The sequence below is a fragment of the Onychostoma macrolepis genome, chromosome 11 (assembly GCF_012432095.1).
Source record: "Onychostoma macrolepis isolate SWU-2019 chromosome 11, ASM1243209v1, whole genome shotgun sequence".
Lineage (NCBI taxonomy): Eukaryota > Metazoa > Chordata > Actinopteri > Cypriniformes > Cyprinidae > Onychostoma > Onychostoma macrolepis.
This window is the reverse complement of record NC_081165.1, coordinates 16245709-16366995: the sequence shown is the minus strand read 5'-3', so window position 1 is coordinate 16366995 and position 121287 is coordinate 16245709. Positions and strand designations below refer to the sequence as shown.

At 36.8% G+C, this 121287-nt stretch overlaps 4 protein-coding genes across 8 annotated transcripts in view; 1 reads left to right on the top strand and 3 right to left on the bottom strand.

Moving 5' to 3' along the window:
• Window positions 1–4028: 4028 nt before the first annotated feature.
• On the bottom strand, window positions 4029–9970 carry cstf1 (cleavage stimulation factor, 3' pre-RNA, subunit 1). Of its 5 annotated transcripts, none has more exons than XM_058792544.1 (6): window positions 9858–9970; window positions 8393–8580; window positions 7367–7644; window positions 6994–7191; window positions 6494–6884; window positions 4029–5314 (listed from the first exon to the last, which is right to left on the bottom strand). In XM_058792544.1, exons 2-6 carry the CDS (start codon window positions 8559–8561, stop codon window positions 5055–5057), a joined length of 1296 nt encoding a protein of 431 aa, XP_058648527.1. In that variant the 5' UTR covers window positions 8562–8580; window positions 9858–9970; the 3' UTR covers window positions 4029–5054. The 5 variants fall into 5 exon arrangements, with proteins under 5 accessions (XP_058648527.1, XP_058648525.1, XP_058648526.1 ...); XM_058792542.1 differs by lacking the exon at window positions 9858–9970 and adding an exon at window positions 8897–9049; XM_058792543.1 differs by lacking the exon at window positions 9858–9970 and adding an exon at window positions 8847–8895.
• A 530-nt stretch (window positions 9971–10500) lies between these two features.
• eif4g3a (eukaryotic translation initiation factor 4 gamma, 3a) lies at window positions 10501–71913 on the bottom strand. Its single transcript, XM_058792096.1, has 34 exons — window positions 71248–71913; window positions 62369–62441; window positions 56778–56945; window positions 54104–54196; window positions 49195–49227; window positions 43051–43227; window positions 36859–36970; window positions 36519–36625; window positions 34954–35137; window positions 32447–32554; window positions 31107–31820; window positions 30929–31014; window positions 29984–30218; window positions 28015–28139; window positions 26269–26394; window positions 25487–25633; window positions 25002–25199; window positions 24705–24851; window positions 23568–23804; window positions 20580–20684; window positions 19423–19561; window positions 17063–17166; window positions 16703–16793; window positions 16482–16596; window positions 16159–16376; window positions 15921–16039; window positions 14835–15007; window positions 14612–14737; window positions 13564–13645; window positions 13288–13386; window positions 11964–12110; window positions 11779–11860; window positions 11542–11688; window positions 10501–11460 (listed from the first exon to the last, which is right to left on the bottom strand). The coding sequence occupies exons 1-34, from the start codon at window positions 71409–71411 to the stop codon at window positions 11279–11281; spliced, it is 5163 nt and encodes a 1720-aa protein (XP_058648079.1). The 5' UTR covers window positions 71412–71913; the 3' UTR covers window positions 10501–11278.
• Window positions 71914–72936: 1023 nt separating this feature from the next.
• On the bottom strand, window positions 72937–90984 carry ece1 (endothelin converting enzyme 1). Its single transcript, XM_058792095.1, has 18 exons — window positions 90419–90984; window positions 86830–86968; window positions 83914–84126; window positions 83346–83470; window positions 83058–83204; window positions 82775–82840; window positions 82505–82693; window positions 81529–81671; window positions 81314–81428; window positions 78780–78890; window positions 78597–78695; window positions 78243–78320; window positions 78029–78132; window positions 77414–77524; window positions 77262–77329; window positions 76556–76746; window positions 75952–76047; window positions 72937–74818 (listed from the first exon to the last, which is right to left on the bottom strand). Exons 1-18 carry the CDS (start codon window positions 90545–90547, stop codon window positions 74642–74644), a joined length of 2301 nt encoding a protein of 766 aa, XP_058648078.1. The 5' UTR covers window positions 90548–90984; the 3' UTR covers window positions 72937–74641.
• A 12300-nt stretch (window positions 90985–103284) lies between these two features.
• alpl (alkaline phosphatase, biomineralization associated) overlaps window positions 103285–121287 on the top strand; it is a 19612-nt gene continuing 1609 nt past the window's right edge. The window contains exons 1-12 of the mRNA XM_058792188.1: window positions 103285–103400; window positions 107110–107242; window positions 107999–108118; window positions 109941–110056; window positions 111257–111431; window positions 112227–112402; window positions 113787–113927; window positions 114351–114420; window positions 114507–114641; window positions 118696–118887; window positions 118960–119079; window positions 120695–121287. The exon at window positions 120695–121287 is cut by the window's right edge and continues 1609 nt beyond it. Coding sequence (XP_058648171.1) covers window positions 107173–107242; window positions 107999–108118; window positions 109941–110056; window positions 111257–111431; window positions 112227–112402; window positions 113787–113927; window positions 114351–114420; window positions 114507–114641; window positions 118696–118887; window positions 118960–119079; window positions 120695–120960 — 1581 coding nt within the window. The 5' untranslated portion in view covers window positions 103285–103400; window positions 107110–107172 and the 3' untranslated portion in view covers window positions 120961–121287. The remainder of the gene's footprint in view (window positions 103401–107109; window positions 107243–107998; window positions 108119–109940; window positions 110057–111256; window positions 111432–112226; window positions 112403–113786; window positions 113928–114350; window positions 114421–114506; window positions 114642–118695; window positions 118888–118959; window positions 119080–120694) is intronic.

The following is a 121287-nucleotide window of genomic DNA, read 5'->3' as shown; positions in this document are numbered from 1 at the left end:
AGGAAGCCAAGGCTGGACAATTTCATGCTCCTAGTCACCCTGGTGGGATAAAAAAAATGCAAATATGAATGGGAATATATTTCAGAGGTATTTTAATCATAAGAATTTCTAGGGGTACCAATAATTGTGGCCATTGTGTACTAGAGAAAAATATTTATTTCCTAATGTGATTTCCCCCCACTTTCACTTATTATATTTTTTTACTACAATTAAAGGTTAGACTTTTTTTTTTTTCTTCAAATTTTTGAATGAATCTATATAACAATATTCATCTTTATGCCATGGTCTGTCTGAATACTCGATTTTGATTGGCTGGCAGGTGTTGATTAAATTCGTTTAATTAATCACGTTATATATTAATGCGCTTCCTATAAACATTGGTAACCATAGTAACATACAGTTACAGTTGAATAGTAATGCAGACGAAAATAACCGTCATTTTTATCGTTCCGGTCAAATTTTGCAGCGCAAATATTATTAACATCTTTAATATGTGAATGCTGGGAAATGACCATGGCATAAACAGGATAATAACGGCTAGCTGTGCATTAAACGATTTGAATACACTTCGCGGAGGCAACCACCCTCCACTGCGCGTCGGGCGGTTCTTCGCCTCCACGTCGTGCATTCAAATCGTTTAATGCACAGCTAGCCGTTGATTATCCCTTACATATCTATCTCTCTATCTATCTCTATCTCTCTATCTATCTCTCTCTCTCTCTCTATATATATATATATATATAAAAACAAAAAATATGCATCAAAATGTATGAAATATTTATTATGTGCAAAATCTAAAATGAAAACATCTATTAATTAATTTATATATTATATATTAACTTATTAAAATATTTTATTTTTGCAAGCAAAAGTCCATCACACCAGGCTTATACTGATAAAACTGGACTTAAATATTAATATTAAATGTATAAAAAAATGTATATACGTGTATATAAAGTCATGGCCAAAAATATCAGCACCCTTGGTAAATATGATCAAAGAAGGATGTGAAAATTAATCTACATTGTTAATCCTTTTGATTTTTTATTTAAGAAATTCAGAAAAATCTAACCTTTCATTGGATAATAAGAACTTAAAATGGGGGGAAATATCATTATGAAATAAATGTTTTTTCTCTCTAATACACGTTGGACACAATTATTGGCACCCCTAGAAATTCTTATGGGTAAAATATCTCTGAAGTATATTCCCATTCATATTCACAATTTTGAGCACTCTAGGGTGATTATGAACATGAAATTATCCAGCCATGGCTTCCTGTTTCACAGAAATATAAATAGGAGGGAAAACAAAGCCCAAATTCCCTTAATCATCCATCACAATGAGAAAAACCAAAGAATATATTTCTGATGTGCAGCAAAAGATAATTGAGCTTCACAAATTAGTGAAGTGGCTTTAAGAAAAGAGCTAGAGCAGTGAAAATCCCCATTTCCACCATCAGGGCAATAATTAAGAATTTCCAATCAACATAAAATGTTATGAAACTGCCTGGAAGAGGACGTGTGTCTATATCGTCCTAATGCACAGTGAGAAGGAGAGTTTAAGTGGCTAAAGACTCTCCAAGGACCATGGCTGGAGAATTGCAGAAAATAGTTGCGTCTTGGGGTCAGAAAACCTTAAAAAGAAAATTGTCAAACAGCACCTACATCACCATATGTTGCTCATCCAAAAACAAACTCCAGCATATTCAGTTATCAGACACGACTGGAAATTCAAATGGGACTGGCTTCTATGGTCAGATGAAACTAAAACAAATGAGCTTTTTAGCAGCAAACACTCGAGATGGGTTTGGTGAACACAGGGATAAAAGTACCCCATGTGTACAATGAAATATACTGCTGTATTTTTGATGTTGTGGGCCTATATTTCTGCTGGAGGCCCTGGACATCTTGTTTAGACACATGGCATCATGGATTCTATCAAATACCAACAGATAAAAAATCAATAAGTGACTGACTCTGTTAAAAATCTTATAATGGGCCATGTTTGGATCTACCAACCGTACAATAATCCAAACATAAACCTCAAAACCAACACAAAAACGGGTCACTGAGCACAAAACCAAGCTTCTGCTGGCCATTCCAGTCCTCTAGCCTGAACCCTATAGAAAATGAGTGGTGAACTGAAGAGAAGAAGCACCAACATGGAGCTGGGAATCTAAAGGGTCTGCAGTGATTCTGGATGAAGGAATGGTCTCTGATCTCTTGTCAGGTGTTCTCTAACCTCATCAGGCATTATAGGAGAAAATTTAGAGCTGTTAAACTGGCAAATGGAGGTTTTAAAAAGTATTGAATAAAAGGGTGCCGTTAATTGTGGCCAACATGTATTAGAGAAAAACATTTCATAATGATATCCCCCCCCCCCCATTTAAAATTCTTATCCAATGAAAGGTTAGATTTTTGTGAATTTTTTTAAATAAAATATCAAAAGGATTAACAATGCAGATTAATTTTCAGAGCTTTCTTTGATCATATTTAGCAAGGGTACCAACAATTCTGACCACTACTCTGTACGTGTGTGTATATGTATGTAATATATATATATATATATATATGTATATATATATATATATATATATATATATATATATATATATATATATGTATATATATACATCTATCTCTCTATCTATCTATCTATCTATCTATCTATCCATCTCTCTATATCTCTTTTTAACTCTATAATTTCCAGTTGTAGTCTGGTTACTCTGGACAAACATTACGACTCTATAATTACTTGTTACACCCATTACGTGTGTAAACTTTTCTTTTGTGAAGCCACTGAGCTCATTTGACCTTCCCTAAAACCAAATGAATAAATACGTATCTGTCGAACAGTAAACACGCTAGCCACACGCGCTGTGAATGTAGCTTTGTACTAGCACTATTAAGAGCCTGACCAGTGCAAGAAAAGAAGGATCTCGAAACCGTATGAGGAATTACCCTTCTGCGTCAAATATTTAGACAAACATTAGGCAATTTACACTCAAAAAAGATTGCTGCTAAAAGCAATTCTTGCTCAAAGGGAAAATCCCTATTCTTAGATGTTACAAACTCATCATTACCTTAACATTTGACATTACAGAAGAAACTCCAAAAATACCAGTACAGATTTTAAATGTACGCAAGTTACATTCTACAGTACTGTGACTACTAATGCAGTGTTCAACTGTTTGCATTGCAGTTTGTAGCAATTGCAGACCAGGTTTTAAGCAACTGTCCACCACACACATTAACATATGAGGATGTTGCTGGGTCACATGTCTAAATCTCCAGGGGATTCTACAGAACAACTTTGCAAGCGGTGGTTGGTTGCAGTGTCTGTAAATGACTAATGTGTCATTTTGCCTATATGTGGCAGTGCTGCTGGCCACTGTTTCCTTTCAGTACATCTCTTTCTGTGAGAGCTTTGCTTCAACCATTAGCCACAAATAAAAAAATTAAAAAAAATACCATAAGAACAAAACCCACACTGAATTCACACATGAAGTTGTTGAGAAGCATCTATCTTGCAATCTGAAAAACTGATCGCAGTATAGATGCTTCTCAACAAACCAAATGAAGACTGCAAATGCATGTTTGAAAAAGATTTGAGGAAGGAAATACTGCCGATTATTTTGATAAATGTCATACCGCCACGATGCAAAGGCATTGTGGGTAGTCAAACAGCCCACTCTCAAATATCTATAGCTAGGTCCTAAACATGGCTCTGGCTCCTCTTTCAATTGTATAATAATCGCTCAAAAGTTTGGGGTCAGTTTGATTTTTTTTTTTTACAGAAATTTATAAGAAATACTTTATTTCGGAAAGGCATTAAATTGAACAAAAAGACAATAAAGACAATCATAACACTAAATATTTTAAATAAATGCTGTTCTTCTGAACTTTCTGTTCTGCATAACTTTTCAACAGATCACAGGAATTGTTTCTTGAGGATCGATTTCTGAAGGATCATGTGACACTGAAGACTGGAGTAATGATGCCGAAAAATTCAAAAGTATATTATAATTGAAAATATTTATTTTTATTAAAAGTCAACAATATTTCACAATAAGTTTTTACTGTATTTTTAACCAAACAGTTGCAGCCTTGGTGAGCATAAGAGACTTCAAAAGAAAAAAAGTTTTCCCTTTTAAATGGCAGTATACGTCTACTGGGTTTTTTACTCAGAATTTTCTCTTGGTTGAATGGTTTCAAAACGAGTTACACAAAGTTGAATGCTTGGGGTCAGGAGTTTATTCAAATCCTTAACCCAAAGTTTGAGCAACAGCAAGCTGCACTAACAACACCGGTTCAATGATTCAATGCCATTCAAAAATACTTCAGACGTGCAACTACACTCTCAGAAATAAAAGGTACAAAAGCTGTCACTGGGGTGGTACGGTTTCAAAAGGCACATGTTTGTACCTAAAGGGTCCATTTTGGTAGCTTAAAGGTACATATTAGGTTCAAATATGTACACTTTAAGTACTAATAGGTACAAAAGTGTACCTTTTGAAAAGGTACCGCCCCAGTGACAGCTTTTGTACCTTTATTTCTGAGAGTGTATGAAAAAATTGAATGGCACAAGAAACAATTCTCCCAGAGTCTTTTAATATAAAACAAAGAGCACAGTACACAAATCGAAATGGAAAAGAACACATTCTAGGCACTTGCCATGACAGAATAGTACTCATCTACTTGTTGTCAGATACGCAAATAACACAAAAAACGTTTCTAGCTGTGAATGTAATATCAATGCGACTTTACAGCTGACAATTTTGATGTTACTGAATGGTAACATCAGTCAAGTTCTAAAAATCTGAAAACAAATGGATCTCAGACAATTCGTAAAACAGCACCACCCAAATGTAATACAAAGGTACTGCAGTCATAAGCACTCTGAGGTTTTTAAAAATGGTTTTGTGTGTTAAATGACACACAGCCTTGGCAATCAAGCCTGCGAAGTCATAAACAGTGTGGACATTTCTGTGTTTGGGGCCTGCTGATACAAGAAATTCAGACCCTTTCAGTCTCAAAGCACACAAATGTCTCCTAGTCAGTGGTGGTGCGGCGATACCAGAATCGTGCTCTGAAGTCGTCGCTGCAGGTCATGAAGCCGGGGTTGGTGGGTGAATGGACGATACAGCGCACAATGTTATTGTGGCCTAATGAGAGCAGGTTTTTCCTCTCAGCTGTGCGTGAATCCCAGCAGCACAAGCTGATGGTTCGCTCGTCCGGCAGCAGCACATAGTCCTCCGTGTGGTTGAACACACACTGAGTGCGGTGCGTTTGTCGCCCACTGAGACCCGCACCTGCGTGACAGGAAACACAATGAGGGTGAGCTGGCAGCAGAGTATGTTAGCCGCAATGAAAAACACTGGACAGGTGGCGTGATGACAGACATGGTATTTCCAACATATATGTGTCACGGTTTTGATTTATTCTCCCCAAACTGACCAATGGAAGTTCCAAGATAATTTTAACTATTAGCACTTTTTAACTGATGCAAAAGACCATCATAATACATATTATAAAATGAATTTAACCAGTCCTAGATGCTGATAACATACACAGGTTTTAGCTGGTTTATTTTTGTTTCAGATTCACAGGCTCTGAATTTGGTTTGATTCTGATTCATTTCAGTCTATTCTGCTTACAAATAACATAAATTCTCTCCCAGCTAATAATGTAAATTACATGAGGCAATGTTTTAGACTGATTTAAACTGGTAACCGGTCTTTATGAACTAGTTATCAAAAAAACAGACTTATGGGAGTCATGCGTTTCCGAAATTGGACTGCATTAGTTAACTGAAATAAATCAGTTCATAAAAGTAATTTGTCCAGGACTTTTTAGTCACAAGCAAATCACTCATGAGTCAGTTCAGTTTGTTTTTGATTAACTACAAAGAACTGGTTCATAAAAGTTATTTGTATGGGAATCAGACCTCACTGTTTATGCTGTGTTTTTGATTCACTATACAGAACTGACAAATTCACTAAAAAGAATCAGTTCATAAAAGTCATTTGTCCAGGATCAGAATATACTGGTTGTGCTGTGTTTTTGATTCAATATAAAGAACTGAAGAAGATATTTTCTTTTGAATCAGACTGCACTGGTCAAGCTTTACATTCGAGTAAAAAAAAAATAAAACATTTGTAAGAGTCATCTGCCCAGAAATCAGACAAATGAATAGAACTACGTTTCTTGTTATGTTGCAGTACACTGACTTTAAAAAAATAAATGAATAAATAAAAATAAATAAAATTCACATTTAATACTGACAGCAAACATTAACATCTGAGGTAAAAATGATTTATTTCACAAATGAAGATTCAGCAGCGACAGAGCAGAAAAGATTTTAGGAATCGATATTGAGACTGCTTAAAAATAAAAAAAAATAAAATAATAAATTAACACCTTTTAGTCACAATTCTTCATCTAACCTGCATAATCTATAACCTAAACCTACCCATAATTCTCCATCTTACCTGTGTACTTGACCAAAGTCCGGCCTGTGGAGATTTCCCAGAGTTTAGCAACAGAATCCTTCCCGCTGGACAGAATATACTTGGAATTCTTGGAGAAAACAGCCGAGCAGACCTCAGCACCATCGTGGGCTTTCTCAAACGTGGTCACGCACCGGTTCGACACTCCGTCCCACAACTTGATGCTGCCGTCTTTGCTACAGGTGACGTAGCTGTTAGCGCTGGGATTGTAACAGACTCCGCAGATGGTGTCAGTGTGCTGATCCAGAGGGTTGCAGGACACAAAACACTGGAAAGTGTTAACGTCATAAAGACGCAAGGTTGGGTGCTGCGTGCCGACTAGTAAGAAATCCCCAGATGGATGGAAGGAAATGGAACGCAACATTTCAGCTTCCTGTAGAAAATGAAAGGGAGAAACATTCCATGCAAACATCTCCAATAAACGAGGGACCACAAATGACCTTTTAAAAAAATTAGAGGCATGATTTAGCTTGATTTTATACCTGTATGTGCTTGAAGGCTCTTTTTGCAGACGGCTTTGAATAATCAAAGAGCTTGAGGGTGTAATCACGAGAGCCAGAGGCTAAGATCTGCTCGGTCGGGTGAAAAGCAAGGCATGTGACCTCATCCACATGATCATACAAGGTTCTGATTACAGGGTGGTTCTCCATGTTCTGCTGGGCCGTTTCGTTCATCATCACCTAAATCGTAAAGCAGAATCAGTGTCAGGTTGTCCCACTTGACTAAACTACATAATATTAAAGTCACCATAACACAGACAGATTCTTTTCTTATGAATTGTGAAGTACACCCAAGTGAAACATCAAAAAAAAAAAAAATTAAACTACCTTGACTTCAGGCAAGGGTGGCACTCACCTCAAGAGGCATGGCGCTTTTGGCCAGCATGCGCTCGGTATCCAGGATCTTAATGGAGGCGTCAGCAGAGCCCGTGGCTATGAGCTGCCCATCGCGGCTGTAGGTGGCCACACGGCACGGACCCTTATGAGATGTCACATAGCAGGTCTCATACTCTGATGCTTCTGGGGACATGGTTTGCACGTCTGCATCAAATTCCAGGTCGATGCCCACACCGGGCGCCACGTTGTCCGAGCGGCCAATGGCGTACTGTACCGCACTGTCATCGTTCTCCATTCCTATGAAATCAGATTCAAGTACTTTTCTGAATTCATCCCCAAGTTGTGCAAAACAGCAAAATGTTGTGTTTTTTGCTAATTGTTTGCAAATAGACCCTTTTCACATTAAGTTTATAATTATTTTATTACTATTCCTTGCAAAAATTCTTTAAGGGGCAAAAACACTTTTTTCATGCACCTGTCAAGTTTGATATTTTGGGCTTTTTGGTTTTTCATAAAGTGTTTTTTCAGACTAGTGGTAAGAAAACATCCAAAAGACACTGTTAAGTGTTTCTTTTATTGCACTTTATTTTTGTCAATAGATTTCAATTACAACATTTTTTTAAAGGCCGTTTTCTGAAAAGGAGTTTTCTCTCCTACACTGAGCCATAAGTCTCCACTTCAGAAGCACTTACACACAGCAAACTTTACATTTTTATTCCTATCTATATCCTGAAGGTTTTTACTGAGGGATTTGTACACATATATATATATATATATATATATATATATATATATATATATATATATATATACACATATATATGTGTGTGTGCTTGATTATATACACAACATTTAAAGAACTCTAATTCAGTTGCTTGCTAAAAGATGTAATACTTTAACTTCAAGATTTTAAGAGTAAAGAGTAAATGTTGTATTCTTTATTGCAAAGAAAAGTAGATGAAAGCACTTAATAGGCACTGGTTTAGTTTACTGTTAACTAGCAATTATACAGTACAAGTAAAAATATTAAACACTGAAAGTGTACCTGTCTTGGCCAGCTGCATGAGCTGCTCTGATGGAGACACCACAGTCTGGGGCTTCACCTCACTGATCAGGCTGTTGGCGATGGTGGTGTAGCCGTCATACAGCAGCTGGCTGATGATCAGCTTGTAAAGGTGCTGTCTGTCCCTCAGTGTGGGCTTGGGCCGGAACATCTTTGCTGCTGCTTGATGCCTGCAAGTGAAAGAAGCAAGACATAAACGCTCAGACTGCAAGCAGTTTTGTGTTTGGAAACCAAAGTGAGCTGCCTATCGAGACAACACGTTGTATGATAACTCAAAATGTTGTCCAGGTAGGCAACTTAGATTCAAAACAGACCCTTTGTTGTTAATTCTAGTACATTGTTATCGCAAATCTGTGCGTGGTATAGGTTTCGACGTATCATTTTAAATGTGGTTTGTGTCTGTTTTAAAATAAAGGTCAAAGTAAGCAACAATTACTATTTAAATGGCGCTTCATCCATTAAAGGTTGCAGTAATTAACGACTTACCAATTCAAGACTTCAGAGGGTGCGCGGACACGCTTTGTACGTCTGACGCCACGACGTACGCATAAATGGTGGAATTATGGGAATAAACCAGACAAATTAAAAGTCTCCGGCTGATTTAAAGTAAAAGTCCCTAACTGACTGTTTTTGTTGAATTTGGACACAGATTCTATTTTTTTCTTAATGTATGATATTAGGAAAAAAATATTAATAAATATTTGTCACGCTCTATAATTAATAAAGTTATCACTTGATATTTATAAAATACCTTACATTACACAATGCTGAGCAATTTTATTAGTCGGTTAGGACGCTAATGCCCTATTGCCAAAATTTTGATAGTAAGTGGTACAAAAATGCAAACAAAGTCGACAGTCAGTCATTTTTTCTCATCTCGTATATAAAAATGTCAATAACTCAAAAACAATATGAGATATTTTCACCAAATTTGACACACATATGTATGGGCACACTCTAAGGATACATGGCAAATTTGGTGGGATTGTGCCTCTTGGTGGGGCTGTAATTGAACAAAACGTGAAATTTCCATTGACTACAATACAATACTATGATGTAAAATGCTATATTTTACCAATGCATTGGTGTACCACATAGACTGTAAAAAAAGACCATGATCTGAAGGTACTCAAAAAGGTTTGAGACAGTGCCACTTTGTGGTCAAAAGCTATAATGAAATGTCAAATAAATGCTAATAGCTTTCTGTGCATTTTATGAGACTGGTATTAATAGATTCCCTGGGTCATGCTGAGAACAGTGATAGCAATGGTGCCATAGTCAGCCAAACGTCCTGTCTACAATTTTGATTCATGTTGAAAACCTATTTTTTCAAACTCCTCCTCAACCGTTGTTCCGATTTTCACCAAAATCGAATCATATCATCTTCAGACCATGCTGACAAAAAGTGATGGATTTTGTGTTGATAGATAAAACAGTTTTTACATACCACAACAACGAATTTGAGTTATGATGCCAAAATGACACTTGAGGCTGTATCTCTGCAATGCTTTGGCATTTTGACACCAAACTTTGTGTGTGCCATAGTCACCTCACACAGAACACACCACATCGATTTGATAACGGTGCCACCTGTTGGTCAAAAGTGAAAAGTCATTCAGTCGGATTACTAGTAGTTTTAAATGATTTTTCAGGCATTTGGACTACAATAATCTTAAAATGCCTTCAATTAATCATTGCTGAAGTTGGTCTGATGCTACATGCTATGCTTAGCTCCTCATTTTGCCGCTGATGTGCTTGGCCCTGTCATTGCTGCTTGCAGCTATATTTTATAAGTAGTTCTGTTGCCTTAAACACAGCTCAAGATCTAAATGAACTAATATGTTCCTTGACATACTTTTCATATTATATTTATTATTATATATTCTTATTAATAAGAATTATTCAATGTTTGCCCAAATATTAACAGAGTAAAAAGGGACAAATCTTTTTTTTTTTTTTTTTTATAATTTGGTGTCAAAAATTAGGTCAAAACAATTCAATTAAAAAACAACGGCAAATAATCTGTTCAAGATGGAGCTGGTGTATTAGCAAAATGCTGTAAACTTCTCTCCAAAGACAAACAGCACACCACCAGGGTCATTTTTAAACCTTATTTTTCTCTTTAATGTATTTACAAGCTTTACATTTCCTCTGTAGTTCTTCATTACAAGTACACGGCGCAATCCTGGCCATTTTCTGACTTGCATTAGTGTTTGCACTACACCTTCAATGCATACAGGTATTTGATGATGATGTCTGAAATTTTATTCCATTCAGGATGCATATTCATTTTTACTCCTTTTCCCATGTTATTTGGAAAGTCCGTTGAGCAAAAGCCGAAGCAGAAGAACCAGTGGCGTGTGTTTCTCCAAACAGCCAGAAACTTCAGCAACATCAGCCAATCCTGGACCAGCCCGGCTCCACTTTGAGCCAAAAATGTTATGCATTTTTTATTATTTTTTTCTGAGGAAATATTTTATTTGTTTTGAAGTGAATCACATGAATCCAGGGAGGCTGCTGACACATTTAATCAAAATTAATATTACTGTTATGATACATGTTTATTCTGTTATTTCTATCAATGTTCTTTTCGCCTGCAAATGTTAAATAGAACTCCATACTTGCAGTCTCTTAAAAAAATAATAAATTAAAGAGTTCAGAACCTATCTTAAGTCTCTTCTTTTAAAAGTAACAAAAAAAAAAAAAAAAGTCAAACTTTAAAACAAAAATATTTTCTATATATATGATACAAGTATTTAGTGTTCCCTCTGTTTCGTAGAGAGTTCCAGCTCAAGTTGGCCAGCGTTTCAAAGCATTTTTGTGTTTTGTGTCAGTAGGGGGCCTCTGGGCGTCGGCCACCTGCTTATGTCAATTATCCTCAGACTCCTCCTCTGCCTCACGTAACCAGGTGAAGAAAGCGGTGACCGACTTCAGCGCTACGCCTTTTCCCTGCTGTTCTGCTGGGTCTTTACTCGTTTCCCATTGATAGAAAGCGTCCTCCGAAATAACGTCCTCATCGTAAAGACAGTCGAAAAACATTCGGAGTAGATCTGCGAATAGAAGTAGATAAAAATTACAATCCTTGAAATCATTAGTTTAGTTTGCCATCTTTATTTGCATCTGCTACATACTGGGTGGTTGATCCAGGGCGACAATCAAAGACTGAAGAGCATAAAGTGCTTGCAGCTGCCGCTCGGTGTCCGAGTTAAGGTACTTATGTAATATAGGCAGGCGTCTCTGGATGATAGCAGTGTCCACTCTACAGGATGTGCTTTCATCTGGAGAAGAAAAAGATGAAAGTAATTGGTAAAGGGAAGATGGAGATGAAGCTGTTTAATAAAAGGCCCAAGTGTAAGTAGTTTGCTCACCTTTAACTGCTGCTTTACAAACAGCTGTCATTAAAGCTCTCAAAAATGGAGAGGAACTCATTTGAGATTCGTCCAAATTAGCCTGAAAAAAAAAGCAGATTTCTTGAAAACATTTCATACACTTGAATTTTAGCTTTGCGGAACTGCTTGATCAATATAAGAGAGATCCATGGAATCAATCTCACCTCGACCCAGTCGAAGATCTGTTCATCACTAGCCATGTCTTCCAGCAGGAGGTGCTCCAACTGTTTAAAGAGCTCCTCGGGACTGAGGCTGGGTTTAGCTGTGGATGGGGACACCGGGGAGACGTCTGACACGGTAAACTCTAACTTCTGGAGAAAGAGGAAAAGGACACGACTGGTTGATTTTGTGTTCTAGAGCACCTTTTTTTCGAACCGTTTTAGAAGTCGTTTTAAAGTAGATATGTTGCTACATCATTTACTCTCTCTTAATGTATTTTTTCACGTTTTTGTTAAAAGTCTCTTATGTTCAACAAGGCTGCATTTATGTGATCAATGAATACAGCAAAACTCAAATCATGCTAAATATTATTACCATTTAAAATATATACATTTTTTTATTTTAATACATTTTAAGATGTCATTTATTCCTGTGATGGCAAAGCTGCATTTTGAGCAGATTACTCCAGTCTTCAGTGTCACATGATCCTTCAGAAATGATTCTAATAAGCTGATTTGCTTCTCAAGGAACATGATGTCTTATTATTAATGTTGAAAACAGGTGGGTTTCTTACAGTAATTTCCCCTCCAGGATTCTGTGATGAATAGGAAGTTTAAAAGATCAGCATTTATTTGAAATATAAATCTTGGTATCACTTTACTTAAAGCCTTTATGCATAATGCATTATACAAGTAGTTTTAATGCATTAATTATGCCTTGTAATGCACCTTATAATGCACTGAATAATTGTAACCACTAATACATTATAACACTCACGTATTTTAAATTCAGTTATATTATTTACGACAAGATATAATGCATTACAATGCACATTATGAATGATTACAATGCATTATACCCTTTAATAACCATTTATAATGCATTATACATGAAGGCTTTAAGTAGAGTGTTACCAAAACCTTTTGTAACATTATAAAGGTCTTGCGTCCTTGCTGAATCACATCACATTGCTTAAAAAGAAATCTTACTGCGGCCAAACTTTTGAACAGTAGTGTATATTTAACAGTTTTTATCTAACACAAAAGCAATGAGAACAGCACCAACAACAATGATAAACAGCAGAATTGTATTGTTTTATTATTGTGCGCATTAGTATGATTTATTTAAAATGACCATTTAAACAAAGTAATTCACTAAAATAAGTCAACATTTCTAATGCTTAATATAAAAAAATAGAGCTGACACTGGTTTTTGAAACATTTGAAAACAGTTGAACTACTGTGATAAAAAAAAATGTACTTATAAATGTTGCTATGTCTAGTTAGTTGAAATTTGTATCTGGGTCAGGTGTTCAGGCTACATTCTCACCTGTTGTGAGATGAAGGTAGGAAGTTGTTCTCCCTCAGGCAGGAAGTCAGCCCAGTTCAGCCCAGACTCTCTCCACAAATCTCCAACTTTCCTATGGCTCTGTAGCACAACCAGACGCATGTAAACACCCAAAACAATACACAAAGCTCCTTTACGGCATATTGTTCCTGTCATAGAGGTGTCTATGCATGAAAAGCATCATGCAAGAGCACTAAACCTCAGATGACAACTTGATAAAGATGATCTAAACCCCATGTCAACAAAAGTTAAGCTTACCATTTGTTTGCATAGTAGGTGCAGTATTTCAGAAAATAAGATGGCAGCTCTTCCCACAGGGAGTAGCGGTTTACTTAACTCACTGCAGAAACAAAACAAATCTCCATTAGATGCTAAACTGAATCACTATGACAGCTGGAGCCTGCAAGGACCTGGAATGACTGCAACTACTGTGCACTGCCAAACTGTTAAAGCCCCAGAAGTCACAGACCCAATACAATGAGATGTTTCCAAAAAGAGTAGCATAAAAGAGATTTTATTTATTTTTTATTTAGTACTGAATTCTGTAGTCCTGCTTAATCACAATCCAATATCCTTATCGACTTTATAAAAAAAAATGGATAAAACTGCAACATTTCTGACTGCACAACCTGCTTTGGATGCAGCCCACCTTTCGATAGTGACAAGGTAGCGGAGGATGCTTTTTGATTAGATGTTAAAAAGTATTATTTAAAAGCAGTGTTATTTTAGAATCACTGAGATACTATACTATGAGATACTGTTTTTATTAATATTTTGAATATTTTAATGCACACCTGGGATTTTCCAGCTCATACCATAGTCATCTGCCAGCATTTACAAATTAAAGTTGCCCTTAATGTTTGCAGCGCAATGTTTATCCAGAAGGGAAAAAAATTATGGTTATTTTCATCATTTAAGGCTCGTTAGAACTACCATTCTGCCTGCTTTAAAGATTTCATTTATTTTAATGAATAAGTAAATAGCGAGTGAGAGAGAGATAGAGAAATATAATGTAGAGATTCAGTAGCGAAGCTATTTTATTAAAATAAGTTGTAGGGCAGCGTTGTTTTATAATACGAATAATATCTTGACCTTGTGCTGGAGCGTTAACAGTACATGCATTTCTTAAATCATCCTTTGAAAGGAGATTCCACCTCAAAAGAACATCCATCTATTAATCAAGGACAACATGAAATAGGTTTTTAGGGGTGGAATGTCCTTTTAATCACAAATTACACAAAATCACCAAACAGAACTCATAAGACCTTTCTTTTTCAGTGTTTGTCATGACCAATGGAATCCTGACCTGAACAGCTCTCTCATACTGATTCCTCCCTCTCTCAGCAAAGGACTGAGCAGCTCAGCCAGGTAAAGCCAAATGAAGGGAACATCTATGGCCATATCATCTGCCTGCTCCAGCATCTCTGAAAACCTACAGAGTCAAGAGACAGGGACAAACCACAGCACTTTACTACCTTAGTATTAAAAGTACTAATAGATGCATTTGATCTTAATGTGTGTGTGCTCACCCTTTGTAGAGCTGGGAATGGGGTATGATGCCCTTCTGAATAAGCTGATAGTAGAGCAGTCCCATGTGCTCTCTGGCTTTCTGGCTGCGCTCCAGTGTGCACTCCAGACCCATGCGCACAAACACAAACAGCAGAGAGGTCTGATCCATCTCCATTACACACTGCACTGCCTCCTGCACACATAAACAGACACAACACACGTTCAAATGGTTTACAGTACTGACAAACAATCACACAGCACATATTCAAAGTTATTTTACACATAATCAAATGCAATAATGAAAAGCTGATGGTAGGCACACACATACATAGACAAAAGTTGTATGTGTTGTTTTAAACTGAATTTTTACATAAATGATTGAAAAATATGGCATAATAGTGACAAGGAAGCTGGTGAATATGCATATTATACTTCTTTATTAAATGTTAAAAACTATTATTTGAAAGCAGTGTTATTTTAGAATCATTGAGATACTATAATAGTTTTTATTAATATTTTGAATATTTTAATGCACACCTACCCGTGGATTATCCCACTTGTACCATAGACAGTTTTGGCAACATTTACAAATTAAAGCTGTCATAGATGTTTGCAGAGCAATATAATGTTCAACCCATGAATCATGGTAATACCAAATATTAATACTTGGGATTGGTAAGATTTTGATCTTTTCATTAAATCTGTGAAACGTTTTTGTTCTTTTCAAAGTTCAAAAGAGCAGCATTTATGTGAAACAGAATTGTATTGTAACGTAATAAATATATTTACTGTCACTTTTGATCAATTTAATGCATCCATGCTAAAAGCTAATTGCTTCTTTAAAAAAATTAAATAAAATAAATTAATAAAATTCGTAATTACCCCAAACTTTTGAACAGTAGTTTGTTTTTAAATGTTGGAAGTTTTTGTTACTTATGGGTTAGTGTTAAGCTGGTCACACGCTGGACGAGAAGCGCAGTGCCGTGTCACGCCGCGCCTTTACATTGTTCTGAATTGTTGCTAGGCGCCGCAGACAGACGCCGCCAGTGTGCGTACGTTTCGCTTCTCGTCCGGTGTGCGACCAGCTTTAGAGTCCTGTGATGTACCTTGTAGTCATTAATGTGCAGAAACTCATCAATGATGGCTTTGGACTTCCGCTCGACCTCCTCTTCGGACAGGATGGGCTTCTCTGAAACACCAGCGACCTGCAGGGTCTCAGATTTCACTGCAATGAAACAGAAGCTCAGTATTTAGAATATATATGTTTAGTACACAAGTAAATCCATGGAAAATGCAGCTTTAATGTATATGTGTTCACTAGTGTAAGCATGTGTCCTTCCTCACATGTCTCCGTGGCTCTGTTGTTCTCTATTTCACATTTCTCCTCTGAGATGCTGGCTTTGCGAGGTGTGTGGTGTGAGTCAGGTCCCTCCCTCCATGTTTCCTGAGGAGCCACGTTGTCCGTTAGCTCCTTTGCACTGCTACCTCGGCTGAAGGGCCCTGGTCGCGATGGCCCCAAACTTACTGGCTTTTCACTGCGTTCACGACCGGTGCTGCCTCGACTGGTAGAGACATACACAATAAGACACATTAAAAGATGTCAAACTTTTATACATTTAAATTCTACATTTGTATTTGTAGCTCATCTGTTCTCAGATGTTGAGTACCTTGGGCGTCTAGAATCGGAATCGGAGGTTTGGGCTGGTGGTGGGCTGGGCTGAGATGTGGATGACTGTAGCGCTGAATAACGGTTCAGGGTGCTACTGGCAGAGCGTGTTAACTCTGGAAATATGAGCATGGAGGTATACATACACGTAATATGTAAAACAGTAATCTAAACTTTACTGAATGGGCAGTCAATTTAAAATTCATGAACGCTGGTCCTCACCAGAGTCACTAGCTTTGGCTCCACCACTGCTACCCTTTATCCAGTTGATCTGAGCCCGCGGACCCAGCTGGATCTTCTCATCGATTTGAGGCTATAATGGGGGATTGGTTGGAGTTCAGAGGTCATAGAGGATACAAGAGTAATACTACCTCATCACTACATCACAGATGCTAAAATAACTCACCATTGATTGTTAAAGCACATGTCAATGTCAACCTATTCTGTGCTGCACTTAAAAATTGCGATTATAAATCAGCAGATGGCAGTGTTGCCTCAATCAACTGAACCCTCTGATTCACATTCGAAAATGGGTTTTATGTCTGAAATATGAAGCGTTTGTGCATTGACCAATTTCTTCACCTTGGAGATCTTGGGGATCTTTGTGGGGTCAATGGTCCTGCTGTTCTTAGTAGTGGGCACAGTGTTCCATGTCTCCTCCCTCTGTGAGCGCTGATCTCTCTGATCTATAAATCAAGACACAGGGCAGGGTTACTTCACAACAGATCACCACTAGTCTATATTAGCCACTGAACGCTAAAATTAGAAACGGCAAGGGTTTTATTACGTGTTTAAAGCAGAGGTTCTCAAACAGGGGGGCCAAAACTCACTAAGGGGCCTCAGGACAATTCCAAGCATATTTCTTTCTTTAACTTGTTTTTTGATTATTTGCACTTTTCAATCTTAATTCAAAGCATATTTCTTATTTAACCTCAATAACAAATTTTTATTGGAAAAAAAGATTCCTGATATAAAATTTCATTTAAAATACAATTTTTTAGTAGTGTCATGAAAATGAATTTTTAAAAACTTTTAAACATAGCTCACCCAAATATTTGATTTCTGTCATTATTTACAGTATGGAAAAAATTATTTGATCCCCTGCTGATTTTGTATGTTTGCCCACTGACAAAGAAATTATCAGTCTATAATTTTAATGGTAGGTTTATTTGAACAGTGAGAGACAGAATAACAATAAAACAATCCAGAAAAACGCATTTCAAAAAAGTAATAAATTGATTTGCATTTTAATGAGTGAAATAAGTATTTGACCCCTTCGCAAAAACATGACTTAGTACTTGGTGTCGAAACCCTTGTTGGCAATCACAGAGGTTAGACGTTTCTTGTAGTTTCTTGTAGTTGGCCACCAGGTTTGCACACATCTCAGGAGGGATTTTGTCCCACTCCTCTTTGCAGATCCTCTCCAAGTCATTAAGGTTTCGAGGCTGACGTTTGGCAACTCGAACCTTCAGCTCCCTCCACAGATTTTCTATGGGATTGAGGTCTGGAGACTGGCTAAGCCACTCCAGGACCTTAATGTGCTTTGTTGCCTTGACTGTGTGTTTTGGGTCATAATCATGCTGGAATACCCATCCACGAACCATTGTCAATACCCTGGCTGGCTTCAATACCCGGCCCTGACGATACATGGCCCCGTTCATCGTCGCTTTGATGCGGTGAAGTTGTCCTGTCTCCTTAGCAGAAAAACACCCCCAAAGCATAATGTTTCCACCTCCATGTTTGATGGTGGGGATGGTGTTCTTGGGGTCATAGGCAGCATTCCTCCTCCTCCAAACACGGCGAGTTGAGTTGATGCCGTTGAGAGCTCGATTTTGGTCTCATCTGACCACAACATTTTCACTCAGTTCTCCTCTGAATCATTCAGATGTTCATTGGCAAACTTCAGACGGGCCTGTACATGTGCTTTCTTGAGCAGTGGGCTGCAGGATTTCAGTCCTTCACGGCGTAGTGTTTTATCAATTGTTTTCTTGGTGACTATGGTCCCAGCTGCCTTGAGATCATTGACAACATCCTCCCGTGTAGTTCTGGGCTGATTCCTCACCGTTCTCATGATCATTGAACATACACAAGGTGAGATCTTGCATGGAGCCCCAGTCCAAGGGAGATTGACAGTTATTTTGTGTTTCTTCCATTTGCGAATAATCGCACCAACTGTTGTCACCTTCTCACCGAGCTGCTTGGCGATGGTCTTGTAGCCCATTCCAGCCTTGTGTAGGTCTATAATCTTGTCCCTGACATCCTTGGACAGCTCTTTGGTCTTGGCCATGGTGGAGAGTCTGGAATCTGATTGATTGATTGCTTCTGTGGACAGGTGTCTTTTATACAGGTAACAAGCTGAGATTAGGAGCACTCCCTTTATGAGAAATCTTGCTGATTGATAAGGGATCAAATACATATTTCACTCATTAAAAAGCAAATCAATTTATAACTTTTCTGAAATGCGTTGTTCTGGATTTTTTTGTTGTTATTCTGTCTCTCACTGTTCAAATAAACCTACCATTAAAATGATAGACTGATAATTTCTTTGTCAGTGGGCAAACGTACAAAATCAGCAGGGGATCAAATAATTGTTTCCCCCACTGTACTCACAAGCTGTCATATTCCTAACTTTTTTAAATTAGATTTTTTTTCCCTTTAAAATAATAAGAAATCTGTCAAGTTATTGTCGCATAAACAAACCCAAAAGCGCAATCAAAGCTGGTTAACCATTAGTGTGTTCTCCTCTACAAATAAGCTGTTTGCTGTCTGCAAAGCCTGCTGTCCGAACATCATGTTCCCATTAATGTTCTGATGTTCATACCTCATCTCTGCGTATACCTGGAACTTCAAATATGGTTTTGTCCTCTGGGTGGCGCTGTAGTCGGCCTGCTATAGCTGGAGAAACACACTAAAATGCTGTGAGGAAGTTCTGTGGATCTCACCTGGCCTCCTCTTTATGTCCTTAGACAGAAGCTGCTGATGAACCTTCCTCTGTTCTTCCTGTTCCTCCAGCTTGGCCTCTTTATGGATCTGCTCTATGGTTTTAGGACCCTGGTCTGCTCTCCGGGACACCCAGTTATGCTGGACAATATAAATAATCAGAGAAAGATCAGATATCTATGATTAATGGATCAGTGTCATTCTGGGAAATACATTACAATTAACTCGAAACTATGTAAAATGACAAACCACTCAGATTTTTTTTTAAAGCTGGGTACAATAAAGGCTTGAAAATGTTGAAAGAAGCATCCCTCCTCTTTTTGTCTCTTCTTTCTCATACATTTTTATCACTCAAAAGATAATACAAAAACTGAGGAATGCAGGGGAGAGGCACCAAGCTAAATTATGCCACTTGCAAACAGACAGGAATTTAATGTCATGGCCAAAAGTTATGATTTTGCTGATACTCTATTTAATCTGTGGCTGTTTCTGGGCCATTGAGTTTCTGAGCCTTTTTCAACTGGTTCTAAAACGAAATACATTTAAAATGGTTATTCATTTAAACGTATTCATTTAAATTAAAATGATATAAATCATTATTTTTATATTATTATAAATTACAATGATTGTTTTTTTTTATTAAATACTTTATATTAAAAAAAAATTATGCAATTAATTAGAGATTAATACTTTTTTTTTTTTTTTTAGCATGAATGAATTAAATTGATAAAAATAGACAGTAAAGAATACATTTTAAATTGTAATAATCCACCATATTACTGCTTTTACTGTACTGTGCCACTAGATTTTTAAAAATAAAAAGGCACCCTTGGTGAGCATAGGAGACTTCTTTCAAAAACAGTAAAACATTTTACTGACCCCAAAATCACAAATACAATTTGCAATAATTATAAAGGAAACCCCAACTAAGTCACAAATTCAAAACACTCGTGTGTCTCATAAAGCACTACAGATTATGAAGTTTTTAATTAAATAAAAATAAAAAAAATAAGAGAGAAAAAAAACACCACAGATGTTTTTGCTTCTCCGTTATTTGTATCAAAACCAGGCCTTTATAAAGGTCTGTCAATGGCTATCTGTACGCTCTCTCAACACACACATACAAACAAACACAATCCCAATCCCCCATGGCATTTACCAGTCTCAGATCTATCACATCCTGTAGCATGAACCGTATCCGTGACGATGTCTTGCGCTCTTTGACAATTTTCCCCATCTGGTTGAAGTACTGGTCCATACGGGGCTATTCAAGGACACAGAGCAGCGAGTGATGAAAAACATATCAGTTGAATATCAAATACTGAGTTCATGTGTCCATGTCGATGATCACAACATCTCTACAAAATGACTGATTATAAATGAAGACAAGACTTCTTTATTGTGGCAGCGATGTGTGATCATGTAGCACAGATCTTCCTGTACCCATCCATTATGGGGTACACGACATATAGGAAGCCATCGTAAATCTAAAAATAACGTTTGAGGTAAAGAACTGCTCCTAAATCAATAAGGTCAATAAATGCAGAACCTATTTCCTGACCTGACTCCCCGCAAGCTGAAAAAACACCTGAAGAAAGAAAGGAAGGATACAGAAAACATCAACCTTCTTGCCTAACACTTTGCTCCAGGGTTTATGGGCGTCTGTTGGGCCCAGCTGGAACACATTTAGACTGCATGTGTATACAGTGCTCAGATTATATTCACCCCCATGCCTGAATATTCCTCATTCTTTTGCTTTGCACTGCAGCATATTTAAATGACATTTTCCCAGCTCAGTCCATTGTACAGCTACAATGTCATTTCAATGAAGTACTTCAAATGACAAAGGCATTTCAACATCTTTACGATCAGATTAAAGATGAAAATCTCAAAGCTACACAGTCATGCCATGATGATAAGGAGCTGTGCTGGGAAACTTTTCCAGTCGAAGCTCTCGGCCCTCTAAGCACTGCAAAGCCCACTGTAATAACACCGCACACAAACAATACTAAGATCTGGCCGTCTTACCAAACAGCTATTTTGAGAATAGCATACTATAATACTTGCACTAATGCTGCAGTACATTCTATGTATAATGTTCACTGTATGATCATTTTCTCTATGCTTAAATTGCCGAGATGAGCTACAAAATTTGCAGTGCACACTGCAATTCCATTTCCCACAATGCAAATGTGTTCAATAAAATGAGATCTTCCATTTAATTTGCAGTACAATTGCATTAAAAAAGTTTCTATTTTCAATTCTAATGTTATTTCATTTACTGCATGCTATTTAGAGGATGCTCACTGCAATGTAGTGTTCAAAGGTTTCAGATCATTAAAATGTTTTCCTTTTTTAGATTTTTTTAATGAGCAATGATTTATTAAATTGATCAAAAGTGATAGTTAAAACTTTTACATTGTTAAAAATATTTCAATTTCAAATGAAGACTGTCCTTTAAACTTTCTATCCACCAAAGAATCCTGACAAAATGTACCAATTTTCACAAAAATACTAAGCAGCACAACTGATAATAATAATAATAAGAAGAAATGCTTTTTAGCAGCATATTAGAATTATTTCTGAAATATCATGTGGTACTGAAGACTGGAGTAATAGCTAATGACATTAATTTTAAAATACATACAATTTTTAAAACAGTTATTTTAACTGTACTGTAGTAATGTTTCACATTCTAAGTGTTCTAATGCATTTTTGAATGTCTTTCAAAAATGCTGGGATCTCACCGACCCCTAACCTTACAGGGAAAATCCTCCTAAGCAATATAGTTTCCCTGCTCAAGGGAAAACTGGTGACAATTCATGCATAGTTCATGCTCAAAGACTCAAACCGGGGCCGGGTAACCACTATACCACACCACTGACAATATACAAAATTGAGCTTCTTAACAAGAATGCCAGCTGTCAGAGAAGTATCTAAGATGACAGTCATAACACCAACAGAGCTGCAGAGATCCCTTTGGGCGAGGTCTTGTTTTGAGCTATTTTCCTACAGTACACAAACAAAACAATTAGAACCTGCCCTTCCTCTTTGAGCATCACAGTTAACACCTTACAGCATGAGCTCTAGTGGCCTGCTGAGAGCTGCCTTTCCAGAGTACCAGACTGATTTATTAGTAGTCTATTTAATCAGACAAACAAACAGCAGAGGCGTGCTGAAGGAATGCCAAGTAAACAACAGTGATCATGTGGTTAGTTAGGAATTCAGCTTTTGAGAATCCTTTTGTGCTAAATAAATCTCTAATCCTTATATAATGCATATCGCACACAAAAATGTCAAAAGCTTTCTGAAAATGTCCAGCTCTAGTCTGATTGGCTGAATTTATGCAATGTCCAGTGGAGGAAAAAAAATAAATACATTTTTTAGTCTAGTTGGAAACAACTGTGCACTTCGAAGGTAAAACCAATTACAGGCTTTGCCAATATTTGCAAGGTTCTGGCATTGAATTGTTCCAGGATATCCAATCATTTTCTTTGAGGAACTTAGAAGCACATCTGCACATGATTTATGATATACCTTCCCGTAAAAAAAATAAAAATAAATCATTAAAAATATCAGTTTGAAGTTGACGTTTTGCCAAACTTTTGCCAATATTTACCAGCCATTTAGCAGTTTCATATAAAACTTAATCTTTAGCATCCTAGATAAATTGCAATTTTTTCCACTAGGTCATTACAAGACGTGCAAATCACAAAAATGTTTGCTTTAGTAGATGATTTGTATGTCTTTAATTTAAATTGAGTCATTTACATCAGGGCGGGTTACACTATTACTCTTACAATTTGACTTAAACCATGCATTATGTTGCAATTCCTCACAAATCAACCCTATGTCATGGCAAAAATCATTTTTAATCTTATTTGGTGCTTGACGAGTGTTAATTTCTTCCTCTCTCAGAGGGCAGTTCTTTAGTAGTTTCATATTTGGACCATATTTTTCCATTAGTGAGATGAGGTTTTACAGTGGTTCTAGTTTCCATAATGGTCATATTAGATGATTTAAATAAAAAGCAAAATATTCTATGCCTTTCCAATTTCCCTTTCCAAGGGGTTTTCACCACTGATCTTGTGAAATATGAATCAATAAGGCTCCAGAATGTATAATAACAAACTGCTGGGCAAGTTACCTTGGCTTTCTCGAAGTCAAGGTCTTTGCCGATGGTAGTGAGGAGTCTGCAGAGGCACTCTATGCTCTCGTCGTCATGGTTTTTTAGTAGTTTCACTACACAGTCATGCATGATGGGCTCTGTCAGCATCTTGAGCTTGAACAGCTCACCGATGAATTTGATATTTCCTGTGGAGCGACGCCGGGCCTTGTCCTTCGCCTCCTCTAGCTCCTCCTGCAGTCTTTCCTTTTCTGTGGGCTAAAAAAAAAAAAAGTGTTGCATATAAATACCTTAATGCTTTTAATAAAGAATACTGCAACCAAAAATTAATTCTGTCATTATTTATTCCACCATAATATCATTCCTTTCTTTTTTCAGTCGAACACAAAAAAGAGAAATGTTGAAGAATGCACAAACAGCGTTGTTATTAACTACAACTAAAATGGAAAGTAAAACTATTAAAAATGCTTTTTTGTAACTGAAATTAAGCTGAAATAGAAATATTAGATGAAAATCAAATGAAAATGAGAAATGTTGCCCAGAAACTGAAATAAGTTTGAAATTACTAAAACAAAAATTAAATCAAAGCTATAACTAAACATAAAATGAAAATTTATAATATATAAAAAAATAAAAGCTAATTTACAATATTAATAAATAATATTATTTAAAGCTAGCATTATATAAAAAAACACTAAATTAACAGTTTCATACTAACCACTTTTTATTATAAAATGATTTGGGTCGACATGAGGGCGAGTAAATACTGATTTTTAATTTTTGGGTGAACTCTCTATTAAATACATTTGGCCAGGTGAATATTAGGGATACTCATATTGGGCATTGCCTCCGATCCAATTCCAATATTGTGTGTACTATTCTGTGTTACTGTTAAGCCGCACAAAAAGGCATAAAAGCATTATAAAGCACAATAAAGATTTTGTGTACTATATTCCAAGTCTTACGATACGATAGCTTAATGTGAGGTTCACGTAAAGTCTTTTCTCTTCTGCACGGTATACAATACTAAACACCAATCGGTATCGGAGGTGAAAAAGGCAGATCAGAGCATCCCTAGTGAATATAGTACATAAATGGGCATTAGAGACAAAAAGTCAAAATAATAATAATTCTTGAAAATCATTATTGAATAATTACTGATGTGGCAGAGTCCAGCTCCTTTTGTTTTTTCTCAAGTACGACGTCGTCCACTTTGTCCCTCTCGAATTCCTTCTGACAGCGGTTCAATAGCAGCTTCCGGAAGTTTACCGTGGTATTAGGTTTGTCTGCTGTTGGCACTTTTAGCTACAATTGGATCACAAGAGGAAGAAATACCCATGACATACTTAAGAGTGAATAATATGAGGCAAAATAACAGATAGTCCAAAGAAAACAGATAATGGAAAATTCACAATCGCGCAATGCACAATTAACTCCTGCGTGCATGAAACGTACCGTAGCCAGGCAGCGACACATGTTGGCGTAGGCCACAGAGAAGCTGGGCTCATCTATGGCCTTCTCAAACACAAGGTCAATGACTCCCTTCAGCCTCTCCTCTGTGTTGATCGTGAGATCCGTCACCTGCTTCATCAGCTGATGGAACATCTGGGGCGTGAGCTTGTTCAAAATGCTACGAACTTTTCGGAACAACTCCTGAAGTGCCAGAAAAGCAACAGATTGCTAACACATTGCAGTTCAAAATCAACAAAACAACCTTCAGATAAAATAAACATGCTTTCGCTTAAAGTGACAAATCAGGACTTCAAGGATGTGAGAACGTCAAACAAAACCCTTGTGCCTGACAAGAACAAAAGCCATCATACGTGACAACCATCTAATTCAATCTCAAGTGTGCATCTCTTGATTTCTTGAGTGCTTCTTTTACTGTGAATGTTTCAGACAATTATGGATAATAGTAATAAAAGAGCAGGAATCCACACCTGGGTTCTCAGGGCCTCTGGGTCATCTATCACATTATCTCTCTTCATCCCAGGTCTCCAAGCATTCTCTGCCTTCTTGAGCTGAATTTCATCAACAGAAACGTTTACGATGATCTTGCGTGGTGGAAGTCTCCGCACGTTTATAAGCTTTGGATAAAGTGTACAGATAGGAAAGAAGAGTGTTACGATGTAAAATGTAGGCAATGTCTGGGTGAATCTCACATATGAATTAAAAGAAAAAATGAGACATTATATTTGATAAAATTCTGCACATTTTACCAGCAAATTTACATTACAGTAATATATGTGGATGTTTTACTTTTTGAGTCATTACATGTTTTTACAGTGAAATAATGTTAGAAAATAGGGGATTAAAAGCAGTAATATTAAAAGTGTTGACAAATTTTGACACTTTTTTTTTCATAGTGATGATTTTTCCATTAATGCAGTAATGAGAATTTAGATGGAAATGTGGTTAATTGTTATGAAAATAATGTCATAAGGCAAAAAAAAAACTTAATGGCCCAAAAAAGGCTTCATTTACTTTATGCAAAATACAATTACTTATATCTCACCCCAAAATCTGAAGAAAGAAAGAAAGGACCCAGGTATTATTCTAATTTTTTTTTTTTTTTATAATGGATACATTTATCTACCAAACTGCTAAATGTTCTCCCAAATTGCTTAATCATACTTGAACGGGTTTTTGTGCGAGAACACCTTAGCTGTTTTCGGTATTCTGGTCTGTAATAGAGTATATGATTTACAGTATAATAACTCACTGGAGCACCATGTCCTCCTGGCATCTGCCTGCTGAAGTCAGCAAAAGCGGGAGTAAAATCCTGGGGAGTGCCCCTGGAAATCAACCTGGGGTCCACAGACCTCAGAGGCAGCTTGTTTTGGTTAATCTGAAACAGAAGAGATCATTTCCATGAGTTCACCAGCAGGAGGCGCAGTGAGAAATAGAGCTGTGACATGAATGAAACACCAGATCTCCCTCCCCTCCTGCTTATGCTGATCTTGGACCAGCTGTACCTATTTGTATCTTTATCACAATCAAGTATGAAACAAACTGGTTTGAGACCAGCCTTCCCTTGCCCTACAGCACTGAGGGGAAACAGTATTTGCCATGGAGACCATCTCCATTTGTTATTTATATATCAACAACATGTTCAACGATTTACGCTCCAGTCAGCTTGTGACGGAAGGAACAAGAACGGCCAGAAACAGATGTGAGCGAGTACACATGCAGAGTAAAATCTAGGAACTGAAATGGGAAACTGAAAGTACTACGTGTACGTTCAGAACAACAGAAACCGGTGTTGTAAGAAACAGTAACTGAGAAAGCATATACAAATGACAATGACAAACTCGCTGCAAACTCTCTCATATCAACAGATTAGACTGAAGTTTAAGACTATGCATCCATCGAACACGAGCAGGGCATTTATTTTCTAACGTCTTTAGGCTAAATGATGCCTACTGCCAAGTATGACATAATCGTAATGCAATTTTAATGGAAACAGGACGTCAAGGGAGTTTCATGGCTCAAGAGTGCAGCTCAGCTGAAGTTTAGAAGTCTGGGGAACATACTTGTATTACTGTACTTTACATGTTTTAAGCAGCATTAAAAGGAAAACGTTATGTCCCTTTTTTCCGTTTTTTTAAGGAAGTAGGCAAAGAATGAGTTTTTGAGCAGTCAGGTTACGGGATTTACCTTGCATATTTGTGACCCCGGACCACAAAACCAGTCTTAAGTGTCAATTTTTCTAAATTGAAATTTATACATCTGAATAAATAAGCTTTCCATTGATGTATAGTTTGTTAGGATCGGACAATATTTGGCCGAGATACAACTATTTGAAAATCTGTAATCTGAGGGTGCAAAAAAATCTAAATATTGAGAAAATTGCCTTTAAAGTTGTCAAATGAAGTTCTTAGCAATACATATTACTAATCAAAAATGAAGTTTTGATATATTTATGGTAAGAAATTTACAAAATATCTTCATGGAACATGATCTTTACTTAATATCCTAATGATTTTTGGCATAAAATAAAAATCGATAATTTTGACCCATACAATGTATTTTTGGCTATTGCTACAAATATACCCCAGCGACTTAAGACTGCTTTTGTGGTCCAGGGTCACATTTATGAAGATAATAATACTGATTAGACATGTATGGCATGGTTTCAAAAGTCTTATGCTCACCAAAGCTGCATTTATTCGATCAAAAATACAATAAAAACAGCAACATTATAACAATTTAAAATAACTATTTTCTATTTTATTATATATTTTAAAATGTAATTTATTCCTGTGATTGCAAAGCTGAATTTTCAGTAGCCATTACTTCAGAGTCACATGATCCTTTGATATGTTTCATATATGACACAGTAATACTATTATTTATCAAATACACATAGTGTGTATGTCTACAAAATCCAAGAAACAGTCAGACAGCTGAATTCCAGAAGGACTCCAACTCTTCTGACAACATAAGAAATAACAACAACAAAAACCACCTTGTCTAGCACCACATCACTGATTTGAGGCAGTCCCTCTGGCTTCTGCACACAGGCCGGCATAAACTGAAAACCCAACAGGAAGTCCCGGTCATACTGTCTCTTTCCATTAGACTGCACAAGACCTGGGGTGGAAAAAGCACAGCAATAGTAGGCCAGATACATTATGCAATTTATCAACAAAAACAGTACACGATTGTAAAGTGCTTTTGGTGATACAAACAACAAAACTCTTAAATAGATAGTTCACCCATAAATGAAAATTCTGTCATTAATTACTCACCCTCATGTCGTTCCAACTCCGTAAGACCTTCGTTCATCTTCGGAACACAAATTAAGATATTTTTGATGAAATCCAAGAGCTTTCTGACCCTGCATAAACAGCAACGCAACTACCACGTTCCAGAAAGGTAGTAAGGACATCGTTAAAATAGTCCATCAGTGGTTCAACCTTAATTTTATGAAGCTCTTCTGTGTCAGCTCTTCGACGCACGTTCACGAGAGTAAGACGACGCATGTGCAGCGCCTTGTTTACGAGCAAGGGAATGCGCATGCATACATCGTCATACTCTCAAGAAGCGTGTTGAAGAACAAAATTATGGCTGAACCACTTGTGTCACACTGACTGTTTTTTACAATGTCTTTACTATGTTTCTGGACCTTGAATGTGATAGTTCCGTTGCTGTCTACGCAGGGTCAGAAAGCTCTCGGATTTCATCAAAAATATCTTAATTTCTGTCCCGAATGAAGGTCTTATGGGTTTGGAACGACATGAAGGTGAGTAATTAATGACAGAATTTTTGGGTGAACTATCCCTTTAATAAGCACTTTATGAATTCAAAATGTGATTAGTAGTAGCAATTCATGGCTGTGCTGTAAACCAAAGTCTAATGGCTATTTAACAAACAGGATGACTTCGATCTTCAATGAATGAAAGAAATATGTATCTACACTAGGGGTGTAACGGTACACAAACATGACGGTTCAGTACATATGTCGGTTTTTACGTCACGGTTCGGTATGGTTGCAGCACAGCAGGGGAAAAAAAGTTATACATAAAATTGCTTTTTTATTATTATTAAACAATGGTCTAATGAACAAATTGCTCTTTCTTTAAATAAATTCAATTACAATTAAAGTTCAAATTACAATTTTCTTAAGGATACAAATCTATCTTAGGTTATGCTCTAAATAGGAAGCCCCTTTACATTACTATAAAGTTATAATTAACAACAGAGCCCAAACTTAAATTTAAATACTATTTATTTTTAAATATAATAATCAACACTCAACTTAAAAAAAATGTATGCAAACATAATTCAGTTTTTAAATTGACTTCTAAATTATAAAATTTCTAGCCTATTTGTTGTTGAAATATATTCATTTTACACAGTGGCTATCATAACTTGTTTCATAACAGATTTATTTAAACATGCATTCAATAATTAAGACATCACTAACAGGTAAAGTAAAATATAACGAGTAATAAAATGCTCTTCTCTAGACTTCATTTCTCTAGCAAACAAACAAGCCGTGGACACTGTTGACTTGCCTGAAGTGACGTTTTGTTTACAAGCTGTTTTACTGACGTCTTTCCGTGTTTAAAACATTGCATGAGTCATGAAATGTTCATGTTTATTTCATGTTAAAACTAGTAGTAAAGAGGAAGGGATGATCGCGTTCATTCACGCTCCCCTCTGCAGTTTGAATGGAGGCATTTATACAGCGATCTGTCTCGCAATAAAGAGCACCAAAACGGCATAATTTGAAAGATGAGATTTTATTTCTTATGAAAAGTAACACTATATTAAATTGGAAGTTTCTAATTTAGTTCCACTCGTGCAGTGGTTAAAACAATGCTTTAGCCTATTTGTTCGGTACACACAAAACTTTCGGTACAAATACGTGTACTGTTACACTCCTAATATACACTAAAATGAAAAGATCACTTTCCTGTGGAAAGTCTTACCTTCCTGCATGAGTGGAGTGGGTGAACACATGGACCCCCTGCTGTCCCCGAGTGTAACGCCACTGTCAGTGCTCTCTGTCTCCACCCCATTCCTGAAAGGCTCTGTTTCAGTCTCACCATTCTCCTCCGAGAGCTTCTCCTGGTGCTCAGGCACTGTAAATGGGCTGCTGTAGGTCCCTAAGGTTGGTTGTAAGACCATTTCATCACCAGCAGAGCTGTCCTTTGAGGGCTCCTCCTGATGTGAAGAGAAGAAATCAGCATTACACAAGGGCCTGGAGGTGTTATGTGAGATGAATGACTGCATAATGGTTTGTGCAATGATAACAATGTCATTAGTCTTTTATGTTATGTGGAGGGATTTTGCAATTCTCCCTTTTCCAACATCCCAATATCCCTTTTCCACTGACAGGGTACCCGCTATTATAACTTAACAATAGTGTGAAAAACACAGAAAACTCAACTGGAAAGACAAAGTGAAATATCAACTAAATTAAAAATGTGTTTTTTCAATTTAGTTTCCAGTGGTGTTCACCGTTATTCACTATTATTGTTATATATATATATAAATCATTTATTTTTTAGAATTTTTTCAGTCTGTTGATTTAGTTTTTATTTTACAGTTATTATTTAATTATTTAATATTATTAAAAACATTACATTTATCAACACATTTCACATTTCTCATGTTTAATGCAGAAGGATTGTAAAGGTTTAATTAGGTAAAAATAAATAAATGAATAAAGTAATAATAAGAAAATAAAAAAAAATAATTGGAAAAATACATAAACAGTTTAGATTTTTTGAGCCATGGAAATTCAAAACCAAACAAACAAACAAAAAAACCCTATAAATTATTTTTAATTTTAGGTACTTATGTTATTTTTATTTTAAGTAATAAAAATGTTTTCATTTACCTTTTTTGTTAAGAATAATAGCCTCTCTCACCTCATTTTCCTTCGGCAGTGTTTCCACCATCAGAACATCTTCATTTGGTTTCTTCCAAGACTTTGGTACAACAGAAACAGCTTGGGCTAAGACAAAAAGGAAAAAACAATTAGCAACTGCTTATCTGAATTTTTAATTTTGCCTGATTTATAACACAAATCATATGAAGAACAAATACCTGAGGGTATGAACTTTCTAGAGTTGTTCTGAGTTTGTGATTCTGAAGCATCCTGAACCTTTATTTGGACGTTGTCCAAGGACTTGTTTTGCTCTGGCACCTCAAGGACAACTGGCTGCACAAGTGGTGCCAAACCAGGTGGTGGTCCAAGGACAGTAGTGCTGCAGGAGGTGCTTGAAGAGGCCTGTACGGTTGGGATCAAGGGCACATGTACAGCTAGAGAAGGGAGGTGCATTGTCTGGAGCTCCTCCAAGGCCACTGGAACTTCCTGACTGGACTCCTCCGTGGATGACGTACCCTGGGTTGGCAGCTGAACCTCGTGGGACAATGATATCTTTAGGGCTTCCTGGACCTCAGGTTCTTCGTAGCTTGATAAAGGAGTTTGAGACTCGGCAAGGCCATTTACCACTTTGAGGGACGTTGAGGGTGAAGCAGAGAGTCTGAGAGAAGTTTCAGGAATAGAGTCCCCACCAGAATTAACCAGATGCGTCTGAGCCTTGGTAGTTGAAGGAGAAATAACTTCCGGTTCTCCCGCAGCAGTTGGCTTAATGCATCCACTAGAAGAATGGGAGGGAACATCGGAGGCCATCTCTGGAGAACAAGAGGCTAATAATGGAAGACTTGGGGCATCTCCTTTCTCTAAAGTGGACTCTGAAGGCCTAGGCCCAGGAGATACAGGCTTTATCGGACCAGACTCAATTTTTGGCCTGTCATCTATAAAGGTCAAGAGCAAAGAGAGGGTCAAAACATGAATAAAAGGAAAGACCTTAAGGCCGCGTGTCCACCAAAGCGTTTTTCCCCATGGCTAGCGTATTTTTTCGGTTGTTCTCAATGGGAGTGCCACGTTTTTCAAAACGCCAGGAGCATGCCAAGCGCTGAGCGTCTTTTTCGCGCTGTGTGTTGGGCGTTCAGGCGTTTTTTTCTTGGCGCTGAGGGTTGAAGAATGTTCAACTTTGAGTAAAACGCTGCACTCATCACTGTCACTTTCTAGTCAGCCAACCAATCAGAGTGGAGGAGGGGGCGGGACTAATACCGATCACCCTGCTTGTACAACGACTGAACAACAATGGAGAAGTTGATATTGCTTGTCTCCAGACTGAATTGCCGGACTACCATAATATTGTTATAAAAAATAATGCTTGGAGAAACATTTAATTCGCTATGCGTTTGCCATTACTTCAGCGGATATTCCGTATCATAGCAACCACAGCGTCTCAACGGGGGGAAAAAACACTGCGCTCACAGCTGGGCGTTTTCAGCTGGCAAAAAAACGCTTTGGTGGACATGCGGCCTAAGAGATAAATGTTATCAATAAAAGTGGGTTGGGTCTGGAGTTTTACCTAAACTAGGTTTGCCATCCACTGGCGCAGGGCTCTCTGAGAGTCTCTGAGGTGGGTTGACACATGCCGTTTGTTCTGGGGTCCGACAGTTGCTTGGCTGTTTTAGGGTGAAAAAGAGAAAAAGAAAAATGCAGACACATCAGTCATCCATAGCACAGCCAGAACTTTGACTATTGGCATAAAGCCTAGCCCACAGCCTAGCTTATTCTAGCCCAGAATATGCTAAAATATAATGATAATTTACTTGCATAGTACTACCATGGCAATACAATATTTTTGGACATCTATCATGGAAACATTTTTTTGGCATGAATAGTAATAGCATGTTTTTTGAACATGGTACCACGGTAACAGCACTCTTTTAATATGTACTATGGTAATGCAATGTTTTAGGAAAAGGGGATCTCATGTTTTTTTTTTTTTTTGGACATGTACCATGGTAATACCACATTTTTGGACATGGTATTTTGAACCAGGTAGTACCATGTTTTTTTGACACATTGCATGGTAATGCCATGTTTTTGGATATAGTGATCTCATGTCTTTTTTGGGACAGGTACTATGGTAAAACCACATTTTTGGACATGATAAGCATGTTTCTTTGGATAGATACCATGGATTACTATGTTTTTGGACATGAAAAGAGTGCGTATTTTGAACAGGTACCATGTTAATAATACATTGTCTTTTGGCAAGGTAATCTAATGTTTTACATGGACAGATACCGTGATAATACCATGTTTTTTGGACATGGTAATCTCAAGTCTTAGGTCTTTTTTGACAGTTTTTTTTTTTTTTGGACATAGGCCTAAACCTTGGTACTACCATTGCAGTTTTTGAAGTACTTTGGCTTATCATTAAATATCATGGTATATATGGTAATTCTTCAATGCCATGGTGTATACGTAAGGGATAATTAAACGATTTGAATGCACGACGTGGAGGCGAAGAACCACCCGACGCGCCTCCGCGAAGCAGCTAGCCGTTGATTATCCCGTTTATGCCATGGTCATTTCCCAGCATTCACATATTAAAGATGTTAATAATATTTGCGCTGCAATATTTGACCGGAACAATAAAAATGATGGTTATTTTCGTCTATATTACTATTCAACTGTAACGGTATGTTACTATGGTTACCAATGTTTATAGGAAGCGCATTAATATAGAACGTGATTAAACTGACCTGGAACTACCTGTGCAGTTCAACGAATTTTATCAACACCTGACAGCCAGTCAGAATCGAGTATTCAGACAGACCATGGCATAAATATACATATCATATGTGACTGCCACATATTTTTGTAAAAGTCATTAGCACTGGTCATGGTCGAGAGCGAATGGATTGTGGCAGCCACTGTCATTCAAACTTCTGCTTAGGGATGTGCCCGAATGCTAATACGGTATTCGGAAAGGTAAAGGCGTGTACTACGGCAACCGTAAATGGAATAAATACGATACATACGAGAAAAATATATTTCAGTGCTTTCGCTCACAATTATATTGTTGGGTAATTATCCTGTATATAAATTGCGGGCATCAGGGAGCCGTTATTAATATGCGGGACAGTGAAATAACTTATGAATTCACGTTTGCTTTTTACTTTCACTTTTGAGATTCATGACCACACGTAGCCTACTCTACTAGGAGCGGCACTACTTACCACACATTTCACAAGATTAGATGTTTGTTAGTGGTGCTCAGGATCTGTAAATCATTCGACATCGTCCTATCGGTCATCTCTCCTTACCTCTCTCTGTTTACGTGGTAAGTGAAATTTTATGTACTGTAATGTAACAGGCTACTGCTAGCAAGCGGCTAACCATGTCCCTTTTGTGGCTCCGTAGAACGCATTATTCATTTTCTGTGCCTTTCCGAATACGGATTCGCTATTCGGGCACATCCCTACTCCGCTGAAACATTTTGCTGCATGTTGACACACTTTATCAATTCACTTTTTTTTGGATTGTCCATAGACCAAAATATACATAAACATATAATGGTGCAGCCAACAGCATAACGCTCTAAGTGTGTTTATAAGGATTAGATTGGGGGCAGACTGTGTGAGCTGGAACTAATCCACGCACACCCTGTGTGCCAGAGAGATAGATAAATAGAGAGATAGATAGAGAGAGAGAGAGAGAGAGAGAGAGAGTAGTGGGTGGCTATACATGTCTGGAAAATAGCATTAGACAGGTAAGCTTAAAACAGCTGAGCCAAGGACCCAATGGACATGAGTAGTGAGAGCTTAAAGCGGTGCTAATTATTAAAGACGTGTTAAACACTCACATGACGCATGAACTTGTGTTAAATGCATTAAGCACTGCACTCCTCTGAAGTGAATAATTACTCCAAGTATAAATAACTGAGAAAGAACAAATTCTGGCACCTGATAAATCACTTTCCTAAGAAATTACTTGCAATTTTAGCTCAGACTTCACCTGCCCCTGTTTGAAGTGATGCCATTTTGTGGAGATAATGGACAATATGTATTTCTTGCCTGTGGAGGGTGGGTGTGGAGGACAGGTGTCCTGTGGGTGGGGTTGGTGTCGAGGAGGGCCGTCCTGCAGGTGGGGTTAAGGTGGAGGCCGGGTGCCCTGCAGGAGGAGTAGGATTCCGACTTCCAAACATAATTTCCTCTGTGATGTCCTTTCCACCCTGGTTGGGGTCTCGGATCCGAATCTGGGAGAACAATGGCGCAAAACAACAAATAACTCACTAAAGCATCCGGGTCGATCGCAGTTCCCTAGAGGGCTGTCAGAAGTACCTGTACTTCAGTACAAACTATATTTTAAGTCATTGTTTGCTGAAAACATTCCCCTTTACATTCCTTTTACATTACTTTATTAAACCACCGTTCAAATGTTTGAGGTCAGTAAAAAAAAAAAAAAATTGATGAAATGAATGAAAAAATATTTCTTATGCACCAAATCAGTGTGATTTAGAATGATTTCTGAAGAATCATGTGACACTGAAGACTGGGGTAATGGCTGCTGAAAATTCAGCTTTTCCATTACAGGAATAAATGAAATTTTAGAAATATTAAATGGAAAACAGTTACTTTAAATTGTAATAATATTTCAAACATTACTGTGTTACTGTATTTTTGATCAGCCTTTAGCGAGCATTAGAGACTTCTTTCAAAAATATTAAAACATTTTACCCAGCTCCAATCTTTTGAATTGTAGCATAATTCTAAATTAAAATATACATTTCAAAAACTGTTTTTATGTTTGTGATTCGTTTCATTGTTCTGTTTACTTGAGAAATGACTCATGACTCCAAAGCTGTATGACATTTTTAATTTAATTTGTTAATACTTATAAGAATATACAACTTCACTTACAGAATCATTTTCAATAGTACATTCTTTTTTGTTGGTCTTGAGAACTGAAATATTTAAAATATTTGTATCCAGAGAGTTTGATTTATGTGGTGAATTCAAAATCAATCTTTGAAAAATGCTTAGATATGAGCTGACAATTTAATTGGCTGGATGGAACAGACATAAGCTTCCAAAAAGGCATCAAGCTCACAGACTTAGTAGACCTTTCTGGAAATTTCTAGATCCCATCATTAAACCCCAATACTAAAGAGTTACTTCCTAAGATTTATTTTAAAATGTATGTGGCATTTTGCAGGAGGCTGGGTGATTTCTAGTTGGCTTAATTCTCACTTTGGCGTGGGATAAAACACGGTCAATCACTGCCGATGCCAACCTCCCAGCATGTAACAAAACCACCACATCAGACAGTCTGATCCAAATATGTCAGGAGTTGCATGGCACACAAATTGACTACATTCCTGGACAAAATCAATACTTACTTTTCATCTTAAATTCAGGAAATTTAATATACTAGCATGACATAATTACACAAAAAGCCAAGGCCAATACCAGGGTAAAACTAATACTTGATGAATATCCCTTTTAACAGAATTTTTGCATTTAATCTTGGGTCTGCCAGCCAGAGCCTTTGGGATTAAATCCAAGCCTTATCAGTCTAAAATGAATTGAAAACTAAGTGGATCCCTTGGCGTTTCTAAAATGAGGCAGAGCGTTTTAGGTACTCACTGGTTTCTTTTCACGCTTGGTTGGTGGAGGTGGCAGTGGTGCAGGCACTATGATGGGTGGAGAGGGAGGGTACACTGTCTGGCCGGCATAATATGGTGGCCCGGCAGCTGTTGTTGGAAAAGAGATGGAAGGAAGGAAAAAAGTGAGTCACGTCTCTGTGTGAGCTGCTTTCACATGAGATCTAAACAGCCTCGGAATGAATCGCTTTCTGGAAACGGGGTCATTTCTCAGTTAGTTAATAAGAGACATACTGAAACTACCTGGAGCTAATATGAACCAGCTGGGTGTGATGCAAGCACACTCACACTGTAATGTGCACTTTAGAGAGGCCTGTACTTGCCATAAGGAGCAGGGTATTCCCCAGGGCCGGGTGCTGGGTAGAAGGTTCCAGACCCTGGCGGCTGGATGGCATATTGCTGCGGGGGTCCCACGTAAGGTGCACTATGACGATACTGAGAGAAGAGGTGGAGAATTTCATTTAAATATATATTTATATATGTGTACGACTGCATGAAAATGATATTTATTCATATTCTTTGACAGGGCTCGCAAAATCGCTAGCCCGATGTCCCGGGGCTATTGTGTTTTCCAGTCGGCTACCAAAATGTATCACTGCCTGCCCGACGGGCTCCTTAAATACAGATCTCCCGCGGGTCCTTAAAAAAGTGAGTTGTATCAAAATTAAGGCCATAAAAAGTTTTAAATACGTTAAATGGTATAAGAAATGTCTTAATTATAATTTCTAGAGGTCTTACAGTTAGGGACGGAAAGACAAGAGTCGCGATACAGCAGGATTACGTTAAACTTCAAAAGGCAATGATGTCATTGAATAAATAATGAGCGCTGCACATTTCAAGTCAAAACGCGGCGCGGATGTCTTTATGTGAATGTATCTGAAGGTAACCGACTGTCCTCAGAAACGTGTCGTTGGCATTTTAATTTCATTTTACCTATAATTCCTGATAAAGCAGCATTTATGAGCGCAGAGCTGCTTTGTGTACAGCGTTTCCGGGGAAACCGCAATATTTCAGCGCTCCTAAAGCGCCACCTCGTGGCAGAGAATGAATTTGCATTTCCAATAAGCCTTTCTTGCTCTTTATGGTCAGATCAATGCAAATATCAACTCATGTTTTTACGCAGCAAACACAGAGTTGTAAATGAGAAATAAGTTGATGTGCCTTCTAAAAATCTAAACAATTAAGACAGTAATATGTATACATTTTAAATTAACATAATAATTTATATGCTTGATTGATCCCTTTTCATAAAAACGGTCTATAGCCTGAAACGCTGTTGTATAAGATTTTTGTTTTTGTGAAAACCTGTATCTGAACTGTAAATCATGTAATTTTATGGCTCAAAACTGTATGTTACCATAGACATTGTCCAACCCCGCTCATTCTGTGTTCATTTTACTTGTGCAGCTCTTAAAATGGGTCATAAATTGCCTTAAATATATTTTTCAAAATTCTGCAGATACCCTGTAAATAGTGAAATAAAATTCCTTCCTTCATTTTTGTTGATATTTGTGTATTGAAAATATTTTTGATTGACATTTAAACTCCTATCTGATTTTCTATATTTAAATTAAAATAAAATATTTAATAATAAAATAAAATAGTAATTTTTTAATTCGGGCTAGTTAAATTAATTTTCGGGCTACCAAAATCTGAAGAGTACCTGCCCGAAGGGCTACCAGGGATTTTGAAATTTTGCGAACCCTGTTTGAGATTATATTCATTTCTACTACACAAACACAGCAAATAACTTTTGTTAAACATCCAATCTAAATTTTATTTAGCCTTAAATGCATTTAAATACGTTTTAAGCATCCGATTTGACTTTTATTTAAAGGAATGATTCAAAAGTCAACAGAAAAATACTTAATATATATGTTTGTATATAAACATTTAATATAAATATATTTAATGAATATTTCATGAATTAAACATTTATTACAAATTCCTTAAATATGTTGCACATTAACATTTATATAAAAATAAAATTATAAACCATACAAATTCTACCATACAAATCTAAATACATCACAATACCATACATAAATTTAAACAAATTTCTGCATAAAAAGACAGCAAATGATCAGTTTTGTTAAAGGGGTCATCGGATGCAAAACTCACTTTTACATGTTGTTTGAACATAAGTGTGTGTTGGCAGTGTGTGTACACAACCACCCTATAATGATAAAAATCCACCCAGTGGTGTTTTTTAACCTTTATAAGCAATATCCCCTTTTTCAAATCAGGCCATTCTCAGCTTCTTGTCGGTGTGACGTCACAATAGCAATAGGCTAAGGCTTGCCGCAGAGCACCAGCAAAAGTAATGACCATGAATGTGTCGGGGGGAAAATAGTAAGGAGATATTTGAATTATTTACTAATAAACTAGTGTTTTCTGAGTCGGTGTCGCAAGCATGAAGTTGCTGATCCTGACTCGCCATCTCCTCATTGATGCGCCTTTAGAGAGAAGTGCATCTTTACGGATTATGATTATAATGAAAGCTTTTTTTGTTTTAGATTTTGTTAAGTGGTAATTTAAAGCTTTCTATAGATATATTTATCATGTCTGTGAGGCATGTATTCGCTGAGTTTCGGTTCATTTTTGTGAAGCGCTCCTGTTCAAGACGAGACAGCAGAAAGTGCATCATGTTTATTTTCTTCATTTTATAAAAGCACAACGTTTTGTTGATATTGTGAGTGCACACAAATAAAAGTAGACCCTTTACAGTTCCGAATGATGTATTACTTTTACCTTTATCAGAAGGCGTAGGCTATTTTAAGTTGTTTCCACTGAAAAAAATGCAAGTGATTGCGCTGGTGCCTACATGTCCTGCAGAGCGTGCTTTAGCTTCCACTCTCCGCACAAACTTGGGTTAGCGCACATTTATTATTATAGCGCATGTTGTTGTTCAAACATAGCGCATGTTTAATGTTTAAATATTGTTTTATGCTTGAACTGTTTTAGTATATAGATTTTATTTTAGGCAAGTCGTGATGATTTGAGAAGGCTAAATTGATCAAACATAGGCTATGATCAGCTCACTGGCCGCTTGGTTGTTACTTTAAAAAACAAAAACTTATATTTAACGAACAAAAAATGTTCCAAACCTTTTTCTAAATTAACTTAATAAAATAAAAAAATGAAACAAAATATAATCATTTTGCAATTACATACAGAACAAAAGTATTTTAATAGCCAAAACAATAGTATAAGCTGTTTTGAGAGAAGGGGGAAAAAAGATGGGCTCGGGTCGGAAATTCTGATAAGCTGTCGGACACGGGCGGGGCTAGGGCCTGAGTGTCTCGGGCCAGGGCTGGGCTAGGGCCTAAATCTGAGGCCCGTGCAGGCCTCTACCTTAGACCCGCCCTAAATGAGCTGAGTGAACTGTAAACAGTCCAACCACCATTGTGTCGACTCCGGTACAGGGGAAGACAAGAATGTCTCTTAAGCGATTGAGGTGCTTTGTTATTAGATGTAATAATGGGTCATTGACGTACAAGGATTTTCGACAGGCAAATTTTAAAATACAAAAAATTATATCTTTTGTAGTTGTTCAAACATTAAGAAGGTTGTGTACACATAAATTCATAGAAAATTTTTAATTAAGTGATCTTAGTGTTTTTTCATCTAGATGAATCAGCCGTAGCCTTAAAAAATGTCATGTGGTGCGACGATGATTTATATTAAAATTAATTAATTTCCTTAACATGCTTAACATTTTTTAAAAGTATTTGCATTTCTTTTGAGTTTTTGTACATAATGACCTCATATTTGTGTTCTATAATTTCAGAGTTGCCTTTTTAATAGTAGTTAGCAGACTTATTTTTTCTGTAAATTGCACAAAACTGAGAAAAATATTTTTAAAATTCACTTAAGCATACTATAGCAGTGATTCATATTTCAGCCACAGAAATTTGATAATTTATTTTTAATTTAATATAGTTATTGCTATTATTGGTTGCACCACATGATGAGTGGTCGCTCCAGATGACTCAAAGTCCTTACATCATTAAAAATCTATTTAAAGAAACGTGTGAAAAGTTCAGCATATGGCATTAACTGCAGTCATGTTTTTAGACACAGTTATTTCTAAACTTTTCCAAACCTTGGCTGCTCAATTGACCCTTCGCCGGGAGTTTGATTGCCTGTTAATCTGAGCAATCATAATGCCAAATCTGCCATTTTTGTCTGACAAACAAACCAGACAGGAGAGTAGATTAACGTCAGTGGACTTTAACTTGAAAAATAGTGTTTATTGACATCTTTTCACAGTTGAAACAAGATACCTTCTGATGTTCATTCATGGTTATTTTGTGCTATAACTAGTAAGAGATGATCGGTCACATGCCGCTTGAACTGAGGTGCTACAGCAATCGGTCACAACACATTAAAGAGCCACAAAACAGTATTTGTTGTTTGAATTTCTTTTAAAAAATGACAAAATTTGAACTGAGACTTTGTTTAATACCGAAAGTAACCTGCTCTGTCTTGTATGTCGGCGTGTTGTCAATGTCTTCTTTGCTCCGTGATGTATTTTTCACTGCATGAGAACATTTTATGTGTGGCATAAAAAATGCCATGGTTTGTCGGATGGTTTGTCTGACGTAGCAACAGTAACTAAGGACGGGTCTTTGCTAAGGGTCAATTTAGAGTTGCTGACACAGGTTCTGAGATGAAATCATAAACATCTTTCTTACAGCATGAAAAAAACACCTGGAGTTTGTGCTTGACTGCAGGGTCAGAATTAACATGTTACCTATGGTGTTCGTTTATTTTATTTTGCTTGGCAGTGGAATCTGGTAAAATAGTAAAAATAGTAATTACTAATAAATGCATAATTACTAAACTAAAATTAGATGCTCTAAATTTCTATTTTTTTGCATTTTTTCTCATATTGTAAAAACATTACACATAAACCGCTCAAAATGACCCAAACTGCATAAAACTCTATTCCAAATGATATTAAAATAAAGTATTTTGTGTATATAAACCATTAATTGAATATAAAAGCACAAAAACTGTGAATCTGGGACATACATCTATAATGGAAAACACTCTGCAGTGGTCGCACCACATGATATTTGGTCACACCACATGATATTTTCAAATTCAGTCAAAATTTACAACCACAGAATTAGCCACCTAAACAAAACAAGCTAGCTTCCCATGAAAGGTCACTATGAAATTTATAATAAAAATAAATGCCTGTAGAAATAACTTAATATTCATTGTTTTTTTTTAGGTAATACCACATGATATCTAAATATGGTTACTACATACCAGCCATTAAAAAGGTTATTTTTTTCCAAATTTGAAAGAGAGTTACAAACCTGCTTGATGCTTCTATGGGTCCTTGGCAAATTGTTATGTGATGCAACGTCCTATCTTTGAATGGATTTCAACATAAAAGTACCAAAACAGTAGTTGGTACGCACCACATGATATTTCATAAAATGGAGAATATCGGACAAAGTTTGTTTGAATATTATGATGGAAATATAAATACAAATGCTTTGCCATTTTATATAGGATTACAAAACACTTTGGAAATCATGCCAAATAGTGCAGAAAATTAATCGGAATAAATTTATGGTAATTTCAAAGATGTTTACAAAACATCATCAGTTATGGACGGACGGTCGCACCACATGATGTTTTGACACTTTGAATAACAGAAAAGTTACAAATAACTAATGTTTTTTGAAAAATTAAAGTTGGTACATACGTGGGAGATGTACTCCTTATATATGGCATCTTTTTTATTCATTTAAACCAATTTATAACTGAAAAAATGCAATCGGACAGAAAATGTAGGTGTCACGTCATTGACCCAATAATGAACATAGCAGTCATCATTTACTCCCGACATCTGAGCCGCTGAAGACGCAGAGGATTAACGCTACTTTAATTTTTGAAGGAAATGCGCCCGGCGATCTACATAAATGCGCTTCAAAAAGGGCTGATTTTGACAAGGTAAAAAGGGTGTTTTATACACTACCACTGAGAAATTTTAACCAAAGTATGTTATAGACTTCTCATTAAGACCCTAAGGCAGGGGTGTCAAACTCAGTTCCTGGAGGGCGGTAGCCCTGCAGAGTTTTGTTCCAACCCTGCTCCAACACACAAACCATCTAGTTTTCAAATAAGCCTGAATGACTTAATTAGCTGGATCAGGTGTGTTTATTTAGGGTTGCATCTAAACTCTGCAGGGCTCCGGCCCTCCAGGAGCTGAGTTTGACACCCCTGCCCTAAAGAATCATATCAACTTTTGGAAAATGAGCATAAGATGACCCCTTTAAACATCCCATTCATGTTTTATTTATAAATAAATTAAATAATGAAACAGATATAATGGCAAATTGAGTAAAACTGCATTAAGAACATTTGATAAATCTCTCATTTTAAAAATTCCATGATATTTTGGATTTTTTCATCACTGTGGGAACCCTGAAATTATTTTGTGTATACAATCCATATTTGGTGATTTCACAGTAACAGGTTTACTGACTCTTTACCTGAGGAATGTAGTATTGGTGTGTCTGGGTAGGAAAGGGCATAGGTGTCATAGTCATCATGATGTGCTGGTTGGGGGGATAAACTGTAGCCGTTGGGGTCTGTGAGCCCGGCCGAATGGAGGGGCTGTTGGTAGGAAGGGCAGGCCGTGCTGGCTGTAACTGAGTCCTGTGGAGGAACTGAGGAGGAAGTCAAAGAAATGAGAGTTAAGCAGAAACAGAGAGAGAAGAGAAACAAGTCAGTGTTGACACAAGTCAGTTCACCTCAGGACATTCTCCTGTGTCTGTCAGGCAATGTATTCAAATCATGAGGCATTTGAATTTGCAGTTAATTGACAATCTGATATTCAGACACTGGAACAGCAGGGATCATACATGCTAGATGAATTATATCAATTCTGCTCATCATACAGACACAATGAAACAAACAAAATCATACACACACACACAGCAGCCTGGAGAAATGAGCAGTATTCTCATTCTCTGCTGTAACGGGGTGGTGGCACAGCTTTGGCACAACGGTTTATTCATCGGGAGAATACTGCATGCCTGCTGGAGGAGTCGTCCCCTCCCCCATCACTTCCTCCCCCGCTTTCCCTCTATTTGTCTCTCTCTCTCTTACTCCGCACAGCAAATATTACCTCAGCAAAGCCTGTCAGTGGGCGCTAGCAGCCGGGCAGCACTGGAGCAAGAGGTGACCTCTCTCTCTCTCTGCCTCTCTCCACAGCCCCATTCACACCATGAACGATAACTATAAAGATAACAATAATAGCGTCCACACCAGCGAACAATATCGTCTGTTTATTCTAAGCGTGTGCTCGTCTGCCGCTTTAAATTATTGAGCTCATTATAGCACCATATGCAGTTTATCTGTCTGTGTGGTTGAAATAGGAGACATTTTCAATCCCTTAAAATTATTTCAAGGAAAAAAACATTATAGATTATAATATATTTAGACATTTAATTGTGATTATTTAATAGCTTTTTTGTGGGATGAATACATTTGCAAAAATTACATATTTTGGGCTTACCCAGACTTTATTATTATTATTATTATTTTGGATATTATTATGTTTTGCTTTAGGGTCCTAATAGTCATGCAGGACAGTAACACACTTTCTGAGAAATGTCGTTTCTTCCTCTCATTTAAAGCCAAATCCATCAATGCAGCATAATGTACAAATTCACCACCTTTAACAATAAATGTCATTGCAACTACTGTCGAAATTTCAGGTTGCCTGTTGTGGGCAATGTTCCAGTTATTAAGCAGAATCTCCAGGTTTATTTGAAAGCCCTAGTGGAGAAATTAAAGGACATTATTTTCTAAAGTCTACTGCTAATTTCTGGTGTGCTACTCGCTTTCGGGTGTCTGTCACAACAGACAGATGATTGCTTTAGTAAATAGTTCCAGTAGAAAACAGGTTCAACAAAATGCTGGATTCCATGAACTAGATGTTGTGATTTCACACCATTTTACCCCAACCATCATACACAATTTAAAAAAGAATCCATCACACTAAAATGTTGATTATTATGGCCATGCTTAGAAGCTTATTCCATTCCATTTCATCTTTTGGATGAAATCTTTCATCAAAGATTTCAAAATAAATTAATAAATTAATAAGAATAATAATATTAGGTGTTAGTATTATAATTAAAAATAATAGTTTTCTATTTGAATATATTTTCTATTTAATATATTTAGATTTTTCTTAATTTTTAATTTATTTAAGTGTAATTTATTCATGTGATTGTGAACTTGAATTTTCAGTAGCTATTAAGGCCCTTTCACACCAAGGACAATAACTATAAAGATAACGATAAAGATATAGTTCTAAAAATCGTTCTCAATATTAAAGAATAGCAGAGTCCACACTACAGCTATAACGATAAAGGCACAGAGAAATGATATCGTTGGAATCACTTTCAGAATAATTTTTTTCCCAGCTGATGAACAATAAAAACATTGACACCCAATCAGAATCAATCCTGCTATAATGAGCTCAATAATTTAAAGTGACAGGCGCGTGTGCGCTGAGAATAAACAGACGATATCGTTCGTTGGTGCGGACGCTAATATCGTTATCTTTATAGTTATCATCCTTGGTGTGAATGGGGCTTTACTCTAGTCTTCAGTGTCACATGATCCTTCAGTAATCTTTCTAATATGTTTATCTGATGCTCAACACACATTTCTTATAAGTGTTGAAAACAGTTCTGCTGTCTAATATTTTTGTGGACACAGGCAAAAGTTATTTTCAGTTCTCCCTTAGACAACATCCAACCTAATCACATGGCTCAGGTACACCCAAAAACATCCAACAACGTGGCTCAGAATAATCCAAGCCTATCATTAAGCAAGCCTCTGAGAGATTTCCCAAAGCCACGAGTGTGTGTAGAGACAAGAACAATAAATACAGCGGACACCCCTTGATGGGAGGCTGAGAAGTGATTTAACACCACAGAACTGATCCACTCATGTCTGAAAGCAGAGCGGAGATTTCGTGTTACTGTCTGTGCTCAGAGTGTCAGTCCTCCAATAAAAATGATGTTGAGAGACTTGAGTTGTGCTCTTCGGAGAGAATTTATCATTATGTGACTATAAAAAAAGCTTGCACGAGTTGACGAGTTGATTTCGTTAAATACACAGAAAATAAAAGACTGACCCAAGCCGGGTTTCACTATGCACCCTATAAAATGATGTGCGGTTAAGGGACTGGACTAGCATGCTTCACTGTAAATGGATGCACTGTGTGAGAGATCGTGTAATAGGGTGGCATTTTGGGGCAACTCACACTAGTAGATAAAAAATAGCTCCGACACTAAAGCAACTTGCTTAGAGGAACAGCTCTATAATTAAATCTATGGCATATGAGGACAGTACACTCTGTTTGCATAAGGACAAAAGGAAACAATGGATAAAGTATTTAATACTTTATAAAAATAATTTTAAAAAATTGTCATAAATATAGTTTATAGACCTTTGGGTCAAAGGTGAAAACAGACACCTGACAAAGGAAACAAGAAAGAAAAGAAACAGAAACAGAAGACCACCACTGGAGAACAAACATTGCTTGTGTGTGTGTAATGGGTGATTTCCTCTCACTGTGACTCATACAGGCCGACAGGGGATCGAGCGCAGCCTGGGGCGAAGACCACTCTGTGCTAAACTACTGTCACAATGCCGTACAAGTGTATGTGGGAGAGAGAGAGAGAGAGCGAGAGAGAGAGAGAGAGTGTGTGGACATGCCAGGGAGGGATGGAAGCGGAGACTTGGTGTCTGTGTGTTTGTAGGGGATAGAGATAAGAATGAATGCATGTATATGAATGGCAGAAAGAGCGAGAAAGAGGGCATGAGTGACTGAAAGAAAAAGGACATGAGAGATTGTGGATCTATGAAAGGGACAGAAAAGAGTGTTAGAGAGCATGAGAGAAAATAAGAGAGGGGGACAAATGAAATGCTGAACGTGAAGGAAACAAATGGATGCACCTAATATATATATATAATATTTATAGTAAGTTTTAGGAGCTCATGTTTAATAAATACTGCAAGACAGACTTTTCAGGATAGGAGATGAACTAAAATGAGCTCCCAAAACTTACTGCCAGATTCTGGAAGATACATTCTTCAAACAGTGGCACAAGAGGATGTGATGCTGGTCCTTCAAGAGTCACTCTCAACTTATCTCTCCATAAAGCCTATTAAAAAAAAAAATCAGTCTTCATGTATTTCACAACACTTCAGCATGTTATTCTTATTAAGTGAGGGTCATTTTAAAGAATTCTTTTACCCAAGCAAAGTCTCTGAGAACCTGACACATTCCACTTCCAGGAAGGTTGCAGTTCTGGAAAATGATGGTGCTGGAGACTAAATGGTTCCTGATGGTTTCTCACCTAATTCTAATTCTTCATTCTTTTGCAGTTAACGTGTCTTTTCTTCTCCACCTGTTTTTTTCTGACCGTGCTGACCCAATGAGCATTTTGCTGCCCAATGGTCATGCCTTAACTTTGCTAATTCTATTATCGCATTAGTATTGCAACATTATCATGGGCATTTAATATTTTTTTTTTACTTTTATTATTGAGTTCAATCTCTTTTTTTGGCTCATTTTATCTGTAAAAGAAAACCTAATAATTCTGCACACCTGAAATAAGGAGTTTTTGATTTTCAGCCTTCATGGACAATTATATATCACTTATAAATGATTAAATACAAAATCAATAGTAGTTATTAAGATTGATGTGGTTTGGAATTGGTAAAATGTTCTTGGAAAAAAAACATGACCAGAATATCAACTTGCCTAATAATTCTGTACACACTGTATGTATGTATGTATGTATGCATGTATGTATGTATGTATATATATCACAAGTGCTAGAATCGTTTTCATCATGCACCACAGAGGCTCTGACCTATATGTTCTTCATTTCTCTTCCTCTGACCAACATTCAACACCAGCCAACTATTCCAGCCTCTGCTCTCTGTGTGTGTGTGTGTGTGTGTGTGTGAGAGAGAGACACTCCCTTTCCACTCTCTCCTATTTCTGTTTGTTTTCTAATGGCCTGTAGGCATCAGTTTTACCCAGTCTGCAGTGGAAGCGAGCTGGGACTTGCCGCAGCCACAGGGGAGAAATGAAACCTTAACTCAGCTCTTTTAACATCAGCACAGATGTCAAAGCTTCTTTTACTGCTGCACATTACACAGTCAAGTGCTGTTCTATAAGGTAAACCCTTCACGGACCTCTGTACATTGTTATGCTTTTTGCTTTATTTCCCCTCTAAACAAAAATGTATTAGGTGCGGCAAAAAGGTCCACTGTATATCGTCTATAATGTAGCGATACATGAGACATATCACACACAAAAGCCATTTTTTGATTCTGAACCCACTGTAATATCTGCATGGGAAAATTCCTGATTGTGATTGATTTTGTCTGCAAAAATTCACCAAACAATAGTAAAAGCGACAGCACCTTAACACTCAAGGTGTGGTGGAAATTACAACTGCTCGGCAAAATTTCACAGAAGAAATCCAGTCATCTCAATAGGAATCCACATTATCAGGAGTTTTGTGTGAGGGTGAAAAAGTTGGTCACACGAATCCGTCACATTCACTAATAGAAATCTGCTTGATTTGAAAGTGACTTCTGTGTGAGCTTCATTAATTGCTACACTTGACAATGAACAATGGAGCACTTGCAGCAATCTCTGCAAAAGTTTGCTAATGTGACCACACCTTAAGGCTTTCCTTATAGTTTGTGACAGTATCATACTGCAAATCTTGTTGTTTCCTGTGATTTTAATTCTAGTGCAAATAAATTTAAGGCACTGGAAAGAGAGAGACATGTGGCAGGTTGGGGCAGAAAGTCACAGAACTTTGCTTAGAGGTCAGATGCTTGTGGATGCTCTCGCATGGGCTTGTGGCTACACGCAAAACGCATAAACAAATCATTAGAAACAAATGACAAACAAGTTCCTCCTTGTAATGAAACACCAAAGCACAGCGGATGGAATATCTGGAACACACACACTCTTGCATGTACGGACAAGAGTAAAGCTGCCCAAAGCAACTTCCATTCTAATGATCTTAATGACCTCTGAATGCATTTGGTTATGACTGACGAAAGGCCAATTCTTCTAAACACGTACAGCAATATTTCTGGTCAGGAAAGTAACACACTGAAGTATTTCATCTAATAAAAGGTGCACTAACAGCCTTGACAAGCATTAGCAATCAGCGTCAGTCTTCGTCGCACATCTGCTCATCAGATAACATAAATACAAAACATCATCATGTAGACGCTCCTTCAGAAAAGACAAGAAACGGATGAGTCAGAGGAGATACTTCTAATGTCTGGTTCTCAAGGACGGGGAGCTTGTTACACAATTGAGCTAACACATGAATATGTAATATGAATACATGTCTAGTCATAATGGTTCATAATTTCTGCACCACAAGCATCACACTCACTGGTTGAGCTACTACTTAGGAGCATTTGTAGTAAACTGAATACAGTAGGTGTCGTAATATGCAAGCATTGAAAATAATGTTAATGTTTATATTACACATACAATAATATCATAAGTTATAACTGGCTAAAAAAAGAGAAGCTTCTTAAGAAGTGTCTGATAGGTCTGTGGGATTTACCTGATGGTGGGTTGGCCGAGGCCCCGTCACAAACTAATAGAGATGGCAGCATGGTTTAAGGTCATCAGGAGCAGGAAAAGAAGAGAAAGAATGGCAAGACAGCATGGATAACAGATTATTCACCTTGAATAACTTTGCATTTCCATTACAAATTAAACAAGAGCGGCATAGCAGGGTTGTATGACATGTCAGCAGGTGGTCCTATTGGCTGATCTTAAAGGTGCTGTACGTAGGATTTTGACTCTACTAAAGCATAAAAATACCATAATATGTTTGCAGATATTTAAGAAACATGCTAAGTTAACATATTTGTTTATTTGAAAAACAATGCTACAGTCAGTTATTCTCCTTTGAAAATGTGCATTCCAGCTCGGAATGTCTGTTTGTGTTATGGTTTGTGAAACCCGCCCACTGCCAGTTTACCCAATTGTATTTCGGCACCCCGGGTTGCCAGTTGGCGGATAACACAGCGTATTTAATTTAATTCATCGTCATGTGTGCTCGTTCCTGTTGGTGTCATTAATCTGGCAACCTGCGTGTGTGTCAAGTCTGAGGAGGAGGGGCCAGGTGAAAAAACGTCTCCAATATTTTGAATTTGGACTGCAATACCTAGTTCAACCGCTAGATGTCAATCCTACATACAGCACCTTTAAAGGTGCCATAGGTGATTGTCTTCAGAAACATTTTTTTGTTATGCTGGTTGAAAGTCTCTTCACATCCTGATAGCAATCATTAAGTTAAGTGGTCTAAATGTATTTATCTGTATTTATATATTCTGTGGAAGGTGTAGGACCAAGAAATGTTCGTCCAATCAAAACGCTCGGTCCGAACGTTTTAATAGGCTTTCCTACCTGCCTGTCAACGTATGTATTTGCATACCTCTGCGCACCCTGTTCGCGCAGACAGGATACGTCATCAGCGCGTTCACGCACGCTGTGCAGACAGAGCAAGAATGGCAGGCAAACATCAACAACCTGATCTTCCTTCCTGGTATTGTAGTACTTTTACTAACTGTACTATAAAGTTTTCTCACCAGTGAATGACATATGATGTAGCCCAGCGGTTCCCAATTCCAGTCCTCACGCGCCCCGCTCTGCATATTTTGCATGTCTCGCTTAGTTAACACACTCGGTTCAGATAACCAGCTCGTTAGACGTGAGCTCTGTGCATGCTCCCTACACAGTGTTCATTGCTCTCTACTCCCTGAGCAGGGGAAATGCGCGGTGTGAAATACAGACTGAACTTAACGTCAAAACATTCCACTGCTGTATGATATGCAAACTACGTTTCCTCGGCTGGATAAAGCAAACCGGCTTCTTTTGATGTTTGAGTTTTGATGGTTGAGGATTGCAATCAAGGTAAAGATGATTGCGGTGACGTACAGGAGTCGTAAGCAAGAGTGAGTCTGATACACCTTGTTTGAGCGCTCTTGACGCAAAGTTCATATGTTGTATTCATGCACAGTCACATTTCAGTACATTCATGTTGTTTCCACACACATTCAAGATAATGTTTTGATTTGCCTTGTGTATGTTGCTGTGTTTAGTCAGTATGCACAAATGTATCAATTATATGAATTTCTTAAATCATTTGGTTCTTTGGTGTCCTATTGGAGTCTCCCAAGTGTCCTTTTTTTGAAAAGATAACTACATTTATCTAGAAATAAGCTTGCAGAAAATACAGTTTTGTGAGAATCACCCTTCAATCTTTTGGTTTACTTTGCTGGATATAGTAAATAATGACAAAATTAACGTATAAAGCAAGATAAATGGTATACGCTTAATTTCATTTTAAGTGTGCGATTAATCACACAAAAAGTATGCGATTAATCGCGATAAAAAAAAAAAAGTAACACTTTAGAATAGGGAACACTTATTCACTATTAACTACAACTTTTCCCTCAATAAATTCCTAATTTGCTGCTTATTAATAGTTAGTAAAGTAGTTGTTAAGTTTAGGTATTGGGTAGGATTAGGAATGTAGAATAAAGTCATGTAGAATAAGACATTAATATGTGCTTAATTACTACTAATAAATGGCTAATATTCTAGTAATATGCATGCTAATTAGGGATGGGCGATATGGGCTTAAAAGTATATCACGATATTTCTGGTATTTTATTGCGATAACGATATCAATGACGATAATTCAGGGAATCCTGTTTCTTTAGAGAAAAGTTTTATATTTCCTATTTTTACTCAGAATAGGGTGTTGTGAGCATTACTGAGTACATGTTTTGACTGTTTAATTCACACTGGAAACTCCACATATGTTTATCTGTGTTCTTCAATTTTGGATATTTGTTTTATAAGGAAATTATATGTATAATGCAATGCTAATCGACATGGCCTTTATCACTGTATATAATACTATCATTCTGTAATATGAAACCATGTCTGGTCACAAAAATAAGTTAATTCAAACACTCAACTATGTTATTAAGTTAATTTGGACAAAAAGCATGTCAATAAATGATATCTTTGTTGGACAACAGGTTTGTAAACAGGCTCATACACATGCAAAACTGTATCACACACATGCTACTGTAGTACATTTATTCAGAACGATTTTTTTTTTGTGTGCACAGTACAGCCCTAACCAAACCAGTTCCAGACTGTAGAAGGAGCTCCTCATCAAGGTTATTATAGTTTTTATTTTTTTTTTATTCGTTTTATTTTAGTATCGTTTTCAAATTTGCTATGAAATTTAGTTTAGTTTTTATTTGTTTCATTAATATTTTTGTTAGTTTTTTTTTTTTTGTGCGCACATTTTTATTTAGTTTTATATAGTTAGTTTCAGTTTTAATTAAAGTATAGCAGAATCAACAGATCACTTCCAGAGTGAAGGCCAAAGAAAGACTTAGCATAATTTAACCTTAGTGAGGCAAACGTTTATAGCGACAAAATTATCCCATGCTGAGATTGATAGATGGTAAAAGTAGCCTATACAAATATACACAAATATATATATATATATTTTTACTAAATAAATCTACACAAGTTGCACTTAATGTCATATCTAATGGTGTGTTGAGATATTTAATATGAAAATAAACGTAGCCTAATTTGGCTATATGTCTTTTTTCTTATTTAACCATAATCGTGATATTGTAACTGTCGTGCCTTGCGCACTTTTCCGTGAACATCCGCGCATAAATCATAACTGGGACTAATGAAATTCAATAATAACGGCAATCGTAGGCCTATTTAAAGGCTCACATTTGAATATGTTATTTTCTTTATTTATGAAGAATTATAAGCGTGTGTATGATGTGATTTAGCCTTTGCATATTTATTTGTTCAAAAGTTTGGCAGTGATCACAAGATGCTATGGCACGTTTTGTATTGTTTACAGAAAGGTGCGTTCTCATTTTTTCTTCTTCTGTTAATTATCATGTTGCGTATCTGTTTTTCTTCAAAACACCAACTTGCCTAATGATGGTTTGATTGCTTGTGTTACATGAGAAAATTAATAAGTTTGCCTACCTGATGTTGTAGATTAATGCGGGTGCGGTTCGGCTCGGGACTCGCGGTCTTTATGTCAAACGGTTCTGGTCTGGTAACGGGTCGGTGTTCTGTTAAGTTCTGCTGGTGCACGTTTACCAAACAGGACCCGTGCAGGACTCTGCTTTAAACCGCTTTGCGTCTCTCCGTCAGAGATGCGCCATTTACATGTATTTCCCATACCGCCACACAGCTCATATATTTTTCAGCCAAGGGGTGAGAACGTAATGATTACGAAAACGATCATTTATTTTTGTTAATTATTATTTTATTTCAGTTAGTTAATCAATAACTGTTGTTAGTTTCGTTTCGTTTTCGTTTATCAAATATTTTGACATTTTTATTTTATTTCAGTTTATGAAATTGTTTTTTCATCAATCGTTTTTGTCTTAGTTTTATTTTTCGTTTACGAAAATAACCTTGCTCCTCATTTAGCGATAAACTCCTCAATTTCAAGTCCACCTTCAACAACTATATGTCAACAACTAGACTTTATCGTTATTATCGCGGGAAGACAAATTTTTATCGTGGGGAGAATTTTTAACGGTATATCGCAAACGATAAGATATCGCCCATCCCTAATGCTAATAAGCAACTAGTTAAGAGACCCTAAAATTTTAATCTATTGACAGCCCTAATATAAAATCTTATATCACATTATGAGTAATGAAAAGTACTTGTATCTCAATAATGGAATATTCACAACATGGTTATTTTTTGCTGGAAATTCAAACCAAAAACGTTTTATATTTTACATAACATGTGAAAATAAAATATCTTACAAATGAAAGGTATTTCATTTCATATTGTCTTTTTTTCCAAACATAGATGAAACCTAGGTGTCTATACTGAAAGCATCAATTTTCTGGACAATCTGCAGAATAGGCAATCGCTTTTTTTTTTTTTCTTGTCGCAAAGTGGTTTACGGTTGTTTATGCATTAGTGAATCACGCCAGTGACTAAATTATCAACATCACACTGTTCCTGTTAGCAGCCTGAAAATCATCTGATATATACACTGTGATTATTTTATATACCAATATAAATAATATTCAATATAATGCCACAATCAACACCTTTCATAATTAGTTCATCTTGGCGGCTGTTACAGTAAAAGTTTTCAAGAGAGTTACAAATGTAATGCTCACTGCTCTTCATATCATATGCAGAGATATTAGCCAATCATAGCAGTGGGCATTTATACTGAAGTTTATACTCCAGCAGAGCTGTCAAATCAGAGGGCTAAAATCAGGGTAGAAAATGACCATTTATATCTAAATTATGACCATTTTTTAGTGGGAAAAACCCTGCTGAAATAGTAAGTGCATCTCAGGAAACTTTACAAAATAATTTAAAAATGCATTGTATGACCTCTTTAATGTACATGGGCAAGGTGCGGTGCTTACCGGCCGAGATTGTGGCTGAACGTTCATTGGCTGCGTCTGTGGCGAGTACACCAGAGGGGCGGAGCCTGCATTCTGAGCTGGGTTATATGGAGGCTAAGGAGTGAATCATAGACAGCAAAAAGGTTAGGCAACTTCCTTTTGAAGCATGATATATAGTTTCCATTCACAGCACAGGATACAAAATAGCAAGAGCTCATCATTATCTGAGTGTGGGCATATTGACATTTCTTTGTCAGACAAAACCCAGATGAATACATTACCCTCCAATCAATCCACAGCAACAGAGTTTATATAAAAGTGTCTGTGGAGTGTGTATATATCTGTCCAGAGTGTGTGTGTGTGTGTGTGTAAGTCGTGGGATCATTACAGCACCTGTGTCGGCTGGAAACACTATTTATAAAATAGCGACAGTGTTCCTTCAGGCTGGTGGTAACCATGGTGAGGAGAGCAGAGCAAAAATCACTCATAACACAAAACCACAGCACTCTGTATTGCGAGTGTGTGTATGCCAAAACATCAGCCATCTAAATGTAATACACAAGTCTAAATGTCACAGTTAATTCAGACCCAACAAAGGCAAAGAACAAAACTAGTTTCTGGTACAAAATAAGGTGACCCAGAAAAACCCACGGCAACAACAAAATTTAATGAGTACTCCTCTGTCTTAAAAGTAGTGCTGTCAAACGATTAATCGTGATTAATTGCATCCAAAATAAAAGTTTTTGTTTACAGAATATATATGTGTGTATACTGTGTATATTTATTATGTATAAATAAATACAAACACATGCACGTGTATATTTAAGAAAAATATGTTATGTTTATATATTATATATATTTATATATAATATGAAATATAAGAATATGAATATATACAGTGGGGCAAAAAAGTATTTAGTCAGCCACCAATTGTGCAAGTTCTCCCACTTAAAAAGATGAGAGAGGCCTGTAATTTTCATCATAGGTATACCTCAACTATAAGAGACAAAATGAGAAAAAAAAAATCCAGAAAAATCACATTGTAGGATTTTTAAAGAATTAATTAGTAAATTCCTCTGTAAAATAAGTATTTGGTCACCTACAAACAAGCAAGATTTCTGGCTCTCACAGACCTGTAACTTCTTCTTTAAGAGGCTCCTCTGTCCTCCACTCGTTACCTGTATTAATGGCATCTGTTTGAACTCGTTATCAGTATAAAAGACACCTGTCCACAACCTCAAACAGTCCAACTCCAAACTCCACCATGGCCAAGACCAAAGAGCTGTCAAAGGACACCAGAAACAAAATTGTAGACCTGCACCAGGCTGGGAAGACTGAATCTACAATAGGTAAGCAGCTTGGTGTGAAGAAATCAACTGTGGGAGCAATTATTAGAAAATGGAAGACATACAAGACCACTGATAATCTCCCTCGATCTGGGGCTCCACGCAAGATCTCACCCGTGGGGTCAAAATGATCACAAGAACTGTGAGCAAAATCCCAGAACCACACGGGGGACCTAGTGAATGACCTGCAGAGAGCTGGGACCAAAGTAACAAAGGCTACCATCAGTAACACACTGCACCGCCAGGACTCAAATCCTGCAGTGCCAGACGTGTCCCCTGCTTAAGCCAGTACATGTCCGGGCCCGTCTGAAGTTTGCTAGAGAGCATTTGGATGATCCAGAAGAGGATTGGGAGAATGTCATATGGTCAGATGAAACCAAAATAGAACTTTTTGGTAAAAACTCAACTTGTCATGTTTGGAGGAGAAAGAATGCTGAGTTGCATCCAAAGAACACCATACCTACTGTGAAGCATGGGGGTGGAAACATCATGCTTTGGGGCTGTTTTTCTGCAAAGGGACCAGGACGACTGATCCGTGTAAACGAAAGAATGAATGGGGCCATGTATCGTGAGATTTTGAGTGAAAACCTCCTTCCATCAGCAAGGGCATTGAAGATGAAACGTGGCTGGGTCTTTCAGCATGACAATGATCCCAAACACACCACCCGGGCAACGAAGGAGTGGCTTCGTAAGAAGCATTTCAAGGTCCTGGAGTGGCCCAGCCAGTCTCCAGATCTCAAACCCATCGAAAATCTTTGGAGTCCGTGTTGCCCAGCGACAGCCCCAAAACATTACTGCTCTAGAGGAGATCTGCATGGAGGAATGGGCCAAAATACCAGCAACAGTGTGTGAAAACCTTGTGAAGACTTACAGAAAACGTTTGACCTCTGTCATTGCCAACAAAGGGTATATAACAAAGTATTGAGATGAAATTTTGTTATTGACCAAATACTTATTTTCCACCATAATTTGCAAATAAATTCTTTAAAAATCCTACAATGTGATTTTCTGGATTTTTTTTTTTCTCATTTTGTCTCTCATAGTTGAGGTATACCTATGATGAAAATTACAGGCCTCTCTCATCTTTTTAAGTGGGAGAACTTGCACAATTGGTGGCTGACTAAATACTTTTTTGCCCCACTGTAAATGTCTAAACGTAAATATTTTCAAAATATATATACTGTATGTGTGTGTATTTATATATACATAATAAATATACACAGTACACACATATATAATGTAAATAAAGACTTTTATTTTGGATGTTTGATAGCACTACTTAAAAGATAAAATATCAGGTGAATAAGCATAAAATTGTGTAGACTGTTGTGTATGGTGTTGGTACTCACCCCTCCACCTGTCTCCCAGCCCTTGAGGAAGCGGTACGAGGGGCCGGCAGGGACCGATACCTGAGAGAGGGCTGGGGATGTGGCATGGCCGGGAGGGGTGCCTGCCAAATTAGGGAGAGTTTTGGTGAGGTCGTGACCTGGGTATGGAGGACCAGGGTGTCTGGATACCTGTGGAAGGACCACAAACAATATTTACACAAAGTGTTCATACCATAGCTCCTTTCAGTTATTCATAATGTTGTATATTCCCCTGGTCGTCACTTTATTCTTTATTGTTTCCATTTGCATCTTTTATATTGTTTTATATAAATATAACACATTTAACACATCTATATCTATATATAATATATTTTTTCTAGAATATATATAATATACACTGAACAAAATTATAAACGCAACACTTTTGTTTTTGCCCCATTTTTCATGAGCTGAACTCAAAGATCTAACACTTTTTCTATGTACACAAAAGGCCTATTTCTCTCAAAAATTGTTCACAAATCTGTCTAAATCTGTGTTAGTGAGCACTTCTCCTTTGCTGAGATAATCCATCCACCTCACAGGTGTGCAGAGGCGGACAAAGTACACACCTTCATTACTTGAGTGAAAGTACAGATACTACTGGTCAAATACTACTCCACTACAAGTGAAAGTTGTAAAGACAGATTTTTACTTAAGTAAAAGTACGGAAGTACATGTTTTTAAAAGTACTTAAGTATCAAAAGTAAAAAGTAAATGCATTGTTTTATTGTCGCATTGTTGTATACTTACAATACATTATGCTACTAAGGCAACCTACTGAATACACTGATTAGCTTGTATTATCTTTGGAATTAAGAGCTTTTATGTTACCAAGCCTATAGAAATGGAACAACTGAATGAAGAAAATCATCTTAATTTTTTTATTTAACACTCCTACAACTACATTGAACTCATTTTAATACTTGTTTAAAAGTTACAAAGTTCTTTTTCAAAGAGATATTGAAGTCTATGATATGGTTCATTTTAGGCAAACAAAGCAAACATTGAAAAGAAAACAAACCTTTAGTCTCTTCAGAAAACTGGATCATACTCTCTCAGTATGGCCGTGGGTGTGCAGGTTGCGCCAAAGAACTGTCTTTTTGAATTTTGCCATCAACTGATCAGTGTTCATAAAATGCTCAGAAATCAGTGAACTTCTCAACATGTGGCTAGGGTTGAGTATTGTTTGAATTTTATCCATTCCAATTCTGATTCTGCTTATTGATTTCAGTTCTTATTGATTCCCAGTTTAAATTCCAAAGTTTTCATTTAGCCTACTTTTTGATAATTTGTTTGCAATAAAAATAAAAATTATATATATATATATATATATATATATATATATATATATATATATATATATATATATATATATATATATATATATATATATATATATATATATATATATATATATATATTATATATATGGGATGACACGGTACACAGATGTCACAGTTCGGTACGTACCTCGGTTCGGGGTCACGGTTCGATACGATTTCGGTACAACAGGGGAAAAAAAAGAAATCTACTATGCTCAGTTTTTTTTCATTTATTTTTAACAGACAGTAGTGCAAATTACAATTTTTTCCATCTAGATGTGAAAATACTAAATATTATTATGTTATATAAAATCTGTTTTGTTTTCATTGTGAGTGTACACAAATAAAAGCAGACCTTTATACAGTGATTATTAATAAGACAATAAGTGTTTAAAGTTGATTCTGCTGGTATAAGGAAACAGTTGAAGTATTCACGCCAGAACACACACACACACACACACACACACACACACATCAGTTCCAGCATTGCTAACTTGACAGCACAGTTGGTACTTTATCAAAATAAAATACAGTGAGCCAAACATTAGCGCGCCCACCTCTGTGTCACCGTTGGAACGCGACTGAAGTACAAAGCCTATCATTTACATAATAAATAATAGTTTAGCATTCAGATACGTTACATCGCAAATATGGAAATATTATGGAATATTTGGATTTGTGCCGAATGAGAGAGGTAGGATACACGAGCACAAAGCCCCATTTCGCAAACAGTTGAGTGCGCAAGCCTTTAGTATAGTCCTTTGTCAGTCTATGTGAGAGACGCATTCAGAATCAGCACATGAGAGCTGAGAGAGCTCAACGCGCTGCAAATAGAAAAAACACCTGCAAATTAAGAAAACAACTTCGTCAATTTTACAACACACACGCTGCAAATGCTCATAACATAAACAAATAAAGAAACACGCTGCAAATAGAAAAAACACCTGCAAATTAAGAAAACAACTTCATCAATTTGACAACACACACGCTGCAAATGCTCACAACACAACCAAATAAAGAAAGGCAATGCAAATACTCACAACACAACCAAACAAAGAAACGCGCTGCAAATAAAATTCTTTATTTGTTTGTGTTGTGAGCATTTGCAGCGTGTGTGTTGTCAAATTGATGAAGTTGTTTTCTTGCAGGTGTTTTTTTCTATTTGTAGCGCGTTTCTTTATTTGGTTGTGTTATGAGCATTTGCAGTGTGTGTCTTTATTTGGTTGTGTTGTGAGCATTTGCACCACCTGCTCTCAAATTGATAAAGATGTTTTCTGGATTAGCTGGTGCTTTTTTCTATTTGCATGTGTTTTTTGAAGTTGCAGCGCATTGAGCTCTCTCGGCCATCGTACTGTCTGGGGGCTTTGTTTTTACAAATGCGCAACTCATGGCATTCGCTCTTCTGCTGGCGCTGGCGGTTATCAAACAGCGTTGCATTACTGCAGGCGCCCCCTTCTGGATTGAAGGTGAATTGCCTGTATTCGTCGTAAGGCCTCATGCACCGAACCGAGATGCCCGTACCGTGACGGTTCGGTACGAATACATGTACCGTGCCACCCCTAATATATATGTATTTATGTGCAGTGTTTTGACAATAAAATAATGTTCAGATTTATATACTTCCCTGACCAGTTTTAAGCAGCAATTTACCAGTAGGCCTAAGTTTATATATAGCCTATACATACATACATATATATATATATACACACACACGAGTATATTTCCATGTAAGCTATATATATATATATATATATATATATATATATATATATATATATATATTAGAAGATTTGTGGTTACTTAAGTTTTACTACAAATAGCATATGATTACTATAGTGAGATAATAGTAAATTTGTGGATACTGTGATTTTACTGCAAATACTATGGTTACTATAGTAAAAACATGGTTAATTTTCCAAAGGGGTTTAATGAGTTAACATGCCTTTTTAGAGCGCTTTTAGCTGTGCAGTAGCGCGGATGTTTACATTAGTTTAGTGGGGAAGATCCCGAGGTTGCCAGATTTGCGTAAAAAAAAAAATCAGCCAAATGTCCATTCAAAGCTAGGCGGAAAACTGGAGGCTTAGAAATACTGTAACACTTGGCAACACAGGAAGGTCCTGGCAAATTGCAGGTCGGATTTTCGCAGAAAAAAAAAAGTTCAGTGAATCTGAAAATGCACACACTGTAAAAACTGCTAAATATAACGACTTTCTACTTGGGGACCTTGATATAAATATAGTTGAGTAAAAAGTACGATATTTGTCTTTCAAAAATGTAGTGAAGTTAAAGTCGCAAGTTTCCAGAAAAAATAATACTAAGTAAAATACAGATACGCAAAAAGTGTACTTAAGTACAATACTCAAGTAAATTTACTTCGTTACTGTCCACCTCTGCAGGTGTGGCATATCAAGATGCTGTTTAGACAGCATGATTATTGCACAGGTGTGCCTTAGGCTGGCCACAATAAAAGGCCACTCTAAAATGTGCACAAATGTTATCACACAGCACAATGCCACAGATGTCGCAAGTTTTGAGGGAGCGTGCAATTGGCATGCTGACTGCAGGAATGCCCACCAGAGCTGTTTCCCGTGAATTGAATGTTAATTTCTCTACCATAAGCCATCTCCAAAGGCGTTTCAGAGAATTTGGCAGTACATCCAACCGGCCTCACAACCGCAGACCACGTGTAACCACACCAGCCCAGGACCTCCACATCCAGCATCTTCACCTCCAAGATCGTCTGAGACCAGCCACCTGGACAGCTGCTGCAACAATCGGTTTGCATAACCAAAGAATTTCTGCACAAACTGTCAGAAACCGTCACAGGGAAGCTCATCTGCATGCTCGTCGTCCTCATCGGGGTCTCGACCTGACTGCAGTTCGTCGTCGTAACCGACTTGAGTGGGCATTATGCTCACATTCAATGGCGTCTGCCACTTTGGAGAGGTGTTCTCTTCACGGATGAATCCCGGTTTTCACTGTACAGGGCAGATGGCAGACAGCGTGTATGGCGTCGTGTGGGTGAGCGGTTTGCTGATGTCAATGTTGTGGATCGAGTGGCCCATGGTGGGGGTGGGATTATGGTATGGGCAGGAGTATGTTATGGACAACAAACACAGGTGCATTTTATTGATGGCATTTTGAATGCACAGAGATACCATGACGAGATCCTGAGGCCCATTGTTGTGCCCTTCATCTACGACCCGGACCTCCCCAATACATTAAAACTGCACATTTTAGAGTGGCCTTTTATTGTGGCCAGCCTAAGGCACACCTGTGCAATAATCATGCTGTCTAATCAGCATCTTGATATGCCACACCTGTGAGGTGGATGGAGTATCTCGGCAAATTAAAAGTGCTCACTAACACAGATTTAGACAGATTTGTGAACAATATTTGAGAGAAATAGGCCTTGTGTGTACATAGAAAAAGTCTTAGATCTTTGAGTTCAGCTCATGAAAAATGGGGGCAAAAACAAAAGTGTCGCGTTTATAATTTTGTTCAGTGTATATACATGCATACACACACACACACACACACATATATATATATATATATATAAAATTTAACTTTTTTTAAAGAAATTAACGCTTTTATTCAGTAAGGATGCATCAATTTAGAACTGGAACTGATCAAAAGTAACAGGAAAGTAACATTTATGTTGCAAAAAATATTCTATTTCAAATAAACAGTGAAATTTCTAGTTTATTTCACAATAATACAGTTTTTACTGTATTTCTAATCAAATATATGCAGCCTTAGTGAGCAAAAAATCTTGCCAATCCCAGACTTCTGAATGACAGTGGGCATATAAATAAAAATGTAGAATATATTAATTTATATAACAAATATTTTAATTTTGGGAATGTGAGCAATGTTAAATATATTTTAAATATCTTATAAAGGTTTTTGGAAAGGTTAGGTTTGTATCTATCGTATTGGGATAAATGGTCTTTTTCAGGTCAGCTACACTTATGGCACAGAAGTCTGAGGAAAATCTTGCTGAGCAAATTATTTCAAGCTAGTTAAACTGTCAACATGTATATAGCTAGCTCAGACAGATAGTTAAAAGCATATATATCAACTGTTTATAATAATAATGCCGAAAGAATGCCAAAGAATATGTACAACAGGACCACACACTTTCACATATTCGCTTAAAATATGTTTCTGGCTTTAGGACTTGTCTATGTATATACATTAAAGGGATGTGTAATGACTGTAAGTGTACATGTGTGTGTGATTACTCACACTGTAGACCGCCGTCACCCCAGAGTGGGCGGAAAACATGCGTTCCTCTAGTGATAGCGCTGCTCGAGGGATCCTGGGAAGGGTAAAGTTAGAGAAAATCTCGCTAATAGCTGTAAAATGTGAATTTTAGAAGTGAAGAAGGTCAGAAAACATAAAATATTAGCCACAAGCAAAACATCCAGCATTGTGTTTCATAATGACAAGCATTCAGTTCATTCAGCGATAATGGTGCAGACTCTTTCACACCAATTAATATTACTGTCAATTTCCTCCAGCGACTTGCAATTGGGGCAAAGGTTTGAGAAAGTTAACACAAACACATTTTCTCCCTCCCTTCTTCAAAATGTCCAATTCAGTTTTTCAGTACACCCTGTACCTCCACAGGCCAGGAGGATGTCAGACAGAAATCCTGACATGGAATTTCAAATATGTGAGAAGCGGATCAGCGCCCTGTTGGATACAATGTGTGTCCTAACACATTAAACAAATGCTGCAAAATTCCTCAGCATAAATCCAAATAATGTTACCGGACCACCAAAAATGTCCCATCTAAAGTTTATGCACCTCTTTACAGATGTTGTTCCATTCCAAGAAATTTATGACAGACATGTTTAGGTTGCAGGTGGTGAGAAAGACGTCACGGGAACTGACAATTTGTATATCATCATGGTTTTACCGACAATTAAATGTTGAGCAACATTTACTTCCCTAAAGGAAGTCTTCCAGCACGTAGTAATGAACGTAGCACTGTCATACCTGCCTGAGGTATTCTGTGACACGAATGACAGGGTTGCTCAGACATACAGTCATAGTCACGGATAGGTACAAAGACAGATGGATGTGACAGAAAAAGAGAAATAAAATATCAGGAACCGGCTCCGGCAGTTACAATATCTGTGTCTGTAAGTGAGCGATGAGCAGATCACATGGTTTCGGGGAAAGTGGAGGAGGTCTGGCTTTCCTCCTTCGTGCGCTTCATGCACTCATGGACACTTTTTAGTCTTTCGGTGAAACCCTGCCTTCCGATTTGCGCTCTCTTTCCCATTCTACTCCCTTCTACCTCTTTGGCTCTCTGCCAACCTAAACTCAGAGGGAAAAACGGGGGGGATGGGGGAAGTAAGAGCTGGGAAAAAACAGGCAGGAAGAGAGGTATAATGTGTGACGAGAGGTTTTCCTTCATTTGTAACAACCCAAAACGAGTACGTGAATGCATTCTTGCGTGTAGGGAATCTGACTTTGGAAACCTATGTTCCAGGTCATCAGGGACATATCGGTGGTCCTCCTAACCCAAGTTCAGAGAGGTGCACCAGAGGAATGCAGCTTGAGAGACGGCCCACAAGGCTATGTGATCAGGTTAAAACTGACAGCTGACACTCGCGAGGCTCTGGCAGGACACAAGGCACGACTTACTGGAATTACAGGCTGATCTGATTCCTGTGTTCGCAGTTCAGCAGTCTATTGCATAACCAAATCCCTTTGCATGGTCATGGAAGTGTTTTTATGGCACGACACGCAAGTGTGTGCACAAAGGTGTAAAGAAGTGAAGCAGGAATTTACCTATTTTCCAAAACCGAAAAGTTAGGTGAAACAACATGCACAGAACAGATGTTATGTTTCCAATTCAGTAAAGCTCCATTTTTCTTATGGCCAAAATGGGAACATCAACTCAATTAAGGAAATTTGGGAGGCAAGTCCATTTTAGGTGAATTATCGTTGTACATTGGACTTCTAAAAAGAGAAAAATTAAAATGAGTAACATTGCCAGGACACTAATTTTCAAAGAGTAAACTGGGCTTTGTTGTTATTAAGCATCACTAAAATATCCTATTAGTGTTAAGGTCTCTGGAGAGTGGTCCTTTACTCTCTAAACATTAGCTCTTTAATTACTGACAGTAGAATGAGTACAGAGGAAAGCAACGGATGAGATGGCAAAACTGTGTAGCCTTAAACTTTCATAGTAGCTTACTGCAAATCCAATTAAGCACCATATGGAGTGACAGATAGAAGGGAACTGTAGAAAGAAAGAAAGAAAAAAATGGAAAGAAAAATTAAATGACTGAAGGAAGAAAGGATTGAAAGGAATAAAAACAGCGGAAGGTAGAAGGAAACAAAAAAAGGAAGGAAGGAAGGAAGGACAAGGGAAGAAAAAAAGAGAAGTTAGATATACCAGAAGTAGATCGTCTACGTGGCAGGCAGAGGGTCTACAGCTGAGGGAAGGAGAGAAAGAGAGAGAGAGAGAAAGCTCAAGAGATTTATTCCTTGCTAATGTGAACCTCAGGTCAGAATGTGCTATAAAGGCACAGTATGATTTTCAGGACTGTGTTCTATGACCACATCTCATGTTATGGCCAAGATATACACATACATATACATATACATATACATACATATATGCACTCTTAGAGGAATATGGTCGCTGAGCATATGTGACCCTGGACCACAAAACCAATTGTAAGTCGCACAGGTATATTTGTAGCAATAGCCAACAATACATTGTATGGGTCAAAATTATTGATTTTTCTTTTATGCCAAAAATCATGTTCCATGAAGATATTTTGTAAATTTCCTTCCGTAAATATATCAAACCTTAATTTTTGATTAGTTATATGTATGCTAAGGACTTAATTTGGACAACTTTAAAGGTGATTTTCTCAATATTTGACCCTTATGACTGGTTTTGTGGTCCAGGGTCACATATGTAAAATTCATTAAATGCAGTTCATGTAAACTGTACATACTGTATCAAGACTGTGGCCAACACAACAACTCTGACAGTTGAGAAACAGAAACCTAAAGGTAAAGTGTCATCGTTCGCTGCTTAATTTGCAGACAACTATACATAAGACATTAGCAGTTCTCCCCAAAATCAGAAATACTGCAGTTTTGTGGTGCTATGAAAACACTGCTTTGTGTTTGACTATCCTGATTCCTGACCAGCAACAATGGCTTAACCAATGGCGTGAGTTTGGGGCGGGGTTATCTGTTCGCCTAACCAATGGCATATGGAGTGTTTGACAAACCTGCGTGAAACCGTATTGATTTTTTCAATTCTGTGTGGTAGCATCTGTTACTGTGCACAAACAAACACTGCACCTTAGTGTTAACATGAAATCAAAATTACACTAAGGTCTTAAGGCCTGTTCACACAAAGAACAATATTTTTATCATTCATCAGGTGGAAAAAAAAAAGTTCTTAAAGCTGCAGTCCGTAAATTTTGCCTCCTTGTCGCCCTCTCTGTTTGAAAACCTAGAATTGCAAGCTGCTTGCGGAATTATTTTTATTATGTGGGTTGTGTTCTGGCACAGCTCCAGAGCGGATGAATCTAATGTTTTGAGGTGAATGTGTGGCAGTCAGTCACCGCACCGGTGTGGATATTTACTGTACATCGCAATCACAGATTCTAGCCTACGTCTTGGATTATATGACCCAAATATGAATTTTCACCAGATATTGTGATCTGAACAAGTAACAAGTCTGCCACGTTTGTTCTGCCCAACTGAGGAAAAAAGCATTATAATAAACCGCGCTACCAATTGTGATTAAATGTAAGGATCAGTTAGCTCATATCACATCAAACCGTGCAAATCATTATTATTGTTATACTTTATTCTCAAATTATTAATGTTAACAACATCATCATTGCGTGACTATTAGTATAGTGTGTATTAGCATACGATTTCAATTTCTGTACAGTCTTGTCATACTATTCGAATTTCATATTAAGAAATTCTTTTAACCCAAAAAGCAAATTATGCTACCTTCAAACTGGTTTTCTTTAAAATACAAATCTTATGTAATCCCAGGCTATCTGTAATCAGAAGCACATTTAAAATTGTAATATAATTTAATTTCGTTCACATGTGTTTCATAAACACATAATCCTTTCTGGATTACAATCTGCCATCAAAATGATACGTTTAATTATTCTAGCTGCTGTGAGAAAAGGCTAAACGATCCGTCACCTGCAGGATCCTCACATAACGCAGTGCCATGCTCGAATTATTATCATTATTATAAACTAACCATTGTGAATCGGGCTAAAGTAAGGCAACAGTTTTGAAATGAGTGATTTTCTGTCTTTCTTTTGTTGCTTGATTAACATCAATGACTCGGACAATAGTGACTAAATTAGGCTGCTGTCCCTTTAAAACCAAATGCACAGATACAATGTACTGATACTCGTTCTCCCTACTGTTTACGTTCACTTAAGAAGTAATCAACTGTGTTTACGTGAATACTCGTCAAAACGGACATTTCGACATCATTTTGTGTGTATTTCTCCGTTCATGCGACGCGAAAGAGTACTCACGCGCTGTGAGACACTCTTTCTGTGTGTGTATGCTTCAGTGCTTGCGCTCAGAAAACCAGACCGAATTGAGTTCTCTCTTTGCATTTTTGAACGTTTTATGCGACGTGCATGCAAGTGTATTTTAGCTTATGTCCCGCCGGTTCATCTAACCTTCGTTTTGAATGAATCTCTTCCCATATCATCCCTCCCTAACATTTTCGTCTCGTTTTTATTCGTTGACGTAAATGTCAATAGATTTACGTCATAATTTTTGTCATTCAAAAAGAGTTTTCGTTCGTTATCGTCTCATCTCGAAAATTATTCCTCAACTAAATTAACACTGGAATAGCTGTTAATGCTTTAAGTATCATTCTTGCTGTGAATGGGCGTTTACTGTGAATGACTAATGAAAAGTTTATCTTCATAATCTTTCATTAAAAAAATAACTTGATCCACAGTAAGAAATTATTATTATTATTTTTTTAAATAAATTAATACTTTAATTCAGCAAGGATGCATTAAATTGATAATAATAAATGTTCTTTGAGAACCAAATCAGCATATTATAGAATGATTTCTGAAGGCTCATGTGACACTGAAGACTATAAATATATTCAAAGTATATTAAAATAGAAAATAATTGCTGACAATATTACTGATTTTACTGTTCTCTGATTAAATAAATGCAGCCTTGATGAGCATAAGGAACTACTTAAAAAAAAAAAAAAAAAAAATCTGACTAAGCCCAAACATTTGACTGGTTGTACATTTAATTTCGGCATCATGTGGAAATGCAAAAAATGTGTTCAAACAGGTTTCCCTGAAGTCCCACCCCCAAACTCATGCCATTGGCTGAGCCAGAAGCTGACGTGTCAAATTACTCAATGTAATGTTTTTTTCAAGCATCACAGTGCCAGCCAAAGCTCACTACAAACAGCTTACTTGTAGTCATCTGTATGCATTAAAGTGAAATCAGATAAACGAAAATTACCTACTTCTCTTTCAAGAACGAGAGTTCCTTATCCCTCCTTGTTTAGCATTTACCTGATAAGCATTCAGGACTGATTGTGTGCGAGGGAGATGAAATGGGGAAAAGCAGGTGACAAGATGTGCTGGAACTAAGAAAGGGGCTGCGTTGAGAGGTTTGGGGTTGCGGCAGGCGGTGTGTGTGTGAGACTCTCTGTGACCTAGGCGATTGTTGGCAGGCGGTGGGAAGTCTCACACTCTGAATGCTAAGCAGCGCTGCCATTGTCTGAGGGGCGCAGCGCCAGTCGCATATGTTACCCGTCGCTCTGGCAACCACTCCCTCCAACACCCCAACCCCCCTCCGCCTTACACACAAGCTCTCGACGCAGCATCATCACCAAAGGCACGTCCCACGAGTAGGAATCCCGTCCGCTAGGTCGATTTTCTCTGTTAGATGATGCAATACAGTGACTCCTGCGCACAGGAAGGGGTTGTAATTGCGATTTATGCAATCATGAAATCTCTACAACTGGAAGACAGTGATATGCATCAAGTGATGTAATCACTGCTATCCGACATAAATGTAACCATGTGTGCACACAATGGCTCATTTTTATGGCCACATGTGGTTTGTGGTTGATGTCGATCACTGCTGAACAGCCTGAGCTGATATAATACGATTTCCAATTACAAAGCAATAACAACTCTTTGTGGGAGATATAAAACCTTTGTCATAGAGAACTACAGTCTGAAACTGATTGGGAAGATCTCAACAAAGCTGAGATCGCTGGGTGATACACATGGCATGACATGCCAATGCAATCACTGAAAAATTAGAAGTTTGAAAAACAGTCTGGGCTTTCAATCAAAACAATCAGTTTAAAGAAAACCAGGTCCAAAATGTTTTAAGTAAACTAGTAAAAATGCTTCTATTTTACTATTTCCGCTGAATATAATTAGGGCTGGGAAATATACTGAATATTCGCAATATTATCGCGATAACTTTGGTGAGTTGGAATATCATGAATTTTGTCATAATATTAAAAGTTTAGTTTAGTTTTCTGAAGACAGCAAGCAAAATTTACACGTTTCTCATCTCACGAGTATGACACGCACATGTGATATGTGCGCACTCTATGAAGAGCATCGAAGGTTTCTATTTACAGCTTGTTTTTGAAGCCAATCATTTTAGCCAATCACAGTCTGTCGAGCACATGAACACAATGGCCAATCAGAGGTGTTTAGGTCAGACAGAATTTGCTCTTGTTCCAGCTTTTGTTCAGTATGAGCTCTGTATGCTTGTGAGTCATTTTTTATAAACAACAAAGAGTGAACACAATGTTAAAAAGTGATTTATTGCAAAAATATTATTATATATATTGAACATTGTCCAAATTTGGAAAAAATAATGAGAAACGTAGTTTATTATTGTATTTTATATATTTAATTATTATATTTGTAACTTTATTAGATCATCAGCATGGCAATTTGAGTATAAATTTTTAATTCGAAAAATAAAGTTTCTGATGTTTTTCTTAGCATTTGGTCATGTCAAAATGATTTTTCTGACATGCCATGATTTTAGAGCATCTTGAGCTTTATTGGAAGCAAGAATTTCTGCAATATTAGCATTTTCTCTGATTAATGCCAGAATTTTGCTTATGTAATTAGTAAGATTACATTTGAAATATTTCTACTTCTATTTTATCTAATTGATTTGTTCTACAATTAATTACGATTTCTAAAACTTTATTCCCAGGTTTAAATTTGATTGTTGTCTCAGACTTTTGGACCCCACTGCAAGTCTTTACCATTGAATGATTAAGTCACATGAAAAAGAGCCAAAGGAGGCACTATGCCACATTATGAGGAAGAGCTACATCAGTGTATGCCAAATCAGTGCATGCAAAAGGCAAACAAACAATGACATCCTGAGCAGTTATCACACATGCACATCCAGAGTTACAAAAATAATCAAAGATAGATGTAGTGAGTTAAGAGTGGTAGATCTTCCTATTGATTGGTTGATATGCTAAAGGAAACTGGATGTCATCAGTGCTTTGAATGAGACGTTCAATTTTCAGAAAACAAATAGCTTAAGAAGTCTGAAGAATATCAAGATGTAGTTTCACTCTACTAAATACTGCAGTATTTCAGTCAAGACTTTCATAATATGGACAAAAACAGTCGATAATTTCCTTAAAATATATGTGTTTGGCAGAAGAGAAAGTCATACAGGTGTAATGATATAAGGGTGAGTAAAAAATAACAGAATGTTCGTTTTTAGGGTGAACCATCCCTTAAACCTGTTTGAAAACCTTCATTATTTGTGCAGTTCTGTTTGGTAACACTAGTTGCGCAAAAACATCGCACTTCACCTTTAAATCTATCTCAGAAAATCATGGCTCAGACTTGCAGAACAACAGAAATTCTCAAAGAGCTCAAGAGGGTGACCCAGATTTGCAGTGCGCCTATTGCTCAATTACTTAACTTGACTGTGTCTAAACAGCCTTTACTTGACTGATTACCTCAGGTCAAATCAGGCAGAGATTCCTATCATACACTTAGCCTGACCCACACTAGTGAGCAATGCTTTCATTATGTGATGTGATTTACTTTCAAAAGCAGACTAGAATGACATAGCCTCATATTCTTTTGTATGAAAAATGTCTCAGTAGGTGATGACGGCAAATCAGCTTCAAATACAAGCAGTCTCCTGATTATATCCAAATATTAATAAAACAATATTGTACTCAAGCCACACTTAATCTATGAATGTCTTTGGCTAGATAATAAGATTAGCATGTGTATTAGACTTTCTCTAAACTAACCTCTTTTCTGAGCCATTTTTATTTTTCCCCCAAGTAATTTTAACCAGCTCGCCCCAAAGTGATAGTACCATGCACATATAAGAAGTCAATGTCCCTCAAGTTCACACAGCTGCCCTAACAAAACCACAGGTGTAGCTGTTTGCCTGTTGGACAGATAAACAGATGAAAAAAATAAATAAATAAAATCCCATAAACCCACACTGGAAATGGATCATATCTCCAGAAAATAATATTTTATAAACGTGCAGTTGAGCTTATTTGGCTCAAGCCAACATGTAGCCATTCACAACACCACAGCAACTTCCTATTTCTGCCCTAGCAACCAGAAACAACAGCCTAGCGACTGTACAAATGCTATTCAGGTCTCTTTGGAGTTTTGCGATATGGCCTTCCTTAGAAAAAGCCTTTGATCATAAACCTAGAAAATGCAGCAGGTACGTTAACTATTACAAACATGCACCGATTGTGAGTGATCTGAAACTGTAACAGACCCTGTATACAAAGCTGGGATTGTCAAGTTCCATGAACAAAGCAAGTACCAGGAGGACCAGCAAACAACAACAGACACCAAAGAAGTAAATCCCTTCGATGTAAATCGATGCACACCCCTGACCACCCTGGTAACGGCTGCTATATTAATAAGAACTAATGCGATCTCATATCAGTAAATTCATCATCATAATCAGGTAAACAAGCTACGTTAGGTGATGTGATCACAAAGCGAAAGCCCCATTCGTTTCCCCATTGATCTGTGCTGTGGGACACAAGGGGCTTTGTTATTAGTGAAGGATACTGGGTAGGCGGCACGGCTGACGGTGGAGGAGCGCTCTGGGCTCCCGGTGGTAACGACACGGAGGTCAGCGCTGCGCGGAGTTGCGTTGGCGGTGCCGGTCCGGTTACGTGTCCACTAACAGCGACAGCGGCCGGTTTCGAGACCACTTTCGGTGGCAAACTCATTGCAGAAATTTAAACCAAAACAAACAATACGCAGCTGAAAACGATCGCACGTTCCAACAATATCTGGCCGTTTCTTCTCTCTACGAAGGCCGGGACGTGTGTATATCCTTATGCCATGGATTTCATTCAGATCTGGCTGTTAGTACCAAAAATGTCATTTTATCTTTGAAGTCGGGGGTTGTAGCTGCTCTATGCATGGGGACGCTAGGGGGGTTGTATCCCCCTCCAGCCACCCTGGATCTCCCCGGTCGAATTGTTCTTCTCCGCCTCCTCAGATAGCCGTCTCCCGGTTTGTTTGCTCCGCTTTGCGTAGTAACATCACATTAGCGAGTCGCATTATATGAATTTCTCATAAAGATGGGAGACTTAGCTCAACATGGCGTTGCTGCGGCTGCTTCCAGCAGTCCGGCTGGACGGACGGCTCGGTAAACCTCGGGTGAGTTCGGAGATGCTCGGGTTCACCTTACGCCACTGTGGGAAGTCCGACACAATTCCAGGAATCGGTTCTTTCGAACAGTTCGCCTCAAAGATGCGGTTCATAAAACGATTCAGTGGTTATTTAACGTCGTGACGTAATTGCGACCTCACGTCGTCCCTGACAGAGAGCTTCAATGTTTATTTGATCTTTTACACCCGATTTTATTCTTTTATTATTATATAATTGTATACTATTATTATTATACGAACAGAAATGCATGTATACTGTTAATGTTTATGCAATAAAAAGATGCTCCTTAAAACCAGTCATTTAGAACCGTAATACCCAGCGAGCACATAACGTTCCCCTAACGTTAGTTTTGGTTATTAAATAAATAAATAAATAAAAATAACGTTAGTGGAACGTTTTTTAGTTTTTTTCTCTCTCCTTCAAACCATAAAATAACGTTCCCGGAACGTTGCAGGATGGTTCTTTTTAAATAACCTAAAAATAACCTATACAGAACGTTCCTTCATGGTTATTTTAGGTTGTTTTTTGCAACCATAAAATAACGTTCCCTGAACGTTGCAGGGTGGGTATTTTAAAAATAACCTAAAAATAGCCTATACAGAACGTTCCCTCATGGTTATTTTAGGTTGTTTTTTGCAACCATAAAATAACGTTCCCTGAACGTTGCAGGGTGGGTATTTTAAAAATAACCTAAAAATAGCCTATACAGAACGTTCCCTCATGGTTATTTTTAGGTTGTTTTTTTGCAACCATAAAATAACATTCCTAGAATATTGCAGGGTGGCTATTTTATTTTTTAAAATAACCTAAAAATTCCCTCATGGTCAGTTTTAGGTTATTCTTTTCATTCTTGATTATTTATTTTTGTGCAGTATGGGTAGGAATTTACAAATAATGCTCTCAAATGGTAAAATTGTTTCATTTCATTAATTATAACTACTCAGAATCGCTGGACATATAACCACGACGTCATAATGTGCATTTACAATAAACAAACAGTACTAAACTTCATGAACATATGTCGAATGAAGAATAAATTATAATAATAATAAATTATAATAATAAATTATAATATAATAAATTGTAAACTATTATATTTATTCAACATTATATTTATTCATTACATTTGTTGCTAAATCAGTAAAACATATTTCCAGTATATTTTATGTGTAATTTCAGTTCTTAAAAGTCGGTGAGTTGTTGACTTGAGAACCAGGATTCAGTTCGTTCAGGCCGGTTATTGTGAACCGGTTCATTGACAAGATCTGAAGAGAACGATTCGTTTACGAATCGCACATCGCCAGTGAAAGTGACGTCATGAAGGCAGTCGCCACATGCCTGCACTGTTTCACACAATGAATGCCATCTCCATTACATTCCAAGCCACCAATAATCAGTGTAAGAGACAAGTGAGCCATAGGCTAATACGCAGTGTATTATGACTAAATATAAAAGTGCAGTTTCACCTTTTTAAAAGGGGTCCCGCCCAAATTTCGGTTGCAGTATAAAGACTACAAATGTTACATTCGAAAAAGGCTCGAATAAAATAGAATATATACGTTTGCCTATGTTATGAAGTATGTATTTTGGGGTTAGATGGTAGGAACCTAATAATAAGAACATTAGCTTTGCGTTTTATTTGGCATTTCTGTCGCCATTAATATATGTGAATGTGGCGACATCTGTCGGTCTTACTTCCAGGGAACGGAGAGACAAATTATAAACCATAAAAATACTGTTGAATCAATCATCAATGAAAATTACAGCAATTGTAATTGATGAACTAACAAAAAGCAATATAAATATTAACTCTTATACATATTTTAATGTTCCCAGTCAAAAAGACCAGCCTTTTAAAAATTGCTTGTAAATGTATCATTATGCTGTATCATCACCAAATCTTGGATTCTTTTTTTTTTTTTTTTGGTCAACTTGCTTTCTTTCAGTTAGCACAAGGTCTGTATTTCTTTTTGGAACTGACTGATCGTAGGCCACAGTGTTCTGCACGTCAGTTTTTGAGTGGAAAAAAAGTATTATTTGTGGATATATTTAGGTAATGTTGTGAAGCGTTACCTATATTTCCTATTCATTTTGAGGGCAGAAGGGCAGTTTGAATCTGTGTGTAATAAACATATTTTCCCAGCAAGTCCATATTTGCATAGTTTTAAAGGCACTTTCTTGTTTAGTGGTCCAACTACATACTATTACCTAGTCTTCACTTGACATTAAGTGACATTGTGAGATGGATAAAATCAAATTATTTGCTCAAGTTCATAATGTACAGGCAAATTCAACAAATAAGATGTGATGGAACAGTCTTATAAAACTGTCTCCATGTATCAAAGTTATCTAACAATGTTGCACAATGTGTTGTGCAAGAATTGGCAAACATTACAGACAAAAAAAAAAAAAAAAAACCCACCAACAATGTAAGACAGAGAACATAAATATTATTTCCTATTAGAAAAATAAAAGCATTTGCTAAAAAGGCACATACTTGCAGAAAACATATTTGCAGAAAGGAGAATTCCTTCTCTCGTTAAATTTAACCACTAACTTCCAGTGTTTTGAATGTTTGCAAGAACAAAACTCCGTTAACTCCTTCCTTGGAGTAGCTATTTACACCAATTCCCCATTAAGAGGCAAGTAATAGCTGGAAAATCTGTAGTCCACTTTAAGTTCACCAGCTTTTTGGCAGTCTAGATTAGGCAACCTGAGTTGGATGTTTGGGTTTTTTGAGCGATAATTGCTCCAGGTTCAGTCCCCCATATAAGAGTCACTGTCACCACAGCTCACACTTGCGCTTGGGGTTCATGGGTGAGTCTGCCTGGCAGCCAAAGTGTGTAGAGAACTCATGGGAATTGGAGATGGTGCCAATGACCCGGAAACGCGATGGACTGTGGGGGTCAGTAATAACGCCCTCGTGAGAGCTTTCAGGTGTCCGAACTGAGCACCACACCTACAAAAAAGGAAACGAAGGGTTTTGTTACACGATAATAGGACAAAACTAGATTATTACATTTTCAAAGAAGTGGTGAGTGGTGCTTGTCTGTGCAAAAGTCATTACCCTGATTCTACGGTTACAGATTTTATTTCTATTTTATCTTTCAGTTTAGTCTTAATTTTGTTAGTTTCTGCTCTATCAATGTTAATTTTTTTTAAGGCTTTCAAGTTTAAGTTTTTTTTAGTTTTAGTATTTTAGGGATGACAAGTTCATGACTAACTGGTATAAGTTAAAAATGTTTAACGCTGGTAAGTTTCTCGGTAAAGTTATTGCTATCTGGTTGCGTTTTCATGTTTAACACAGGCAGGTTGCAAAGGTTTGAAGTATTATAATATACAATATAAATAAACAAATAAATACTTAACGGGTTATTTTGAGTCTAACAGAATTGTATTTTAGTTGAAATATATTTTAGATTTTTGTTATTGCTATGTTATTTATCTATTTATTTATTTAGTTTTTTTAACAGTTAACAGTCAAGTTAGTGCAATCTAAATTTAGTTTTGCTATACAGTGTATCAAAAAATAAAATAAAATATCTTATAAAGTCTTACAAGACAGTTTGAGTCATAAATTATTTCAGTTTAAATGTATTTTAGATTTTTTTCCCCCAGTCATTTATTAACTTGTTATACAGCTAACACAGTCTAGTTATTTAAATCTAGTTGCAGTTTCATCTTTAACACAGGTCTGAAATATTATAATACACAATATATCAAAAAACTACAATTAAATATTTTTTGGCTAATATAAAATAATTTAGCATTTTCTTTAGATAGTTTAAGTCATGAAAATGTATTTTAGTTTAAATGCATTTTAGAATATTTGATATTTTCATTTTAGTTTTCATTAATAAAACAAAAAATGTGAGTCCAAGTAATAGTACAAGCACACCTCTTTTCAACAATCCACATCCAAGGTAAATGATAAAATCAAGTAATATTGATTCTGGCCTTAGCAAACAGATCAAAAACAGAGACAAATAACAGACACCGTTAATTTGCAGAGGTTGTGACCAGTAAAACAACTAAATCCTTTAAAACAAGTCAAAAACAAGTGTAACATAGTAAGCAAATATTGGCACAAACCTGAGCAAATCCCACAAAAAACAGCTGATGATTGGTCATTCCAAGGGCAGGCAGAGTGGCCTCCTCACCATGCTTCTCGATCCAGTTTATATAGGCCTGCAAAGCAAGTGTGAAAACATTAGTCCGCTAATAATTCTGCATGCTACGCCGCTCGCTGGGATCATAAATAAACAGAACCCTCGTGTCAATGGTTATTTTCCTCTCCATCAGAGAGGTTAACACAAGGTCTTCTCCGGCCATATGCTTTGCGCATCTGCTCTGTAACCTATGACTTTTCAACCAACGGAAAGAATCCGAGTTGCTGGAGGTGGAGCGGCCCATTCCGAGCCACCTGTTGCACTGCGAGGCTTTTCAGCGAGATGGGATCACGCCGGCCCCAAAGCTATCAAAGCCGCCAACGAGAAAAATATAGAGATCGTAATGCCTTTCGTATCAGTTTCTCATACATCATACGCCGTAGCTGTTTTCATGTTATGGAAAGTAACCATTGGTGACTCATCTCTTTATAACTCATTGATGAACGAAACAATTCTGTTGATTGAATTAGATCGATTTCAATTCTAGTTGCAGCAAAGTCTTGTTCCACAACAGGATCTTCACAAACCTTATAAGCTGCTCTCAGGCCTCCGTTGTCAGCAATATTTTCTCCCAAAGTGTGTTTCCCGTTTAGAGGTTCTTTGTTTATACTGTAGTTGCTGTACTGCTCCACCATGCACTGGGTCTGGTGTTTAAAAGCCTCCACTGAAGAATTTTGCCACCACTGACGCAAATTCCCATCCTTATCATACTCTCTTCCTGTAGGACATATTTAAAACACGGTTTTAAAACACATATTGGTAAATGCTCACATGCACATTACAAGGTTACAGTTTTCTTATAATATAAGCTGATGTGTTTATTAACATATTCATATTGATAAAGGACCATGCAATTATTTATATTAAACTGCACATGATAAAAATATTATTAAATGCAAGTATCAATATTTTATTTTTTTATTTTTCTGACTGAAGAAAGTTAAAACGGATTCTAAAAATAAATTAATTCCAAATCCAAAAATTACATTTTTTTTCAACATTTTTTGCTATGAAGTGTAATATTAATAAAATGTAATAATAATAATAATAATAATAATAATAATAACTATTAAAATAGTAAAGGTTAATTCATTATTGAATCAGTGGCAGTGTGGCACACTTGATTCTTTACAGCGGTTGAATGAATCGTATATACTGGAGATCTAAAAATCATAGAGACTAATAAAAATAATATAGACTAGTAAAATAATCTAGAGAGAATAACTTTTTTACCTTGATCGTCAAAGGCATGGGTGAGCTCATGCCCCATAACCACACCTATACCCCCGAAATTCATTGCTCTAGAAAACAACCAAGACACAATAAGATGAGGAAAGTGATATAACACTGCTACAGGACAGGTTTTGTTAGTGGGAGTCTCTTACTTTGGCCAAGCATGGTTATAAAATGGAGCTTGGAGAATGCCTGCTGGAAGTACCATCTCATTCTTTGTGGGGTTGTAGTAGGCATTAACTGTAGGTGGAGTCATACTCCATCTGTACAAGTACAGAAAAGCACAGATCACTGGCATGCACATTAACTGACATTAGGGGAGTTTTAAATTAATAGTTACTATATGAAAGTTCTTTCATCATTTATTCACCCTCAAACCTGTATGACTTTCTGTATGATGCTTTGGAAAATGACTAAATTTTTTTTTTTTAAATGTATAAAAACCATTACAGATTGCTTTAGGTAACAGAAATAAAGCTGAAATAAAATAGAAATATTAAATGAATAATTGCATTTAAACGTAAAAATGAGAAATGATGCCTTGGCAACTAATTGTAATAATTCAGTTTAAGTATTAAAATGACTAAAACTAAAATAAAAATAAATAACAGCTAAATAGAAAACTAATAATAAAAAAAAAAAAAAAAAAAGCTAATTCAAAATATGAAAAATACTTTAGTATGGTACTAAAATTAGTAAATGACAAAATAATTTTCATTTTTGAGTGAACTATCCCTTTAAGAGAGATGTGTGTCAGTGATACTCACTGATCTCTGTTGGGGACTTTTCTCAGCTGGTTAGCAGTCACTCGTTCAGAGAAGTTGTAATAATTCATGACGTTTTGAAAGTAGAGATCTGAAACAACATCAAACTGATATACAGTTTGGAGGCCGAGATGTTAGTTGAGGCTCTCTACAACATTGAACCGTATTATTTTCCATGATCCAAAAGCAAACAGAAATTAAGAAAATGTATACATACGTCATTAAACACCTTGTCCAGCTCTTTGGGGTTCATAATAAACTTTGGATAACCAACCATGTTGTATATTGCATCTGCCTGGACAAGAATAAGAAAATGAACACTATGAGGGAGTGGCCTCATACGAGTGCAGTTTAAACTTTAACACCAGGTGGCATTAAAGAGCATCAATAAGCAGAAAAACCTTTACCTTCTGTTGCCTGATTTTTAAACAAACAACAACAAACATCCACTAAAACTAATACAAATTAAGAAAAGTCTGAGATTTTAGCTAGGTGTTGATTTCAGCAAGATCCATTCCTGCAGGCGACAGCGGTGAAAAACATCATGTGGGATTGTGCTGTTGGTTCTCACCTTTTCTTTGGCTGCTTTTTTTGTCTCGGAATCCATCCAGCTGACAGTCTTCAGGCTGTCTTCAAAGGCCCATTTGATCTCGGAGACCATATCTTCAACCTGACAAACATACAGTTGAGAATATAGTGTATAGGCCTGGAGGAAAAGATGGGGATGGTGTGCAAAACATCACAAGACACTCACAAAAGCTTTGCTGTCTTCGGAAAAAGTAGCTTTGACAAAGAGCGCCCCGAGAGCAAAGCCCAGAGCGCTATCCGTGTCGCTGACGCAAAGTTTCCAGCGTGGCGTGCAGCTCTAGAAAACACAAAGGTGATATATTAACAACTAACATCCTCATTTGCACCCAAGTCTTCTCAATGTGACATTTCACAGACAATTTACAGGTCTGAATTTCTGCAGATACATACAGTCTAGTTTCCATCTGTACACCATAGGAATTATTAGCACTTGAGGAAATGATGGCAAATAATTTGTTAAAGACATAACAAATTTGCATGCAACAAGCTAAACAGAAGGGGTTTTTCCCTTTTTATCAGCAAAACAAGACATTTCATTGTTCTCTTGAAGGTTGCTTGAGTATGACGCCCAGAGACGGGCAGCAACAAGACTTGACACCCATTCCACTTCACATCTCAGAAACGCTAGAGATAACAGATAACAGCTCGTAATACAAGATTATGACGGTAAAACAAAGTTGACGGAAATGAGTCATTAAGTGACAATCAAAACTCTGTCATCACTTACTCACTTTCATTAAACCTGACCTTAAACTAAAAGAAACAAGATGTCAATGGTGGCGCTCTCTCTCTCTCTAGTCATCCGAAATCATATTATAGTAACCTTAAAGGGATAGTTTACCCAAAAAAGAAAATTCTGTCATAATTCTACTTTTGTGTTCTGTAGAAGAAAGTAAGTCATACAGGTATGATAAGAGGGTGAGTAAATGATGACAGATGTGAAGATTATCAGTGAATAATGGCTTCATTTTGGTATTTTAAGCAGTCATGTGACTTCAAAAGTCTCGGAATCCAGCACAGACATTGCATGGACTACTTTTATACTATATTTATGAGACACTTCTTGTGATTTTTGGGTCTTGACAGCTCCATGTCACCATTCACTTTCACTGTATGAGAGAGAGAAGAGTCAACATTCTGCCTAACATTTAAGCTCCTCAGAAGAAAATCATACAGGTTTGGAACAACATGAGGGTGAGTAAATGATGACAGGATATTTCATTTTTGGACTGACTATCACTTTCAATGCAATAATAAAAGCTATACCCACACTAACATACCAAACCGTGCTGAAGGTGACCGTCGTTAAGGTTCCTCTCTCTATCTCTTATCTTATCCCATCACACATACACACATGGTCCAAGGCTCTTTGGTTTGTTATTTCAGCCTGACCCCAGCGGAAAGTGAAGCCGGGGCAACAGGATCTCCTCCTGATAAGAGTCTGAATAACCTGGCTCCCTGCAGAACAACACACCGCCTCTCCATACACAGAAACACTAATACAGTTCATCTAAACGAAGTCAAAGAGAGGGAGGAGTAGAAGAGAGAAGACGAGGGCAACAAATCACTTCCCTCTCATGCTGACTAAGCACACTGACTATTTTAATAACTGGATAATTGTATCTTAATATAAAATGATTTCTGCACCAAATGATCCTTGTAAGAGGAAGAATCAGGGTAGAGTAGTTCACCCAATTTTAAAAAAAATATTTAGTCATCATTTACTTAGCCCAAAATGTTTCTAATCCTGTATTATTTTGACACACAATATCCAGAGCTACACTACCATTCAAAAGTTTGGGGTCAGTAAGATTTTTTCATTTTTTTTTTTTAAAGAAGTCTCTTAAGCTTACTATGGCTGCATATATAAATACAGATGTTTTATTCTTACTAAGACTGCATTTATTTGATCATAAATACAGTAATACAGTAGTATATAGCTCTTTTATCTCATATTTTCAAACTTGACAGTTAGTCATGTGACAACATCTCATATTTTCAAACTTGACAGTTAGTCATGTGACAACAACCAAGCGCTTGGATTCCAAGTCAAACCTGACAAAGATGACAGATAACATTTTTTAATCTAACAGCTTCATAATATTAAGATAATAAGATTATCAGAGAATAATGGCGAAAATGTGTATCCGTTTCTCAAATTTTATTTCGCAAAGCTATCATATGACTTCAGAAGACTTTGAATATTGTGTACAAGTCATATTGTCAAGTATGGTGACCCATACTCGAAATGGTGCTCTGCATTTAACCCATCCAAGTGCACACATACAGCAGTGAGTAGTGAACAAGTGCACACACACACACAGTGAACACACACCCGGAGCAGTGGGCAGCCTTGCTCGGGGTTCAGTGCCTTGCTCAAGGGCACCTTAGTCATGGTATCGAAGGTGGAGAGAGTGCTGTTCATTCACAATCCCCACCTTCAATTCCTGCCGGCGCGAGACTCGAACCAGCAACCTTCAGGTTACAAGCCCGACTCCCTAACCATTAGGCCACGACTACCCCTCACGGACCGCTTATATGATATTTTTATGCCACTTTTTGTAATTTTTTGCAATTTATCAAAGAAACTGAGGTAAATAATAATAAAAAAAACATATATATTGGGGGGGGGGGACTATTTCTTTAACAGCAAGTTTTACATTTGGCTGACAGACAGCAGCTTTGATCTTCATTTCTCACCTTCTTGGTGCCATACATGACTTCAAGGAAGCGCTGCTCTGCATCTTGAAACCTCTGGTCTAAAATGGACACCATTTTCCGCACCACTTTCATGATCATGTAGTTATTCAAGACGCTGGGGAAGACACATTAGCTTTGATCTTAGCTAACAGACAATACAGGTCAGTTACAGACTGGCCTAAAAACCAACACAATTCTAGCTAATGTTGGCTTACCTCTTGCTGGTGTTGCTGATGAGTTCTGAGACTTTCTGGAGGTATTCTTTAGCGTACACAACCACGGGTTCAGAGTCATTTAGGGCAACAGGGGCGAACACTGCAGAGAGGAAAGGCATCCAGTCTACTGCAGGAGCCAATGTCTACAGCACAGACACAAACGCATGACTGATGTCTCATATCAAATGCAACATGACAATTGATGAAAGAATGCTTTTTTATGTCTCCAGCAAAGGAAACATAATTTCATGTTCTGAAAATGTTATTCTCGTTTTACTAAATCACAATACATGAGATGTATCTCTCATTGAAGGAAACATTTAAATTCATGGTTCTCAGCTGCCCCAGTTTGAGTTTTATTTAAAGAAAAAAAATAAATTAATACTTTATTCAGCAAGGATGCATTAAACTGATCAAAAAAAATCTATTTCAAGTAAATACTGAATTCTATTCAACAAAGAAGAAAAAAAACAGCATATTAGAATCATTTCTGAATGATGTGACACTGAAGACTGGAGTTATGGCTGAAATTGCTAAAAATTCAGCTTTGCAATCACAGGAATAAATTACATTTAAGAATATATTACAATTTAAAAAAGCAATAATATTTTTATCAAACAAATGCAGCATTGCTTGATTAAGAACATGAAAAAAAATCTTATGAATGGTAGTATAGGTTGAACAAATAACTTGTAGTTGGCACAAATGTTTACCCATTGTCAAGCAATCTGCCCATGTTAGTATCTGGATAATTTGACTGTTTTCAGTGACAGATGAATTTGTGCCCAAGTAGAGTTGGAGCTGCAATTGGACCATTGTCCTATTTTGCCATAACTATGAATTTCATTACTTGCATTTAGCATTTCCATCTATGTCCCTATCAGAACAGACATGTGACCATTTTTGGGTCATGACCAACCAGTGTAGAATCATAGATTTCAATCCAACAGTAGTACAGTAACCGAGCAGTACTCACAGCTAACTCTTTGGCTTGAATTTTATTGTAAATTTTCATCTCGTCACGCCGCTCTTCCTGAGGGACTGTGATGTTTGCCAGTGCCGTTTCAAAGTCTATGATTTCCTGCATCATCTTCTGAGAGGTCTCCTCTGAGCCGCCCAAGAGGATTCCAAGCTCCACCAAGAAGTTCAAGTATGCTTTTAAATACTGACAAAAGAATACGAACACAAGCTTTAGAGTAGACCACAGCACAGAACATTTCCCACGTTCATAAACAACAAAGTTTACCTTTTCATTGGCTGTCTTATTGAGATAGTATTCCCTAGAGGGAAGTCCCAATCCTGACTGATCCACCTGTGGAAAAAGAGGAATCAGAGCATCATCTGCATTTCCATTATCACTCAACAAGCTAAGCTAAAGTGACATGCATCAAGATATAAAGCCTGTTATAATATATTCTGACAGTCGTCGTAAAACAAAATATGATATCTAAAACAGCGCAGAGGTTCCCCTAGACATTTAAGAATTTATGTTATTGTGATTTAAAAAATATAACTATAAGTGTTCCCACCTGGATGATGTTGCTGTTGGAGCTTTTTGAGTCTGTGCTGACAAAAACAGTGAAAAAGGGGGAGGTTCGGAAGTTGGCCGACACAGTCCGTAAAACCTCCTGAAAGTTATCTTTCTCCCACGGGCCTTTCAAGCCCCAGCCTCCTGTCTGGAAAAACAGTCTTCCATTATTAAGAATTATATCCCAGAATAAGAGTCAAAGCAGGTTTTCATTAGCGCCAATATATTTACAACAGATCTTTTGAGTTTCATATTGTTAAATAAGGTTTGTGCGTGCATCTCAGGTCACCTGATTGATGAGATCCTGTAGTGGTTTTGCCCCGAGTGCTTCAATTTTAATCTCGTTCATACAAGCTTGGTAATACCACTGGGCTTTTTGTTCCGCTTTGCTCAGGCTCTTCATGCTGGTATTCTCTGAATTTAAGAAATGAAGAAAAGCTCAATGGCAAGAACCTTCATGAACTCTCAAAGCAAAGTGAAACAAAGCCTATAAGTTGGTATAGGAGCCTTTCAAGATGGAACATTATTACTGCTTTATTTGTACAGTGGGCTCTATAAGTCTGAGACCCCATTGAAAATACAGTTCTAAATGAAATATATGATTCAAAATCAAAAATAAGAGGACGTGAGTCATTTCAGACACAAAGCAAGTTATTTACTGAACGATTACACATGAAAAATATATGTAATTGCAAAAAAAAAAAAACATTTAAAATTAAAGATATTAAATAAGTTAAAATTATATTAAATTAAATTACAATTATATTTAAAAATAATTGAGGATGTTGTGGATACATTAATATTTTTTCATTTGTATTTTTTAAATAAAAAATATTAAAAATTAATTAAAATATTACCTAATAAGTTCTTCATGATGGCCATGTTGTGTTCCCACAGGTTGCTGAAAGGACCCCAGCGGGACTTGCCTTCAGGCAACGGGTTTTTCCTCATCCAACCCCCGCATGCAAAGTTGTAGAAATCCTGGCAGGGGTCCACTGACCGATCGAGAGCCCCCAAGACTCTACTTGCCACACTAACACAAGGCTCTGACAGGCACATTCCCGGATGTGCTGTTAAAAGCAATATATGTATATTAAAATACTGTTTCATCCATTACAATAGATGCTTTTATACCACATATAGCTGCCAAAACAAATAAGAAAGTCTTCCCGATGTCTCTTTCACTCAGCGTATTTTAAACTAGGGTAATCATAAATGGAATTTGGTGCGCTACACTTTCAGTGCTGTACCTCATAATGCATTCAAGCTGCACCTCATAAATATGCTCTGAACATCTCTTTGAGGAGGATCCCGGGACTTGAACCCATCTGGAACTATTCACTTATCAAGGCTTGATGCCAAAATCTGGTTTCTGAGAAAAGAACTGTATTTTTTCAGAATACAGATCAAATGAAGAGTCCACACTTCATTAGAGAATGCTAGAGAATCTCTAGCAGTGACCCGTGGAGAGCCATTGATTAAACCCAAGAGACTGTTTTCTCTTCATTAAATACTAACTGTCAAAACCAAAAACCGAAAAGTCATTAGCATTTATTGCCTTTTAAATAATTTATATACACATATATATTTTATTATATTAGTTATTCATTTAATAATACATTTATATGCACAATTTTATACACACATACATGTTTAAATATATGTAAAAGCTAATTAGAAAGTAAATACTGTTAATCAAAATTAGTACATACAAACTGACATACTAGATTTATTTTGAGTTCTGAACACAAACAGTGCGATAAAAATTTTCTCTTCATTGAATACTAACTCTAACTGTCAAAAAAAAATAAAAATGTAAAACTGAAAAGTCATTAGCACATCTGGGTGATATGCGAGCTGTTATGGCAAATATTTGTGTCTGTGTAACAACATTAGTCATGTGCAGCCACCAATATTTTAATATTTTAATCTGTGAAAAGATGTTCTCAGACATGTTAAGAACACTTAATTTAAAGGCACGCATGTCTTTGTGTTCACTTTGGCCTTGAGGCTTTGAGGTTGGGCAGGATTCCATTGAATGAGGTTATTTAAGTATTAAGTTTAATATTGGAAATAATTGGGGTTAAAGGGCACTGTTTTTATTCAGCTTATGGATGCAGAGAGAATGCAGCTACAACAGATTCACTATAAGCTCTTCTAAGAAAAACATTTGGCCCAAAAGATGTATCCCTAGCTCCTAATCTGAAGAGATAAGGCCAAGAAACTGGAGGCCTGAGGGAGGCTAAGGAAATTGGAGGTAAACAATCTGACACAAAGTCGTTGTTCTTTCATACAACGATTTGTCATGGTTGGGCAACAGTAGATGGCTGAATAGAAGGAAGTCGCATTCAGTTCACTCAACAATAATAACTTTGAGCTGCAATAAAAGTGAGTAAAGGGAGATCCAACTTAGCTCAGGGGCGGAGCCAGACATTATAAACATTCGGGGCTTAGCCCAAGTGTTGCCCCCCCCCCCCATATATGATGGTTTATGGACTAGCCTATTTCAAGAACAGATGTCAAATTACAACATGGTGAATAACATAAGAGGTGGAAATTTGGCATAAACAACTTTACTAATCTTAAAACCAATTTTGTTATACCATGCTGCAGTAAAGTTCATACCCAAATTCACACAAAATTTTGTCATGTCCCAGACATGAGGGTGAGTATGTATATTTTGAAGAATGTTGGTAACCAAATGGGTGAAAGGAGCCATTTTATTCCATTGTATATTTCCTACTATAGAAGTCAAAACTGTCAACTGGCTGATTACCAACATTCTTCAAAATATCTTCTTTTTAGTTCAACAGAAGAAAGAAACTCATGCAGGTTTGAACAACATGAGTAATGATGACATTTTTAATTTTGGGTGAACTAATCCTAATGTTTAGCTGACAAATGTGCTTAAGCTGAATCATGCAATAATGGGGTGGTCTAACTGCAAATCAAGGATCTCCCACAATCCCTTTCAAATATGGACTTCAGTATTCTTAAGTGAATACATGAGGCCAACAGAAGAACATTTACTGTATTTATATTAGATTTCTTAAGGGAGTAGCATAAAAAGATAAACACTGGCATACAGGGCCGTATGCAGGATTTAATAAATACTGAGGTCCCAAAATGGAGATTGGTAGGGGGGTTCAGGGCCATGCTCCCCCGAGAAAATTGTGATTTTCCTGACTTACATGTGTGCATTTTAAGTGGATAATAATAAATTGGATAATAATATAGTTTTAAAACCAAGTCAGTGGGCAGTAGTAGCATAAATTACTTTTCAAGATAACAGATTCTTAAACATGAGAATCAGATTGAAGATATTTTGTAAATTTCTTACCGTAAATCTATCAAAACTTAATTTTTGATTAGTAATATGCATTGCTAAGAACTTCATTTGTACAACTTTAAAGGCGTTTTTCTCAATGTTTAGATTGTTTTGCACCCTCAGATTCCAGATTTTCAAATAGTTGTATCCCAGCCAAATACTGTCAGATCCTAACAAACCATACATCAATGGAACGCTTATTTATTCAGCTTTCAGATTATGTATAAATCTCAATTTCGAAAAATTGACACTTAAGTCTGGTTTTGTCATCCAAGGTCACATATATGTAAAAGCTAATTAGTAAGTACTGTTATTTAAAATTAGTACATACTAACTGACATACTAACATACTAGATTTGCATACTAGAGTTCTGCACACAAACACTGCAATGAACATTAAAGCTAACAACATGTGTAGCATGTAATATTTGCACCATCAACTCACATTCTTTATAGTGCAGACCCAAAGTCATGATGCAAATGAACAGAGCCACGGACAGAGCACACACGACGACCACTAGCTTCCTCTCAACATGTGTTTTCTCCGCCCAGCACCGGAGTCCCAGACCACGCTGAACCCCCACCTGATAATAATATTATGAGAAAATAAGGGTTAAGTTATCACAAAATAAGGGTTAAGACTGAAATAAATAACCCTGCAAATGAGCAATGTTACATAGATGACGCAAATGACACTGAAACGTACTCCAAAAGAGTGATCTTTGGCAAAGAGCTGGTCCTTGAGCGTAAAATGTTTATTTTGTGTTTCTTAATGAAAGTGATATCTTTGACATTTTGTATAACACTGTGCAGGTTTTATATTATATTGCATGGGAAAATGATATATGATCGTGCCCAACAACAATATTACACTTTGGTGGGACCCAACACCATTGTCTTTCTGCTCCAGTTCTTACAGATCAAATTCCCACTTCAAATGAAGAATTAAAGGATGATCTCAAATGGTAAAAAAGATTTTTGCTGAATACTTCATGCGAGTCGTTTAACAAAACTATGAGCTTAACATTTCTTTATTTAAATCCTATCTAGAACAGTGGACTGTTTATTTTCATTGTAAGTGTGTTACTGTAAGCACAATTATTTTCTTTGGTAACTGATAGCATAATCGCAAATGCCATCTACAGAAATGAACTGGTATTAAACCCAGAACATTCCTGTAAGAGATATCGGCATCGAATTAAGCATTAAATCCTTAGGAAAGAAGCTTACCCATAACAACACAGTGATAAACTTCCTACTTTCTAGGAAACACTCTCTTTTAGGAAGCACTGCCAACGCTAAACTCTGTTCTGCCAAACACATTGCTGTTCAAACCAAACCGCTGGAAAGAAACATTCAAAATTAGATACCTCCTATGCAAATACCTTCCATGCAAAATTATCTGGACCATGCTATTAATATTATATCCACATACACATTCAACAGTTTGGGGTCAGTAAGATTTTTTATTTTATTTTTCTTTTCTTTTTTTAAGTAATTTAAAAAAAAAGAATCCTCACTAAGGCTGCATTCATTTGTTCAAAAACAGTACTATTGTGAAATCAACTTCTTTTTTTTCTACTGTAATATATTTTAAAATGCAATTTATTCCTGTGATAAATGTAATACCATTACTGCAGTCTTGTCACATGATCCTTCAGAAATCTTACTTGGTACTTAAGAAACATTTATTACTGTATCCCTGCAGTATTATTCTAAATATTGAAAACAGCAGTACTGCTTAATATTTTTTGTGGAAACTGTGGTGAATTCAAAATAACATTTATTTTAAATATAAATCTTTTGCAAATCCCTTTACTGTCACTTTTGTTTAATTGAATGAATAAAAGTATTAATTTCTTTAAAAATAAAATAAAATAAAATTCTTACTGACCCCAAACTTTTAACAATAGTGTATATGCAATATGATAACAGCTGTCTCCTTTCTTTGTATGTTTCTATTAGACACTTGATCCCAAAATGAAACACACCTGAGAACTCCATAAAAACTCCAAACAAACTTTGAGCTTTTTCTCTGATTGATTCTTTTTTGGTTTAGATTCTGTAAATAAGGCTTGTGGATTTCATAATTCATCAGCTCTTTGCAGAAGAGGTGCAAGAGAAACTAAATAAATAATCTCAAATCAAGTCCTACTAAGCAAACAGAGTTCACTTTTAGTGGCCAGTTGCCCAGCTGTGCAATTACTCAGCTTCGTTTGGATGCATGCAGTGTAACTGTGTTTGTATGTGTTGTGTGGCTTCAGTGAGCCTTAATGCCTAACTCAGGTCTCTCAAGGGTCAAAGAGAGCAGAGGGAGAAAGTAAAATAGACCGTGAGATGGTTTCAATAAAGGCATCCAGAACATTTAATACCCCAAGTGATCCAGAGAAAATATTTTAGGAGCGGTTAAAGGATAATGAAGTTCTGGTTCTCACTAGCAAAAATGAAAAATATGGAGCGAGAACAAGAACATATTTGGATTTCTACTTGGTTGCCTTCAAAATGAACAAGCCAAATATTCAGTTATAATTCTTGCAAGGTATGGCAGAACAGACACAAAATTTTTAAAAGGCATCCATATACATGAGCTTACTGAATATACAGAGCAGATATTGAAGAATAATTGTCATTTGTGAGTTATGAATTTTTTCTTTTTTTAATGCGAAATGCTTTTGGTTTTATAAAAGCAACAGAAAGACTGTCAAAAAATGTTTAAAAATATGTCATGTGGTAACATCTAAATTAAAGGTAGAGTAGGTGATTTCGGAGATGCTAGTAATATAAAGCTAGCTTTGAAAGCAGAAGATCCCACCCTCTCTGCAAATCACTCTCCAAAGCCACGCCTCCTCCAAAACACAGAAAAACACAGGAAGGCCAGACCAGGCAAGCCAGCGACACGATGAGAGATGGTGTTGAATGTAAAACTGTCAGATTACCTCATGTCTCATTCACCAGTGAGAAATTACAGTATTACAGTGCAAAGCACTTAATATTACAATAATAACGCCTTCCATTCTCGCTCGGTCTGCAATAGCACAATGGAACGCGCTGATGCCGTATAATTTCTATGCGGAGGTATGTGTTGACATATACGTTGACAGGCAGGTAGGAGAGCCTATCGTAGCCCTCGGAAGGAAGAATATGATTGGACGAACATTTTATGGTCTTACGCCTTCTGCAGACGATATAAATACATACAAATACATTTAGACCATTTAACTTCGTGATTGCTATTGGTATGTGAAGAGACCTTCACCCATCAAATCACGCACCCTGCCTTTAACTAGTTTTATTCAAATTATATACATGAGAGACCAGACTACATTAGTTTACAAAAAAAAATAAAAAACCTTTACAGTGCACCGTATCATTACTTTTGAACAATAGTGTACTTTAAATCATAAATAATTAATATGCTATATAGATGTTTTCATGCCAGTTTTACCTTTTTTTTAGGTTTAGATATCAAACATGGAACCATTTCTCATTCCTAATAATATGTTCATTAAGTAAATAGTAAACAAATATTCGGCCTGTTTAACTTTGTCAAGTGAAATTTATAATTTCTAAATGCTTATGCACATTGTCTTACTTGTGCTTTAAAACTCACTGGGACCTAACAAACAAAAACATCAGCATCTGGTGAGGCAGAAATTTAGAATCAAAAAGGTGAGGCAAAAATATAGCTAGCATTTGTTTTGACTTATACACAAATAAAAAATCAATTATGTACTTATCAGAAGTAAACATAAGTATCAGGCATATTTACATGACACAAATAGAACAAACACTTCGGGGTAAAAAAAAGCTTCAACAGAATGAGGAAAGAGTTCTATACAATAGTGCTAACACACGGCGGATGTTTGACAGCAAAACCATGAGGAAGTAACTTGAGACACTGTCCTTGTCTTCCACTGGAATCTTTGTTGTTTTTGAAGAGTTTGGTTTAAAAATGATCGCCAGCTCAATGGATGTCAGTACACATACATCAAGAAACTTAAGTTATAAAAATAGTTAAAAAAAAAAACTCTCACCTGCATGGTAGAGGTGTGGTAGATCCCATCGGAGCCGGTGTCCAACAGTTCCTCTTCATCCAGTGTGGCTCGTTTGTATGTTGACATCTGAAATGTTAAATGAAGAATAGATTCCCTCAGTGATTCCATAATTAAACCAAATCTTCAGAAAGTGTTTCAGCAGCTTTTGGGAATCATAGGAATGTTTGTCCTCCTGAGTTCCATCAGGAGAAGATTGTGAAGCTAGTTTTCCCCAAGGACTAGAGAAAACTCTCGGCTCAGCGTGTCTTGTGCTGGGTGATCTCTGTGTGAATGGGGTTTCCTCTTCCACCCCCCCTTCACTTCATCTCAAGCCAAATTTCCAACCCCCCAACGTCAGCTACACCTAGGAAATAAGCTCCAGAGCATGGTCAGCTCGATCTTCACAACAAACATGTGTTGGGAGATTTCAAAGCGCTTTCTGTATCGCAGCCCTCCTAGTTAGGAATCCTAAACAAAGGATTCATGGGAAGCTTTAACTCCTTCCAGGCTGCGACAACACTAGCGTCAGTAAAAAGACAGGAACTTGTGAAAAACAGGAAGGAGAGAGGACTTGATGAACATACGTGAGGGAGAGTGAGGGTGTGTGAGTATACACATGTAAGAGAGAGAATGTGTGCATTCCACAATGGGCTTTCATTTAGAACTGGGAGGGAACTGTTAGAGGTGAGTTTCCGCCCTTTCATTCCTACCAATAGGACATTACAGGACAGAGGGCGGGGCTTGGTCAAGGCCACTCCCATTACATGTTCTTCAGTTGCCAGATTAGAATAGTCACCTAAAAGTATGACCGTCCGTGTAACACTTTATATTAAGGTGTCCATAATATAGAGTAATTACCTAATTAAGTACTTAGTAGTAGCAGTTGTACTTACATGAAACAAAATGTACTAAGTTATGGAACAGCCTATACTTACAGTTTGTAATTATGTACATGTAATAGGTAGCTACTGTTACACAGCTACTTATGTAACCAAAAGATTGTTACATATGTGTTGCAGACTTTATACAATGTAATTATTAATGTAAGTACACAGACATAAGCTACTTAAAATAAAGTGTACTTAATGTGTATCTATACTGTACACCTTATCCAGCTGCACCTTAGTTTGATTTAACCCACCAGTACACAGCTTAAATACATGTAATACCTTTCTAATTACATTAAAATTACAGAATATTACACAGGCATAAGCTACTTAAAATGAAGTGTATCAAGATTGTACTTAAGTGTACAAGTAGCTGTGTAACAGACTCGGTCTGTTACATATGTGTAACAGTAGCTGCCTATTACATGTACATAATTACAAACTGTAAGTACAGGCTGTATGTATGTGTGTGTGTGTGTGTACACACACACACACATATATACACACATATACATATTTTTTTCACAATTATTGTATCATTTGTTTTATATTAAGAATATAAATTTATACAGAGAAATACATTGGTTTAATTTTTAAAATAGTAATTTATTTAATCTAATAATAAAACTAGTATTTCAATGAAAATATTTTAAATATATTTTTATGTATTTTTATATATATTAAATATGCAGTAATGTTTTTGCTTCCTCTTCTTCATTCCAGTGACATTTTATTTTAATTTTGGGGCTTTTTGTATTATTAATTTAATGAATTCACAGAACAATTTTATAATAAAAAAAAAAGAAGATATTTGACAGCCCAAAAAATTGTATTATGTAACTCTTTCTGTAAAAGTTAATGTAATTTATTTTTGTCATCTGGCTGCAAGAAAGACCAATTGTCTTGAGTCTTGTCAAAGCCAGGCATCTATCATTAGGCCTCTGTTGCATCTGAACAGCAGACAAATATATTCACTTTAAGCCAAACCCCACTTCAGCCAAGCACGTAAAACAAAATTCAGACACGCCAAAATATATTAACCACAAAATGACCAGTCCAAACTCCAAACATATTCACACCCAGAGCTGCACAGTTAGCATATTGAATAGAATTTTTTGGCCAGACGCACTTCTCACGACCTCAGAGGGGTAAAGCCCTGTCATCTGATGACCCTGATAGGGCGGGAGAGTAACACATGAGGGTATTGACAGAAAGAGCTGAATTTCTTCCAACTCGGAAAGCACAAGTCCCTTTGGCATTTACTAAGAACATATTATGAGCCTAATTTATGGTGTTATTTGGAAATGATGAGACAGATATTATGTGTGTGTGTGTATATACACACACACACACACACACACACACACACACACACACACACACAGTAAAAGGCTTCAAGATTTTTTTCTCAGTGTCACATCCTACTTTAAGATAAGATACTTATATAAATCATTTTTATTATTTAATCAGTATTTCACTGAATAAGTATAAAAATTAAGCTTATTTAATAATTTATATATTTACCATTAATTAAAGAAAACTAATAGTTCATCATTTTTCTTACAATAAAGTTGGTATAAAATGTATGAATTATTGAGCTGGATAAAAACAGTCAATGCTAGACTTTTATAGAAACAGAGAAAATAAACTAAGATTACACAATATATTTTTCTTTCACTTGGTTGTGCAGTGAAAAGTATCCATATGATGTCACGTCCTGGGTTTTATGGGATGTCCCATTACTTTAATAGAGGAAAAATCATGTGGTAACAGATAAGGAATGGGACACAAATTTATGGAAAGTGGCTCAAATATTTATACACATTCTTCATAATCATAGTAAATGTACTTATGCTCATCAGGCATAATTCTATCCAAAGCCAGACTCATAGACACTTTCCTGGCAGGTCTGCCCCAGCAGATGTGCAGTCATGTAGCTGCCAACAGCATGTCAGCAACCAGCAATGACAATGGACTCTTCCCTTTACGTTGCTTTCCAGTGACATGACTCATTGAAAGTTTGGCTGGAGGCTCAGAGACTGGCCTGCATCCGGTCTAGTGCTTTGGCTTGAAGGCTGTCTCAACCATCTGTCGGCCCCAGATCGAAGAAAGGCACAGGTGTACAGAATCGCCAGAGCGCTGATTCTATCAACAGTGAGGATGGATTCATTGCCTCTTTCCCATAGCCTGCCCTGATTTAGTATTTACTAAAGGCTGATCTGGGATCATTTCTAGCATTTTCCATGCTCATAAAGAAAAAGGAAGTTGGGCCCAGCACAGTGTGAAAGACACAATACAAAATATGCCAAGATTCCTAGACCAAGTCTCAAATGCTGCCTTTCAGCAAGGCAGTAAACCACAGCTATGAGTCAGAAATACGCCGTTGATCCTGTGAACCGTCCAATTGTTTAAAGCACGAAAGCATTTGCCTGGTATGACTAAAGCATTTGTTTGCCACTGTGCTAATATGTGAAAGCGAATGCACACTATTTGCGGGTATGTGTGTGTGTGAGAGAGAAAGCACATTTCATTCCACACCTGAGTCAGAGACTCTGTGACTTGGCCTAATTCCTGTCAATCTAAGCATTAAAGTTCAGGTTTTGATTTTTATGCAAGGCAGAAGAAACACCTAAATAAAGAAGCATGTTTGATACTTCGTAACTCTGACACATGATCTTCCAGTTTCGTCACGCATTACTTGGGGTCATTCCCTGGTGGTAAGAGTAATATTATCGTACACCCTGTTAATACTTTCAGTAGTTTGAGAGCAAGGGTTTCATTTGCATGATGGGATTACACTCAGATCAAACACTAAAAGTGTTTTTACACAGCTAAATTAAGGCTGCTTCCGTCAGTTTCAAGACATAATGCTGTATGAAAGCCATTTATACAAACTAAATTAAGCCTGCTGTGACCCACTTTCGCTCCCGGTTATACAGTATATAGTTTTGATGTAAACAGGTAAACTTTATTTTAAAATTATTTATTTAAATTTTACTTTATCATTTGATTAAATATTAGCCTTTCATCAATTCATGAAACAAAACCACCTTCGCCAAATGGTTAGTGCACATTGTTGAAGTGTGGGTGATAAGAGTTAAAGGGTTAGTTCACCCAAAAATTTAATTTCTGTCATCATTTATTACTCTGAAGATATTTTGACTTTTTTCCCCCCATAAAGTGGAAGTCAAGAACTGAAACTGTTTGGTTACCAACTCTATAGTGTAAGTATCTTCTTTTGTGTTCCACAGAAAAAAAGAAAGTCATACAGGTTAGGACATAACATTAGGGTGGTAAATATAGACAGAATTTTCATTTTTAGGTGAACTATCTCTTAAGAGTCTGGCTCCAGTTCTCCCTATGCTTCGGTCATCTCTATAACTCTCAATAAAAAAAAATAAAAAAAATCATAATACAGAAAATGGTTGTAGAAAAGAAAAGTCATTTAAAACATTGAGATCAAATTAAAAATGGAGCAGGCGAATGGCAAAAAATAACAGTGTGAAAAGTGGTGTTCATACAAAAGAAGCTAAATTATGCATTTCTGTGAAAAACTGATCACTCTGAGCTTTCCCACATCTGGTGACGAAGAGTCACAGTTAAGTCCACAGTTACCTCTTTTAACTAAACAAACCAGTACATCACCCATGAACATGTCAGCTGTCATCTAAACAGAAACACTTCAGATGTCTGGGTTTCTACATTTCATAACACATCCTAATCAGGGATTAAGAAAATGGAAATCCGCAGAGCAGAGGACTAACAACAACATGCTGATATCTGCTCTGGAACATATGACAACATGAAGTCTCATGATAACGACAAAGGTCACAACTTCTGGCGTCAGAGATTCCCCGGCACAGTCTTCCTCTCTAGGATTACACAAGAGATAAAAACTTAAACCATCGGACAACTTAATGTCTTGAGGAAATTGTGTGAGACATGGCTAATCGTGATGTCAATACACAGCGTCTGGTTTAGGCCAAAAAGCTTTCTGGAAACCATGCTACCTGTCACTTGATTAACAGTAGATATATATTTAATAAAGACAAAGTTCTACACATGGCAAAATACGTTCCATTTCATAAATAATACAATTAAAAATAATTTTACAAAAAAGTATATAGCCTACTAAACGCATGTCTGTCCTTGACACAAACATTAGCTAAGGCTCATAAGCATTCTTGGCAATATGTACATAAACATTAGGCTTCATGAACATTAAACTTAATATTTTTATTTGTAGCACACAAGACTGGAGTCACAAGCCAGACTAATTTTACAACCTTGCTGTTGGTCCGCATGTACAGCTGTGACTTTGTTGCCTTAGGAAAAGACTCTCATGATGAATTCTAGGTAATAAGTAACCTCTGTTCAAACTAATGTAGCACACGGAACTGACTTAATTAGGTCTAGTTCAGTACCATCTTCACAGTAACGTGTGTGTATATATATATATATATATATATATATATATATATATATATATATATATATATATATATATGTGTGTGTGTGTGTGTGTATGTATATATATATATATATATGTGTGTGTATATATGTGTGTGTGTGTGTGTGTGTGTGTGTGTGTGTGTGTGTGTGTGTGTATGTGTGTATATATATATATATATATATATATATATATATATATATATATATATATATATATATGAACAAATATAAAATGATGATTACCATAACAAACAGGGAGTGTTTATTTAAGAGTAGTTAAATAAACAGGTTTAAGTTTCACCAGATGAATTCACGTACATTTAAGCACGTTGCCTGAAACTATTAATGTAGAAACAGAAATACGAAACATGGCTGTGTACTGATATATTAAATTACATTCGTACAGCTTCATCTGCAAATTATACAACACACATTTAGCAGTAACATGCCAGCAACTGTTATTTTGACAAACAAGCAAATGTTCCGTCTCCTTACCATTATATGTATTAGACTCTCTCTCTCTCTCTTCTAGGCAGCTGTCCACTTTCCTTTTATTATCTCTTTTTTGCAAACTAGTATTTCCCTGTTGACTCGAAACAACGTGCACACGAGCGTACATAGTTTAACTGCGAGACACCCGTCGGGATTATAATAGTAACTTCAGTCAACCAATCATATTCCAATGCAGGTTCCCACTTTCAACTTCTGACCAATTGTATTTCAGCCGTGGGCGGGACATTGGTGACAGCTCAGTACTGATAACAGGATCAGTGGGCGCCTAGAAAGAAATTGTATGCTTTGAACTTCATGTCATACAGTGCTACAACTGCATACCCAATATTATATTTAGTTTAAATGATAATAATCGTTTGATTACGACCATAAATTGCTGTGACAGTTTCTGTTCTCATTTAAAACTGAGTATTAAAAGTTGTTGTTTTTTTCTTAAAGACGTATTGTTGCTGTTAGAGAAAACAAACCTATATGGAAAATTCACAGCTTTAGTAGCCTAGTGTAGTATAGATGGATTCAACTAAGCGATTCGAATCTTTTGAATCGGTTCACTACAAAGATTCATGAGGTGAAAACTGTCTTTTGTGCGTTATAAATGATGCATTGAATAATTTATTCCAAAACATTGAGTCACAAACAAGTTGCATTGTCCTTCATTTAAACTTGAACCGGTATATCTAATAGGGTCCACAACGAATGTTTTATCTTCTTTTTTTCCCCCCACCTACGCCAATTTCGGTGCCTGTATTAATTAATCTATAAAACAATCTGTATGAAAACAGTAATAGCCTATTGGTTCAATTCGTGATGTGACTAAATCTCGTTCACAAAAGGGGGAGAAATAGTCCATGGGCCCAGGCCACATTTTTCACTAATTGGTACCACCCAAGGTGGCAAATTCTAGTTTGATTTTTTTTTTTAAGTCCATATCTCTAGATGATATTACAACATGATAACCTTTTGTTAGTGGTAGCTTTGTCACAGAAATCAGCCTTCAATGACACTAACCGTTGAGCCAGATAATGAAAATATCTTGTAACTTTATTTGAACAGAGCATGTCATACAAAGAAAAGCAACATAATTCTACCTTGTTCATGAGCTTATTTGGTCATTGCAAACTGTTTCTGTTTATTCATCATCATCGTCATCATCATCATATTCAACTAGTTTCATGACATCAGTATCCTCCTCCTCCTCCTCCCTCTGATTGCTGCAGGTTTGTAGCTTGCACATTTCTGCACTCTCCTGCATTGTAAATGAATGAACCTGTTAGGAGTATCTGAAGAAACTCCACTAGAGATGTAGGAGTGCAGTTTCTTCATAGTGAAAATGCTACAACATTTCCTGTGATACAATACTGATGGTATGCTACCTTCAGGTAGGTCTTTAGCAAGATCAAGGATGGGGCTGTAGTCTCTTATTTTAGCTGCTCTGAGTAGTATGTTCCATGAATCTACAGGTGCATCTCAATAAATTAGAATGTTGTGAAAAAGTTCATTTTTTTCTTGTAAGTTATTTCAAAAAGTGAAACTTTCATATATTTTAGATTCATTGCATGTAAAGTAAAACATTTCAAAAGTTTTTTTGTTTTAATTTTGATGATTAGAGCTTACAGCTCATGAAAGTCAAAAATAAGTATCTCAAAATATTAGAATATTTACATTTGAGTTTCAATAAATGGCCATCCCTACAGTATAAATTCTGTGTATCTCTTGTTCTTTGAAACCACAATAATGGAGAAGACTGCTGACTTGGCAATGATCCAGAAGACGAACATTGACACCCTCCACAAAGAGGGTAAGTCACAGAAGGTCATTACTGAAAGGTGTGGCTGTTTACAGAGTGCTGTATCAAAGCATATTAAATGCAAAGTTGACTGGAAGGAATAATTTGGGTAGGAAAAGGTGCACAAGCAACAGGGATGACTACAAGCTTGAGAATACTGTCAAGCAAAGCTGATTCAAACACTTGTGAGAGCTTCACAAGGAGAGAACTGAAGCTGGAGTCAGTGCATCAAGAGTCACCACGCTCAGACGTCTTCAGGAAAAGGGCTACCAAGCCACTTCTGAACCAGAGACAACGTCAGAAGCATCTTACCTGGGCTGTGGAGAAAAGAACTGACTGTTGCTCAGTGGTCCAAAGTCCTCTTTTCAGATGAAAGTAAATTTTGCATTTCATTTGAAAATCAAGGTCCCAGAGTCTGGAGGAAGAGTGGAGAGGCACAGAATCCATGTTGCTTGAAGTCCAGTGTGAAGTTTCCACAGTCAGTGATGATTTGGGCTGCCATGTCATCTGCTGGTGTTGGTCCACTGTGTTTTCTGAAGTCCACAGTCAACGCAGCCATCTACCAGGACATTTTAGAGCACTTCATGCTTCCTTCTATTGACAAGCTTTATGGAGATGCTGATTTCATTTTCCAGCAGGACTTGGCACCTGCCCACACTGCCAAAGGTACCAAAAGCTGGTTCAATGACCATGGTGTTACTGTGCTTGACTGGCCAGCAAACTCGCTGACCTGAACCCCATAGAGAATCTATGGGGTATTGTCAAGAGGAAGATGAGAGACACCAGATCCAACAATGCAGATGAGCTGAAGGCGCTATCAAAGAAACCTGGGCTTCCATACCACCTCAGCAGTGCCACAATGTTGTTAAAAGTTCATTTTTTCTTGTAAGTTATTTCAAAAGTGAAACTTTCATATATTTTAGATTCATTGCATGTAAAGTAAAACATTTCAAAAGTTTTTTTGTTTTAATTTTGATGATTAGAGCTTACAGCTCATGAAAGTCAAAAATCAGTATCTCAAAATATTAGAATATTTACATTTGAGTTTCAATAAATGACCATCCCTACAGTATAAATTCTGGGTATCTCTTGTTCTTTGAAACCACAATAATGGAGAAGACTGCTGACTTGGCAATGATCCAGAAGACGAACATTGACACCTCCACAAAGAGGGTAAGTCACAGAAGGTCATTACTGAAAGGTGTGGCTGTTTACAGAGTGCTGTATCAAAGCATATTAAATGCAAAGTTGACTGGAAGGAATAATTTGGGTAGGAAAAGGTGCACAAGCAACAGGGATGACTACAAGCTTGAGAATACTGTCAAGCAAAGCTGATTCAAACACTTGTGAGAGCTTCACAAGGAGAGAACTGAAGCTGGAGTCAGTGCATCAAGAGTCACCACGCTCAGACGTCTTCAGGAAAAGGGCTACCAAGCCACTTCTGAACCAGAGACAACGTCAGAAGCATCTTACCTGGGCTGTGGAGAAAAAGAACTGACTGTTGCTCAGTGGTCCAAAGTCCTCTTTTCAGATGAAAGTAAATTTTGCATTTCATTTGGAAATCAAGGTCCCAGAGTCTGGAGGAAGAGTGGAGAGGCACAGAATCCATGTTGCTTGAAGTCCAGTGTGAAGTTTCCACAGTCAGTGATGATTTGGGCTGCCATGTCATCTGCTGGTGTTGGTCCACTGTGTTTTCTGAAGTCCACAGTCAACGCAGCCATCTACCAGGACATTTTAGAGCACTTCATGCTTCCTTCTATTGACAAGCTTTATGGAGATGCTGATTTCATTTTCCAGCAGGACTTGGCACCTGCCCACACTGCCAAAGGTACCAAAAGCTGGTTCAGTGACCATGGTGTTACTGTGCTTGACTGGCCAGCAAACTCGCCTGACCTGAACCCCATAGAGAATCTATGGGGTATTGTCAAGAGGAAGATGAGAGACACCAGATCCAACAATGCAGATGAGCTGAAGGGCGCTATCAAAGAAACCTGGGCTTCCATACCACCTCAGCAGTGCCACAATGTTGTTAATGTTTTTTTTATTGGTCTTATGAAGTATTCTAATTTGTTGAGATTTGTTGAATTTTGTTAAATGTGAGCCAAAATCATCACAATTAAAAGAACCAAAGACTTAAACTACTTCAGTCTGTGTGCATTGAATTTATTTAATACACGAGTTTCACAATTTGAGTTGAATTACTGAAATAAATGAACTTTTCCACGACATTATAATTTATTGAGATGCACCTGTATATTCATAGGTGCCACAAGGTTAGAGTCATCATCCGAACAGTGTATTAAACACTCTGACTGTAACACTTGCACTTTGTTCTGCCATACTTCTCTATTCTGTGATGTACATTGAAAATAACAGAAATACCGGTATATCAAGAACAAGGAACATTTAAATATGAGGTGTTAAAAATAGCATCAGGACTAGCCGTTTCCAATTATGTTATGTGTTAGTCTGTGCAACAAAGTATTGTGAAGTAATCGAACGTGAAATTTCGAAATCACATGAAATTTCAGCCGTCTTGCACTACTTCCATCGCTGCATCTCCACACACTCAATCTTTTTTAATTATTCACGAAGTTGTTATCGTATAAAACAGGTATCAAATGAAAGAGTGGACCTTCTGCTTTACAGTGACACTAGTACCTTGCTTATAGAACAAAGATGGTCGGAGTAATCTTAATTTGAAAATGCATCAAATTAAACATAGTTGCAATCATCGGTCATTTCTTTACTCATTTTCACACAGCTGAGTCACAGCTGAATAAGTTGCAAAGTGCTTGTGGCCTCCAAGGGTAACACATATCAAAATAAACAGCAGGACTTACCTTTTCAGATGATGCTAGTGGCTTATCATTACAACAAAGTATGGTGGAGTAATCTGGTTTTGAAACTAGCACCAGGCGTTGTTGTTGCATAATATACTATTTCATATACAGTTAATACATATTTTTTCAAATTGCTAGGTCATGGATTGTCCCACCATCATGGTTCTGATATCACCAGATTACAGACAGTCTTGTCTATCCTTATCTGAAAAGATATCCCCTAACATCAATATCTTTTGAGATAGATATACAAATATAACAATTTAATAGATGCAAAAAATTGTTTTATTTAATGTGAAGGCTAATATAAAATGTATACAACAAATATCATGTCAAATTATGTCAGATCTGGATAGCCCTAACTGTCCTGAAAAAACAACATATAGGATGTATGGCTACCTTTTACAATAGACTTCATACAAACCTGCTGTGCAGATACTGTAGGACGATAATGGCTAAAATAATGATTGTCCCAAAAGATTAGTAAAGCTACTCATTTGAAATGGTTACCATATTTCAAAGTACTTATATGGACTCTACAAACAAACTGGTATCAAAGAGATTTTGCCACCTTAGGTGGTACCAAATTCTGGCTTGGCCCATGGACTAAAAGGGCTGAGAAATTGTGCCCCTCTCTCTCCTTCAGTCCATCAGCAAGATCGTTCACACCCGTGCAGCGTTCAGACTCGAGACCAGTTCAGTGAAGCAGGTCCAACCAATGAAATGCTCCTCCACGGCTCGTGCTCGAATGCTATTGGTTCCCGCCATAATAATATCGTGAATTTAGGAAAGCTGCGGCATGCGCACATCAATATAGCGTAATTTTGTCACACTTTACAACAATAATTACTGTTTTTGCATTATTGCACGGGGTAGGTTTAGGGTTTGGACTTTGGTTGGGGCATGGGTAGAAGTTGATATAACACAATCTTATAGCCTAGGTAAAAAGTTTAATTTATAGTTAGTTTCCGGCGGAACGAAAAATATGAAAAGGCTGCATTGGAATTAAACAGAAAATTGTACCACTTAAATGATTCGTTCACGAAGCAAATGCCAGTAGAGCTTCTTTTAAGTAGAGATTATCGGGGTAAAATGCAGCTAAATTAGTTAGTTAGGCTACTTAGCGATTACAGTCTATTATTAATTTTATGCAAAACCTTTGAGAAAAGTTCTGTCATTCTTCACGTGAAAACATGATGTCAGCCTTTAAGTAGCCTATGTGAAAGGTATTAGGAGGTTTATGTGGATTATTGCGAGGCCATAGGTTTTTCACAGCTGGACATCACCGGGAGGAAAATGCCCACAGCAGGTCAATGGCCGATTATTACTAGTCGTTGCATGAGCGAGATTGCTCTCTGATGGGCAATCAAGCGCATTGTTGCGTTCATAGTGACATCTTGTGGTTAGTCTATTAAAATGTAGATGAACTAGCCTATCTGGTAGAAGGTTCAAGGCAAAGACTAAAGGTAATGTTTGGTAAATGCAAACCGCACACGTATCATTAGCACACGAAAATCAAAATCAATGAGTAATATATTTTTTTTATTTGAAAAAGTCTCAAGCGACCTTGTTGTTAGTAAGCTAGACTTGTGACTTTTTGCCTCAGGGAAACACTTATAATGAATTCTAGCTAGCCTAAGATATAATGAGTCACATGAGAATATGTTGCACATTTGTTGTTATATATTTTTTATTTTTAATAGCTTACTTAATTTGTGAATTTATTTATTTTATTTATTTATATAACTTGCTCGGATAATTACCAAAAAATAGTGCTAATGTTTTACTATTTTGTGCATTTCTTAAATTTGAACGTGCCATCTTTACATATAAACACGTGGAAATTTGAAAAATTATAGGCTACTAAGGCCTATATAATATAAACCATCAAGTTTTATGCTGCACCGGTGCACATATCACTTTTCTTATGCTTTATATTTTATTTTAAGTTTTAAGTTTACTATAATTGTGTAATTCTTATTCTACTCTTCTTTTTTTTATTTATTTATTTTTTTAAATTAACTAGCGGGGATCAAATTGAATTGCTGAAAACTGTTGTGGATTTGATATATTTTGACTTGACTTTTTTTAACTCACTACTTAGCCTATTTTTTGTAGCCCGACATAAAAATGTTGACTTAGAATGTTTTATGAAATCTAAAACATCAATAAACATGTACTGGCATATGTGTTAATTCTGAATTGACAGTATTATTGATCGTGCAAGAAATGCAGGAATGAAATAGAAATATTAGAAAGCTACTGTCCTGTATGAGGTTCTTCTTCTTCAACTCAGACGGCTCCTATCAACAGGAGGAGCTCGCGCTTCAGATTGCGCTATTATTAATAGAGGACTCTACTAACGGGGTCTCTCTCTCTCTCTCTCTCTCTTGGGCTGGCGCATTGTTAAGCATTATAAAAGCTCGAGAACAGCACGTGAATGTGAGTCCTGTGTTGCTGGAATCGCAGAGAAGAGGAGTACGGATACATATAACACGAGGGTGAGTAGGATCACTTTTAGCGCTGCTTATCTGCTGAATGACTCTGTTCATTCACCGCTACATGTGACTGGAGTTCTAATGACAACGCTGGGAAGAGTTGGAGAGTTGTGCTGTTATTAATTCAATACAATCCAACAAGTTGCAACAAGGCTCTCCGTTTGCATAACGGCGAGCTGCTCTTCCAACTTTACTGCAATTAAGCAGCAAACCGGGAATTAGAACGATACGCTTCAGTGATGTGGGGGATGTCGATGGTTTTCCTGTTCTGTAGAGCGCTAATCGCTTTTTGGCAGCCTATGGCTACAAACAGACATCGTCTGAAAAGATGATAGGATGCAATTGAAAAAGAAGCGCTTTTCTGGTCATCACTGCACATGAGGCAGTGGGACGTTGTAGAGTGGCGGGGAAAACGATTATTACTGCAAAGATGTTGATTCTATCCATATATGCTGACAAATAAACTCAAAATATATGGGCCAATGATAAATAAATATGCCCGAGATAAAGAAATGTGACCTATGTATTCATATTGGTTGAATACATCAATCGAGTAATAAATACTAGCCTAATTCTTTCATTTTTAAGGTAAAAAAAAATAAATAAATCGTACAGATATGACATGTATATGAAGAAGTTTTTAGGATATTTCCATATGACACGAAAACACGAAATTATTAAAAAATAATTTTTAATTCAAACAAGGAAATGTTATTAAAATATGTGATTAAAAAAAAAAAAATCTTTAATGACCTTTACACTGTCCTAAAGGTATGAAGGGGTCATCTCTGGTTCATGGTGTCCTTGTCATATGACAGTAAAATAGCTTCCTGCATGTTTGATTTTGACTTGGATTTGGAAGTTTTTATTCGCTACTTTAAAATAATTAATTTTAATAGATTATGACAAAAATTAATTCAGACATTGAAAAATGTTAATCACAGGAGAGGTCTATTTGAATTTCATTTTAATCCAATTATGAATAATAATGTAATAGTGCATGTTGGACAGTCTAGAGAGAAAAAAAATTAAACATACTAAGTGATAATTATTAATGTATTCATTTATTTTATTTTAGGGAACAAACTCACTTTTCTGTATAGTTTTACCCTTTTAAACCTATGCATTTCCTGACTGATTTAAACTAATGGAATTTCTATTGTAATTTGGATCCAATCCGAAATGGATCAAACAAAAGTCATCTAGGAATCATATAAGATAATGCTAAATAACATTTTTGTTCATCAAGTAGGATCTTATCTGATTCTTTGAGGATTCATGTTTGATCCCATTATGATTGGTTCCAAATTATGATCAAAATTCCATTAGCATTCCTTCAAAATGTTTGGACGAGGGATCAAACTTTTGAGACAGGGCTATGACATTCTGTGAGACTCAATAAATTCCAGCCTTGTGCCTCTCTCTTTCTGTTTCTGCTTTCTCATATTTGTGACTGCACTGCATGATACTAGAACAACTAAAACACTTTCCTGTTTTACCTTACTTTTTAAACCGAGGCATTTGAGAGGTGTTAGAAGAAAGAAAAACAGAGACGGCAGAAAGAGAAAAGTGCTTCCTAAGTGCTTCCCAGACATAACATGTTTGTGAGCATTTTATTGATCATGTGCCCAACTGATTTGTATGCAATAATACTAATGTGGAAGATGTAACAAATGCACAGCTAGAAAGCCCAGAACAGTTTTGGTTTATATGAACTTGAGAACATTTTGTTAAAAATGTGTGCTAGTCCTTAAAAGGGTTTGTTGTTCAGAGACTCTTCAGCATAATTAGTTTTGGTTTTGACTTGTGTTAGTGTCATGTTTACCAAGATGTACAACCTAATAAAATCCTTATGTCAGTGTTCGATGTTCTGTGATCGAATGGCCTCTGGGATGTTAGTAGGAGTGTAATGTAAATCCTGTTACATGATGTGATCTAATGTTCCTGTTTATTAGAGCGATAGAGTTAAGCCTTCAGGGGTTTACGGGCATTAAAAAAACATAACAGGTTCTGACAGAACAACACTGATTTGTTGTGCAAAAACAGGATGGCAGTCCAGAGTCAACATGAAATTGCATGTCCTACAGATAGCATTGATCTGACAGGTCTGAAATGAATACTTTATTTGCACTTTCAAAAAAGTCTCTTTTCATAAAATGAAGACGTGAAGGAATATTGCCTCCATCAGTATAATAACCCTAATCCTCATCCTCCTGAGCGCATACTAATAGAACAGATCTCATTTGCAGTTGTAGTTCGAGTCAGCGCATCAAAAACAAGGATAGCTGGTTACATATATGTTTCTGTTTTGGACGGTTATACTTCCAAAAGAAGGACATCTCTACATTCTGATGCCATGAATCGAGAAGGAGTTTCGGTTTTGTTGACAACTTTGTTCTCCGGTTTGCTGCTCCTTTGTGTTTTGGCACTGCTGTGTTTCTTCACCTGCAGACTAGCTTCAAGAGTTCTGCCAGTTGGAGCCCCACTGCGTTTTTGACAGAGCGTGTGAATGAGCCTCAAGTCATGGTAAAAGTCTCTTTGTAGCAGAACTAATAGGAAGAAAATGCTTAGAAGTTCACTGGTTCAGGTCTGTGTGCTGTTGGTGGTGTGCCGATTGTAACACAGGAAACATATGCTTTTAATAACTTGCATTAGTGATTGGTTGTTGGCTTCATGATGATTTTTAGGGTAGTGAACTTTTTTATAACCAAATACCAAAGGGTTTGGGCCAGTATTAATGAGATTTAAAAAGTGAAACAGGCAATTAAACAAACAAGATAACCACATTCCTTAACAATCAAGAAAGAGAAGCTCATTCATTTCACACTTCAAAACTGCGTGGGAAATACCAGACCTGAAAGAACCCAAGCTGTGCATTTACTCAAGCATTTCATATTTCAATGCACTACGTGACTAACACAATGCTCATTTTTTCCAGTTTTACAAATGTAAATACAAAGTGGTCAAAGCTCAAGGCAGCATGGCTAACATATAGGTTGATTGAACACATGGCTTTGATACTGATTGATGCTTTCTGTGCAATGACTAAAGACCCCATTAAAAGGATGTGAAGTAAGCTGAGAAAGTGTGTGTTCGTAATAGAAATCTTGCAGTCCTGTGCCTTGGAACAGAGGTGTCCAGTTAATCAGCTTTGTCATGCCTATTAAAGCACCATGTGCAGTGGCACTCAATCCCATTAAAGTGACCTTGACTAAAGAGTAGAAGACAGAAAGGTTTAATACTAATAATGCAGCTATATCACGTTTTCAGGTGTGAACTTTTAGGTAGGTACACAAATGAATGTGCAAATATGCCACTAAATTATTGCTTGTATCAATTTTTGTGACATGCATCCTCAAGTCAATCATATTTCACTTGTTTTTGCACATGAACATAAGATTGTGATGGAAAAAATAAACCTTGAGATAGTAAATAGTTGTTTTCTGTCCTTAAAGAGGAAGTGTGTCATTTCACACGTAACAGCAACAATAATAATTGTTTTCAAACTAAATGTAGACCTGCCCCAAACTCACACCATTGGTTGAGCTGATATATTTATGTTAGACTGCTCAAACAAATAGATGGAAGGGCCACAGTAACACAGAGTTCAAATCAGCATATGAATGGCTTACTTATAGCTATCTCTGAACATTGAATTGGGAATAGACAGAAAATCTTAACACTGACTAGACATTTCCTTTTTTCATTGCAGATCCTTGAGTCTTCTGACATCCTTGGAACTTGGGTTATTCTGCAAAACGGCGGCTGATACAAAATGAAGGTCGCTGCACTCTTTATCCTTGGTTGCCTGATTAGGGGAGGAATGGCAAAGCCAGAATTTCCAGGTCAGTTAAGACACTTTTTTTGTTTATTGGCATTTTGCCATTATTAGATATGACAATGACACTTTTCTCTGCAATGAAGAGCATATTGTCTCTTTAAAATTTAATAGAGACAGTTTTAGAACACATTATAGCTGTGCTAAATCCTATTCCTGAAGACCTACCTTCTTGCTAAGTTTACCTCCAGCCCTAAATCAAATACTTGTGAACCAGCAAATCGAGATCTTCAAGAAGACTTAAGGATAATAGCAAACATTTGTACTGGAGCAGGGTTGGAACTAAACTCTGTGGGAAAGTAGCTCTACTTTAACATGAATAAGCACCCCTGCCTTATAGTTTGCTTGCAGGATCTTTGATTTATGCAGAGTCACATTGTGTCAGATGAGTGCTTCATAAACGATGTAACACCATCTCAGACCACTGAAGTTTGTACCAACTATAGACATAGAATAAAACTCATTTCAAATGTACATTAGCTTCCATAAGAAGATTGGGCCTTTGGGTCAGATGGTCCCAGATATGTTCATTTACGTGATTGTGGGTTTTAAGAAGCTTATGTGGACTGAAGAAGACATGCATAACATTGAAATTTAATTGTTGTCATCGTAACATTAGAGAGCGATAGCATACTTATAATCTCTAAATGGATACTTCCAGTCTAAGGCCATGATCATTATCTTGTTTTGCAGGAGCAACTTTGTTGTTTGTGTATTATAATTTGTGGGCAGATGTGTAAACATGTTTTCTTATGGCTTGTAGAACAAGAGAAGGACCCTGATTTCTGGAAGGAATGGGCACAGCGCACACTAAAAAATGCTTTGACCCTCCAAGACCTCAACAAGAATGTTGCCAAGAACATCATCCTTTTTCTTGGGGATGGTAAGTCACGCAATCGGTGGATCTTTATCATGAGATCATTACTGTTGTTTTTTCCAACCAAGTCTTGTAAACTGTTTGTGCAATACCAGGTCTAATAAGAGTTAAATATTTTTAAAAGCGCTGTTAGAGTGTATGAACCTGCTTCAAAATTAAGCATTAACATGGGTAGTGACGGATACCAAGTTAAGGAGAAATAAACAAATTAACCATAGTCAATGTCTGGATGCACTCCAGCTTGCACAGTGCATGAAAGCTGGGCAAATTTGAAAAAACAGTAGTTATCAAAATAAGCCTAGGTGATAACAGCAAGGAAGGATGGAAGGGAAAAAAAGGTCATCTGAATATTGTTTACAGAAAACAGATAATTACCTCAGAAATGGTCCAATTTTACAGGAAGAATTTGGTTTATTTTGCACCACACCCTGTGAAAGCTATGCCAGCATATAAGCACCAGTTTACAAAAACCTAAAAAAGCTATCTTATGAAGCCTCGGTTCAACCACTGTCATGTAGATTTATTGCAGTTCTCACTGTCCACTATGACAAAAACCACATACCAGCCACAAAAGGATGAATTCACATACGATTATCTAGAAGCCATGGCTGAAATAGAGATTGAAGAAGATTTGTATCAGTTGACCTGCTGATTTATGCATTAAGATTATTGAAATTGTAATGTTTCTGATGATTTTCTTGGAGGTCAGCCAACCAAGTAAAAAAAAAGAGAATATATCCTATTTTATTAAAATATTGCATCACTCAAAGCCATGATAATGTATTGTTGATTATGTAACCACTCTGACAGATTCAGTGAGTTCATTCAAGTACTGAGTTCAAGAGTCCATCAAACAGTAACTCAGAGCTGTTTTCCGTTTCATGAGAGTCATTTGTTCATGAATTCGAATTCACTGGTTTCACTGTATGTTTAATTCTCTAAAAAGAAGCAGTGTGAAAGACTCGTTCATGAATCAAACCACACTGACTGTATTTGATTAACTAAAAATAACCAAATTCAAAGAGTCATTTGTCAATTGTTACACCAGACTACACAACTCAATAAAAAAGTTTCTTGCCATTATTTAGCAGTACACAGTCTTGTCATCTCATCACATTCAATTTGGACTGCAAACATGGTTAAAATATAACTTATTTTGCTGGTTGACTGTGGGAAAAGTTTTCAAGATAAGATCAGGGTTTAAAAAAAGTCGATATTGTTCAAAGGAGGTTATAGAATGCTTTTAAAAGTCATAGTTTTAATATTGAAGATTACCTTGTCCTCATGCCAAGAATACAAGGTAAACAAATATGTATTTGCATAAACATTTTGAGTACTTGCAATTCGATCAAATTGCTCTGTTTTGTATTTCAGAGTACTTTTGATACAATTTCAGTTTATAGCAACTAAAGCCAAGACCCTTATTTCATACATTTACACATTACAATAATTACATTTTGAAACACTGTGTAATATTTCATGATTTACTTGAGCTTTATATAAGTATAAGCTTTAAAGACAGACTTTAAACCTTCTTCTCAGCATACAATTTTGTACAATTCTGCAAGCTTGAGATTTTTAAGTGGACTCTAATTTGCCTCATGCTATAGAGCAGGTTATGTCATTAGTGACAAGTGGCCCTTTCATCTCACAATTATGAACAAAATTCAAGATATAATTCTTGTTCATTAACATAATATTGAAATATCTCAAGCACCTTTGAGGTTCTAAAGTAAAGGCAGACTATGTTGTTCATGATAGAAGGTGCTTGAAGGATATGTTGTTAAAAACTAGACTGTGTGAATGACCCAACCTTTGTTGTGTCTAGGCATGGGTGTACCAACGGTCACAGCAGCACGCATTCTAAAGGGTCAACTGAGTGGACAGAATGGTGAGGAAACACAGCTAGAGATGGACAAATTTCCCTACGTTGCCCTCTCTAAGGTACGTCCCACGTGCTGTAATCCCATCATACCATCCCTTTGTGCTTATAATCCATGCAGTCGCTCACCCCGGGCCACAGAGAACAGACTCAAATCATAGTTTAATTTCTCTAACGGTCACAGTTCTGCAACGATGACTCTCTTGTAAATATTTCACAGATGTTAGCTGTTATTAAAATAACATCTGTGAAAGATAGTCAATTATTATTAATTATTAAGATTTATGCAGCTGTTTTCTTTTTGGCTTCATGTAAACTTTTCACTTAACCCTTCATTCCAATATTTGATATACAAATTTCTAAGGGCTCTAAATTACTAAAACTGTTGTACACAATCTATTACACACCATTGTCATCTGATTGATGTTTTAAATGTTTTTAGCACGTAAAAGACCTCTTAGTATAATTCTAAAACGTTCCCCTTCAAGTCATGGTGCACATATCTGCTTGCTGTGAAATCTTACTGATTTTTTACTGAAGTCAGCAAACAAGTTTAAGAATATCATTTATATTGTTAGTGATATTTCAAGATGAACACTTATTGGACTGAAGCAACTTAGATGGACTCGATTATCAATACATAATTTTTTAAGAAAAATTATGTTAAAAAAGGAGTATCAGATATGATACATCAGGCTTATGAGGACCGTTTTGGGAGATTATTTTAATATGCATTATCTGCTATACTGTTGTAAAGATCTCGTTGATTTACTTTACAAGCTTAGAATTTCATTTTACGTTTTGGCCATATAAATGACAGCAACTGCACCAAATCTCATATTTTTGCATAGCTTGGGAATAAAATTGAGGTGTATTTTTTTTTTTTCTCGTGTATGAGCTCCAGATTCTCCTCATACTACATGAGCCATAAAAGCCAGATGTATCAAATATGATACTCAACAAAAAATACGTGTGGAAGCCTTTTTAGATTTAAAAAAAAAAAAAATGGTCTAAATGTTCAATAAAGCGTGCCATTTTATTAGATATTATTTCATATGCTTTACAGGGTTATGACAGTATTTTTTGGCTAAATTAAAAAATACAAACGGTCTCAGACTATTGGACTCATTATAAAAATCATAATTGTTTATAATCATGCTAGATGCTGAAAAATGCTGAATGGACATTTATAGAGCTACACTAAGTGCACTAAGTACACTTTAATTTGCAGCTATTAAAATTGTTCACGTTTTTCCCCCCAGACATATAACACCAATGCTCAGGTCCCAGACAGTGCGGGCACTGCCACAGCATATCTGTGTGGGGTGAAGGCCAACGAGGGTACGGTTGGAGTGAGTGCAGCAGCTGTAAGATCCCAGTGCAACACCACTCGGGGGAACGAGGTCACCTCCATTCTTAAATGGGCCAAAGATGCAGGTAAGATGCCGTGTTGAATCCTCTCACACAGCAGCTATAATGCCTTTCTGTCCCCGACTTCTATTGCAATTAGAATATAGATGGGATATTTGTTTCTAGGCTTATTTTTATGCTAGCAATCCATTAACTTGTTTTTGCATGAGAGAAACAAAGGTTACACTGGCACATAAAGCAGGTTGAGCAGATAAAAGATTGAAGAAAGTGGAAAAAACACGTCCTTATCTGAAGTAAAGGAAGAAATGAGAAGAGTGACAGTTTGACTGATGAGCGTGACACGCAGATGGCTTGCTCATATTTTATTCTCATGTTGAAAATAAAAACAAATGAAGCGTTTTATAAGATGTAAGTCCTTTGCCGAAGGTAGAGGTGAATGAAAGTAGCCAAGTGGAATTTGTACGACATGACCAGAATAAACATTTAAAATCCAGCTGAGAGGTTTAAAAGGCGGATGGTCCAATCAGTGTCAAACTGATAACCTGTCCTGATCTGAGTACAGGGTAAAATGCTTTCTCACTTGGGTGCTTGTGTCCAGAGAATGCATTAAATTACTGTACCATACAGCTGAGTGACCTTAGCCAGACAAAAATAATTACAATCAAACACTGCAAAGCTGATGCCGTGCATATTTCAGTTGGTTTATTCTAAGTCAGTCTGTTGATTAAATATATGTTATTGAATTGCTAGATAGACGAGGAAAAAAATACAAAATCCAGTTGAATATACAGCAGTTAAAGTGGTAACCATGGCCATGTCCCTACAGGAACAATTAACACTTTCAACCTGTAATTTCCCCAGGCAAATCAGTGGGAATTGTCACAACAACGCGAGTGAACCATGCTACTCCGAGTGCGGCGTATGCACACTGTGTAGACCGGGACTGGTATTCAGACGGAGAAATGCCTGCTGAAGCAGTCCAGAGCGGATGCAAGGACATCGCCAGACAACTCTTTGAAAATATCCCTGACATTGATGTGAGTTTTTTTTTTTAATGGTTATCTTCCAATTTTATGAACTGGTCTTATATAGTGTTGGGTTGGGTCATTCATATTTAAACAGTCAAACCTAAATTTATTCAGACACATTTCTTACATTATCACAGTTTATTTGCTATAGTTTAGTAAATGGTGATTAAATATGACAAGAAGAGTTAAACTGTGTCAGAACAAATTAATCTTGATAATGCCAGATACTGTAACTTTGATAGAAAGGTATGTAATGAACTAGGTTGAATAGCTGTCAGCTGTTAAATGTAAGTACACAATTGGATAATACCAATTTAGATCAACCAATTAGCAAGCAATGCTTAATCTTGTTCAGTCTGTGGTGTAAACAGGTTGCATTAGCAATTAAAGAAAAACACAAAACATGGTCAGGTCAAAGTGTCTGAATAATTTTTGGTCCTAAATATTTATCAATTTTACTGGTAGTCCACTGTATGAAGAATTTTGAGGTATAATATGTCACAGTTTACTTTATTTAGCTATCCTCACTTACATAAATGAACTATAGTGTCCTGCACCCACTAGGAAAGAATATCAAATTTCAATATCAAAAATTGATATCTGGTGTCTGAATAATTTTTGGTTTGACTGTATGTACTTATTCACATATACAAATGTATGAAATAAAAAAACAAATGCATAATAATGTATATAATGATAATAAAATAAATTAAAAAGAACTATTAAAATATTGATTAGAAATTATTATATTAACAACAACTATAAAAAGAATAAGAAGTGTGTATTACTATTATTACTAATGGTAATATTGATAAAATAAAAGTATGATTAAATGTAAAAGTATGTAAATGTAAAAATGTAAAAGTATGAGTTGTAAAAGTAAAAGTTATACATTACAATGTTGTTGTTGTTAAAATGTTGATAAAATAATTAGTTAATAATAATATAGTTAAAGTGTTTTTTAAACTTGTTATTATTGTTAAATAAATTATAAAATATAATGACAAGAATAAAATTAATAATATGAACAATTATAACAACAACAATATTAATGCTAATAAAATAATTTGTATTTAATATTTTAAATACACCCATATTAAATAATAATATTTAAAACAAGTATTATTAATAACATTTTCTTATGAAGATTAATACATATTTACAATTATTTAAAAATTTAATTATAAATTATATTAATTAGCATAGCAGTTATAGATTATAGAGGTATAGAGGTGCAGAATTGTAAATATTTCTACTTTATTGCACATCGTAAACATTGTTTATTTGTTTTACATTTTCAACATCTTTTGGTTTAAATGAGATTTTCTTTTGGACAGCACTGTGTACAATAAATGTGTGATGTTTCCCTTTTCTTCTTGGTTTGGATGGACAGGTGATTATGGGGGGTGGGCGGAGAAATATGTACCCCAGAAACACACCAGATGTGGAATACCCAGGAGACAAGAAACACAACGGTACACGCAAAGATGGCAGGAACCTTGTGGGGGAGTGGACTGACAAAATGAAGGATAAGGTGAAAGATGAAACAAGGGAAAAACAGGGCACTTCATTCCATCTTTTCATTTACAATGTCATGTTCAATTCAGTTCAGGAAAAAAAAGCTTCCATGCTATGCCTCTGCTGACAAATCTCTTTTTCATTTTCTTTCTGTTTGCCTGACTCTGGCAGTGTATTTGTGCTCTTTTGATGATGCCCTGTTTATTGACTTCTCTGAATCTGATCTGATGCTCTTGAGGCCCCTAAAGCAGGCTTTACAGCTGTGCAGTTAATAACAAATGAAGACAATTTGTCCTTGTTGTGAAACCGTATTACAGAGATTTGGTTGCAAGATATTGGATCATAGCAGTGTAACACATTCTATAAAGCATCTAGATAAGAGAGTATGGTCATTTATCTAACCTATTTCTTGTTTTTCTCTTAACCTTTGTGTAATCAGAGAGGTCACTATGTTTGGAACAAGAAGGATCTCCTTTCTCTGAATCCAACCAATGTGGATTATCTTTTGGGTGAGTTTCATAACCATTACCTTTTTTGAGACGATGATTTACTTTTCCTGTTTACATTGTCTTTTTTTGTTCTATTTGCACTGCAGGTCTGTTTGAGCCGGCAGACCTGCCCTATGAGCTTGAGAGAAACAAAGAAACTGACCCTTCCCTCACCGAGATGGTAGAGGTGGCCATTAAGATCCTCCGAAAAAATGAACGCGGATTCTACTTGCTGGTGGAAGGTAAAAGTATAGTGTACATCACCAGTCATGAAACCACAGTATTGTAACGGGAGGTCAGTTCAACATCTGATTAAACTGCAAACAATTATTTTGCATTTCTCAGTGCTGTGGAAGTTAGTCAATCTACTGCAAATAAATTTTATATATATATATTAGGGGTGTCCCCGAATAGTCGACGATTCGATGCTTCGATTCGAGGAGCCTGATTCGACTCCCGGTCTCACAGTCGAATATTCGTGGGGTGTTATGATCATGCCATTTTGGCTATATGGGGGTGCTCAATGTCTGATTTCACATCGAACTACCGGTTTTCTCCCAATAAGTTAATATACAGCCTATTATGATAATGCTGTAAATAAGAATCTAAAAGAAAGAAGCTTTAAATAAATATTAGCGTGCATGAATAAATCCAACCACCCCTATAGATTAAAGTTTCGCTTTCTAATCCGTCACCGACAGAGGAGCATGGCGGCAGGGATTCAAATCTTTAACAAAACTCAAATTGACACAGGCACAGTGGAAGACTTTTTCGATCAAGTAGGGTGTAAGTGATTTCAAAACATTTCACTCGGTTTATTTGTATCGTGTATATATTATTTATCGCGTATAAGATGCCTTTGGTTGAGTTACGCTACAGTAAAGCCCTTCATTGTAGTACTATACGGTGATTATCTCTTCAGCGCACAGTGCGAGCAGGACAACAATGCAGAATATTAATAACTATGACTGGGACTGTCATATACTGTGCATAGCATTATAATGAGAACATTGTTATAATAAAAGGCTGTGATTTTTTTAGTGTTTAGTTGTGTTTCTGCATGTTATTGCGTGAAGAACGCGCGTCCATAAAAGGAGTTCATTCAGAGCCGCGCAGACGCGTTCATGTGCATTCGGGGCGTTTTGTGCAGATAGCCTATAAATGGTAATATTAACGTTATGTTATATAAATAACGAAGCGTATTCTATGTGAGATAAATGAGTTAAATCCCATTGATTAAAAACTTGCTATCATGCTTCATTCTACTGGTCTTCTTCAGCGTGCGCAGCTCAAAACAGAAATGCAGAACGTTATAACTACTATCATATATATAAAATGTTATAACAAGAGCACTATTGTAAAAAAAAAAATTGTGAATTCTTAAGGGTTTCGCTGACGTTTAATGTTAACTATCTTTTAATCAAAACATAAAACATTATTTACCCTGTTTGTATCTGCGAGGCGTCCGTTACACATTTTCCCTGTGTATTTATGACTATCGAACGTCTGACTTGACTCTTGGTATTGTATTTTGCCCCGCCCCCAAATATATGATTTGACTATCAGCAGTGGCGGATTTAGCAAATTGGGGGCCCAAGGCGAAGGTATGTATGGGGGCCCCCCCCATCCAATCTTTAAAAAGAAAGTACTGACTAAATGGTGGATAGGCAGGTAAAGCTAATCTACGGGGAAGTAAAGGTTGGAGAGGAGAGAAAAAACCTTCCCCTTTAAACCCTGCATACACTTTACTCCAAAATGAAGATGGAAAGCAGAGAACACAGTGTAGCACAATACAAACTAACAGTCACGATGGAACCCAACAGAGAATAAGGTTTCAGATAACACGTCTTTGCCAAAATGCCAGGAAACCAGCACTGTTTATTCTTTTTTAAGATCAAATCAATATAACCAGCAAGAAAAGTTAGGGTAAACCCCCACAAACAGTCATATACTTAACAAATACTGTCAAGACGAATAATTTACTTTGTATGTGTGAGTGAGTGAGTGAGGTTGCAGTTGGTATTACTTGAGATTGACATTTCAAACATTCTACAAACAAACCTATGTACATGATAGTGTGTGTGTGTGTGTGTGTGTGTGAGGGAGAGAGGCCATTGCATAAGCAGACCCATGTACAGGATGCAGGGTATGACAGAAAGTGTGTGTGTGTGTGTGTGTCTGTCTGTCTGAGTGAGTGAGTGAATGAGTAGTGAGTGAGAGGGGTAAGAGGGGCGAACTGGGAGAGGTGAGGTTGCATTTGGCTCCAAGCAAATCCATGTATATCCACGTGAGTGTATGTGAGTGAGTGAGAGAGAATGAGACCGTTTTACATGTAGAAATTACATGTTTTTTTTCTGTAGTATTTACTTCACCACAAAATCATTTTTATTAGGGTATGGCTAGGGCTATTACTAGCAGAAGTAGGCATTTGACTCACCAAAGCCCCATCATCGTCATCATCGGTGTCAAAATGGCCATCACTGGACAACTCTTCCACCTCATCTGTGTCAAAGTCGATAACACTGTCGGTGACGGCGGGCGGCAACAACGTGATGTCCTTTTCATTGATTTCTTGGTTAATGTTATCCTCAACTACAACTAGCGCCACTTCACAGCTAGCTGTTGCTGATGCTGCTGTAGCGGCATGTTCAACGCTTTGGGCTGTCTGCATCCCCAACCCCAACAACAGTAGCCGTAAAAAAGTGTGTCATCTTCAGCAGCGTTGCCAAATACTTATCTGTGTCTTTTCGTTTTTTTCTCTAATTTGAGCCGCTTGGGTAACATCGTTTCATTTTCGCGTCTTGCTTCGTCTCTGTTTGTGTACTTCCCAGTCCTCCTGTCACTGTGTGTTTATCTTTCGCGCCGCGCACCGTCACGGACTGGTCCATTTCATTATGAAAGTAGGGGCTGTATATGTGTAGGGACAGATAACCATGAACTGGACATTTTAACTACTACTTCAATGTTTCAACGTATTTCTTAAGAATATTAATACAATTCACCATGTTTTTGAAGCGTTCATGATGATAAGGTTTTTTTTTTAGTTTTTTTTTTTTAGTTTTTTTTTTAGGTTGGTTGGGGGCCCCCCTACTTCGACCGCCGGTAGGGGGCCCCAAGCAACCGCCTACCTATGCCTCTATGTTAAGACCGCCACTGACTATCAGTCGACTATCGGCATGATTCGAAAATTCCGATTCGACTATGAAAATCCTTAGTCGGGGACACCCCTAATATATATATATATATATATTTATTTATATATATCATAGCCTGGTATTATAATGAAATGCATGCAATATAAGTATATATGTGATCAAAAAAGAGAAAACTAAGAAAACTTGTCACAAAACCTTTTGATGACAAATAATGAATTGAATAAATTAATTTGAAGCGCTCATTAAAATTAATTGGACGATTGCCTTAGTTTGCTTGTAGCACTACAATCACTATGTTTCCATCACCCTGCTTTTACGCGCATTTTGAAATATCGCATCAGAAACGAGTAATTGCGTATTGCGAAACTTCATATTTCTGAAAAAATCCCTTAATTCGCAAAAAGTTTTTACGCTCACTTGAGTTGGTTTTTGACTTGTGCGAAAAAGGGTTGATGTGAATAATGGAAGATAGAAAGATTGCTAATAAATACCTCCATGCACATTAAAACATCATGTGACTTTGCATGACGGTATAGGATAACCGATCTTGTTGCACAGCATCTGAAATGTTATGATCCTTCTTAAACACGACTGCATTCCCAAACAGCACCAATGACCGCATTTATTGTGTTTTGTCTGCTTTCTCTGAGGTGCAAGTAATTCATATGAAAATTATATTATTCAGTGGCTTCTCCTACTTTTCTTAGTGATATTTAGTGCCAGTTTATCAGGAAGTGACGATTTTGTTCTTTTTGACTCGTTGAATGGAATCGGTACTTATTCGCAAATGTTTTATGCGATATTCCAATTTTGCGCATAACTTAAATTCGCAACTTTGGATGGAAACCCGCGGCTACTGTGACAAAAAAAGCACACTAAACCGCTTATTAATTGAAGTAAAATTAGTTAATTTTATTCATTTAAAAGCTGCACTACAACAGCTCCGCTACTATCACATTCCATAAAAATGCAGGATTGCTTTTAATTAATTTTACTATTAATAAATTCCTCAACATTGTGTATTAATGTAGGATCAAATGTTTGAAATGTTGTTGCTGGTATTGAAGGGAAAGATGTGTTGAGGTTTAGTGTATGTCTTTATGCTCTGAATGAGACCGCTGACTGAGCTGTATGCTGGTAGGTGGGCGCATCGATCACGGACACCATGAGGGAAAAGCCAAGCAGGCCTTGCATGAGGCCGTGGAAATGGACCGAGCCATTACCCGAGCCGGTCTCCTCACCAACATTTATGACACACTGACAGTCGTCACGGCTGATCACTCTCATGTCTTCAGCTTTGGAGGCTACACACATCGGGGAAACTCAATCTTTGGTAGGTAATGAAAGCATGTTGGGAGAACTTTAATTATAGAGTATGGTGTGATGGAAATTGTCTTTTCCTAAGGTTTGGCCCCCATACTGAGTGACATTGACCAGAAGCCCTTCACATCCATTCTCTATGGAAATGGCCCAGGGTTCAAGTTGGTTAACGGTGCTAGAGAAAATGTCTCAACTGTGGACTACAGTAAGTAATTACAGACTTATCGTTTCCTGGTTCTGCCTTGAGACCTACTTTTTTGGGATACTTGGAATGTTGGGATTTAGGTTCAATTGTTCCTGTTTGGCTGTTTCTTACAATTCTATGGCATATGGCAACAAATAATGTAAAACGTCCATACTGTAGCATACAGTAAGGGTGGATACAGCTCTGATGGTACAGCTTGATGGATTGAAATGCTTACAACTCATTTTGCGGAAATGAAAAGGCCTGGTTAGAAATCAAGTGGGAATAAAGCATATTGGATTTGTGGATCTGCTTTTCTAAAATGGATTCATTGCAGTGCATCAACCCTTGCATTCAGGACTCTTCAACATTTTTATTTAGTAAAGGACCCCTCACTGGATTAAGAGACAGAGAAGACATATATTCTTGTACACTACTGTTTTTAAATTAAAATAGTTTTATTCAGTTTTAAGGACGCAATAAACTGATAAAAAGTGAGAGTAAAGACAATTCTAATGTCACAAAAGATTTCTATTTCAAATAATGAAATTATTCAAATAGTGAATTAGAGTAGTTTCATGATTTCCATATTAAGCAGCTGTTTCTAATAAGAAATCTTGAGCTCCAAAATCAACACATTAAAAGGATTTCTGAAGGATCATGTGACAGTGAAGACTGGCTGCAAAAAATTTAGCTTTGCAATCTAAATTACATTTTAAAATAAATAATAAAATAGATGTACTTACATTACAATATACTGTATTTCTGATCAAATGAAAGCAGCCTCGGTGAACATAAGAGATTTCTTTAAGAAACCTTATCATTCAAAAGTTTGTGGTTGCTAAGGTTTGTTCATTTACATTTATATTTGAATTTTGCGTAATATGTTTTATTGTGGAGAGATTTGTTGTAAACTACATCATTGTGACCCACCGTCCTTATTGAATTGAATCTCTGATGCACTGTCAACTATAGCATGTAGGCGCCCTAAATATCAAACTCAGCAGTAGTTGATGATGATAAAGTGAATCTCTCTCCGATCCCACCGTCCATCTTTCATACTCTTCTTCTATATGTTTGACAAGCCATAGAATTATGGGTATTGTTCTGACTCGGGCTCTCTCTTCTCTCATTCTCTTCCCCATCACTCTCTCTGGCTTTCACTGTTTGTCTCATTACTATTCCACAGCATAGGTTTGTCTGTTTCAATTGCTGTTTTCACTGATAGAGCACAATCCAAAAACAATTAAGTAAAATGCATTGTCATCCCTGCTGCTGACATTGTTCTGTCATTCATTTCCAGGACAAAGAAATAAAAAAAAGTACCTGTAGTTATTAGTATTGACAAGCAATAAAGACAAGAAACTGCTCACTGCTCTCAATTTTGTTTCTTTGGTTTTTAATAAGTATTGTTTTATTAAATATTAATTTAATATGAATTGTAATTCAATGTTAATGTAGCATTACTAATTTATTTCTGCTTTATTTCTGTTTTAACTGTAATTGTTAACATTCATATTTGTATTTAATTAAAGTAGTGTGTTTTTTACATTTTAATATTTAGTTTTAATATAATATAAATATTAAATATTAACGCATATACATTATACATGAACACACTTTCTTCTGTCTTCAGAGCAAAACAACTATCAGGCGCAGTCTGCTGTTCCCTTGAGCATGGAGACTCATGGCGGTGAAGACGTGGCGATATTCTCCAAAGGTCCCATGGCTCATCTTCTTCATGGAGTCCAGGAGCAGCATTACATTCCCCACGTCATGGCCTACGCAGCTTGCATCGGCCAAAACAAAGACCACTGCCGTACAAACTCCGGTTCCCCTTCTCTCAGTCACGTCTCCCCTACACTGGCCCTTCTTCTCTCAGTTAAATGGCTTCTGTGCTGACCCCTCTTCTCTGGATCCTCACTTATCTTACCGTGGTTAGATCAGAAACTATCCTAACTGGTTCTTTCAAGTGGAATTTATGATTTTTTTTATAACGTGATTAGTTTTTAAAGCATTTATCAACATCGGGACCAATGTGTGGGCATTATGGAGGGCTTGAGGCCAATTTGAGAAGATTTTGTCGCAACAACAAAATTTCAATTAATTATTTTCTTGCTGGAGTACTGAATAGCAGAATTACTATGATTCAGTATAGCAGCGCAAATGTCAGTGTGATATTGTCGTTCTATAAATAATAATAATAATAATAATAATAATAAATAACTG

What these genes read in the sequence shown, in the direction of transcription:
- ece1 (XM_058792095.1), bottom strand. Translation starts at nt 90,547, where the DNA reads ATGGAATCACTGAGGGAATCTATTCTTCATTTAACATTTCAGATGTCA. An exon ending in CATCATGAAGAACTTATTAG is followed by an intron (nt 83,471 to 83,913) that starts GTAATATTTTAA and finishes TCTTAAATTCAG; the next exon opens with AGAATACCAGCATGAAGAGC. An exon ending in TTTTTGTGGGATTTGCTCAG is followed by an intron (nt 74,819 to 75,951) that starts GTTTGTGCCAAT and finishes CCTTTTTTGTAG; the next exon opens with GTGTGGTGCTCAGTTCGGAC.
- cstf1 (XM_058792541.1), bottom strand. An exon ending in GAGCCTTCAAGCACATACAG is followed by an intron (nt 6,885 to 6,993) that starts GTATAAAATCAA and finishes CATTTTCTACAG; the next exon opens with GAAGCTGAAATGTTGCGTTC. An exon ending in GACTTTGGTCAAGTACACAG is followed by an intron (nt 5,315 to 6,493) that starts GTAAGATGGAGA and finishes CCTGTCACGCAG; the next exon opens with GTGCGGGTCTCAGTGGGCGA.
- eif4g3a (XM_058792096.1), bottom strand. Translation starts at nt 71,411, where the DNA reads ATGAGTTTGCCACCGAAAGTGGTCTCGAAACCGGCCGCTGTCGCTGTT. An exon ending in CACTGCCGAAGGAAAATGAG is followed by an intron (nt 30,219 to 30,928) that starts GTGAGAGAGGCT and finishes TCTTCACATCAG; the next exon opens with GAGGAGCCCTCAAAGGACAG. An exon ending in ATGTGATAGATCTGAGACTG is followed by an intron (nt 19,562 to 20,579) that starts GTAAATGCCATG and finishes TATATTGTCCAG; the next exon opens with CATAACTGGGTGTCCCGGAG.